Source organism: Mya arenaria, chromosome 5, assembly GCF_026914265.1.
Source record: "Mya arenaria isolate MELC-2E11 chromosome 5, ASM2691426v1".
In the NCBI taxonomy this organism is placed as follows: domain Eukaryota; kingdom Metazoa; phylum Mollusca; class Bivalvia; order Myida; family Myidae; genus Mya; species Mya arenaria.
Genome location: NC_069126.1, coordinates 76,969,061 through 77,087,781, shown reverse-complemented (window position 1 = coordinate 77,087,781; position 118,721 = coordinate 76,969,061). Strand labels below are relative to the sequence as shown.

Here is a 118,721-nt window from a genome sequence, read left to right as displayed (position 1 = left end):
CTAAGACTTGAACCCAACGCTGACACAGGTGCAAGAAGTAAAGCCTCCTTATTCTTCAAATAGTCAAGCCAAAAATGATACTTCAATCATACATGCCATATCCCCCGGCGGGGGGGGGGGGAAAAAACCCCGGAATTTCGATCCATTCCCCGGTCTCCCGGCGGGAGATAAAAATCCCCCGGAATTTAAAAAAAAAAATTAAAATATTATTTTTTTTATATTTTACATCAGGCAATAATGACAAAGTGAAACCACAGTATGTGAGTAAAACTGAATGTAAAGAAACAACTATGCATGGGTAAAACTGTTTAAAAAAAGGTTTGATAAATGCCAAAAGAAAACCTTAACAACAAGTGATCAATTAATTTGAAGTAATGATCAAAGGCAAAGAAATATTATTATTTTGGAAAAGGAAGAAATTAATAATTTTCATTCCATTCTCTTAGTGTCTCAGGAAGTTAAATTTAATTTACAGTATTACAGTATGACATGACAGTGTATCATAAGAATATGATAAATCATGACATAAAATAATTCTGTATAATGAAAAAGTTAGAGGTTTTCATAGCAAAATATATGTTAATAATTTTTTTCATACTTTCGCGTTTAAAAATACTAAGAAATTTCACCAACTTAAACCTGCTAAAAAATCACCCTGAATACTACCAAAATCCGCCTGAATTTTCAGCCTTTCTGAACAAATCCCCCTGAATGGTCTCCTGAAAATATGGCATGTATGCTTCAATGCTTCAAACAGTGAAATAACTTTTCAACAACGTCATGATGTTATGTTCGCATTAAGACTTTGGTAGGTTTTTCGAAAATCTACAATCAAATTGTTGCTTTCAGTGTAAGGTCGCAATATATCTCACCTGATACAACATTTCCTGATCTTATGGAGGATATGTGAAATCCAGACCCTTATTAACATTATGGACCTGTGAAGACACAAACCACAGTAATCAGTAAGGCTTATATAGCAAATCTGACAAAGTTCTGAGATGCGCACTGACCATGACATTGAAGCTAGAGACCCTAGTCATGTGGGCGTTATAATCTTATGGTCATCACAATAAGGAGCTAAATTATTTCCAAACATATTTACATAACTGAAAAAATCTGTGGTACATAGTGACCTTGACCTTGAAAGCTGAAGACCCAGTTCATGGGCATGACACTTTTCGTCATCTTATGCTAATCACTGCTGCAATATTATTTCTGTGTGTAACATTATCTAGATAAAATGTTAACTATAAATGCCACAAAAGACAAAATGTGATACCCGTAATAAGGATGTATTATTAAGTTATATTAAAATAAAAAACTGATAATAATAATAATAGTGCTAAAAAGTTAGGTGTTCTTTGTAAGATAATTATTGTATTTTCTCAAAACCAGAGGCATTTGTACACATGTAACATCATCTTCAAACAGGCAGGTAAAGGGGCCACTTTACAGCTCCTCCTCGGTTTTGTAATATGGTTGAATAAATTATATGAAAAAGTCTTACTTAGTCAGAAAACATATGACAACATCCTGCAGCTTATCAAATAAAGCAGTGGTGACAAAATGTCAATGTTGTATAACTGGGCTTTCATAACTATGAGCCTTTTTCCATATACTGGTATTGTTGGGGAAATTAACCAAGATAACAATTTTCCAATAACTTTCATAGAGGATCACTGAATTGATAAGTTGGTAAAATCTTGTTTAAAATTTGCCATGCAGTTCCTTGTGCAAAAAGTGTGCATGAAGCAAAATCACTTTTATTGGAGAAGTATACCGAAACACACATTTCAACATTGTTTTCCCTGTTCTATTTGGCATGATCAATTTCTGTTTTAAATGAAGTTTGTTTGTGACATGTAGTCAAAGTTATCGAACTAATTTTGGCTCACTTCACGAAAGGAAGAATGTTAAAAACAATTGTACACCTTACAAAATAATGAACACATATATCAGGATACACTTTTACATTGCAAACTCAATATCTTCCCCTCTTTCTATCATGACCATGCTGGTGTCTGTTTCCCCGGTGATAACTTTCCTTCAGTCTGTCAGTCTTTTCCAACACTCGTTGTCTCTTGGCTTGCAGGTCATGACCACTATTGTCATATCCATCCCTGTAACTACTGGGGCTCTGTGACCCTCTATAATCCTCATTCCAGTTCCTGCTGCCTGACCTGTCTCGACCAGAATTATCTCGATCCCTGTCAGTATGCCTATGTCTGCCTCTATCGGTGTGACGTTCTCTACTACTTCCATTGTCCCGATCTCGCGACCCGTCCCTCCCATCCCGGGTACCAGATTGCTCGTTATCAGACAGGGAGTTCATCTCACCACCGTGCCATGTATGTGAGCGCTGAAAGTTTGGCTGGGGTGGGATTGGTGACTGGTTGCCAATGTACGGGTTCTGTGGCCGGCTATTAATGCGCATCATGGGCATGTTTGGGTTCATGTACGGGTTCTGTGGAATTGGAGAGCTCTGCTGGTAGGGGTTTCTCATGTTCATCATCAGTTGCTGCTGTTGTTGCTGTTGTTGCTGATGTATAGAGCCTGAAAAAAACGTAAAGAAGCATACAGCCTTATAATTGTTATATTAAATGAAATTAAAGAATAGAACAAAACATGCTTCTTCCATGAATGAAGTAAAGTAAGGGTTTTGACCAATTTACGGGCGAAGTTTTGCCCCATCCAAATGCTAAAACATATACTTTTCCTCAAACTAGTCTGTAAAAATATAATGCCCAACTTAAATTTTGAAAAAAAAGATCCTTTTTAATTGTATTATGAACAAATTGGACCCTCAAACTGTTCCTGTATTATGGAAGAGTTCATCATAAATGTATTCAGGAACAAACTTGATCACATTCTCATGTCTCATATTTTTTAAAGCATTCCTGTTCATTTCTATGCATTTTGTTCTAGTCATTTTTTTTTAAAAAGAAGTGTTGTTCCTGATCAGAAAGGCTACAGCATCAGTCCCAGAATGGTGCAACAGAAGTAATATTTCTGAGATTTTGTTTAAACAACCGATGAAATTTCAAAGATATTATTACTGTTAATCAAAAAAACTTAAATTTGAAATTTCTGTGTTAGAAGGAATGCCAAACAGCATGATTTTGTAGGTAACTTACAAATTAAAGTGACACACTTATTCAAAATCATTACATACACATGTATAACAAACATTCAATTTGACTGACTAAACTTTAACTACTTACTAAATAATGCATTTATGGAAAGTATTAATTACTGATTACAAGATTGTAACCGTGTATTCGATAGCAGAAATCACAAAAATATTAAATGATTGGTGAATGCTAAAAGATTTACTGTGGTCTATTATAGTCTTATAAGGTAGCAATACCGTGTTTTATGCTCATTTCTTTCAAATTAAACTCGGTATCCTTCATAAGACCCATTGTTTTTGATATTTATTCATCCTTTTTGGAATATTAAAACAATATTATTAATTTCAGTAAATCTTATTTGGGAGTAAGAGTGCATCTTTAAGTCCTCGTCCTTAAAATGCAGATGAACATCTCACATAAACAACTACTTTGAGTGTAGCTTTACCATAAAACATGCAGGAGAATGGAGTTTACCTGGTCTGCACTGCAGTTTAAGTGGCCTGCCATGAAGCTGGGAGCCTTCAAAAAGCTGTATGGTATAGGGCACTGAAGCATTGTGTTGGAAGGTGATGAATGCAAACCCCTTCAATCTCCCATCTCTTTCCTTTGCAATGGAGACTTTCTCAAGCGGTCCAGCCTGAAAACAGAAAAAAGAGCAGAGTGGACTACAAAGAGCTGTTCCCAAAGCCTTAGGTGAGGATGAAAGGCTAGAGTATAGCACCCAGATCTTCATGTATCTCACTCTGTTTCTTCAACTCTGCTGTTCATTGGCAAATGTTTATGACCATGAAAGTGTTTCACATTAATGGAAGAAAGATCAAGATAGATAGTCTAGATCAGAACAAAGAGCAGCTGTACTTGTAACTACCTTGACCAATGTAAATGTCTACTCTGTTATAAGTTCACATTTATACATCATTTACTCAAGATTGTTTTTGGGCTGTTTTTATACGAATGCAACAGTCAATTGCTTCTATATATATACCTCAAATTTAATGTTATTAATTACTCTGTTTTTAAACTATAACAGTTACTGTGTGGTGACATATTGACGTAGTTTTCCTGTGAATGCTTGAAGTTGTATTTATATAACTGCTATCATTTGAAAGTTACATATTTTACATATTTCTTCTTTTGTACCATAACAGCGCCAGCAAAGTTTCTTTCAAAATGAGTAGATGTTGAGCTTCTGGTTTCTTCAGTGAACATGAACTTGGATGACAAGTTGGCAAGTCTTGTTTGCAATTGCAGTTGGCTTGGAAAAAGCTGTTTGCATGTACACATGACATCTAAGTTTTTAGTAACGAAATAGCCAAAAACAGCCATGTATTCATGTTATAACATAAGTAAATGTTATCCACTTTTTCAAATATAGAAGCATTTTACACATTTTATGTAATAATACGTTTGATTCCTCAACATTTTGGTGAGAGTTAGTGGTGTGTAACCTCAAATGTAACCTAGATTCCTACCTGAAGAAAAAGTTCATATAGGAGTTCGTCTGTCACCTTCTCAGATAAATTACCCACCCACAGAGTTCTGTCAACATCAACAGACATGGTGGACTTTTTGCATTACCAGATAGTTTTAAAAGATTTAATGTTTTTGTAACAAAACAAAACCGAAAATATTCGCCAGTTATTTTCTTGGGACAAAAACAAATGATATCCGTATGTTAGTTGGTTCCCAATTTTCGCAGGGAACCATGAGCTTCCTGTCACATGGCAGTGTTTACGTTTTTGGGTGAATCCAAATTAAAGAGGGGAGACAATATTAAGTAAACAAATACACAACATATGTTTTAATAAAATTTGCATAGTCGGGTATGGTTTATGTAGAACTTTATGTTTCCACATCAATGTAGTAGTGAATTATACACATTATTTAAGATTATCTTTAAACAATGATACAAAAACATGCATTATGTACCCCGTGAAAGATGGATTTGTCCATAAATAGAAGAGGAAATCAATTGAATAATGGCTGACCTGATGTGATGAACAAAAGAGAATGACATATTTGGTGTTAGAATAGATCTATTACTGTGTAAGCCATTTCTTTAAGAATGGCTGAACTATTATCAGTTCATTGTCATATACCTTTGAATAATGACAAAATTTTAAGGCAGTCCAAAAGTGCTGGATTTTCGAAACCAAATGATCAAAGTCTAAACATTGGACCTAAAAGCAAATATGACCTTCCTAAGAAAAGACATTTTGATATTGAATTTAGAGATCTGAAATACTCAGTCAAGGATGGACACCATAAAGGTATATTTAAATGTTTTGGAATATTTTTCATCTTCATTTAGTATCCATATATTGCACCTTTATTTTAATACTTAACCCTTTTGCAAATGCAAGCATAATGTACCCTTAGTCCAAATAATTGTACGTTGACGAATTTTTTTACGATTTTTGATTTGGCAAATCCTTCACGTACAAATTGTTTTGTAAGAAAAGTGGGTAGTTATTCCGATATTGCGTCTATTAAATATCATAAAAACAAGAAATGTTACCAGATTAGGTTATTTTTTTATATTAGTTCCGTACACAAAAAAGAAATATTCAACGAATAATTATGTGGTTGACGGGGTTTTCTTCATTTCATTCTGTCAAAACATAACGATGTCAGTGTTTTTTTTAGGCCTGATTTGGGGCCGAAATTCGGCCCCATTCCCCTCTCCAAAAAGTATATATTTTTCCCCTATTTCAGTAAAAAAATTCCCCTCCCGACGATGTCAAAATCGTCCTCTAAAATAACTTTGCCGATCGTAATTACGGCACTTTTCAATACGGTAAACGCAGTTTGGCGCCGCATTTTACACGTAGTGATCATACGTGCTAGTCTCCCTTGATTGATCGGTATCGTTCAAGCGCTCGGAAAATTAATTATATTACGATTATACGAAAAAACAAGCGTCCCATGATCAATTTATTAAAGAGGAAGGCAAAGCTTTAATGATTTTTGCATTTATACATTTTCCCCTTTTTGCCCTTTTACGACGCGATTTTCCCCTCCTGACGGGCCCTGGCCCCATTCCCCTAAAATTGAAAAAAAACACTGGATGTATACATGAAGCTGCAGTTCACAATTTTACAACAATCCGAACATTCCGTCCATGGCTGAGTCGTTACGATTGTATTTACGAGGTCTATCTCGAAGCTTGTCGGAGGTGGCCGAGTTATTACTATTGGATCGAGTTGTTCCGCTTGGCATAATTGTTGTCTGTGTCAGTCAACTTTTGTTTTATTGGAAAGGTAAATAATGTGTTTTAATGCATTAAATGCTTGTTTTTTTGCAAAGTAGCTTTGCACTTCCATGGTAAAATATGAATATAAACCTTTATTATCAATTTCAACCATAAAATACTTCACTTAATACAATTTCAATATTTTTCAAATCCCCCCGTTTTTTGCACAAACCTGTTTAGACGTTAGGGATTGGAAGAATCCCGTATAACACGTCTATTATTTTAGACTAAATGTACCCTGTGTTGGGGCCTTATGGTTTATTGATGAAAAAAGTTGTTTGAGTTCAGGGTTGTGATTTAGGCCATATTTAAAGGTTGCTACCTGTGCATGATATGATCAATCTGTACAAAAGTAGTTCGCAGTAAGAAAATGGACATGTGTAAGTTAAATGAAAATAACTTGTGAAATTGGTTAACTTCGCAGGGCTTTTTCCTAATTGACAAATATGAAGAAAAAACAATTTGCTTCATGAAATTTCCAAAATACGAGCAAATATTTTGTTTCGAGATCGAGTCATAAACAGGAAGAAATTTTAGGTAAGGTTGTCAAATAATCGAAATTTGAAAGATAATATAAGTCAGACTTTTATCTCACAGTCTTTGGGTAACTTAAAACATTTGATACATTTTATAAATTCTTATTAAAAAAACTTGTCAAAACAATTTCAGGTCTTTAAATGAAAGAAACACCAAACAGTATTAAATAAAAAACACATCCCATTCTGACATTGTCAGAACATTTTGAGTGGTAACTGAGGTAACATTATTGATTTTATTATGTTATTGAAATCTTTCTGATCAATAGGATGTTAAAATCCTATGCCAGGTGACGACTCTTTAAAACTGGCTTGGACAACTTTTCCAGAGAGTGATGGGAAAGTTGCTTCTGAGTCAAATTGCAATGTCTACCAATGAAGGGCATTTTTATAGCCCTTTTGGACCCTAGCAGCAAAATATTTGGTTGCCAGAGAAATTGCTCCACACAAAAACATGTAACCTGTGTTGAATGTTACCATTTTATTGGTATAATTATGGTAAACCTGTTTCCCCCAAAAATCATTGTGATACCATTGAATCATGAATGGCACTGTGTTCAATGGCAAAAGGATAGCCAAGGGTCACTTTACGCTTACCTTTTCAAGAATATCATTGGAATTGAGTATGTTTGACTGCGGTATGGATCATTGTTGTCTTTCAAGAGGCATCGGAAATCAAAAAAAGTTAGGTTTATTTTGGCTTCAATACCAAAATTATCTTTTTGCTCATGGAGCTCGATAGACCTAGGCGCACATGCATTCTTAACAAAGGAACACAATGTCAAAGAAGACTTAATGTGATTAAAAAGTGTTTGATATTATGGGATTGGTAGGAGGAATTCAGGGAATGGTATCTTATATGAAACTGATGAGACATGTTGTTATTATCAGACAATAACTGCGAAGGTTCATTGTATTGATGATGAAGATAAAACTGTTGCCTGACATCCTGCGACTATATGATTATCAATACTCTCTGTTCAAATAATCATGTTGTTAAATAACCAGATTTGATTTTAATGAAGCGATAAACACTTGACATCATTGATACAAGATATGCTAGTACAATGTACATATCTTCACTTACAGTAGTTTGATCGGATCAGATGACAAAATATTGCCACATACAACCATATCTTTGAAACTTCTTTCAGATATGATCAGTAATAAATGCAGATTTCAAGATGCCAAGATCACCTGAGTTACGATGTAATCTGAACGACCCTGGTCAATATAGAAATATATGAATCTGCCTATTTTTTATTGCACAATATGCAAATATTAAATTAGGTAATCGTGCCTTTATTTATGTTCCAGCTCTACATACGTGAATTTTTAGAGATTTTTTTCATTCAAAGACATCCTTTATTTGATGTTCAATATCATCACACTGTTGCATATTGTAGGTATCTGAAAAGAGCTAGTTTTAAGCGAAGCATACCGGTACTTTAAATTTATTAAACCTTCATTGGCCATACCTAAGCGAATTGAAATAATCATGTTTTTTTAATGAATGGCCCAAAATACATCAAAATATGCTAAAAATAACCATTCTACATGTATAACAGTGGGCAGCCATATTAATAAAGGAGCAAAAGGGTGAGTATAGATTCTAACTGTTCTGATCACAGTATAAAATCGGCTTCAACATTTGACTTAGTTATTGGATTTACGTCACTGATACCCCCATCACACCAGACAAACACCATGAAGACCATGGCTTATGTCACTGATACCCCCATCACACCAGACGAACACCATGAAGACCATGGTTTACATCACTGATACCCCCATCACACCAGACGAACACCATGAAGACCATGGTTTACGTCACTTATACCCCCATCACACCAGACGAAGACCATGAAGACCATGGTTTATGTCACTGATACCCCCATCACACCAGACGAAGACCATGAAGATCATGGTTTACGTCACTTATACCCCCATCACACCAGACGAAGACCATGAAGACCATGGTTTATGTCACTGATACCCCCATCACACCAGACGAACACCATGAAGACCATGGTTTACGTCACTTATACCCCCATCACACCAGACGAAGACCATGAAGATCATGGTTTACGTCACTGATACCCCCATCACACCATGAAGACCATGGTTTACGTCACTTATACCCCCATCACACCAGACGAACACCATGAAGACCATGGTTTATGTCACTGATACCCCCATCACACCAGACAAACACCATGAAGACCATGGTTTATGTCACTGATACCCCCATCTCACCAGACGAAGACCATGGTTTACGTCACTTATACCCCCATCACACCAGACGAAGACCATGAAGACCATGGTTTACGTCACTGATACCCCCATCACACCAGACGAAGACCATGAAGACCATGGTTTATGTCACTTATACCCCCATCACACCAGACGAAGACCATGAAGACCATGGTTTATGTCACTGATACCCCATCACACCAGACGAAGATCATGGTTTATGTCACTGATACCCCATCACACCAGACGAAGACCATGGTTTATGTCATTGATACCCCCATCACACCAGACGAAGACCATGAAGACCATGGTTGATGTCACTGATACCCCATCACACCAGACAAAGACCATGGTTTATGTCACTGATACCCCCATCACACCAGACGAAGACCACGTGGTTTATGTCACTAAGTAGAGATAAACATGACCCCTGCCCCCCTCCCCCCCTCCCCCTTACATCAACAAAATATTTTTACATTTTTTTATATAATACACCTCAATGTTAAAGCTTTAAGTGAGGCACACTGACAGGGGAACAATGATTATTTTTATAAAAATACTTCTTTATCTATAAGTTATCTTACAGTTATTCCAGATTTTTTAGAGTTTCAAGTCTGTAATTACATGAAGATTACTTGGTTTATTTATCATATGTAATTAAAGGGTATAATTGTGAAAGTCTTCATATGTATGATATATATTATATAGACAAATATAGATATATTTTATTGTATAATGATTGTGAGAGCTCCTACAGAGACTAAGGCGTCTGTATATCTCCCAAATATTTAGCAGTAGTATTTTCAGATTTTTCTAAATCTATAGTTTATTAGTGTTCTGATAATTCTGTTTAGATTGCGTGTAAACTGTGGACAGACATCCCTGGTATGGTGACCTTGTTTTTAGAAAAAATAATTTGTATTACCTAATGAATAATTTATAAGGTTGAAACATCAAAAGTTTAATAAGCGTCATGAAATGTGCACGACTGCTTGCTGAAGACTCATTAACTTTATATAGTTTGAATGTTTTCCTTATTTCTTAATCTTTAGAAAGTTAATGCAAATTTATTTTTGTCATGGTTACCCAAGTGGAAGGATTTGTATGCTGTAGTTATTTGGGTGTACAGTTTGGTCCCATTATTATAACTGAAACTGTACTACCCTGCACAGATGTTATATCATGTACATGTTGTAATGTAGTCGTATATTTAGCACCCCAAATTAAGTGAATCTTCCACATTTGCTTTTATTTGGTTTTTTTCAAGCAGAAAAGACACAAAATGTTTTTTAAAGTCTACATCTATTCAGCAGATAAAACATTACCATTACTGAACCTGTAGTTAATAAATGGGTCTCACACAAACACCTGGATTTAATTGCAGGCAAAATGCCAAATAAAGTCTTACACATTTGGTCCTGTCAGTTATGTCATTATTAGACTATCTGCGCATGCTTTAACAATTGAGAAAAGAGTGTGAAGTATTCATAACAGCACTAGTACTATTTCTACACAGATACTTAAATAAAACATAAAAAACATTTATTTATCAATAAAACTTGAAAAGGCACAATCATTAATTCTCATTCTTAGAACAGACAATTTCCGATAATATAAAAATAGTTTCAACTGACCAATATTCTAAAAATAGTTTCTACATACATTAACTGACCACATGTTTGTCCTCACCACGGGAAAACGACCATCTGATAAGCTCTGCATTTTGAAAGGAATCATTGCTAAAGTTGTTTGTAAAATTAATCATTTTCCTTAAACAATTAAAAAATGTATGTTCATAAAACTTGCCTAATGTATAATATCTAATCAAAGCACCGAAAAACCTTTAGAAGCCATTAAAAGGGGCATGCATTATAACTTAAAATACATGGGGATGGGGGATATGTCGACTGAAGTGATAAGCGGTGCATTTTGAATGGAATTATTGCTGAAGTTGTTTGTAAAAAAATGATTTTCCTTAAACGTGTATGTGCATAAAACGAAATGATATATATATATATATATATATATATATATATATATATATATATATATATATGATGTATTACACTTTCCTATTGTATGATATCCAATCAAAGCTAAAATAACCCCTTAGAAACGATTGAAAGGGGCATGCATTGTATCATTAAATGCATGGGGATGGGGGATTATGATGATTGAAGTGACTTTTACATAAACAAAATGACACAAGACGCCATAAAATAGATATAGATATGTTTGTTTCCTCGCCTAATCTGGGCACAAGCGGTCTTGACCCTCTTGACCTTTCACATTTATCTATGTTATTTTTTGCATTTATAATGAAGCAGTTTCGTAGATTTAGTGTTTAAGCTCATGACTCTGCCAAAGGGCTTGCTAAACAAAATTCTGATTAATTCATTAAGAAAGCCACTCACAAAAACAAACAACTTAAATTTCCATGAAGTCATTAATTAGTTGTTTTAAGCGAGTTATTAAGCAGTTTGTGTATGCATGCTTGCTACATGAAGTTTTATTTGCTGGGCTTGTTCCAAATTATTGAATGGTTAAGTATAGCAAAAATGAACAACAACTATATTAAAAGCTGCACTCTCGCAGATGGACTGTAAGTTTTGACTTTTTATGTTCAGCTCTTGTCTCAGAGTCAGCTGATTTTGGTATCAATGCCTTCAAATCAGTAATTATAAAGATAAATCACGATTATAAGAACGTAGATCTCAGGTGTTTGGAAAACTGCTGAAACTTTCATTTTTCGTAATGCTTAAATAAGCCATAAAACATGGATTTTAAAATGTAAATATGAAAAACTGCAATCTGATCGTTTGTCAGCAGCCTTGTATCACTGGGTTCCAGACATGAATACAAAAAATGGCTCATTCAAAGATAAAAAGTTGTCAAAACTGTCAATCTGTGAGAGTGCTCAGAGCTTATAGTTATAATAATATACTTACATTCTGTATATTTTAGGGTGACAGGTTAAAGTTGGTATAAGTTTTCAGTTTTCCAAAGAACATTGTATTGAAATTTCATATCTACATGAACATTAATATGGAAGAGACTAGTGTCAGACATCAAATGTTTATTACCATTTTAGTACAAGTCATTGTACTTTGGTCAATAGTTGTTCCCTCGTCAAATTGCTGAACATTATTGTCAAGCAATTATACTGGTGTATTGGTGAACAGTTGGCTTTCATAGTATTGTCCACAGAAAGAATACACTAATGTATTAGACACTATCATGTGTGTGGGTGTACCCTTTACATCTGATGATCGATCATTCTTAGTAAGTGTTTATATGGGGTTGGCACAATAAGCACATAGCCGCAAGCCCAGCAGAAATGGTAGATACTTGGTAAGGCTTGGTCAACATTCAGGTTTTATTGTGCTGCCTTTGTTTGAATGTTGAAATCAAATACATGTACACAATACATTTATTTTAAGATTTATGCTTGTTGGTCTCCAATCTGATATTGATAACTTATGTATGAGATATCCTCACTGAATGTACAATCTGATAAAGAAATCAAATTTCACTTTTGCTCAATAGATGAAAATATATACATATACTGTCAGTGTAAAACAGCTTATTAGGTGATCCATTCTGATATTGATGTTTGAGAGAACTGGTACATGTACAGCAATTGATATACTGGTGGAAACCTTCATTTGTCTGACCCTCAATATACTAGTATAACAACATGAAATATGTTACCATTTTGCTGATGCAGACAGCTTGATGTGACATGTTTTTGTATAGCTTTCCTTTAATTATTCCCCTCCGAATGAAAGGTTTTGGGAGGGGGATATTGTTTTGGCGTTGTCCGTCATTCCCTCCGTCCGGACGCACACATGAATGGGTACATATTGGGTACTAATTCCTTCATTCCTTATAGAAAATAAATTTTTGTTAGGTAGCGCTTGTTGGTTAGGGTTAGTAGGGCATTAGTGGGTATATTTTTAACCAGGTTTTCAACGAAAACCGGGTTATTAGAATGAGGTTGTTGTTGGGCGGGCGGGCGGGCGTCAAACATTGGTTTCTGTTCAGTAACTTAAGTTAGCATAGATAGATATTGATGAAACTTGGTGTGTAGGTAGCTTATGTGAAGAGCTAGCTTGGGATTGCTTTTGAGGGGTGTTTGGGCTAAGGTCAAGGTCGCCTGTTACTAAAAATAGAAAAATGGTTTCTGCCCAATAACTTTAGTTAGGATTGATAGATATTGATGAAAGTTGGTTTGTAGGTAGATTATGTGAAGAGCTAGCTTGGGATTGCTATTGAGGGGGGAGGGGCTAAGGTCAAGGTCACTGTTACTTAAAATAGAAAAATGGTTTCTGCCCAATAACTTTAGTTAGCATTGACCGATATTGATGAAACTTGGTGTGTAAGTTGCTTATGTGAAGAGCTAGCTTGGGATTGCTTTTGAGTGGGGAGGGGCTACGGTCAAGGTCACTGTTACTTAAAATAGAAAAATGGTTTCTGCCCAATAACTTTAGTTTGCATTGACCGATATTGATGAAACTTGGTGTGTAGGTAGCTTATGTACAGAGCTAGCTTGGGATTGCTTTTGAGGGGGTGGGGCTAAAGATAAGGTCGCCTGTTACTAAAAATAGAAAAATGGTTTCTGCCCAATAACATAAGTTAGCATTGATAGATATTGATGAAACTTAGTGTGTAGGTAGCTTATGTGAAGAGCTAGCTTGGAATTGCTTTTGAGTTGGGAGGGGCTACGGTCATGGTCACTACTACTAAAAATAGAAAAATGGTTTCCGCCAACAGTAATTTTCAGTTACGTCTCTTTTTGATAAAAGTAAAGATAAACTCATACAACAAATTAATTGGCTATAATTTCTGATTGCCCATAACAAAAACCTGGTTTCGTCGCATTGCGGTGCTTCTAGTTATAATGGGAGTAATGGAAAAACACCTAACAAAGGTTGATATGGGAGAACATCCGTCCATCTGTCTGGAACCATATCTTGGTAGGCATTGATCAGAAAATGTTCATACTTGGTCAGAATGTTCTCCTTGATCAAATCTCAACCACGTGTAAAAGTGGGTCACATGGGGTCAAAACTAGGTCACTAGGTCCAATCTTAGAAAAATCTTTGGAACAAACTAGAGGCATTATACATGGTCAAATATTCATGAAACTTATTCAAAATGTTTTCCTTGATGGAATCTTAGACGTATATAAAACTGGGTCACATATCATCGAAAATTAGGTCACTAGGTCAAATCTTAGAAAAGTCTTTTCAGGAACCATATCATGGTAATAATTGGTCAGATTAGGTTTAAACTTGGTCAGGATGTACAAAATTCAAAAATTTAATTGTAATCTGAAACATTACAGTATAGGGTATTTTTGAATTTTGTCAAATCTCTTTAATGTTTATGGCAATGTATTATATTGATAATATACATTTTCAAGTATGTATAAAATATAATTTTGGCTAGTTGAAATTATTTTTTGTGACTTTAATGAGCCTTTGTCATCAAGCCACTATGGAAGGGGTATATTGTTTTGGTGTTGTCCGTCCGTCTGTCATTCCATCCGTACTTTCGTCGGTCTGTCACATTGTTTTCTGTCTGGTACCATATCCTGGTATGAATTAGTCAAATGATGTTTAAACTCGGTCAGAATGTCCCCACAGGTAACTTAAAATGTCATTTTCCACTATTTACTGTTATCACTTCAGACATATCTGAACTTTCACTTTGAAATCATTTAAATTCATAGAAACTATTACAAATGTTACTCTATATACAAAACATTTATTTCAAATAATTCCAAACAAACTCAAACTTATATCCAACATTCATAACGGTCCATTTCCCTGCAGCCATATTACATGTTAATATAGGAATATTCCACCTACTTTTCATTTCCAATCCATGAACTCTTGACACAACTACTACAGATAAGGATTGGGCTCTTAAAATCAATCAAACCCATGACATTGAACTTACCGTTAGTAGTGCGGCCCCTATATGACTCCAACGAAGGCGCTGGCAATCAACGGTATTTAATGGAAATGGAAAAATACATGATTTCATAAAATCGTAACAGCTGGAATCAAGCTAATTTCGTACATGGTGATGGGAGTCAGCTCCTCAAGGGAGAACACTGCGATGGAGATTTTTCATTTTATTGGTATCAAGCATTCTGACTGATGTATTGATAAAACTTATTCCAATACTCATCTTGTTGTCAGAGGTCAACACCTGCATGATTCTTGTCGCTTTCAAGAAACGTGTGCTTTCGGAGCTCAAAACCTTAAGCACACAAGGACACTTAACTAAAAAAACAAAGTTGCATGGCCTTCGATTGCTTTGGATATTAGTCCTATCTCCACGCAATTTTTAGCTCTACTGGCCAAAGGCCAGAAGAGCTTATGCGATGGTAATGTGTACGTAGTATGTGCATCCGTGCGTCCGTGCGGTCGTGCGTTCGTGCGTCTGTAAACAATTGCTTGTGAACACGATACAGTCTTCAGTTTTGATTGTATCTCGATGAAACTTGTACAGTATTTAGATATCCATTAGAGCTGGGTTCCTTTCGAAAACCAGCCAGATCCGCCCATGCATGCCTAGATTATGGCCCTTGATAGTATAAAAAAAATGCTATTGTGTAAACAATTGGTTGTAAACAATTGGTTGTGAACACGATACAGTCTTCAGTTTTTATTGTATCTCAATGAAACTTGTACAGTATCTAGATATCCATTAGAGCTCGGTTCCTTTCGAAAACCAGCCAGATCCGCCCATGAATGCCTAGATTATGGGCCATGAAAGTTTTAAAGAAATGCTCTCTATTTTTAGCCAGGTCTGCATGAGCTAATTCTATTTTTAGCCAAGTTTACATGTACATGTAAATTCAAGTCTAGAGTTAAGGGAGACAATTTGCAAGTCTAGGATTTTGAGAGACAATTTGCTTTTTGCTTCTGCAGCTGATTTTGTGAATTACTCTGCCTTGTTCTTGTTGAAAGCCCAAAGGCCATTTTTTAGCTTTAAGTTCTGTAGTTTGCGCATTCATCTTAACAAAATTGGTTGTGAATGTTAAAGTTATGCACCTGGTGTCATTACTGGCCACACCCAGGGTTCACAGGTTTGGTAAACATAAATCTGGAAAGGTTTGACAATCTTTTTGTGTGTTCGTGCATCCATCTCAGCACAATTGATTGTGAATGTTTGTTCAAATTGATCAATGTTGTCCTAGGATGCCCTTGACTTTGACCTTTTGACCAACTTTTTTTAACTTTTAAAACTACAGAAATTTTTACTATGAGTACAGTTTTGAAAGCATTTTTTTTTTTGTCAGATGACTTTTACTTGGCACATATTAAAATAGTTCATGGAACTAATCTCCTTACAATACTTTCTGGGCTCAGATGTTGAACGTGCTACGTTTTCAGGTAAGCCAAACACAAAACATAAACCATATGTCTGTTGCCTTTTACCCATACATACATGCTCTTGATATGACCACAAAAGCCATGCCAGTAGAGCATAGGCCCTTTTGGGCCTCTTGTTTTATATACATTATGCTTCTTCTGCTGAAATAAAACAATATGAGGCAATGATACTTTGTGGAGCAAAAAAAAGATTAATTATCAGTTTAGGTCGAACAATTGCTGAGGTCATTTTATTTGAAAATGATACTGTATCTAATTGTTATACATTATCATGCATGATAAAAAAAAAACCTGATGAAGTGTTAGATCTTTTTGTCCCACTGAAACTCATTTTGCAACAGCTATATAGATGTGAAATTGCTTCTTGATATCACTGTTGACATCATAAGGTCATGTAACCCAGTGACCCAAAAATTGAATTTTTCTGATTCTGATTTTTTGCTATCTATTACACAACATTTGACTGTTGAATAATAAATGTTGATGCTTCTTTGATATAGCAATATGACAAGAACATGGAAAATATTACATTCATGGTCGTTCAATATGGAGTTTAGTAGCCCTGCCGACAAAAAATTAACATTTTGATATTTGCTTTTGTAACAGACACATATTTCAATTATATTTATCAAAATTAATTCCTGTTAAAAAAAATTGACAGCCGGGATATATTATATATTGGCAAAAAAAATACATGGCATAAAGGAGATTACCGTAATAATTTGCATATTGAATGACCATGAGTCTGATATTAAATTTATTTTTTATATCACTGCTTATCTCTACATAAATTCTATTGAAATTCAAAGTGTGAGGTATGTAGTGGAAATTAATACTTCAGTTTGAAATGCCAGTTAAGCACTAAGCCATTAAGTTAAAATTTAGGACAATTATTGTTACAATCTTCTCTCATAACATTATGCCATTGTAATAATTGTGTCATGAACTTGGCAAGTCTGTTAGATATGTTAACAACTAGAACTATGATCTTTTATTAATTGTCAAAGCAAATAGTAAAGATATTTTAAGGGCATTTTTTAGAAGTATGTATTTTGCAATACATGCATGCATACAATACAGTTTGGTTCAATTCAATCAAGGTCATGCATTATAGCAATTGGAGTAATTAATTAAAACTGTCTGACTAGGAGCGTATTTGATTGTGAATGGTACATTACTGTCTTTGTGAAAAAGTTGTAGCATTGCCATGTAACAATCATTGTTGTAGTCTTAGTTATAAGATGATTGCTTTGTACTGAAACTTTGTTAACATTGTTAAACCACAAACATTAAAGATGTACACGGATATCCAATATGTCTTTCATGTGTTATTCTGCCTTTGCCAACCGAGAATAAAGAATGAGCATCTTGCCACATATCAATTTCAACTAAGTTTTTTGTCCTGTCCCTGTATAAAGCTCCCATGTATTATTTGTTTGAAATATCTTGAAAAAAAGATGGGAATGCACAAAGACAATAAACTGTGCTGTAACTATGCGTACATACTATACATTTGTGGAGAATAAAAAAGTTCAATAGAAAAGGAGACACATCCCAGATGAAATATGGGATACATGTATATCATAATAGTATATGTACATGAATAAAATACCATTAAATCTGTCCTAAGTTGAAGAGCATCATGTCACAGAAATGCAATCCAAACTAATACAGGGACAAATCATACTTAAACTAATGAACCCACTTGTCATATTTGATGGCCTACTTCATATGTACCTCTTGGCCTAATCATAGCTGTAATTAGTATAGGTATAAACTGGTGCCCATTGTTCATTTGTGTATACATGTACAGTTGAAAATTGTTATGTAACGAAATGGTCGGGATGTAGGAAAAAATTGAGATAACGAACATTTGACACATCCAAAATCCATAAAAGCACCAAATCCAAAACATTTGGGTCCAATTTATGTCTTTATTTACATCTGCAATTGAATCAGTCTTGTATTGTATTTCTGTCGTTAAAACAGCATACCTATTATTAAAGATAATAAATTGAATTATTTGTGTTTTTGATGACAATTTTTGTTTTGAACCCTAATAATCTCTATGGCCAATTTAGATATTTCCCCGGATTTTATACCAGGTTATCCTCTGAATTGGTCAACTAGAGCAGTGGAACTCATATCTGCACGACCTTTTGAAGTTATCCTTTTGTGCCCATTTCAGATTGTCATCAAATCAATAAAATCTCCATGTTTTATACATAAACCCAAAACCATGAGCTTACAAACAACTATTATTCACACTTACCGATTATCATGCAAATATGACAGTTTGTTATTTTGACACATACAGTAATTTCAAGTGACATGCCACAAACCATCATGAATTTTTTCGTGCCTACAAATTCCAACTGCAGTTTGACATAAAGAACACTGAAAGTAAATGAAATATGACCACAGGGACCGAAATACGACTTCGACATAGCGAAAAAATCGATATAGAAAAATTAACATAAGCAGAAATATTTTATATAGAATAAGAAGAAAAAAATTCGGGACTGTAGAAAAAGTTTGACACGACCAGAAAATTTGAGATATAAGAGATCCAATTTATAGTGAGTTTCCACTGTATCTAAGTTAAGCTTGCCATTTCATACCCCATTTATTTTATTATGGGACTTGCATAGATGTTCACTGGGGAATACAACATGCACCAGAATACATTTCAATGAAGTGAATGATTTTATACCGACTGAATAACATGAACATTTAGAATAGCATTACATTCATAATGTTCACTCTTAAATGTCAGTAAAATGAAAAAAACAACAAAAAAACTGAAGTGTAAATCCATGCAGTTTTTATTGGCTGAGTAAACTGACAAATTAACAATGATAAATACTCGATGTGAATGGTGCATATTGCAAGGAAATGCAGATACCAGTTTGTTATCTTTTTTACAAAAAATAGTAAGGTCTAGTTTTACAAGGTCGTATTCCTTAGAGGTAAACCTTGTACTAGATTAAAGATATATTTGCTCTGTTGTATATATGTTAGTTTCATTCTGGTGCTTTGTATCCATCAACCCAGCATCATAAACCCATGTTGCTAAGAATGTGGCATTCTCCTGAAAACATAAGTAATATAGACGAATTTGTGTACAAACAAGATGGGAAATTATTTTGATGGTTTAGAGCAATCTAAGTTGCAGCAGCATTTTATCCTTGTTCACATTAACAATTTGTGGAGCTATATTTTATGGCCAAGCATTTGGAATTTGAATAAATGTAGAGCTAATATATAAGATTAGGCTACCACGTTGAATCTTTCTTTGACTTCTTATCTTTAAGAATATAGCAGTTGAAAATCCTGTCAGGTGAATTAAATTGGCAGACATTTCTTCAAAATTTAAAATCCTTGGTAGAGTAGAAAGAAATGTTCAAAGCTTAAGAAGTCTTTTAACATTACCTGCTGTATAGAGTAAAAAAACTGATTCACTATTCTATTTTTCCAGGTCGGAAGGAGATTCTGAAGGGAATCTGTGGTAACTTCAAATGTGGAGAGTTGACAGCCATTATGGGGCCCTCTGGGGCAGGGAAGAGTTCTCTCATGAACATCCTGGCTGGTTACAGGTGAGTTAAATTTCCTGAATAACATCCTGATTTGAAACAGGTGAGTTGCATTCCCTCATGAACAACCTGGCTTGTTACAGGTGAGTTACATTCCTGCATGAACAACCTGGCTTGTTACAGGTAAGTTACATTCCCTCATGAACATTATGGCTGGTTACAGGTGAGTAACATTTCCTCATGAACATCCTGGCTTGATACTGGTGAGTAACATTTCTTCATGATTATCCTTGCTGGTTACAGGTGAGTAACATTTCCTCATGAACATACTGGCTTGATAGAGGCGAGTTTCATCCTCCCATGAACATACTGGCTTGATAAGAGGCGAGTTACATCCTCCCATGAACATACTGGCTTGATACAGGTGATTTACATCCCCCATGAACATACTGGCTTGATACAGGCGAGTTACATCCTCCCATGAACATACTGGCTTGATACAGGCGAGTTACACCCTCCCATGAACATACTGGCTTGATACAGGCGAGTTACACCCTCCCATGAACATACTGGCTTGATACAGGCGAGTTTCTTCCTCCCATGAACATACTGGCTTGATAGAGGCGAGTTTCATCCTCCCATGAACATACTGGCTTGATAAGAGGCGAGTTACATCCTCCCATGAACATACTGGCTTGATACAGGTGATTTACATCCTCCATGAACATACTGGCTTGATACAGGCGAGTTACATCCTCCCATGAACATACTGGCTTGATACAGGCGAGTTACACCCTCCCATGAACATACTGGCTTGATACAGGCGAGTTACACCCTCCCATGAACATACTGGCTTGATACAGGCGAGTTTCATCCTCCCATGAACATACTGGCTTGATACAGGCGAGTTTCATCCTCCCATGAACATACTGGCTTGATACAGGCGAGTTTCATCCTCCCATGAACATACTGGCCTGATACAGGCGAGTTACATCCTCCCATGAACATACTGGCCTGATACAGGCGAGTTACATCCTCCCATGAACATACTGGCTTGATACAGGCGAGTTACATCCCCTTATGAACACCCTGGCTGGTTAAAGGTGAGTTACATTCCCTTATGAGCATTTTGGCTGGTTAAAGGTGAGTTACATCCCCTCATGAACGTGTGAGTTACATTCCCTCATGAACACTCTGGCTGGTCAAGGTCAAAGGGGTTACATCCCCTAATGAACATGTGAGTTACATCCCCACATGAACACCCTGGCTGGCTAAAGGTGAGTTACATCCCCTCATGAACATGTGAGTTACATCCCCTCATGAACATCCTGGCTTGGCTTGTTACAGGTGAGTTACATCCCCTCATGAGCATACTGGCTGGTTAAAGGTGAGTTGCGTTGACCACTTTGAACAGTTGTGTGACTAAGACAGATGATACTGTCAAGAAATAGGATACATACCAAGATAATTTGATGTTTCCTTCAATGTTAAAACTTCGTTATTCATTTCAGGACAAGCGATATCGAGGGTGAGATTTTGGTTCGTAAGAAGGAACGTGACCTGCGTGCATTCCGTAAGTACTCATGTTACATCATGCAGGACGACCATCTCCTGCCCCACCTGTCTGTGGAAGAAGCCATGATGTGCTCTGCCAACCTCAAACTCGAGGAGAAAATGCCCATGTCTGAGAAGGAGGACAAGGTTTGTTTGCTTGGACTTTCATTAAACTGTTGTCTCCCTTTTGTATGTATGCAGTTATCTGCCATTGTTATGTGTTTTTATTTGTGTCCATTTGTTTCTCTTTATTTCGGTTTTATTGGATCCTTTTTTGTCATAGATCTTGCACTAGTTGGTCAGGGAAATGTGTAGAAAGTAGGAGAATACCAGTTGGGGGGAGGTCGGGTCACACATTCTCAAGATGAATCCTTTTTTACTTTAAATCCTGGATCTATTTTCAGTTCTGACCACAAGCCAATTTTTAAACGTGGAAGCATAAACTACCATAAAGCATAAACCAATTCAACCTTCAGATAATATTGATAATTCTATGTTTCTATTATTATTGGCAAGCACTTTTGCAAAAGAATGTTTTGAAATATTTTCAATCAAGTTGTGTTTGTATGAAACGCAGTATCTAAGCTTGAAATGATAGTAATGTTTTGCTTATGTTTCACAACATTTAATGATAAATGAGCAGTTTTCATCGGCAAATGGTTTAGATAACATTGAGAGAGCTTTCCTTCACTTCATTGATGTTCACATTTTAAGCAATATTTAATCATAAGAAATGCTCATGAAAGACATTTAATTACAAAAAATGCTCTTCAAAGACGATATATATTTATATTTGATATTTATACGATTTATATTTGAATTGTTTGTTTTATTAATGTGAACAAATTCATCTATTTCACTCCTCATCAGTGTTTTAATGCAAATGTTTCATACTTTACTTTATTTTCAAAATGATTACTTAATCATAAGTATGCACATAATCACTTGGCAAGCACACATTTGCATGAACCTAAACTTGCTAAGAGTTGCCCGCACTTAATCAGTTTAATGAGTTCTCTTTCATTACTGCCATAATTCATTAGGGTTTATTGATAATTAATTTTTGGTTCAAATTTCCGATGTGTTGCTAAACAAGCCAGAGTAAATGATAATAACAGTGAAACGAAGACAAGCTACCCCACTGCATTGGCGACATTGGAGGCTCACTGGGTGCTTGATAAATGAAGACTGTATTGCAAGGCACATATGGTGCATATTTCAAGGCTAAATGTTCTTAAATCCATTGTTATTTTTTTAGTATTATGTGGAGTTAAACTGCCTACTTTTTTATTTTATGTATATAAATCTCTTAAAAGGAAATAACAATAGACTAGTTTATCATTAACCACAGCGGACACAAGGTCTATCACATTTGCATTACATATACATGTATGCCCTTATTGTTTGTGTATGGGATGGAGGCCTTTTGTAAACTTTGAACCAAACTGAAAGATTGCACGTGTAAAACACAGATCAAAACAAGGTGGTTCCATTGTTCACCAGGCATATTTGAATGTGTTCAGCCAACTGGTTTATGCACAATATACCAAATTTTCTTGAAAAGATGCATACAGATTTACCCTTAAATAGTTAATACCACCCACTACACTATCATGTTTAATTGTTAAGTTTTTTGTCCGGTAGGTTGATGATATCTTGGATACACTAGGCTTGATGGATCATAAGAAGACACGCACCAGTAACCTCTCAGGGGGCCAGCGTAAACGACTCTCCATCGCCCTGGAGATGGTCAACAACCCACCCATCATGTTTTTTGATGAACCAACCAGGTAGGAGGAGTAGCACTGTATTGACATTGTAGATAAATTTGAATTTAAATAACCTCAAAAACTACAATTTGAAAATGAAAATTATTGTTCATTACATGCACTATTAATAACAAGGTATTTCATGCAATCAGATGAGTTTCTTCTTCTTCGATAATGTTTTTGTCAAGGAAAATATTGTTGACATTTGTTAACTAAAATGCTTAAAACGTAAAACTGAAAAAGTCTTAAAAGTTCAAATGACAACTGCATTACTATGCAATTTTACAGTATTTCCACCCTCTATTCCAGTGGCCTGGACAGCTCCTCATGTTTCCAGTGTATCACACTGTTAAAGAACCTCGCTGCCGGGGGCCGCACCATCATCTGCACCATCCATCAGCCCAGCGCTAAACTCTTCATGATGTTTGACCATGTAAGACTAATGTTATGCTTCAATATTTCACCTGTGACACACAGACACAGGTCTTCTAGTATATATGAGGTACAACATGGCTTGCTGTGATGCCTCCAATAGGATGGCAGCTCCCTGGGTGCAACATGTTTAAAAATTCATACATACAGGTTTTTGTTAAATTGTTTTAGAATTTCTACAATTACCTAAGTATAATACAATAAAAACAAGTGAAAAATTCAAAAATTAATCCTGTGTATTGGCACAAGGCAAGGGCCAAAAAGTCGATGAAGTAGGTACAGAAACATGTATGGTAAACACCCTATACACAACTACTAACAGACCACACACTCGTCAATAAAGCTTTACGATAAATGATGGGATAGCTGCCATGAAACACCAGTTCACTGTAACCCCTGGACTTCTGGAACCTGTTTTCTGATTGTTGCTGTCCATTTGTATTTTTCAACTGCTTTAACAAAGTCATTCATCAACCCAGCACTAAAGTCTTCTTTGTTTTTGACAATGCAAAGACTCTTGTAGACTTTATTATGGAATTTAACATCTTTGAGTTGATTGCTAGGATGATTTCTGTTTCAAGAACTCATGAGTGACAATGATTTTCTTTAATTTCCTTTTTAAACTGATGATGACTCAAATGGCTTTTAATATTTTCCTGTATTTCATGCAGTGTTTCTACCTTCTTGATGTGCTTGACTATCTCTGTATTGCAGCTGTACATGTTGGCAAGTGGAGAGTGTGTATACAAGGGAAGCATCAAACAACTCCTGCCGTACTTCAAGTCCATCGGCCTCGAGTGTCCCCCCTACAACAATCCGGCTGACTATGGTGAGTTTGGGAGCAGAACTTTTAAACTTATTTAGTTGTTACTTTGAAGTCTGTCTGTCTACCAGTCTGACTGTCATGTATATATGACCATCACATTATTTTTGGATTACTTAAAAAATGTCAAAAGTTTCCTTACGTAAATCTGAAGTACATGAAAGAAATATGGGCAGTGCATGTTTGAGCTATGTGTATACAATGTCATGGTCACATCAAGAATCAGAGATCATTTGTCTTCTCTTTCATTTTCAAACGGCTTGAGGAATTTCTAATGTTGAACAATTGTTTTCAATACAAGTATGATTCCTTGGTGGTTTTTTTTCTGATTATGAATCCCTGAACCCCTGTGCTTTGGTAAGTTTTTAAGGGGACCATAAAACCATATAAATTATAATTGTCACATGTATATACTGACCCCTATGTTTTGTAAATTTCAGTGATGGAGGTGGCAGCAGGAGAGACTGGTGAAGACAAGGTGACACTGCTTGTTCAGAATGTCCGCTCTGGGAATATGGACAAATACATGGCTAGTCACACCCCAGCCATGTCTAACAGGTATATGTAATGTCACTATGCATGTGTGCAAGACAAACATACATAGAGATGGTATTGAGAGGTTTCTTAAGTTAAAATGTTTGGTCATGGAATGTGAGCAAATACATGGCCAGTCAGGCCTCTGCTGCATCCAACAGGTATCTACATTATGCAATGGGTAGTTAAATCATGTGCATACCTGTTAAGTAAGTCATAGATTAGGCTGAGTTTTCCAGGGAGACCACAAATTGTGACTTCTCCTAGCAACCAACAATCAACTTGTTCCATTTCAGGACATCTAAGAGCAGTATGTCATCTATCGCGGAGGCTCCGGAGCTGGTATCCGGGGATAACACAGAGAATGACAGTCTCCTAGCAGCCAATGGTGACCCTGGCGACCACTATCTTGCCATTGATGAAAAACACTCGGTATGAGATCCTGTATATTATAGCAAGAGATCATTCCAAAGTAACCTAATTCCTAACTTAATTAATCCCCCCTTCGAAGAAGAGGGGTATATTGCTTTGCACATGTCGGTCGGTCGGTCCGTCCGTCGGTAGACCAAAGCTTGTCCGAGTGATAACTCAACAATTCCTGGACGTATGATCATCAAACTTGACAGGAAGGTTGGGCCTGACCAGAAGAAGACCCCTATTGATTTTAGGGCTCATCGGGTCAAAGGTCATCACAGTGACCTTTAATGGTAAAATAATTTTGAAGCTTGTCCGAGTGATAACTCAACAATGCCTAGACCTATGGTCATCAAACTTGATATGGAAGTTACGTCTGACCAGTAGATAACCCCTATTGATTTTTGGGGGTCATCAGGCCAAAGGTCAAGTTCACAGTGACCTTGAATGGTAAAAGGTTGTCTGAGTGATAACTGGACAATGCCTGCACCCATGGCCCTCATACTTGACTTGGAGGTTGGTCCTGACCAGAAGATGACCCCAACAGTTTTTGGAGGTCATCGGGCTAAAGATCAAATGTCACAGTGACCTTGAATGGTAAAAGGTTGTCCGAGTGATAACTCGACAATGCCTGTACCCATGGCCCTCATACTTCAGTTGGAGGTTGGGCCTGACCAGTAGATCGCCCCTATTGATTTTAGGGGTCATTAATCCAAAGGTCAAGGTCACAGTTACCTTGAATGATAAAAGGTTGTCCAAGTGATAACTCAACAATGCCTGCACCCATGGCCCTCAAACTTGACTTGAAGGTTGGGCCTGACCAGTAGATGACCCCTCTTGACTTTGGGGGTCGCCAGGCCAAGGTCAAATGTCACAGTAACCTTTAACACAATAAAGTTAACAAATCTTCTCGCTGTGATATCTCAACAATGCCTGAACTTATGATCATCAAACTTGACGTGGAAGTTGGGCATGACCAGTAGATGACCCTTATTGATTTTAGGAGTCATAGGGTCATAGGTCAAGTTCACAGTGACCTTGAATGCAATTTTTTTTCCAGTGATAACTCGACAAAGTCTGCACCCATGGCCCTCAAACTTGACTTGGAGTTGCGTCTGACCTGTAGATGACCCCTTATGATTTTAGAGTTATCGGGTCAAAGGTCAAGGTCACAGTGACTTTGAACGAAAAAAGCTTGTCTGTGTGATAACTTGTCAATGCCTGCACCCATGGCCCTCAAACTTAACATTTAGATTTTTGGTGACCAGCTGATGACTCCTATGGATTTTGAGGTCAAAGGTCATAGTCATAACACACTCTATCCTCACACTTTCAATGGTTATAATCTTAAAACTGCCTCAAAGGCATCCAATGTCAGTGACAAATCAGCTGTCATTTCGGTTCATGCATATTTCATTCAATTGTCCATATAATCCTGACAACTGGCGCTCAGGGGGGGGCATAATGTTTGACAAACATCTCTTGTTCCTAATTGATTGTATCAAGCATAAGGTTATAGGTGATATTTAGAAAGAGCAGCATATAGTTTTTTATGTAACAGCAAACATTTTACTAAGACTTTAATAAATATGAATGGCTTGTTTTGAAAAACTTGTTGCATAAACTAAATAATGATCTCAAAGTTCAAACTACTCTAGCTATAAAGTTGATCAGATTTCAGTGGTAGTATTTACATTCAATATACCGTTAATTTACTCAATTGATGCAATATGTTGCACTCCCATTGTGCAGGACATAACGCCAAACTCATCGCGGGCAAGTACACCTTGTTCTGACATGGTTGCCAAGGTTTGTTATATGGTTGATAAGCAACACTTGTGTTAGTTTGGCCTGTTTGCCATTGCATGCATGGCACTGTTATAAGTGAGTCTTGCTTGTGTACAGTCTGCTTTTTAGATTTAAATTTGTTTTTTATGGTTCTTTTTTACGGCTTACTTAAGCAGGCATGACTTTTTGGCTTAATGAGATGATGATATATCCTGTAAAACATATAACTTATGGGGGGAAGGCAATTATTTAAATAGTATATAGGTGGGTGTCTTTTTTCGCTAATTTGGACCCTGAAAGTGTAAATTTGCTTCTGTAGGGGGGTGGTTTATTAGCTCCACTGGCCGAAGGCCATGGAGCTTATGTCGTCACAGATTGTCCGTCGTGAGTGCGTGCGTGCGTGCGTGCGTGCATGCGTGCGTAAACTTTTACTTTAAACGACATCTCCTCTGAAACTGATAAGCGGATTTTGACAAAACTTCACAGGAATGTTCCTTTGGTGGTCCTTTACCAAAATTGCTCAAATGGTTCCGGTCCATTGCACAATATGGCCGCCAGAGCTAAAAATAGCAAAATCTTTAAACGACATCTCCTCTGAAACGGTTCGGCAGATTTTGATGAAACTTGACAGTAATGTTCCTTGGGTGGTCCTTTATTAAAATTGCTCAAATGGTTCTGGTCCATTGCACAATATGGCCGCCACAGCTAAAAATAGCAAAATCTTTAAACGACATCTCCTCTGAAACGGATAGGCAGATTTTGATGAAACTTGACAGAATTGTTCCTTGGGTGGTCCTTAACCAAAATTGCTCAAATGGTTCCGGTCCGCTGCACAACATGGCTGCCAGGGCAAAAAAATAGAAAAACCTTTAAAGAACATCTTCTCAGAAACCGATGATCAGATTTTGATGAAACTTAACAGAAATGTTCCTTGGATGGTCCTTTATCAAATTTGCTTCAATGGTTTCGGTCCACTGCACAAGATGGCCCCCAGAGGTAAAAATAGAAAAACCTTTAAACGACTTCTCCTCAGAAACCGATGATCGTATTGCAATGAAACTTGACAGAAATGTTACTTGGGTAGTCCTTAACCAAAATAGCCCAAACAGTTCTGGTCTGCTGCACAACATGGGCACCAGAGCTAAGAATAGAAAAAAACGTTAAACTACATCTTCTCAGAAACCGATTATCAGATTTTGATGAAACTTTACATAAATGTTCATCGGGATGCCCTTTAACCAAAATTGCCCAAATGGTTCCGGTCCGCTGCACAACATGGCTGCGAGAGTTAAAAATAGAAAAACCTTTAAGGACTTCCCGTCCGCAGTCTTCACGAAAAACATTTTAACCTACTAGCCAGTTGGACTAGCATAATGGCATATTTTACTAGTCCGAATGACAATCTAGTAGTCCGACTATTTTGCCACATTATAAAACTGTATGCTTGAGGTAAATACCTATTTCAATTGAGCAGCTTGCAGTTTGAGTAAACATTTCTTTATTATGATGCTCATGCAGTGATAGGGAGTGACATCCTTCTGTTGGGAATAGTGCTCCTTGTTTTTCAGAACCTATGGGTACTATGTAAAAACAAAAGGCATCTTGCTTGAATAGACTGTAATAATATCAACATGGTTAGAAAAGAAATGCCATGCTTTAATAGCTTTGATTACATTTTACTACTGAATTACCTCCCTTTAATAGAAAAAAAAATAATGTCTTAATTTTTCACCTATAGCATCTTTAAATAATTTTTAAACAATAATAATTTATGAGTAAACATATAAGCATAAAGTTCTCACAAAAAGATCAATTTAAAAACCTTACATTTATACATAGGAAAGTATATATAGACTGAACATTAATTTTCGTTTAAGTGACATTCTGAAAGTTTATGAAACAGCTATTTTTAGTAACTTAAATGGCCGAAAAGTGTAAGTGAAACACCAAGTCGCTTCTATCTCGTCAGTTCTTGTTCAGGTTAGATATTTGCTTCATAATCTATTCAGATTAAATGTTAACCGATGATCAGATTTTGATGAAAATTGACAGAAATGTTCCTTGGGTGGTCATTAACCAAAATTTGTTAAATGGTTCCAGTCCACTGCACACCATGGCTGCCAGAGCTAAAAAATAAAAAAAACTTTATACGACTTGTCGTCGAAACCGATGACCTTTTTTCGATAAAACTTGACAGAAATGTTTGTTTGGTGCTCCTTTACTCAAATTGCCCAAATCATTTCGGTCCACTGCACAACATGGCAGCCAGAGCTATTAAAGTAAAAAATTTTTTTAAATAACTTCTCCTCAAAAATTGATTGTATTTCTATGAAACTTGACGAAAATGTTCACTAGGTGGTCTTTGCTTGAACCTTTTGGCCAGTGGAGCACAGGCACTGATGTGCCTCTTGTTTTAAAAGTGCCTTCCCCCCGGGGGTTATATGTTTAAATGGAATAGCCCTTAGTTGTTTTCATTATTATGTTGTGAAATGGAAGTTATGCCTGCTAACAATAATGATTAGAGTTTCTTTCTTCTATACACTTTTAAAAGCATTCTAATGACATTTATTATGTTGACCAAAACAGTTTATGTATGGTTGTCTGTTTGTTTGCTTGTTTGTCTTTTAAAGAAAAAAGTCTTACAGGGCTTCCGTTAAAGGAAGTTTGGAAGTATATTACTCCCTAGAAATTGGTTAAAACTTCCAAAATTGATTCCTTGGAAGTACAAAAACTTCCATAATTTTGAAGAAAACTTCCAAAGTTGAAAGCTTGGAAGTTCATAAAATCGAAACCATTTGTCAATATTACTTTTATAGTCATAATTTCAATCAGTTTAAGTGTTTTTAAGTCAGATGAATTATAATAATATCAGTTAAAGTGAAAATTATTTGATTTTTTATATATTTGTTGAAAAATAGCTGAAAAAGATATTGTATTATGGAGACTTAAACTTCCATATTCCAGTGTAAAACTTCCAAAAGTGATTCACAGGAAGTTCATACTTCCAGTTTAAAATTCTTAATGGAAGCCCTGGTCTTATCGTATCTATCACTTGAGTTGTACTATCTGACATATGCCCCTTCATTAATTCAGAAAAAATGAAAAGCCTTTTTGGTTGACAGTTTGTCAGTCTTTGTTATGCACTTGGCCTAATTTATGCCTTATATTTTTTGATAGAATGCATTTCATTTGCTTCTTTCTGTCTGAATGTATCTCCTCAATCTGTTTATATGATGCACAAAATGGTGTGTGCATTGGAAAGAATGGACACCCGTCTGTAGATAATGTATTGCATGGCTGGTGAATTTTCTGTGAAGTGTAAAACCACTGTATTCATGATCTCTTTTTGTCCTGGAATGTGTAAGTTTAGTTTCCAGTTATGTATCTTATATACAAATGAATGCTGACAAAGTTGTACTGTCTATTCCATTGTCTGCCAATGATTTATTGTTTAGATTCAAGATATTGACATACGTTATTGTATACTGCATGATATTCTACTGATAGTATGCATTTACAAAAGTATCTATGATTTACCATACTTACGCAATAGTATCTATGATTTACCATATTTACGCATAGAATCTATGATTAACCGTATTTACGCATAGAATCTATGATTTACCGTATTTACACAATAGTATCTATGATTTACCATATTTACGCATAGGATCTATGATTACCATATTTATGAATGTCAAAATTGGTATTTGAATATTCGAAAAAAATGTTGAATAAATAGAATAAAAAAACCTTTGACCTACAACGCTGCTTGTGTGTATTGTTCATTTGTCTTGTTTTTACAATGATTGGCCCCTAATGCCAGAGGTGTGAATGTGATGACAATACACTAAACACGCGTCATAGGTCATTTAAGGACATATCGTCGGGTACTATAAAAAGTCGCCATAATTTTACAACTGGCTATTGGACAAGTGACACCAAAAAATAAATTATTTTTGGTAAATTTAAATGCCTTTGCCAATTAAGGATTAAAGGAATCGGCCTTCACACTAATGTGCTGTCTTGGTTGCAAATTAGGCTGTGCATAATTGCTCAAAGCGCCGTGATACTATGTATGGCATGTGCTACAATAATGTAGTTACATGTATGTGCTGTTAACTGTTTCCCATGTTTCGATGCACTGTTCTTGCTTTGATATGTAACTGTATAGTACGGCGTTTAGGATATATTTCCCCTATTGATGTACAATAGAAGAATCAAATTCATATATGTTTTCGTTTTATTATTTTACTAGTTCCCGAGTTTACTGCTCGTCCTACAGATAGAGCCTCCATTGGCTCATTACGCCATTTGATTAGTAATCCATCTATTTTCACATTGTTTCACAAAATGAAGGCAGCGGAATTATTTGATTTTGATTTTTGATTGTTCATAATGTATTGCCTTTTTTCTATGTAAAAATGGGGAATTTCAGAGGCTCATTTGGGGAAAATCAGGGTTCGCAGCGGGTACTTGCTACGACCAAGTAGGATTGAAATGCCTTGGCTATTACTTAAGCGAATGATAATGATAGTTTACTACAACTTCTAAAAGATGTATTATGGTTATTGAATATTCGATCGAAAGAATTACCGAATATTCGAATATCAATTTTGCCATTCGTTTGCATCCCTAATATTCATGCAAAAGAATCTATTTTTTACCATATTTACACAATGGTTTCTATGATTTCCCATATTTACACAATAGTATCGTTCATAATAAAAGAACTAGGTATTATAGTATATTATAAACAGTGTAAACTATAAACAAGGTGTAGGACTTGAAAACAGAAAGCTGTTTTTGCCATCATTAATTTTGATGAGAATGTTGATCTAGTTATGACTGTCAGAGTGTTGGTATACTGCTTATAGTTTATCTTAAATTGTTTCAGTATCAAATGCTGAGCAATTCACTAAAACTTGATATATTTAAATCTGGCATAATTAACGTTTTGAAAAATGATCATGACATTAAAAATATGTTAAATCTGTGATTCTTTCAAACTAAACACAGTTGGCAAATACAGGCTTGAACAACATTTAAAGTTATTACAATTGTACTCTAGAATAACGAAACTAATCCAAAAGTGTTTTTCTCCTAGCAATCCGCCAGTGACTCGGAAACAGACTCTTCCCTCAGTGAGGTCTGTACTAGCTGTAGTGAGGCCCTGGGATGTGTATCTTTGCATGTAGTGTAGAAACTTTTAGAAATATTAGTTAAACTTACTGTGCGTACTTTCCGAGTTATTGAACTTATACATGAGCACAAGTTTGAGTTGTATAATTTCAGTCACAAGGTTTGTGGGTAAAGTATATTTAATGTACCAATTTGACAAGGACAACATTCAATAACTTAATTAATCGCGGATAAATGAATATTTATTTGCAGGTTACTTAAAGCTCATTAAAGCTCAACCTGCCATTACCATATGGGATTAAATGTATAGGCAAAAACAAAACCACTCTCCGTCATCATGGTACAACACTAGATAGTAATACAGCATGCTGCTTTTTTTTCCAGTAAAACTTTATAACACCTTTCTAACAATTGTATTGTGTTTTTGTATGCATCTCAGTTCTCCATGGGATGGTTTTCAATATTGGTCTTAATTGGATCAAAGGCTGATGAAGCTAATGGAACATTGTGATATAAATAAAGGACCAACATGACTTATAAAGTCAATGTCGAATGACCATAAAATTGACTCGCGTTTCATATTGAATGCCATCCCAGACTAACAATTCACATTATGCTGTGCAATCTAAATTTTTTAGCTCATCTGTTTTGTCTTGATTTAAATGAACCTTTGTACATGTGTTACAAGAGACAATACACACATGTACAGCAAGGCTCAAAACTTTTGCATGAATTCCCCTTGATTGACTGAGAGAAAAAACTACAGACGAGCATTTGTGTTAACTCCCAGCACTCTTGTGATATCTATAAACATTATGGCGATAACCAATGAAAAGATGTTAAATGATGTGGACAAACAAAACACATGGATTTTGAATGAATAGTTTGGATTTATGTGTCTTTTTAATTATTACATAAAACTGCTTGATGTATAGTGAAAACTATGGTCACTATGAAACCGATACATTTCATTCATTTGAGCAATTATTGTCATATATGAGGCTACATGCATTAGATAGTGGTCAGCAACAATGGTACTTAAATCCATTATACTTCATAAATACAGTAGAACAATAGACTGACCTAAACTCGTCTTAATGAATATATGCATGAAGCAGGGGAGGCAACTCCTCTTCCAATGAAACTGCATGTTATAACTTAATATTCTTCAATAACCCTGTAGTGTCAATATCCTCCATGGCCGAGTGGGCTTGACTGCTGGCAAAAATTATTGTACCAAAAAAGCAGACTCACTTCAATTCCGGCTTTCACCAGGAAAGCATTGGGTACCTTGCAGAAACAATGAAATAGCCTCAATAATTATTCATGATTATGTGATTTTCTTAGCCAGTTAGCCAAACAATACACAACGAAGCATAGCGAGTAGCGTAGGGGATATCCGATGGCATTTGTTTACGAAGATGAACATTTGATATTTTTAAAGAAAACAAGATATAGTTGTGTTTGAAACAAAGCCCTGGCAAGGATAAGTAAATAGTAATTCATTTGAAATATCTCCTTGTAATGGTTAAAGTTGTAAAACATCTGTAATCTTCCTTCTTCCGTTCATTGTATTTAAAAGCATGTTGTAACTTGATGATATCTTAAAGGTTCAAGGCATACTGTTATGTCTTCATCAACTAATTACTTAAATACTGCATACAAACCAGGATCCATTGTTTATCTTAAGTACGCACAATAGGATATTCCTTACACTAATTGTTGTGCTTTCGATCTGCTAAATATCAATGACATATTTCCTGTTGCTATCATTTTACATTAATTTCATCAAGTTATTATTTAAGTATGTGCTTAAAGGTGCATAATAGACGTTGTTGCCATTTTTTTTTAAATTTAAATGCATCATGTTTTCCGCGATTTCATTGTTATTGCCTCATGTAGAAAGGATTGTTTGAATATTCTTCTTTTACTACTCATAAAATATTGCAGCGCATTAAAATGATAGCATGTCAAATATTTGTTTGTATGGCTGTAGCCACATACTTCCCATTCCATATTAATAGTCTGTGTGGACATTTGAGTTACTTCCCCTTATAAACATTTTCCCTCCTTTATTTACAGCAGATGTATGGTGACCATGATCATGACAATTTCAACACCTCCGGCTTCACACAGTTCAAGATTCTCTTTATACGGACCTTCATGTCAATAATGAGGGACGCTGTGAGTTCATTTATGTTTTGGATCTTTCATTGCTCGTAACAGGTTTTAATGAGAAATTCATTCAAAAACTCATTGAAAAAAAAACATGCTTGGCTCAAACATATATTTACCATGAGTCATTAAAGCATAAAGGAAATTGTGAACAAAATATGTTGTTATAAAGATCACGCGCATTTCATCAAAATCAGTAAAAGTCATAAAGGTCTCAAAACTATAATTTATGAAGTTAAAGAAATGTAAAGGAGCAATCAGATAAAAAAAAATGATACAAAATTGTTAGCAAGCTTTCTTGTAGTAATTCATTTTTATTATTGTTTCAGACATTGACACGGTTACGCCTGATTGCCCATGTGACAGTGGGTATTCTGATTGGCCTACTATACTTAGGCATTGGTAATGAGGCTACAAAAGTGTTCAACAATGCGGGATGTCTCTTCTTCACGATCCTTTTCCTGATGTTCTCCGCGCTCATGCCAACTGTCCTGACTTGTAAGTTAATCAGATGGAACGAAAAAAGTGGTTTGTTGTCAATAGTGACCAATTATGTCAAGAAATAACTATGTCTTTTTTGAGTGTTTTTATAAAAACCAATACAAATATAATCTTTTTCATGCCAATTAAGTCCTAGGTGCATCTAAATATAGAATATAAGTCAGTCCCTTTGGAAAATTTGAATATCTCTTGTTCTTCTTGAGTCAGTTGTATAAAGCTGAGACTAGTTGTCACATTAAAATAATTTGATTGGTCAATAGTTGTTTTTGGATCAACATTGGTCTATCAAATTAAAATGGCCAGTTAACCAACTCATAAAGTTTTAACAGTGCTGTTCATGACTCTATTATTATTCTTTCTTTTTCAGTTCCCATGGAGATGACGGTGTGTGTACGAGAGCATCTCAACTACTGGTACAGCCTGAAAGCCTACTATCTAGCCAAAACAATGGCGGACATGCCATTTCAGGTACAAGTCATAAGAATTCATAGAAAATAAAAAATAAATGTTTTTGATTCATTGCATTTCTTCCAAAATGGTTATTTAACGACAGTAGTTTGTATTTGAACGAAAAGCGTCTGTATTGTCATAGCCCTGTTGTCAAAATGGTGGTGTTTATTATGCTAAGAACATTCTTTGACTATGAAACAAAACCTTTCAAAATAATTAAACAAATGACATTTAGTGAAAATGTCATTTCAGGCACATATGTGTTTCAAGACCAGTTACTCTAACTCTGACTAGAATAATAGTGGAATTGTTATGTCCCATAGCTTATCAAGAAATATTGACATGTGTTAATATCATTCTGCTTAAAATGAGCTTGTTCTTAGAAATAAAAAGAAAGGATGACTCATTCATGTAAAGTAAACATTCCTTACAGCTAAGTAAGCATCATGTACAGTACTTAGTGATGTCACATCCAAGTATTGGTTTTAAATATTACTGTAATTGTTTTCTACTTTTCAGATAATCTTCCCGCTTATCTATGGAAGTATAGTGTACTTTATGACATCCCAGCCGAGCGACCTGATGCGCTTTGTCATGTTCCTCACACTCGCTATACAGACATCACTCGTCGCTCAGTCTCTTGGGCTTCTAATAGGGGCAGCTACATCACTTCAGGTTAGATACAACTATGTTTTAAGTGAGTTCATGCAAGGCTCAAGTAATATAGAGTTTGGTACTTAATATACAACTTGGCATTCATGTTATGAGCCAAGTGAGCCGTGTTACAACCCTGTGAATCAAGTTATCAGGGTTGAAGTGCTATCTTTTTTTTAAATAATACTTTCACAGTTTTAACTGACTAGACACCAGATGATACAAATGCAAGAAAAACAGAAAATAAAGTTGATATTGTTGGGTACAACACATTGAATCTCACTTACTGATCTATCACATTGCTTACGACAAATGTATTTTTTCGCAGTTTTTGCATATTTTTCTAATTCAAAATTTATTTGTTTGGTCATGTAAATACCAGTAAATTTAAAGATAAAATTGGTCTATGTATCTGTTCTTATGATGTGACTTTCTGAGTTTCACATGCTTAATATTCACACTATAAACTAGGAAGACTTGCACTATTTTTAAATGGGTAAACTCAGCTAGGACAGCGAAATATTCTTAAAAGTGATGTATTATCACCCTCATACTAGTTAGAATGACAATTCTTTGCTTGTTGTAAAGAAATATTGTCTTTGGCGATTTTTTGGGGACCATGGTGTCTAATCCCTTCAAGAGGTATTCTTCTGACACCTTTTACAGTATCACCATGGAAAGTTCAAGTTCCTTACAAACATGCTTTGTGTGTTACAGTCTGTTTGGTGTAAAATAATCAGTAAAACAGCATTTACTGGTGATTTTTTGTTTAAAGTCTGCACTTGTTTTAAGTTTGCATATGTTATTGTATGTGTATTTCAGGTTGCTGTATTTTTGGGACCAATAACCGGAATACCTCTCCTCCTATTCAGCGGATTTTTTGTCAACTTCGACACCATACCTATATACCTGCAGTGGATTTCCTACATGTCCTACATCGGGTTGGTTTCTGACTTAATTAATCATTATAGGTTCATTTCTTTTTTTCAAGAAAAAAAGCTTATGATATTGTTTATAAAGCTTTTATGTCGTTTATGTCACCATTGATGGTTTGCCAAAACAGCTATAACACAAAATACTGAATCTGTTCAACACATTCAAATGAAACTTTGTACACATATTGTCAGAGACAATGCACACATTTATAGCATGGCCCATAACTCTGACTTGAATAATTGTCAATTAATGTCCCTTTTTTACTGAAAAGAATAGACGAGCGTTGGGGTTCACTCCACGGATCTCTAATTTACACATTAACTACTCTAAATGTTTAATGAAAGCTTGCATTGTAACTTACTGTTCTTTCTGAATTGAAAACATTGTATTTGCTTTATTATTTACATACATCATTGACTTAGACCATTGTTTTTGATTGACATACTATCTACTTTGTTCACATGATTATATAAATATATTAACATAATCAACAGATCTATATTCCAATGATTGCAGGTATGCATTTGAGGGTGTGCTGCAAGCTGTGTATGGGTTCGACCGAGCCACGCTAGATTGTTTGAAAGATGAGAGAAGTCCAGAATGTCGCTACCTTGACCCAGAAAATGTTCTCACTGATCTTGACGTGGACAAGGCTGAGTTCTATATTGACTTTATAGCTCTGTGTGTTTTCTTTGTTGTACTGCGTGTAAGCTGCTACTTCGTTCTACGATGGAGAGTCAAGGCACAAAGATGAAAAGGTTGTTGGGACATTGTACATACGAGTGTATTGCAGAACAGATCGATCCCATTGTCAGATTTACTACGATCATAAATCAGGTCTAAAAGAGGCATTGAATGTTCCTGAAACATGGCAAGGGGTCCTAAGATGTACAGATATTGTTATGAATATTGGACGAAACAAGTTGTTATGTGATCAATTATTGAACATGTGATAGTTGCCTGTTGTCTTAAACTAAAATTAGCATGGTCGCCTTAGTCAATATACAGGGGTTCTGAAGGTCAGAATTAGTCTTGAAACCGGGATTGAGAGCTTTCAACTTCAGACTATCGTACAATTGTAAAGATAGTTTGTGCTCAGACATTTGCATCAAAATCAGAAGGAAGGGGGTCTTAGCCCATTTACCCCGCTTTGGGCATACTCAAAAAGACCCCTGGCTATTTTGGGGATTGACAATTACCAGCTGCCGGAACTCCTGTATTTAGGCATTGGTGTCCTTAGTCTATATAGAATTATGGGCATTGGTGTCCTTAGTCTATATAGAATTATGGGCATTGGTGTCCTTAGTCTATATAGAATTAAGGACGTTAGTGTCCTTAGTCTATATAGAATTATAGGCATTGGTGTCCTTAGTCTATAAAGAATTATGGGCGTTAGTGTCCTTAGTCTATATAGAATTATGGGCATTGGTGTCCTTAGTCTATATGGAATTATGGGCGTTTGTGTCCTTAGTCTATATAGAATTATGGGCATTGGTGTCCTTAGTCTATATGGAATTATGGGCGTTTGTGTCCTTAGTCTATATAGAATTATGGGCATTGGTGTCCTTAGTCTATATGGAATTATGGGCGTTTGTGTCCTTAGTCTATATAGAATTATGGGCATTGGTGTCCTTAGTCTATATAGAATTATGGGCGTTGTTTGCCAAGTGTAGAACTGGAATGGTCAATCATGTTTCATGTCTTTCTAGTTTATTATATTTTGACAATTCTTTTTATGACCTTGAGCTTGTGTAACTGTTGAAGTAAAAGGGTTATCAGTAGTTTGTTATTTTACTTCATGTCTGTAATATATTATTGAGAACTAAGTGTTTGTAAAGGCGGAAAGCATATGATAGGATGTTGATTCTATTTAGTATTTAAGAATATCTGCAAAAAATAATTTCTATCAGTATATAATTTTTATTATAATGACTAAATGCTGGATGTACGTAAGCTGATAAATATTGATTGTGTTCTGTGTTTTAATTATTTATGTTCTCTTCATTATTATGATGAATTTTTCTGCATGCATTATACTCAGGAAATATTTTGTTAAATTTGAAAAACGTTAAATAGGGCTTTTGTTTAAGTGTTCTAACCAGTGCTGTTATCCAAATGACCTTGAACTCAGTGGAATCCCTGAAAACTAGAAAAAAAAGATACAGGGGTTATTCACAATATTTTGTGGGTTTGTAACGAAAGGGTACCAAGCACCGTTGAATTATGTAAAGCTTGAGAACCTACAGGTACTAAACCCACAATATATACCCAAGGCTAAATATATTATGAATTCTAGTCAACATATTCAAACACATGAAATTAAGAACAAAAGAAAAATCATTTACATCAGAATATTTGTTACAAACATGCATTTTGTTTTCAAAATAATCGTTGTACATTTAGACATACACGTTGGCGAGTGGAAATTCTCATCAGAGGTGAGATAAAATTGTTTGATTTCAAGTGGTTTCCTGTATCATAACAAATCAAAGAAGAAAGATCATTTGAGTAGCTCTCTAATGATTTGGTGACCACAAAGAAATTTGTATCATGTTATCGTTTTTTATGGAATATTCTACACCTATATGTATATGCAACTGCTTGGTTTTCACCTAGTACTTTCTTTCACATGCGTGTATATATAGAGGTCACTTAATCCTGTAATTTGTCTTTAAATATGTTTATGTCTCTCCATCACTGTAGCGGGGGTGGGGGGGGGGGGGGATGGTTGATTTCTATTTGCAAGGTAATTTTTTTGCATGATTTTGTCTGGGTTTTATACAAGTTTGGATGAGGATTTGTTTGCGCGTGTCCAGAAGGCGCTGAAACCCTTCCGTGTAAATGTGATCAATATATTTTGTTTGTTAAAGTTACTTATGCATAACATGATAGATTTGCAACTATCAAAATGAAAAGAAACCCCTTGTGAAATGTAACCTATAGAATCAGCAAAATTACTGTTTGTGATCAAGTTTGATCAGTATGTGATGTCTTATGTGATGTCTTACATGATGTCTTACGTGATGTCTTACGTGATGTCTTATGTGATGTCTTATGTGATGTCTTACATGATGTCTTACGTGATGTCTTACGTGATATCTTATGTGATGTCTTATGTGATGTCTTACATGATGTCTTACGTGATGTCTTACGTGATGTCTTATTTGATGTCTTATGTGATGTCGTACTTGATGTCGTATATGATGTCATACGAAATGATGTTTGATATTAGTACATTATCTTCCAATATTCCAATCTTTGTTGTTAATGATTTTACTTCATTTTACTGAATTTATAATAACGAAAAATCTTTATTAATTTTTTTTTTGTTTTGAAAACTTTATAAGACCTGTTAATATATTTTTGATATTGTTAACAAATGAACTCTGACATTTGTGAGATTATTCAGTGTTGAGCTATTTGAATATGCTTGTGTATGAAATGTGTTAAGCTATTTGAATATGCTTGTGTATGAAATGTGTTAAGCTATTTGAATATGCTTGTGTATGAAATGTGTTAAGCTATTTGAATATGCTTGTGTATGAAATGTGTTAAGCTATTTGAATATGCTTGTGTATGAAATGTGTTAAGCTATTTGAATATGCTTGTGTATGATGTGTTAAGCTATTTGAATATGCTTGTGTATGAAATGTGTTAAGCTATTTGAATATGCTTGTGTATGAAATGTGTTAAGCTATTTGGATGTGCTTGTATATGAACTATTTTCTCCTGTGTTACTCATATTGTCTGTTTGACATGTAAATAATGTGCTGTTACGTGTTTATTCATTCCTGGCTTCTTTGGAATCCTTTTGCCCAATTTAAAATTCTCAATTTGAATTAAAGTTTGGTATATATATATTTAAATATATAATTTGTTGTCCCTAAGAAGTTATCAGAATGTTGAAAACACCTATATATTAGAAATATTTGAAAAAAATATTAGCTATAACTTTTGTTGACCTTCATATTATATCTTTGACATGTTAAACTGTGATGTTAATTTTGTGCTTATTGTTGGCAATAACTCATTTATTGGATGTTGTCACGTTTTGAAACTTGAGGTATGCTTTGTAATATTATGTAAAGATTATTTCCCTATCATATGAAGTGTTTAATGTGTAGAGGGAGACTATGTAAATATTATACTGATAAAACTATTGCAAACACATTGTTTTGACCTTAACTATTGCAAACACATTGTTTTGACCTTAAAAGATTGAAATAACGGCCATTTCACTTCTGTTTTGTAGTTTAGATGAAGAATTTTGCAAAAGTACAAACTGCCATAACTTAATCTCTTATTTATTTTCCATAATAGTAATCAGTAAGAATTACCATTTCAAATTATTCCAAAATGTTATGGGAATCGGGCGACCAGGCATTACGATATAACATTACGGTCATTGATTGCATGATAAAACAAAAATCTTACCTGAACATAAAATATGTTTAAAAAATATTAATTTAAATAGACCATGATTTTTACAAACTTTGTATATATATTATATTTGAATCTATTTCTCATAGTTTTTTATAGTAATCCTTGTGGCGCACAATCAACTACACCTATAATAGATGTGTTTGTTTCTTCATCACTAAAATGTCTGGTATTATCAATGGTTCATATTTATTTGAATGTACATTATTATATATACATTACATAAAGTAAAGTGCTGATTTCTAAGACACACCAAGCTCTTGGTAAATGCAGATATATGTTGTTAATAATGTCAGTTCATCCAGTTTTTACTATTTTTCCACTGTTTGGTCTTGTGGTGTTTCATTTGCTGACAATTTAAATCACAAGGAATGTTGAATTGGTGGTCGATTTTCTCCCTATTCTGGAAACAAAACCCCACACTAGATACATATTTTGATGACATCTATGTATAGGATGAAGTATAATAGACTAAGTAATTACTTCAAATGAATATTTGCCCAGATTTTGACCAGACTAAAATTTGGTTTGTACAAGAAGCCATGTGCAATCTGTGACGAAGACTGTTGTAGATATATATAGATGTGTATATACATGCATTTCTTGTTTCTTTTCTGTGTTGTTAGCAGAGATATTTTTGTTAGATATTAACCTAGAATATTTGTTCTGTGCTTTTGAATTTCTTTAAGCATGCTTTACACACTTCTTTATAAGATTCTGTACAGACTCTGCTTTTGTTTGCCTTCTATTTTGAGATTGATGTCAAGGATGGAAATGCACATGTAGTAAAGTTGAAAATGAAGAAAAAAATAATAAGCAACATCATGAAAACATAACATGTGTATGGAGTCCTATAACATGTGTATGGAGTCCTATAACATGTGTATGGAGTCCTATAACATGTGTATGGAGTCCTATAACATGTGTATGGAGTCCTATAACATGTGTATGGAGTCCTATAACATGTGTATGGAGTCCTATAACATGTGTATGGAGTCCTATAACATGTGTATGGAGTCATATAACATGTTTATGGAGTCCTATAACATGTGTATGGAGTCCTATAACAATTGTATGGAGTATACATATGCATGTACGTAATGTTTCGAAAACAACAGTATTTTAAGAGATTTATTTTTTTTACTTTATTTTGACTTTTGTTTACAACCATTATTACTAGTAGTTGTTTTTTCCACAGAATAAGGACCTTTTTATCTAAATACAATCTTCTGTTAGCTGGATTGGAAGAAATAATTTGAGGTATTGTCATAGCCTTCGTGCTGTTGTGGTTGTGCAATATGGGTAGACAGGTTCACTATGACCATACAGACATGTTCCATACCTCTGGCTGAACTGTTGATAGGGTTATGCCCCTTATCTGACTGGGACACAGATGAGCGTTGACATCCTCTCACAGTGCTCTTGTTCACTGATACATTAATGCAAAATGGGGTTACTGGTTTGGTGATTGGGTTTGTTTGAAGTGGGAAAAGTTGTAGGCTCAACGTTCTGATAGTCAGGACTTGTCCACTTAACACGGCAAGTTATTGGTTTTATGAATGTATTGTTCCTATAAAGTGATGATACTATTGTGTTTTCATTTTACATTTTGAATATTTTTGCACTGGAGGCTTTTGTTCATAACACCAAATCCGGTATTCCAATTTGTCTCTTCGTTATTAAAAACCTGTATAATATTCATTAATGAATAAAATAGAGAAGAAACCTTGTCTTGACAACTTCTGTCTTTTAAAAAGTATTTGATTACTTGTATTGTATCGGTCTGGTGTAGGCTTTGGTATACATCTTTTAAATGACAAAAACCACTGGCACCTGATTTTCAAACTCAATCATTTTTTTAAAAAATCAAAAAAAAAATCTTATAATTCCTTACTAAAAATTATAATACCGAATATGTAAAAAAATATTGATTTTTTTAAATATGCACTTTGTACTGTATAATAATTATACTATTATACAGTACAAAGTGCATATTTTTAAAAAAATTTATATTATTTCGCATATTCGGTATTATAATTTTTAGTAAGGAATTATAAGATTTTTTTTGATTTTTTTTATTTTTTTATTAAGTTTGAAAATCCGGTGCCAGTGACAAAAACACCTTTTGATGGGGTGATTTGTTAAGCTTATCCTAGATGGTTGTCGCTTCTCATCTAGGCGACCCGGGTTCGATTCCCGGCCTGGGCGCATGTGAGTTTGGTTAGTGGTCACCAAGCCGGACAAGTGGTTTCCCACTGAGTACCCCGGTTTCCCCCACAACACAAGACCACACTCTTGCATAACATCTTGCCAACGAGAGTGATAAGTACACTGTTCTAATAACTTGTTCACAATCGTTGTAAGATATATACGTTTAGATTAAGTTTTTCCCCAAGTCCTAGATGAAACTATGTCCTTTAATCAAGGCTAATTTACAAGAAAAGAATAACGATTTTATAAGAAACTGAGATTTATTTTGATTATCTACTTGTTTTAAACTCATAATATAAACGAAAGATAGGACAGTTTCAGTTCGTTTGGAGAATACTTGTGTTCCATGGCTAACACACGGTCTCACAAACCAGGCGGTTTCTTTGTGTCAACAATGGCACTGGATGGCCAAGTGATGTCTGTATGATATATTTTGGATCATCGGCTCGTTTAATTGTAATATTTTTGTAAACATAGCAATTGTCCATTATTATTAAACGCATAAACATATGCCAACTAATGGAAACATTAAGAAAACCCCGAGATATCGAGTGAGATGTTAGCCTTTCTGATTAGTTTGTTGAATGTTCAGGGTATAAAATTAGCGCGATTTTTAACATGTGTGAAAGTGAATTCATCCAATCGTAACAAAAAGTGAATTACTCAGTAAATTTATACAAAACAATACATTAAACACATTCACACTAGAAAGAGCAGCACTATCACAAGTTTGCTTATAAGTTAGTTCACGTGCGACCGGAATGTGACGTCATTTTGTCAACCGGTTTAAGACGTAATGAATGTGGTCATCAGGCAGTTCCGACACCGGGCAAAGTCAGCTGACGCAGACGTCGGTAAGAGTTGATGTCATTGTTCGGATGTCCCTCATACGTGGGTGGCCGGGAGTAGTGGGCTACCGGGGAGTCTGTCTCGTGCATGGATGCCCGGGGCACCTCTTGCCTTTGGTGTTGCGCCGCCGGATGGGGTTGGTGCGACTGATGGACGAGCTCTACCTGGCGCGGCGTCCGCATGTGGCTGTTTCCATGCTGATCGTCCCAGTTGCCGTAGGCGATAGCCGGCTGCTCTTTTCTTGAGGAGTAAACACGGGGCGAATGGCGGGAGCGCTCCAGACGACTGTTGTCTGTGTAGAAGATTTCCGGCGTTTCCAGTCGCCGTTTCTCCGGGTGCTCGTGCAACTCGTCCAGTTCGCGTGTGTACAGGACGCGCACCTATAAATAGACCGGAAAGCGTGATTTAGTGCATGCATGTCGCTTTGATAAGCATTTATAATCATGTGTTATGGAAATTGGGTATTCGCCGCATTGAGATCGATGTAAACGTTAACATTTTAAACCGTACATAGTAATTTGATGTTGAATGCTAAAGTATGAGGACCAGCAGTGCATCTGAAAGAGACGTTTCCGACGTTACCCGAGTTTACCCGAAGTGATAGCTTAACCTGACTGGGAGGGGAGCTAGCATGTACGCGATCACCATGGCGACCATCCACTCAGTGACCATAGTAACACATAACAAGAAGTGTTACCTTGGCCTGGTTCAGAGGCGAGCAACAGCAGCAGATAGCGGCGGTGATGACGGCGCAGATGATCTCGTTAAAGGCGAAGAACGCGATCACCATGGGGATGAGCCACTCGGCAGAGGTTGTCCAGTCACCTTCCTTCCGCTGAAAGAAAAAAAATTGTCAATTTCACAAGTTAAAAAACATGTACACAACTTCTCTATACTTAAATACAAAGAGCAAGGCTATTGTTAAGATTTCTGCTTTTTCATTTTCCAGAAAAGGTAATAAGCTATAGTATTTTGGCTAAGAGGGCCATGAATAAACCGAGGGTACCGACGCTAAACATACCCTAGCCTTTTGTAATCATTAACCTACTCATAGTACCAGAAAATGATAATTCCATACTTTGTGGTGTTAAGTCAATTTTAGGAAGGCATAATTTCTTTCGAAGCATGGTGCACGTCTATGAACCAAAGAAATAAATGTTTAAACACCATTTTTTAACTTGTTCTATTAAATGACCGTCTCAAGGGCGTTCAATATCGCAATATAAGAGAGAAGTGTATATTGATAGCAGACGGGCTGATCAAGCACTTCAAAATGTGCATTTAATGAACAGTTTTAAAACGCAAATTGAATCAAAAAGTTTGTAATCTAAGCAGTATTATGGTAATAAAATACGAACATTTTGCTAATGTCGAAGCGATTACATGTGTTATCCCCGCCCTAACGCCGTAAAGAAATTAATATATCGCTGGTTATGCAATTTGTTAAAGCTGTTACATTTTAAAAGATGTCGTACAAAGACATTACAGGTAAAATATTAACAGCATCTTACCTGTTCGTACACAAAAGTACATACACTCATAAAAAGGAACCATGTGCACTACTTGTAAATAGAATTATGTCGATTTAGGTTTCCGTTGTGGTCCTTACTCTTACCATTGGTGAATCTGCAGGACTGATATTCAATACTGGTCTTAATTGGATCTAAGAAAGATGTAGCTAATCGGATTACTTGTTATGAATAACTGACCAATAGAGAGAATGAAGTCAATAATGTATGGCCATAAGATTCACTTAAGCTGTGTATTGATTTACATTCATCACTTATTCATACATGTGATTGACTATGCATTCTCAAATAGCAATTCAAATCAATCCTTACCAGATCAAACAAGACAGCAAGCGAGTTTAGTATCTTAATGATGTGCAATGATTATGATTAAAGAATCCCTTAAACTAGCCTCTACTATGCCACTCTTACTAAGGGTCAGCTGTGAGTGACAGTGAGTTCCGTGGTGCAGCTGCGCGTTTCGTTTATTTGTACACACAAGTCCGAAAGAAAATATCAGATAAAATATACAAACTAACGCGTGTACAATACTAAACAAAAAACACAGCTGCACCACGGAAGTGTCCACAGTTCAGAGCTGGCGTTTAGTTGGCGTGTATACGCGTTGACAGGCCTCACGTACCAGAACGACGATATAGACCTCGATACCGAAAAGGGCCGGAGCGAACAACAGCGCACACATGACGCTTAGGATCATGAACGTCATTTTCTGAAATATATAAAATTAATATTCAATTAAAAGTTTCGTATGAAGATAAATCCTTTAAAAAGCATGATATTATACGATAGGAGTGTACAATCGGGACGCTGGTTGAGATCAAAAGAGCATTGAAAGCTGTGATTAGGGGATAACGCATAAGGCCAAATCATAAATCAATTTGTTTATAAATTTATTCTTATTTTTAAACTATTTCAACAAATGGTCGAGTTGTTAACTTACAAAGTATGTCAGTGTTGTTTTGCTCTCCAGAGACATACAACCGCCCATGGACCCACACACAATAAACTGGAAAATAAACAACACATGGAGTAACTTACACGTGTCCATGGAACCACACATACTAAACTGAAAAATAATCAACAATGGAGTATCATTTAACTGCCCATGGATCCACACATGATGCATAGGCAAATAAACAACACGTGGAGTGAATAACAATAGCCCATGGATCCACTCACGATAAACTGGAAAATAAAATAAAGTGTTTGAGTAATATATAACTGCTCCTGGATCCATGAACTATAAACAACATGTAGCATACACATGCCCATGGATCCATGAACTATAAACAACATGTAGCATACACATGCCCATGGATCCGTGAACTATAAACAACATGTAGCATACACATGCCCATGGATCCGTGAACTATAAACAACATGTAGCATACACATGCCCATGGATCCGTGAACTATAAACAACATGTAGCATACACATGCCCATGGATCCGTGAACTATAAACAACATGTAGCATACACATGCCCATGGATCCGTGAACTATAAACAACATGTAGCATACACATGCCCATGGATCCGTGAACTATAAACAACATGTAGCATACACATGCCCATGGATCCACTCACACGGTAAACACTGGAAAATAAACAACATGTAGCATACACATGCCCATGGATCCACTCACACGGTAAACACTGGAAAATAAACAACATGTAGCATACACATGCCCATGGATCCACTCACACGGTAAACACTGGAAAATAAACAACATGTAGCATACACATGCCCATGGATCCACTCACACAGTAAACACTCGAAAATAAACAACATGTAGCATACACATGCCCATGGATCCACTCACACGGTAAACACTGGAAAATAAACAACATGTAGCATACACATGCCCATGGATCCACTCACACGGTAAACACTGGAAAATAAACAACATGTAGCATACACATGCCCATGGATCCACTCACACGGTAAACACTGGAAAATAAACAACATGTGGCATACACATGCCCATGGATCCACTCACACGGTAAACACTGGAAAATAAACAACATGTAGCATACACATGCCCATGGATCCACTCACACGGTAAACACTGGAAAATAAACAACTCTTTGAGTAATATACACCTGACCGTGGATCCAGAAACTATACACTGCAAAATAAACAACGTGTGGAGCATGGGCTTGTAGAAATGTTTAACATTTAACATCAGAAGTTTACTTGGCCATATATACATATTCATCTAGTGATGCTTTGCCCGGGGTAGAGCGAGTGGGTGTGTGAATATGGGGGAGGGGCACTTAGAAGGCATTTTACAGCGGTTGATCGGTCGGTTTCCGACAGGCGGAGTTATTGACAGAGTCGGTGTTACCTGCTTGTTTTTTTAATGTTTAGAACACCCCTGACACCACCGATTTCCACAAACTCCGTTAGATTGTGCGCTTTTAACTTTTTTAACGATATACATAATTTATCTGAGGCGTAGTAGTGTACACATTTCCACCACATATACGCTTCTGTCATGTCTACAAGGCCGCTTACAAATCATCGTTAAAGTCTTATTAAACATATCAGGAATGTAGTCAAACGCAAAAATGAAGGGCATTCGCCATTTCAGACATGTCACAAACTTTAATATAATTAGACTCATACCGATTTGAGCGATTTGAAACATATAGAAGCTAAGGAGATAAGACGAATCTCTCTTTCAATATGTTCATAATGATGAAATTCTTCAATCACGATGGAATGAGAATTTATATTTTGACATCACAGCCATCTTATTGTATTCTTAGTCAAAATGGAATTTGACGGAAACTATTTGGTAAGAACGATTCCTCAATGTCAAAAATATAGACCTATTATGGCAGATGATCAGTATGACCGGATGGATTAAAGCTGCACTCTCACAGATTGACCGTTTTGACAGGGGACTTTTTTTTCTTCATTTTTTTGTCTTGGTCCGATGAGCCAGTTTTTGCGAAAAAGTATGTAAACCAGTTCTATAATATTGCTGACAAAAATCAGATCGCAGATTTTTATATTTATGTTCAAAAAATTATGTTTTATGAATTTCCTAAAACCGTTAGGAACGCTTTTAGCCATAAAACATTAATATTCGGACGAAAATATGACAATATGCGATCTGATCTTTTGTCAGCAGTCTTTTATAACTGGTTTGTAGATATTAACGCAAATATTGGCTAATTCCAAGACAAAGAAATAAAAAAAGTTGTCAAAACGGTGAATTTGTGAGCGTGCAGCCGTAAGCTATATTTGAAAAAAAACAACAGAACTATATTGAGCCTTAGATAATTCATTTATTCTAATCATATTTAGGGTATGCATCTTTTTATGGACCAACGAGAATTAAGCATTACTCAAATGATCGCCTGTTACTTTTTCATATAATGTTGGGTTATTTAGGGGCTTCTCTCGATTTACCCTATACATATCGTATAAACAATACAATATATACAGGAGGCTTTATTTCGTAAAAAACCGCTGTGGTTACTGACTTTGACTGTCAACGTATGTTTAAGGTAAATACAATTGACAAGCGTTTACACGTCTAACCGAGGATTCTATTGGTCGACAATTAATTGTATCGATTAACAATGAGAGTTTATATTTCAACGTACGGTAGCGCCTAATTTTACACAGTTAATACCAAGTGAACCCATGTTTGGTTGTTGAAAGATGCTTGGATATATAATTCAAGTGGCTAAATTTATTTTGTAGATATTTAAACGCATATAAACACGCAAGCAAAAAAAATGTTCCGTATTTTAACCGAGCGTGGACGGCCTATCTTGTTGTCACAAAAAAACTATATGTTGTATATGTTTAATGGATTCTTATTAAACTGTATGCTTTATGATACAAATATTGTATATGGGGTTACCAGGTGTAACTATAACTATTAATAGGTTGAATATCTCAAATATGTTCGCAGCAGACAAGGGATAATATATATATGAAAGTAACTTTAGAGATAATCTTTAACGTGTGCATACACAGACATACAGACAGTCACCTTTGCAGAGTGCTCATGGTGATAAATGGCTGTTTAAGACATTTATTTGCATGCATCAATAGAAACACTCCAAATTCCTGGCCACAGATGATCTCAGATGACATTTCTGTTGCAATGATAGCTTTTAAACTATCGAGGTATTATTGTGTTTTTTTGCAAGCGAAAATTATTATTTGCATTTGTCCGACTACATAAGTATTCCATTTAAAAAAATTCTACTTCGACAAATACTCTTCATAGAAACAAGCCTATACATAAAAGTTAAAATGGATTCTGAAAGTACATTGTTTATACTGGCGCAATAATTTACAAAATATTTCATTTGAGATATCCCAATTTAAATGTAAGATGTACACGATGGTGTCAGTGGTAGTTTCTTGAACTATCGACTTTGACAATCGCCTACACGAGGACAAATGATGCTTTTGACTTGTATACCAAAACTCGTCCCTTCAGTGGTACAATCCTTTATACGCATGACCTTGCAACGAGTGTGTCACTCCTATTAACTGCAACGAGTTTGCCATTCCTACCAAAATATAGCTATATCTTGCAGCGAGTGTGCCGCGCTCACCAAAGTAAGCCTTACACTGAAAGTTGCCCTCGACTTACCCAGAGGCCGCACCAGACGGGGGTGCAGGCGATAGTGAGTGCCGTCAACGTCTCGCTGTCATATTCTGACACGTACAGGAAAACGAACAGGTCCACGAGCCCAAGCAAGAGACAAACAATCCCCACCCCGATCTGCAGGCCGCCTAGGAGCTTGAACGAGGAGAACGGAAACTGACGCATCTTAGAGCTGTCGATGCCTTCAATCTCCGCAACCCGCCTCCGCTCCATTTCTGGTTCTTCTGAATAGTCGCTCACGTGGATCTGAGGGACTGGTGACTGCGGGGCTGCGGTAGAGGTGGTTAGCGGGCGGCGCTCTGGAGGTGTTTCCGGTACGGAGTGTTTGCGGGATCGTGCTGAGAGCAGGCGGGAAGCCGGACGGGACAGATAGCGCCTCAATTGTTCTAAGAACCTGGAAAAAGGGTAAAGTACATTTCGTGATCCGGTATAATATGAACGTGGCAGTTGATATTCAATTAGATTAACATTAACTACATGTACATAAAACCCTATAGCGACTTAAAACCTAAAAAGCACACAAAACCTTATAGAGACACAAAACCTTATAGTGACACAGAGCCTTATAGCGACACAAAACCTTATAGAGCCACAAAACCTTATAGCGACTCAAAACCTTATAGCGACTCAAAACCTTTCAGCGACACAAAACCTTTCAGCGACACACAATCTTATGCGACACAAACCGTATAGCGATACAGAACCTTATAGCCACACAAAACCTTATAGCGACTCAAAACCTTATAGCGACTTAAAACCTTTCAGCGACACAAAACCTTATAGCGCCACAAAACCTTTCAGCGACACAAAACCTTTCAGCGACACACAATCTTATGCGACACATACCGTATAGCGATACAGAACCTTATAGCCACACAAAACCTTATAGCGACTCAAAACCTTATAGCGACTCAAAACCTTTCAGCGACACAAAACCTTATAGCGCCACAAAACCTTTCAGCGACACAAAACCTTTCAGCGACACACAGTCTTATGCGACACAAACCGTATAGCGATACAGAACCTAACAGCGACATAAAAACCTTATAGCGACTTAAAATCTTATGCGACACAAAACCTTATAGCGACACAGAATCAACAGCGACACAAAACCTTATAGCGACTCAAAATATTATGCGACACAAAACCTTATAGCGACACAAAACCTTATAACAAAACCTTATAGCGACACAAAACCTTTCAGCGACACAAAACCTTATAGCGACACAAATCCTAATAGCGAACAAAAACTTATAGCGAAACAAATCCTTATAGCGAATTTTTTTTATAGCGAAACAAAGCCTTATGACTTCATCAAACTTTACACGAAACCTTATAGCTACTCACACCTTACAGCTGCATCAAAACCTTACATAGAGATAAAACCTTAAAGCGACACCAAATCTTATAGCTCCATTAAACATTATAGCGACACGAATGTGCTAGCTCTATTAAACATTATAGCGACACGAATGTGCTAGCTCTATTAAACATTATAGCGACACGAATGTGCTAGCTCTATTAAACATTATAGCGACACGAATGTGCTAGCTCTATTAAACATTATAGCGACACGAATGTGCTAGCTCTATTAAACATTATAGCGACACGAATGTGCTAGCTCCATTAAACATTATAGCGACACGAATGTGCTAGCTCTATTAAACATTATAGAGACACGAATGTGCTAGCTCTATTAAACATTATAGCGACACGAATGTGCTAGCTCTATTAAACATTATAGCGACACGAATGTGCTAGCTCTATTAAACATTATAGCGACACGAATGTGCTAGCTCCATTAAACATTATAGCGACACGAATGTGCTAGCTCTATTAAACATTATAGCGACACGAATGTGCTAGCTCCATTAAACATTATAGCGACACGAATGTGCTAGCTCTATTAAACATTATAGCGACACGAAACCTTATAGCTACCGTAAACCTTATTACTACATCTAACCTTAGATCGACTCAAAACCTTATAAGAACATAAAAACTTAGGCACAGTTCTTTAATCAGACATAAAACAATGTAGCTTAACAAAGCCTTATACTTACTGAAAACTATATTTTTTATATAACAAAACCTTTTAGCATCACGAAATTGATTAGAATGGATTGAAATATATATGTGTAAATTGAATCGTCAAAACTGCTCCAAATGAGCAAGGCAGAAAAGCAGAAAGCAGATAAAAAACATTTTTTTTCATATCTAAACCTGGTTTCCTGTCCTTTCATTATGTCTCCCATTATTAAATTGATATGAGTCTGTATGATTTTTTTAAGCTTATCTGATACATACCGATCGTAGTATTTGGTAGAAAGAGGATCCGATTCCATTTTGCTTGACTTTTTTGTTTTAATTCAACCACTTTTAGATTTGTTATTTATCCGGACTATGGTCAACGAACATTCTGAGAAATAATGGTAACGATTAACTGAACACGGAAATGCATAGAAAAATAGTGTGTTATTAAATCAACATTAAAACCCACGTCAACAAACAAAACCAGGTTAAGCTATATATTACTAAATTTCCTGTAAATATCGCACGTTTCTTTAAACCTATAAATTACGGTATGGTAACACTTTCATTCGAAATGAGTTCGTCACAGCGACAATAGACCCATTACAATGTTATCTTGAATTTAGTGATTTCTACAAATCTTCCATTTTGTAACATTAAAAGCAGCCATTTAGATGAAAATTGAATTCTTATGAAGTTATATTGATGGTAGTAAATTAAACCGGATGCAATGAAAATCTCCTTAAAATCGTATTAGAACGTTGCGTGCACATACAATTAACAAAAAAAGAAACTTTAGGTGTTGAATAAATTCAAAAATAATTATGTATATCCATGGAATTTTATAAGAAATTAAAGCAATATTTTACATGCATTTCCACCTCAGTAAAGTAATGGAACATTTATGATTTATTTCACGCTAGAATATGATGGTAACATTTACTCCTTCTTTCCTAATGAATGTCAATGCCGATAGCACCGAATTCAATTGTATTGTTTTTAAAAAACCTGGTATATATAAACAGGTTTATTAAAAGGTTATTTGTGTGAAGATGTTTATCACATTTTGATAAAGAAGTTGAAAGTGGGGTCCAAAAATAAATTTGTTTTAATTGTCTTAATGTACACTAATGAGGAAACAAGTACCCGAAATGTTTTTCATTCTCATACATACACACATTTACCAACAGCCCATTCATGTTATTACCGTTCCATTTATTGCTTAACAACATTCATCACATCGTGCTGTATAACGCTAGGTTGGGAGTGTTTGTATACTTCGCACGAGACCTTAAACGCGAGGAAATGAAAACAAATTAAACAATTATCAGCTAAATTAGCATACACTGGGCTTTATTCTGAATTTTTTTATTTAATTTCCATCTTGTTCGCTGGCCATGTGCTTTAATCATCTTGATTTGGACCTGAACAAAAATTCATTAACCCTTTTGACATATATATACACAGTATGCCTATCTTTCTAAAAGCAGTTTTCTTGTCACGATTTTTTTTTCAGCCACACAGACTTGATGTTTACTAAACTCTTAGGGAAAATTCACCATGAAGAAGAAATTACCTTTAACGCGGTATTGAAACACAAGATCAAGGTAACAGAACCACAGATTAGGGACAAACACCACATATTAGGTACCAGAACCACATATTAGGTACCAGAGCAACACATTAGGTACCAGAGCAACATATTAGGTACCAGAGCCACATATTAGGTTTCAGAACCACAGATAAGGAACCAGAACCACAGATGATGTACCAGAACCACAGATTAGGTACCAGAGCCACATATTAGGTTTCAAAACCACAGATAAGGAACCAGAACCGCAGATTAGGTACCAGAACCACAGATAAGTTACCAGAACCACAGATTAGGTACCAGAACCACATATTAGGTACAAGAGCCACAGATTAGGTACCAGAACCACAGATAAGGAACCGGAACCACAGATTAAGTACCAGAACCACAGATTAGGTACCAGAACCACAGATTAGGTTTCAAAACCACAGTAAAGGAACCAGAACCACAGATTAGGTTCTAGAAACACATATTAGGTACCAGAACAACATATTAGGTACCAGAACCACATATTAGGTACTAGAACCACAGATTAGGTACCAGAACCACATATTAGGTACCAGAACCACAGATTAGGTACAAGAGCCACAGATTAGGTACCAGAACCACATATTAGGTACCAGAGCAACACATTAGGTACCAAAACCACAGATTAGGTACTAGAACCACGGATTAGGTACTAGAACCACAGATTAGGTACCAGAACCACATATTAGGTACCAGAACCACAGATTAAGTACAAGAGCCACAGATTAGGTTTCAGAACCACTGATAAGGAACAAGAACCACAGATTAGGAACCAGAACCACAGATAAGGAAACAGAACCACAGATTAGGAACCAGAACCACAGATTAGGTACCAGAACCACATATTAGGTACCAGAACCACAGATTAGGTACTACAACCACATATTAGGTACTAGAACCACCGATTAGGTACCAGAACCACATATTAGGTACCAGAACCAGATTAAGTACAAGAGCCACATATTAGGTTTCAGAACCACTGATAAGGAACAAGAACCACAGATTAGGAACCAGAACCACAGATAAGGAAACAGAACCACAGATAAGGAAACAGAACCACAGGTAAGGAACCAGAACCACAGATTAGGTACCAGAACAACAGATCAGGTACTAGAACCACATATAAGAAACCAGTACCACCTATTAGGTACCAGAACCATAGATTAGGTACCAGATTCACAGATAAGGAAACAGAACCACATATTAGGTACCATAACCACAGATAAGGTACTAGAACCTCATTTTAGGAACCAGAACCACAGATTAGGTACCAGAACCACATATTAGGTTCCAGAACCACAGATTAGGTACTACAACCACATATTAGGTACTAGAACCACCGATTAGGTACCAGAACCACATATTAGGTACCAGAACCAGATTAAGTACAAGAGCCACATATTAGGTTTCAGAACCACTGATAAGGAACAAGAACCACAGATTAGGAACCAGAACCACAGATAAGGAAACAGAACCACAGATAAGGAAACAGAACCACAGGTAAGGAACCAGAACCACAGATTAGGTACCAGAACCACAGATCAGGTACTAGAACCACATATAAGAAACCAGTACCACCTATTAGGTACCAGAACCATAGATTAGGTACCAGATTCACAGATAAGGAAACAGAACCACATATTAGGTACCATAACCACAGATAAGGTACTAGAACCTCATTTTAGGAACCAGAACCACAGATTAGGTACCAGAACCACAGATCAGGTACCAGAACCACTGATTAGGTGCTAGAACCACATATTAGGTACAAGAGCCACAGATTAGGTGTAAGAATCACAAATTAGGTGCAAGAACCACAGATAAGGAACCAGAACCACAGATTAGGTACCAGAACCACATATTAGGTTATAGGAGCACAGATAAGGTGACAGAACCACAGATAAGGAATCGGAACCACAGATTAGGTACCATGACCACAGATTAGGTACCAGAACCAAGTAGTAGGTACCAGAAAAACAGATTAGGAACCAGGACCTCATAGAAGGTACCAGGACCACAGATAAGGTACCAGAACCACGAATTAGGTTTCAGATCCACAGATTTGGTACGAGAACCACATAGCAGGTTTCAGAACCACACATAAGAAACCCAAACCACATATAAGGTACCAAAACCACAGATTATGTTTCAGTACCACAGAAAAGGTCCCAGAACTACAGATTAGGAACCAGAACCACATATTAGAAACCAGGACCACAAATTAGGTATCAGAACCACATATTAGGAACCAGGACCATATGTTAGGTACCATGAACACATATTAGGTTTCAGAACCACAGATTACGAACCAGGACCACATATTAGAAACCAGGACCACAAATTAGCTATCAGAACCACATATTAGGAACCAGGACCATATGTTAGGTTCCATGACCACAGATTAGGTTTCAGAACAACAGATTAGTTTTCAGAACCACAAATACCAAAGCAACAGATAAGGTACTAGAACAAAATATTTGGAACAAAAAACACAGATTAGTTAATATAACCACATATCAGGAACCAATACCACAGATTTGGTACTAGAACCACTTATTAGGAACCAATACCACACATTAGGCACGTGGACCAAATACTAGGTTCTATGACCATATATAATTTACTAGAGCCACCTTTTAGGTACCAGAACCACATATTGGATATCAGAACAACATATAAGGTATCAGAACCACAGATTAGGAACCAGGACCACATATTGAATACCAAAACCACAGATTAGGTACTATGACCACAGATTAGGTACCAGAACCAAGTAGTAGGTACCAGAACCACAAATTAGGTATCAGAACCACATATTAGGAACCAGGACTACATGTTAGGTACCATGAACACAGATTAGGTATCAGAACCACATATAAGGTTTTAGAACCACAGATTAGGTTTCAGAACCACATATTAGGTACCATGACCACAGATTAGGTACTTGAACCAAATATTAGGTTCCATGACCACATATAAGTTTCCAGAACCACCTATTAGGTACCAGAACCACAGAGTAGATATCAGAACCACATAGTAGGTATCAGAACCAGAGACTCGGTTTCAGAACAACATATTAGATACCAGAACCACAGATTAGGTTCCAGGACCAAATATTAGTTACCATGACCACATATTAGGTACCATGACAACATATTAGGTACCAGAACCACATATTAAGTACCATGACAATTTATTAGGTACCAGAACCATTGTTTAGGTACCATAACTACATATATGGTACCAGAGCCACATATAAAGAACAAGAACCACAGATAAGGTACCATGGCATCGATTTAGGTACCAGAACCACGTATTAGGTACCAGGACCAGACACTGGGTACCAGAATCACATTTTAGGTACCAGAACTACATATTAGACACCAGGACCACAGATAAAGAACAAGAAACACAGAGTAGTTATCATGACCTAAGATTAGGTATCATGACGACAAATTAGGTACCAGAACCACAGATGAGGTACCAGAACTACTTATAAGGTACCCTATCCACAGATTAGATACCAGCACCACATATGAAGTATAATGACCACAGACTAGCTACTAGAACCATAAATTATGTATCATAACCACAGATTATGTATCAGAACCACTATTTAGGTACCAGAACCACAGATTAGATACCAAAACTAATATGCCGTACCAGGACCACATATTAGGTACCATGTAAACATATTAGGTACCAAAACCACAGATTGGGTACCATGACCACAGCTTAGGTATCAGAACCACAGATTAGGTACCAGAATAACAACTTAGGTATCAGGACCACAAATTAGGTACCAGAACCACACATTCGGAACCAGGACCACATATTAGGTACCAGGACCACAGATTAGGGACCAGAACTACATATTAGATACAAGGACCACATATAAGGTACCAGGACCACATATAAGGTACCAGGACCACATATTAGGTACCAGAACCTCATATTAGATACCTGAACCACATATTGGATACAAGGACCACATATTATGTACTAGAACCACAGATAAGGTTCCATTTACACATATAAGGTACCAGAAACACATATTAGATACAAGAACCACATATAAGGTACCAGAATCACAGATTAGCTACCATGACCACAAATAAGATACTATGAACTTAGATTAGGTACTATGACCACATATGAAGTACCAGAACCGCAGATTAGGAACCAGAACCACATATTAGGTACCATGACCACATATTAGGAACCAGAACCATAGTTTAGGTAATTGGACCACATATAAGTTACCAGAACCACCTATTAGGTACCAGAACCACACATTAGGTACCAGAACCACATATTAGGTTCCAAGACCGCATATAAGTTACCAGGACCACCTATTAGGTACCAGAACCACATATTAGATACCATGACCATAGGTTAGGTACCATGACCACAAGTTAAGTACCAGAATCGCATATGCGGTACCAGGACCACAGATTAGGTATTCTTTTTTAATTTTACATTTGTATCGAATTCCCTATTTTGTATGCGAATTAGGGGGGTTATATAATGTATCATCTGCGGACGTCAAGGTTAAGGTCACTGCAGCCAAGAAGTATGATTCCGAGAAAGGTCAAAGGCGCGTATTGAGCAGCGTTTTTGGCAACACATCTCAATCCATAAATTCAAAACACATTTATAAACTATCGCGTGTATTTGAAAAAGAGGCGTGTAAAGAATTTCTAGAAGGCAACCAAATATTATAAAATTCTAATTTCATTAATCACAGTATTTTGTTCTGTTTTGTTCAGATTTATCGTTTGAGACGATCATTCTTCTAGTATAGTGGCTATAAAACTTGTTCTATTTATAATCTTAAAGCAGTTGGACCGTTTGCAATAATATTCTATTTTAATTCATTTTCGTAAACTAAATAGTCAAATTCTCATTAACTTACTTCAATGTTGTATCCAAATCTTCACGCGGTCAACTTCTAATCTCTCTGTGAATTGAATTTAAGATAACTTGGATTTGCGTCCAAAATAAACGAATTGCTCTCCTAATGATAGACGAAGGAAATCAAATAACAAAACTGAATGTAAATGTCTATTTTATTGATAACCTTCGAAGTTTTTATTCTAAAATAGAGAGTTTAAGTGCTTCCTCTGAAGAGTTTTTATTGAAATGAAGATGATTTCTCCATATAAAGAGTAACTACAAGTAACTACAAGTTAAACGTTTTTAGGCAATCGAAAACGTCCAAGTACCGGAGCCCTATGATCGGAATTTTGTGATAAACATCGGCATTTTCACTACAATACATCATACTTGAGAGCTATTTGCGTACACTCTGGTACCCACATCACGGGGATCGGACCGGTGGATTAAAGTGTCCATGACAAATCAACAAGTCGCTTATACATGTTATATAGATCTTCCTTTCTCCGTTGTTAATCCCAAAACCCACTGGTAAACAGTACTTGGACTTCCTCATAGAGCTTCGAGCATCTTACGTTAATCATTCTACCTGAAACCTACCTAGGTGTGACCAATGAAATTGTTAATATACCGATAACAATTACAAATATCAGTTTTGGAATAATGATAACGTTTATTAAATAAAACGAGATTTGGCGAAATTTTATCATTTTTTTTGTAAGCGAGTTAATACTGAGATCCTGTTTACTAACCACAAATGTCGAATGTGATATCTTGTATGATGTTTTATATCAACTATTGAACACTACCAAGAAGACTTTGCTACACAGATTAGCGATATTTATTCTTAAAGCAAATGAACATAGAGATGCTTATTTAAACGTTCCGGGATAAGAAATTTACTCTCATGAAAATTATGTTAAAATATGTACTCTAACTTTGCTAATATTTGCTCAATTGCTTTTTGTTTACTCCATTTATGTTATCATATGTATTGTATGTGCATGCATTACTAAATATTCCTAATGTTTATGATCATAAGCTGTATACGCTTGTATCTAAATAAATATTCTGTTCTGTTCTGTTCATTAATAATAATAATAATATCATAAAAACTAAGTTGAGTATTTACAGCGTTAAATATATTAAATGTCGCTCTACAGTGCGCACATTTTCAACGGTATTCATTTATGTCACAAGACAACAGGGGCTGGGCAATAAGTATATAATAGCGTTATTTTATGATGGCGACGCCATTATTAGCATAAGAAATTTTATGTTATTGTAAGGACAGAAGGGTTGTTCTTAGGGATCGCTGTTGTCGCTAGAACGGTAAATCGAACGAAACAAACATGCTATTTGTACTGTATCTTACAGTAGTATCTTGGAAAAGTAATTACATTTGTAAGAGTAAATGGAATTCGTCAGTGAGGAGAGCACTGCGCTTTTATGGAGAAAATTAACAATAAAGTAATTTACCAATATAGCATCGATCAGTACCGATTATTGTTAAATATTATGACAAGTATGGTGTTCTTGAAGAACGGGTCTTACCTTTACACCAGGACATTATTCTTATATGATTCCATGGTCCATTATACACACTTAGCCTGATAAAATTAATTTACTTAACACTTGAAGAGGATTATTTTCAAGTTTATTGGATAGTTCCTATTTCCTTCTAACTTAGAAACACTAAAGAACACTGGCGACCATTATTATCAAACTCGACTAAAACGGCGAAATTACAAAATATGTGCAAGAGGAAATCTGTGGACTTCAAGTTGGCATTAATTTAACAAATGGTTTTCGGCCATTAGTAAATAAATATTGGTAACACATTGATAACAGTTGACGACTTCTATTCAAACGTAATTGAATGGAAGATGAAAGTCTTACAATGAGTTTTCGGCGACTTATCTTGGCTTGGCAAACGGGGCTCGTGTCAAGTGTTTATAAGGTAATATTTCATCTGGGGACACAAAATCATATAGAAGCAGGTTATGAGCTTAAAGATGCACTCTTACTCCCAATTAAGATTTACCACAATTAATACTTTTTTATTTACAAAACAGGATGAATAAATGTCGAAAACAATGGTTATTATGAAGGAACCGAGTTTAATTTGAAAGAAATGTGCAGAAAACATGGTATTTCTAGCGAATGGGGCTATAGTAGATCACGGTTAATCATTTAGCACTCACCAATCATTCAATTGTTTTGCGTTTTCCGCTATTAACAATCGGTTAAAAATCTTGTTATCAGTAATTAATACTTTCCATTAATGCATTATTTAGTAAGTAGTTAATCTTGTTATACATGTGTATGTCATGATTTTGAATAAGAGTGTAACATATAAGACAACGGTTTTACATTTTAAAAGTCAATGATAAGATTATTGCATGCATACTATTATGTTCAATTGTTTTTAATTGTTTAATTGAAACATTCAATATCGTGGCTTAGTTTACTTAATATTGCTTCATCAAACAAAAACTAAAACAGCCTACAAAATATATATTTTCCGGAATTAGAACATCATCATTGGCCCAGTATTTCCTGTAACTGAACTACTTTAAGGCCGTTTATATGACGAGATTTACCCTCGGGGGCAAATTAATTCATGAGCAAAATATGTGCATAAACACGGTGAATGTACACGCAAAAACCCTCGGGGCAAAATACCCATAGTCTGAAGGTGGGGATAACTTGCCCCCGTGCGTATTTTATGTCATAAAACGCAAAATAATGATCAACCATCGGGGGTATCTCGGTTTTGGCAGGGTTTTACAATAAATAATTGACAAATAAAACAAAATGAATGAGGAAATTGTTATAAATACAAATTCATTGCTTCTATCAAACTATCTTGGAATTTCTCGGCAATAACAGAGGTCAACAAAGATTGAATTGAAATGTTTGAAATACTGTTTTATTTCTGATTTTTTTTTTGTGTGTGACTATACAATGATTATGTTATCAAAGTGGACTGCTTAACTTTCAAAATGCATTTTAGTAAAAACTGGCACTTCCATTTCAGCTGATACTTGAAGTATTCAACTAACTTGGTTCTTATTTTGGTTTTAGAATGAACTTGTAAAACTTGAAATCATAAAGTTTGAATTATTAGATTTCTTCTTCACATGGATTTCTTTATTATTTTCATGAATTTTACTGCGACATATTGCGTACAAGTATGTATATATTCTATCATTTGTTAGTAATAGCTTCAACATTATATTAAATGTACTTTTCAACACAAACTTTTGGCATAAAATTCATAATATCCATTTTTCTCAATCGCCATATAAACGCGCCGAAAACAATACCACAAGAGGAAATTTGCCAAAGGGTAAACGTTGAACATATAAACGCCATATAAGTATGGTAAATTTTGCCCGCATAGTGTTTCGTATGAGTTAAACCGTTAAGAGCAAAAGCGGATGTCAACGCCAGTCCGTTTTTCTCAGCCAAGGGACATAACATGACGCAGCATTAAGCCAACTGTATGGAATTGAATACAATTTGCATATTGCCAAAGTTATATGAGTATCATTTTTGGTTCTGTCTTCAATATATATGGCCACCATAATCGTCTTTGTTTACGATAATACGACGGCGACATCGACTTTGAACGATCCATCCGTCGACGACACCAAAAGCAGACAGCCAATTAATATCAAAACAAACGAGCATATATTAAAAATAGATTTATAAAGGTGAATATCTACAGATGTATTGAACACAGTTTGCTCTATTTGAGCTTCAATGGCATAATTATGTGGACACATTATGACATAAACAGGAGATTCAAAAAAGCGTAATACTATCATGTACATCAGCTGTCAATATTCAGTGGACAAAAATGCTAACAAGACAAGAAGTAATGCTTCTGGAAGCATAAACATAGTCATAACACTTGGGGGCATACACTAGAGTGACCTGCGGCAGATATTGAAAGAATTGTGTGCTCCATGTTGAAATAGCCCTTAGGCCATTTACCTCAAATAAATCACATGTATTTGTGCATAAACTGGGTTCATTATTTCACGGTCACACTGTATCATCTAACGATGTAAAAACATTTAAATAATTTCATCAACACTAAACCAGTCACAGTCACAGAATATGACGTCACAATCACAGTCACATGATGCACTGTGCGCGCACCCGACACGTGCTGACGTTGTGTAGTGGTTCGTGGAGCAAGTGTCGTCTCATGTATGGGCGTGGCCAACATGAAGCGATCCACCACGTGGATTATGCCGTTTGTGGCGAGAATATTTGGGCGGACGATTTTTGCTTCCACGTCCTCCCATTTCAGGTAAAATCCTGCAGGACAATTAAATGAGTGAAAAAAGCGGTACATTTTAAAATGATCAACATAAAAGCTAGACTTGATATGAACGACTTCGACAAAGTAACGATACTTTTGACAGACGTACAATGGAATTTAATGGTTTTGCCCCAAGTTTCAAACACTCTAGTCACTAAGTTTGTTCGCTTAAAAAGTTCCATGTCATCAAGGCTTATAAACTTCTTCGGTTATCCGGTTAGCGTAGAAGTTCCCAACTAGGCGTCCCGGGTTCGATTCCCGGCCTGGACGCATGTGACATTGGTTTGCGGTCACTCGTCACCAATCCGGACAAGTGTGTTTCCTACGAGTACTCCGGTCTCCTCCACAGCGCAAGGCAACTCTCTCGCGTTACATCTTGCCAACGAGAGTGACTAATTTGATGTTGTAATTATTTGTTCCAAAATAGTTTTAAAATAAATAAGTTTTTTTAATTTGTAATTGCTATCAGTACACCAACAATGGACGTGATAAAAACGATCATAACCATTACGCTTCAAGATCAACAAAACAGCAGGAGCAACAACTATTGGTTTACCATCTGTTCTGGAGATAATGGATATGTTTCTATCTCTTGCATATTTGTTATAGGACCCGTCTATGATACTGTCATAGTCTATCTGTTGGCCCCGCACGATGTGGCGCTGGACAATCTGGAACCAGATAGGTAAAAATGGCCTCAGAATACCATAACTATTCACCGTCACAAGCCACCACCTCTCGTTTTATTAAAAATAACACGTCTACAAGTTTATTATACAAAAATATAAAATGATTACGTGGATTGTCAATGGTTTGTAGCTTTTTCAAGTTTGTGCATATCATTTCATTTCTGGAACATCTCTGTTTCATAAACTAAAAGCACATTCAACTAGTGGTAAAAGAGAGGTCGCGAAACGCTACCTGTTCGCGTAACGGTGGACTATTTTGAGGGCCATTTAAATGTGCATATTTTAATTCTTGGCACATATTTTATGTTTAGTTCACACGTACCGCCGATCGCTCATCATCCGTGAGATTGGTGTTGAGGTACTCGATGTCCTTCCGTGAGAGGTGCGGAGGCGCCAGCGAGCCGTCCGTCGGAGCAAACACCGTAAACATCGTATTCCGGGAGCTGAGGTCCACTGAAGAACTTCCAGGAACCAGCTTCAATAGTTGGTCCACACCCAGGCTGCAGTATAAACATAGCAATAAACAAATGAGTCGTACTTGGGACCAAACCAGATGCCGTGTTACGGGAAGGTAGGTTCACCGTGGAACTTCCGGGAACCAGCGTCAGGAGCTGATTCACATATAGGCTGCTAATTTAACGCTAAAAAAGCCGTCTGTGGCATCGAACATAGATAATACTGTATTACGGGAGGACAGGTCTATCGTGAATCTTCCGACCACTATGTTTAGGCTCTGATCCACATACAGTCTGCGATGTAAGCACAGTCATATGTTTTATCAAATGAGCCGTCCATGTGGGAAAAACAGAGAATTACCTGACCAGCTTCACCCTCAGAATATATGCCTACTTTGTGTGTCTCGTTCAGGGACACACTGGCGCATTATGTAGGATATAAGACAACAACAAAACCATCACAATAAACTATTTTGGCTTTATTAAACAGGTTTTACTCTATTCCATTCTCTGACATGTCATCTTTAAAGAGATAGATATTCATTTTTTTATTAGAATAAAAATGGTTATTTAAGTTATTTACCTATACCACAAATTCAAATGTCTTAAGTTAGAGGCAAGTGATAATCTCTCGAGGTTATTTGCCCACTAGGATATGGGACATAGTCCATATCTTCACCTAAGTTCAAGTCAACACATGCTTATATGCTCACCTGATATCCGGCTGGTTTTTAATCTCATACAGTGTATCGTGGAGGGGAAAGTTGAGGAAGCCGTCAATGACGTAGATGACGCCGTTACTACAGCCGATACCGTCACTGACTAGGTCGAATGTGTGCCGGAGATTCGTAAACCCTATATCCACGGACGTTGTCGCTGGGGAGGAACATAAGGTGTATTTGATTTCAAATGAGCTTACATTTTAAGCCTAATGTAAGTGACTCAGATTTCTATTGCCTCAATTAGAGCAATCAAGAACATGAAAATGCGCGGGGCTGGATACGCCAAGCGTTAACGTAAAGCTATAAACCATTTTTCAAAGGTAACGTAATACGTCAATATTTACTACAGTTTGTCTGAGGCACAGCGAATAATTGCCCAAATGATTTATGTAGCAGCAAACAAACACATGCAGATCAAAGGACTGAGAGTCCTAACACCTGGCATCTTCATCAGGAAGGACTATATGGTAAAATACCAAATGGAAGATTTAGTATTAAATTCGGTTACGAATTGATTCACTCAAGTCGCTGGTCGCCATATTTCGGATGCCCTTGTTTTAGGTAGGCATAAGTAAAACAACACTTGGAGCATTTGTTTGATAGCTTTACATATGCACAGATCAGGACCTCATTTACTTAATCTACATAAAGCTTTTTAATAGGTTATTTCCAACGTAGACAAGGTCAATATCTAACACGAACTGATACCACTTTACCCGTGAACATCAGTACACGATCGAGTATAAAAACAACAACAGAGGCTGTGATGAGCAGTTTAAATGTTATCTACTTCGAAACTAAGTTCACTATTAATGTCATGAAAGTCTCAAAAATATGAAAAAAGCGCAATATAGAAAGAAATTTGATAACCCGCAGCCCGAAAATGTGGTAAAACAACACCTAAAGATATATTTTACCTTTATGATCAGATGAGTGGACGTCTATGAGCGTGAAGGTTATGTTGTATCTGTTCTCGGTGAGGAAGACCCGACTGGTGTGGAACACTTGGTTAAGGTACAGCTGGCTTAACGAGACAGAGGGGATGGCGTGACAGTTGAAGATCTACAATAATACAATGTATACGATATCGGGGATGATCTTTAAGGAATTATTGTATCAATTCTCGGCGAGGAAGACGCGAGTAATGTGGACCACTTGGTTCAGTGTCAGCTTTCTAGAAAGACAACGCGTGACAATGTATGTCAATGTTTTCAGAAAAAAATATTAGAGACGATACTTATTTGCAGTTCGAGAGGTGAATGCCAAAAGTTTCTAAGTGACATGAAATAAAAGGAAGATAGAACCTTATCGCATTCACCTCTCGAGTTGGACCTCATCTATGTCACAGGACGAAAAGCTACATCTAAATGCATTTGATCATAATAATTTTGGTAAATGCTAGAGAATTGGAACTTGATCCAACAACAAACGTTCGACACAAACCTGATTGGTGAGTCCGAGTCTTCTTTCACTGATTATAGACTAGACAAGTAAGACTTCCACCAACCTTGCGATCCATACCCGGCTCTGACTCTATAAAGGTCCGGTGAAAGTCTGACAGGCTGGCCATGAAGGCGGCACTGGGCACAAGCAACGTCAAATTGGTGTTAGGAGCGTCTGACCACGTGTAGAAATCGTCTATACCCGATATCAGGTCGTAAAACGGCCTGAAACCAACCAAACCCAAACACACTTCAATATAAGACTTTAATCTTACATGGGTATATTGTCAAGAACACTAAAAACACGGGTAACATCGAGAGTAACATTAGGCTTGAATTAAATCAAATAATTATATCAAAACCTATTATAACTTCTCAGGGGCGTAGCTAGGGCCTAAACACTTGTAGGCCCGATGATTCTATGTGAGTTTGGGGACTTTTACATGCACATTACACACACTCATTAATACTTGCAATGATTACAATAAAACCAAGCAATACACCGTGCATGTAGTTTGAAAAACAGACCAGACTTGTTTTCGTTAAAATAAAACAAAAACTTTCGAGTTGTTCAAAGTGTTTGCGTAGTTATTAGTTTTTGTTGCATTTTTGGGTTATTCAAATTTATCATTTTCCAAAAAAGTTATAGGCCCGGGCCTACAAGGCCTATATGTAGCTACGCCACTGCTTCTATAATAACAAGAATTAATATCGTCACACTGCTCTTGGGCAAAAAATCATTTTACAAATAAGTTGCTCTACCGGTGCTAACTTAAATATCAAAACATGTTCCATTTTAAAAAAAATAGTTCGTGGGATATTTGTCTAAAAATGCATATAATTTAATGTAATTATCTGAAAACGTGACGATGCAGAGGATCTGAATGTTATCATGTTTTCTTAATTTAATAATACTAGCAGATTCTGTCTTAATACAAGACAAGGAGAGCTAGTGAAGATTTATGGGTCGTCCATGCACCAAGAGGGTATTGCGTTGGCAGAAAGACAGAAGTTCGTGCATGGACGAACATTTATGTTTATTATTCTACATATTCACATTTAAGTATACTATAAACATACAGATATGGATAATGGCTCATATAAGAAGTAATTTTGTAGTATTAGTACGAAAACAGAATATAACTTCATAATCAGGATTGGTTTTCAGAAAACGTCATTTCCGAGTGTATCTGACTGGCCATAGTCTATATTAAGGGCCGGCAGCGATGCAAAAGTGGGTGGGGAAGGTAAAAAACTAAAACGTTTAAAAACACATGTTTTTATTAAGTTTTGAGGAACGATCTGTTTTAGCAGTGAAACATATATTCCTGGCGCCATGTTTTGGGTTAATTGGGAGTTAAACAAATTTTACAAAAGAAGATTTTTTATTAGATTTTGTATCAAAAGCATTCACATAATTACGGAAAAGTCTATCGTAATTAGTACTTCGTTTTAAATGTCAAAATGCCCCAGACAATTGCAGTATTCAACAATGTCTTGAGCGATCTTGATGATATCTTGTCAAATAAGAAAATTATTCAGAAATATAATGAAATTTCGTGGATGAAATTCATTTCCGGGTTACAAAAATGCATATATCTTATTTGAAATAGCTACAATCATCACAAAGCCACAATACATATTGATTGGGCAGTTCCGATACAATTGATTCACAACCATATTCTTTTTGTATTAAGACATTTCCGGGAAAACGTAAATGCTTTTTTGATTGGAAATCTGATAATATAATCTTTCGTAAAAATGCTCAACTCCCAATTACAGCTTTTCATGTTGCAACAGATATATGAATCATGCTTATTAAATATTGAACCGCAAAAATAAATAGAAATTATTTTTTGAAAACATTTAATTTAATTTTGGTTCTTCAATCAACTTTTGCCAAGCTGCCGACCATTAACATAATATCTGATTTTTTTTTTCATTTTCATTGCTTTTATTGAATATACAAAATTTTATGTTAAAAACCTGCATGTGTTTCATATGATATGGCTTCAAAAGTCTTAGAATTCCCTGCTTACTTAAGTTCATGCGTGCGTTCGAACACCTCAGCAACTGTGTAGAAGGGGAATCCGAGAAACGTGTCTACCACGTGGATGAGGCCGTTCGTGCAACGGATGTTTGCACGTGTCACGGTTCCCCGCACATTGTTTACGTTAGCGTACACTGGAAGACAGAAGCAAGCGTGTAATTTTCGTCTGAGATGGTTAAATGTGTAAGTACACATAGCACGCAAATTCTGTATTATCTCAATAAGTACATAGACAGCACGATACATACCTATATACATGTAGTCTAGAGAACATGTATACCTATAGTATAACTTACAATTCAGCCTTTTTTCACGCTTTTGAAGTTATAGTTAAGCACATTTCCAACCCCCCCCCCTCGCACCCAAAAATACTAAATAATAATCGTCACATATTTTACTTTTTTATTTCAGTATAAGAGAAAAAAGTAATTAAATATCTCCAAAATACGCCATTTCGGACTAGATTCATTTCCAAATATTTTTCTATAGGAGTACCCCCAAAGCACCCCTGCCAACATTTTAAACCACATACATTTCAGTTAAGAGGGAGCGGCGCAAGTCAAACGGTTACGCCCCTAAGTTACGCCCCCTCTAAAGTCAAATTCTGGAAATGCCCCTGGAAGCTGCGTGTACAGACGATTGAATAGGAAAAAATATTTAAGATAAAGCCGAGCGGGGAAGGGAAACACTAGTACATGTACATCAGTGGCGTACCTAGCGTTGTAACGGCGCATAACAGCATGCAGCGTTACATAGCGTTACGCAAATACTCGAGCGCGTAGTTTTGAAAACAATAACTGAAAAAAACAACAACAAAAAACGTAGAATTGTACAAAATGTAGTTCCTTTCAAGAACATGTCATTCAACTCAAAATTAAACGATGCTGTGGTCTATAGGGACTTGGTCCAGAAATAAAACAGGAACAGCTGGATAACATGCCAGGTCAACTATTTCCGATTTAAGAAAATAAGTGCAATATCATTTAAAATAGTGCATACGTCAGATTTGTATTTTTACAACTTAACAGATATGACGTCATTATTTGGTTTCCCGACTGATGAAAAAAACAGGTTACAATCTGAGACATTTAGAACATACCATGTAAAACTTCAGTTACAAAGAATAGGTTTCTCGCTTCGCTTGCTTTGCACTTCTTTGTCATATAAAACGGGTTTTCACTAGTATGGACTAATAATAACGCTTTCCACTAACTAAAACACAAAAGTCACATAGTATGAACTCTCATGTAGTGTCATAGTGACGTCACCAAAGTTACCATTATCAAGTCACGTGAGAGTTACGTACCTCTGTCTTGCTCCTTCACGACGAAGAGCGGGGAACCGATGGCGGAAGTGAATCTCGTGTAGTCCCCATACTCCTCAAGGTAGGAGTTTGCTCCCGGAATCAGGGTGTTGTTCAGAAGCTGAAATGGGAAAATACATTAACCAAACATTACAATGATGGCAGTAATAGTTAACAATTAAAAAGTAAGTTAATCATTGGTTCTGATTATAACAGTATTATGGTTGCTTATTTAAATACATTTTACACCCGTATCGAACTGTTAGGAACCCTTCGCTTGACGCATACCAGAATGCGAAACTTCACGTACCTGAGCTAGGTACCAGGGCCTGTCAGAGAGCGCCAGGGCCCGATGGGTGGGCATGTCTGTGAAGGCCTCGTCACCGGGAACAAACATTGTCCACATCCGGTCTGTGTTCTCAAGTGCCGTCATGATGGTCGGGTACGCCTGCAACACCCCGCCCATCACACTGTGGGATAGAAAGAATCGTGAATTAAACTCGTTAATTTTTTACGACAGTGATTGTTATCATATGAAGAATACATCCCTTTACGGCAAATAACACAATATTTTAACATAGTGTAATTCAAGTAAGCCCGAGAGCGGTTTTCTATGAAACATTTTTTTCGAAGAAATTTAATGGTAGATCTCACCTGAGTCCCGGTTGTGCCTGAATCTCGTTCAAGATGTTGCGCGTTGGCACGTGAAGCAGGTTGTCGGTGACGTGGAGAACGCCGTTTGAACACCAGATGTCCTCGATAACCACGTTGGCTCTGATACGGCTTCCAACCGCGTACACACCTGCATATGAGGCAAACAACTTGGATTGAACTACCAACCGCGTACACGCCTGAATTTTAGGCAAAACACTTGTATTGAACTAACAACCGCGTACACGCCTGAATTTAAGGCAAAACACTTGTATTGAACTAACAACCGCGTACACGCCTGAATTTAAGGCAAAACACTTGTATTGAACTACCAACCGCGTACACGCCTGAATATCAGTCAAAACACTTGGATTGAACTACCAACCGCGTACACGCCTGAATATCAGTCAAAACACTTGGATTGAACTAACAACCGCGTACACGCCTGAATATAAGGCAAAACACTTGGATTGAACTAACAACCGCGTACACGCCTGAATATAAGGCAAAACACTTGGATTGAACTAACAACCGCGTACACGCCTGAATATAAGGCAAAATACTTGTATTAAACTAACAACCGCGTACACGCCTGAATATAAGGCAAAACACTTGTATTGAACTAACAACCGCGTACACGCCTGAATATAAGGCAAAACACTTGGATTGAACTACCAACCGCGTACACGCCTGAATATAAGGCAAAACACTTGGATTGAACTACCAACCGCGTACACGCCTGAATATAAGGCAAAACACTTGGATTGAACTAACAACCGCGTACACGCCTGAATATAAGGCAAAACACTTGTATTGAACTAACAACCGCGTACACGCCTGAATATAAGGCAAAACACTTGTATTGAACTAACAACCGCGTACACGCCTGAATATAAGGCAAAACACTTGGATTGAACTACCAACCGCGTACACGCCTGAATATAAGGCAAATTACTTGTATTGAACTACCAACCGCGTACACGCCTGAATATAAGGCAAAACACTTGTATTGAACTAACAACCGCGTACACGCCTGAATATAAGGCAAAACACTTGTATTGAACTAACAACCGCGTACACACCTGAATATAAGGCAAAACACTTGTATTAAACTGACAACCGCGTACACGCCTGAATATAAGGCAAAACACTTGTATTGAACTAACAACCGCGTACACGCCTGAATATAAGGCAAAACACTTGTATTGAACTAACAACCGCGTACACGCCTGAATATAAGGCAAAACACTTGGATTGAACTAACAACCGCGTACACGCCTGAATATAAGGCAAACACTTGTATTGAACTAACAACCGCGTACACGCCTGAATATAAGGCAAAACACTTGTATTGAACTAACAACCGCGTACACGCCTGAATATAAGGCAAAACACTTGTATTGAACTAACAACCGCGTACACGCCTGAATATAAGGCAAAACACTTGGATTGAACTAACAGCCGCGTACACGCCTGAATATAAGGCAAAACACTTGGATTGAACTAACAGCCGCGTACACGCCTGAATATAAGGCAAAACACTTGTATTGAACTAACAGCCGCGTACACGCCTGAATATAAGGCAAAACACTTGTATTGAACTAACAACCGCGTACACGCCTGAATATCAGTCAAAACACTTGTATTGAACTACCAACCGCGTACACGCCTGAATATCAGTCAAAACACTTGGATTGAACTACCAACCGCGTACACGCCTGAATACAAGGCAAAACACTTGTATTGAACTACCAACCGCGTACACACCTACCAACCGCGTACACGCCTGTATACAAGGCAAAACACTTGTATTGAACTACCAACCGCGTACACACCTACCAACCGCGTACACGCCTGAATACAAGGCAAAACACTTGGATTGAACTTGAATAACTGGTCACCTGCGTACATGCCTTATGATAAGGCAAACTACTGGAATTGAATTACTGGCCACCAACCGCGTACACGCCTGCATATAAGGCGAATTTCTGGGATTGAACTACTGGCCACAAACCACATAGACGCCTGCATATATGGTAAACTACTGAAACTATTGGGATTGAGTTAATGGCAACCAACCGCATACACGCGTTAATATAAGGCGAACTACTGGGACTGAACTACTGACCATCAACCGCCTACACGCCTGAGTATAAGTCAAACTACCGGGACTGAACTACTGACCACCAACCGCGTATACGCCTGAATAAAATACAAACTACTGGAATTGAACTACTGACCACCAATCGCCTACACGCCTGAGTATTAGGCAACTACTGGGTTTGAACTAATGGCCAACAGCCGCGTACACGCCTGAATATAAGGCAAACTACTGGGATTGAACTAATGGCCACCAACCGCGTATACGCTTGAATATAAGGCAAACTACTGAGATTGAACTAATGGCCACCAATCACGTACACGCCTGAATATAAGGCAAACTACTGGGATTGAGTTAATGGCAACCAACCGCCTACACGCCTGAATATAAAACAAACATCTGGGATTGAGTTAATGGCAACCAACCGCCTACACGCCTGAATATAAGGCAAACTACTGGGAAAAAAACTTATGGCCACCAACCGCCCACACGCCTGAATATATGGCAAACTACTGGGATTGAGTTAATGGCAACCAACCGCGTACACGCCTGAATATAAAGCAAACTACTGGGATTGAGTTAATGGCAACCAACCGCCTACACGCGTGAATATAAAGCAAACTACTGGGATTGAGTTAATGGCAACCAAGTCCACACGCCTGAATATAAGGCAAACTACTGGGATTGAGCTAATGGCCACCAACCGCCCATGCGCCCGAATATAAAGCAAACCACTGGAATTAACTTATAACCACCAACCGCGTATACGCCTAAGTATAAGGAAACTACTGCAATTCAACTAATGGTCAACAGACAGCATATGATGTTTTTAAAAGAACAGCAAAATGGCTAAGCTGAAGAAATTTTCAAAAGCAAGATATGTATTAGTTTAAACTTATATATTCTACAACAATTGTGAAACAAATTATTACAACATTATATTAATCGCTCTCGTTGGCATGATTTTACGCGAGAGTGTAGTCTAGTGATGTGAGGAAAACCGGAGTACCCGGAGGATACCCACTTGTCCGACTTGGTGACCACAATCCAAACTCACATGACGCACAAAGTAATATTTATTGAAACTGAACTGGTTATTGGTACTTGGCTTAGTTTAAACATTGTGGTCAATTAATCATTGTACAAGGGGTCAATTCATCATCGTAGAAGGGTCAATTCATTGTACAAGGGGTCAATTTATCATCGTAATAGGGATTAATTCATGATTGAAGATGGGGTCAATTCATCATTGTAGATGGGGTCAATTCATCATCGTAAAATGTGTCAATTAATCATTGTAGATGGGTCAATTGATCATTGAAGGTGGAGGCAATTCATCATTGTAAAAGGTGTCAATTAATCATTGTAGATGGGGTCAATTATAGATGGGGTCAATTCATCACTGTAGATGGGGTCAATCATTCATTGTAGATGGTGTCAATTTTTCATTGTAGATGGGGTCAATTAATCATCATAGAAGGGGTCAATTCATCATTGTAGATATGGTCAATTCATCATTGTAGATGGGGTCATTTTATCATTGTCGAAGGGGTCAATTAATCATCGTAGATGGGGTCAATTCATCATTGTAGATTGGGTCAATTCATCATTGTAGATGGGGTCAGTTTATCATTGTAGATGGGGTCAGTTTATCATTGTAGATGGGGTCACTTCGTCATTGTAGAAGGGGTCAATTCATCATTTTGTAGAAGGGGTCAATTCATTATTAAAGAAGGGGTCAATTTCTCATTGTATATAGGGTCAATTAATCATTGTAGATGGGGTCAATTCATCATTGTTCATGGGGCCAATTAATCAATGTAAATGGGGTCAATTAATCATTGTAGATGGGGTCAATTCATCATTGTTCATGGGGCCAATTAATCATTGTAGATGGGGCAATTCATCATCGTAGAAGGGGTCAATTAATCATTGTTCAAGCGGTCAATTCATCATTGTAGAACGCGTAAATTCCTCATTGTGCATGGAGTCAATCTTTCATTGTAGATAGGGTCAATTAATCATTGTAGATGGGGTCTATTAATCATTGAGCAAGGGATCAATTCATCATCCATCGTAAAAGGGGTCAATTCATTATTGTAGATGGGGTTACCTAATCATTGTAGATGGGGTCAATTAATCATTGTACAAGGGGTCAATTCATTATCGTAGATTTGGTCAATTCATCATTGTAGATGACGTCAGTTCATCATTGTAGACGGGGTCAATTAATCATCGTAGATGGGGTCAATTCATCATTGTAGATAGGGTCAATTCATCATTGTAGATGGGGTCAGTTTATCATTGTAGATGGGGTCAATTCATCATCGTAGATGAAGTCAATTCATCATTGTAGATGGGGTCAATTCATCATTGAAGATGGGTCAATTCATCATTGTAGATGGGGGGTCAATTCATCATTGAAGATGGGGTCAATTTATCATTGTAGATGGGGTCAATTCGTCATTGTAGATGGGGGTCAATTCATCATTGAAGATGGGGTCAATTTATCATTGTAGATGGGGTTACCTAATCATTGTAGATGGGGTCAATTAATCATTGTACAAGGGGTCAATTCATTATCGTAGATTTGGTCAATTCATCATTGTAGATGACGTCAGTTCATCATTGTAGACGGGGTCAATTAATCATTGTAGATGGGGTCAATTCATCATTGTAGATAGGGTCAATTCATCATTGTAGATGGGGTCAGTTTATCATTGTAGATGGGGTCAATTCATCATCGTAGATGGGGTCAATTCATCATTGTAGATGGGGGGGTCAATTCATCATTGAAGATGGGGTCAATTTATCATTGTAGATGGGGTCAATTCGTCATTGTAGATGGGGGTCAATTCATCATTGAAGATGGGGTCAATTTATCATTGTAGATGGGGTTACCTAATCATTGTCGATGGGGTCAATTAATCATTGTACAAGGGGTCAATTCATCATCGTAGATTTGGTCAATTCATCATTGTAGATGGGGTTAGTTTATTATTGTAGATGGGGTCAATTAATCATCGTAGATGGGGTCAATTCATCATTGTAGATGGGGTCAATTTATCATTGTAGATGGGGTCAATCAATCATTGTACAATGGGTCAATTCATCAACGTAGAATGGGTCAAATCATCATTGTAGATGGGGTCAAATAATCATTGTAGATGGGGTCAATTGATCATTGTTGATTGGGTCAATTCGTCATTGTAGAAGGGGTCAATTCATCATTTTGTAGAAGGGGTCAATTCATTATTAAAGAAGGGGTCAATTTCTCATTGTATATAGGGTCAATTTATCATTGTAGATGGGTTCAATTCATCATTGTAGATGGGGTCAATTAATCATTGTTCATGGGTTCAATTAATCATTGTAGATGAGGTCAATTCATCATCGTAGAAGGGGTCAATTAATCATTGTACAAGCGGTCAATTCACCATTGTAGAAAGCGTCAATTCCTCATTGTACATGGGGTCAATCTTTCATTGTAGATAGGGTCAATTAATCATTGTAGATGGGGTCAATTAATCATTGAGCAAGGGGTCAATTCATCATCCATCGTAGAAGGGGTCAATTCATTATTGTAGATGGGGTTAACTAATAATTGTAGATGGGGTCAATTAATCATTGTACAAGGGGTCAATTAATCAGTGTAGAAGGGATCATTTGAGCTATTGTTTGATTACATTGAAGCAAGCTTCTAGAGACGGCCGAGTGAGGTTTATGTATTATTCTTGTATTCAGTGTTCAGTGTTACTAGATCAAGCATTACAATGGAGTACCGACCGTGCTCGGTGTTATATAGTGTGATGGTTCTCCCCGACAGAGTTGTCACTTCCTGTTCCTGTGGGATCTGGGTGGAGCTCAGGATCACCCCGTGGGCGATTGATCCGTGTACCGCCTACAGGAAACAACACAAAACAAAACGTTTTAAGGTGCATGTTAAAAAGAAATATCCAATTTAAGCAATATCTGGGATACAATGCCACCCACAAAAACGTTCAGTATACAAGTTATGTACTGCTTTTCCATAAAATGTAAGTCATTTTCTGGCGTCTCTTTACTAGATTTCAGCAGTTTTTTAAGTTCCTTAGTTTTAAAGCGGAACTAACTCAATTTTGTTTGTTTCACATCACAAAGCAAGGGTTTCAACTCTACCTCGAGTAGGATGTTTGCGTTGTGTTGAAGGTAGAGGCGCGTGTCCTGGGGAAGGCGGTGGACTGCGGCGTCGCTCACTAGCAACGCCGTCAGTGGACCACTTCCGGTGTCGCCCAGCGTCCGCATCAGTTCTGCGCTCAGGCTGATGAAGTCTCGCATCTCCCTAAAAAGGAGATTTATTATAAATGTAAATGTACAAGTGTGTTTATTCTTTAGAAATAATTAAAATACTTTAAATATAATGTAAAACACAGTAATGTAATAGCTGGTGTAATGTGTTGCACTCCTCAGGATGAATGTATGCATCAAGGCAGCCATTTCAAATCAACCGTGTCATGGCCACAGACTTCAAACGTATTGGGCACATTAATATATTTTTTTTATCATTTTCTTACACACATTTAATCGTTATATTATATGCAGTCCGTTGTGGGAAATAATGACAACTCATGTTCCAGCAAAAACAGTATAATTTTGGTTTATTTAATCAATATTCATTTATCACTCATTACTTGTCGACCGAAGTACGGTATCAATTTCAAGGCAATAATAATCTGCATAACATTGCCTGCATTCTGTGAATAATTAGGAAACAATTTCGCGGAATTACTGTTGCTACTATCTTCTGAGGGCATTTATTCCATGCAGTTATTGTACTAAAATTGTACCGGGAATTAACAGTTATTCATTCGTAACATTAACTTATAATACCTGCTGCGCACTTATTTCCCACACTGAACATAAAGGTCGTCCTTGGAGTGCGACAAAATAAAACTAGCTATCGAATATCAGTATAATACAATTATAACAAGAACCTACTGGCGAATGCACGAAGGTCACAAAATCTGAAAGATTACGTTTATTTCTCTGGTAAAGCTGTATTTTAATCTATTCTCTCTGTCTGCGTCTGACATTTAAATACGTTGTTGTCCCAACGGACCTGATTTGATGCCGTTGTTCTAACGGCCCTGTTTTTAAAGGACTACAGGGCAATAAGCTACGCCACGGGATGTTTGAATATAGACGAAAGGCGTATGGTTTGGGACCGACACTGACATATTGAACGACATTACTTTAATTTTGCTTTCATATATTTAATTGAAATGTAGGGCAAATTTCCAGAATGTGATTAGTTATTACCCATTCCTTCATTATGCTTCCCTACATGAACCCGCCGGAATCTTCCGCGTAAAAGCAGTTACTTATTCCCAGCAGACCCATCTGCACTCATTTGGATTGCTTTTTTCAATAGCAACATTTTACAAAAAATTATCCGCCTTTAATTTACATTTAACATTATCGCAATGGCCTTGTGACCTAGCCGGGCCTTAGATCTACCACATGACCGTTCACAGAAGTGGACTTATTGTAGCATATCTATACACGTATATGAATACCTGAGCTGACTATTGCCCTGAACGGCGTCCCAGATGGTGAAATCCCGCTGGAATAGAACGCTGTTCACTAGGTGGACGACGCCATTCGTACAGCCAATATCACCGATGGTGATCTTGGCCCGCACACCCCCGCCTTCCACGTAGATATCTGATGGATGAGACATGTAAGGGTAAGCTTTTATATCTGAACGTCGGCGTCCTGTTACAAAAAGTGATTTTAAAAGTTACTTAAAAATCATATTTTTTTGGGGACGTCAAAAACGGCAAAAAGGTGAGTTCATTCACATTCTTTAACTTTGTTTAAAAAACTTTGATGGCGATGTTCAGTTCACCCAAATATATAGCAAACACAAACCGGTATGGCGATAGAACAATCAATTTACGACTTATACTTTCTTGAAACGGCGGGTCCAAAAATGCCCGGTCGTGTGTATCTGAATGCAGACACATCTCTCAGTTGTGAGGCTTGTCATGCTTCAGTTTAGTGATTATTCTAGAAAGCCGTGGGGGATCAAATCCCTTGATTTGGAATTCTGTCGTTCATGTACGACGGGTGAACTCACAGCACTACTTACCTTTGTGTATCCGCCGGATGGTGAGTATCTGTCCGTCGGCGGTGGAGAATGTCTCACCATCCTGGAATGAATCAACGTCCCGCTCGCCGTACATAACCATGTGATCCCGGTACAGCTGTAGGAGAAATTGTACAATCATGCAAAAGCTAAACATTTTAATTTCCTTGAGTCTAGTTCGATCAGACTATTTGGCGTGCATGCGCACCAATAGTATATTCAATTAAAAATATTGAAAATGAACAACACTGAGAGCACTGAATCGAGCCACAGAACTACAGTGTCATAGGTACTTTGATTCGTATTCGCGACATCAACATGCATTCAAATATATTAGTAAAAAACGAACGAAGAATAACACAGACTGTTATATACGTTTGAACCTCAATGGATTTTTGCCAAACGTCGTCATTAATTAAAGAATCTATAAAGACATCTTCAAAAACGAACAAAATTAATATTTTAACATCTATTATGACGGTGAATGTAGTATTCAGCATAGTATTTCTGTAAAAAAACTGACATAAATAAAACAAAACTAATTTCAAAGAACACATTTCCTCACCCTAGAGATATGTGTGCCGTTGCCGTCCATCTGGAGCTGTTTGTCCTGCGGGAGCTTGGCGAAAGCGTCGTCAGTGGGCAGGAATAACGTCATCTTCCGCACCGGGTCGCCCAAACGCTCAGATAACTCCTTCTCTAGGACACCGATGTTGCCCGCCATGAAACTGCAAAACAGGTTAAATAGAACATGTGCACATCATTTACAATGGTGTTTGGTCTGACAAGAATCAAATTAATGTATTAATTATAATAGGGAGCAGGACTTTTCAACCCCAAGACTTTTCAACCCCTTCTCAAAACGAAGACTTTTCAGCCCTTGGACTCTTCAACCCCTATTTTAAAGACTTTCAACTCCTACCTGTTTGGACTGTTCAACCCCTAAATCAAAGAATTTCAAACCCTAGTTGAACTATTTTAATAGCCATATTGAAGACTTTTTAACCCTATATCAAAGACTTTTCAACACCTTTTATTTTTGTCAGCCAGGTGTTGTCTTTTTCATTGTTTTTTGCAAAGAAACTTAACAAATTGTTATTGAAATACAATTAAAGATGTGTTTGTCCTATTTGTTACACTTTCCTTTAAGCACTTGGTGGTTAGTGTTTTTCAATATGCTAAAATATTCAGAACATTAACAATGGTACAGTAAAGTAAGATTTTGATGCCTGGTTACCCCAAATAATTGTTGTATTATTCTAAAAGGATATTATATATTTTAGCGAATTCACATATGTTATGTACAAAGTTCAACAGTCGAAACATTTTTTGTAGTACCATATTGCTATTTCAGTACAGTTTGATTTTAGTTCTTGATAATGTATTATCTAAAACTTACGTTATTTGGGGTATAAATAAATAAAATAAAATATATTTTTTGTTTGGTTTTATATCCGGAAAATCATACACAAAATTATCAAGCTGCTCATAGTTTGGAATGGCCATCAAGGTATTACAACTTTAATTAACTGTCACTTTCAAAGGTGTTATGAAGCCCCTTAATCCCTTAGGAATTTATGACCATGTCACTCATGTTGCCCATTAATGAATGTGCGACCTTCATTCCATTCTTTAATTGCATTTATGAAAAGACAATACAATGCTTATAGCATTTTTTTTACATATATACCACTTTATAATAGAATGTCTTTATTTTTTTAATCAGAGAAATAAAAACATTAATAAAATCTTATGTTACACTTATGTAACATTTTATCAACTCATTTTATCTTCTATTCTTTTTACAACATGAACTGAAGGACGCCAATGTTCCTTGGTGTCACTATGAGCGAAGAAAGGAGGCTTGCTCAGTAATACAAGTTAGCACACAATGCCTTGCTTTACTTTACCTCATAGTGTGAATATATATTGTACATTGTGTATGGAAGCGAGGAGATTTCCCCAAACGAGTCTCGTTATCATTCCTATCATGTATATACAGTCGAGACCCGTTAGCCTCGGAAAATTCGAGCTAAGCGGGAATGCTTTCATTCAGTTTAAGAAATCAGTCTTTCACATCAAGTTCGAGCAAACGAGGAATACAATCCAAGCGAATTCGAGCCAACGAGGCTTGAGTGGTAAAAATTGTAAAACATCGTTCCCTTCTGAACTGAAATTATCATTGGACTTGTTTTACAAAAGTACATGTATATAGTTTCAACATGTTCAGTCAACATATGTGTATGTTTAATACCTATTCTTGCCAGTCACATAATTGGTTCAGCTTAACTCATTCCAGTAAGAAATTATTCAAACTTTTAACCTTCTTTTTGGAACACCTGCCGTAACCGCTTCATCGGAACATAATGGAACATCGAACGTCAATATGGGCCATTAGTAGCAATAACAACGTAACGTCGTTTTTTACACTTCCCTATTCTGCACAATGCTAATACCACTCCTCACTCCAATGGATATTACTCCTGCAAACATTTATACTTACGCCGAAAATGGTACCAAAATAATCATGAATAAATTATCTATCAACTGTAGTACGGGTTTTATCTAATTATGTGAAACAAAATAAAACGAGCAAAAAGTTTCACAAGCATTTTTTGTAATATGTCGTTTTTCTGCCGGTCTTGGGACGTTTTGACTGTCATTTTATACTTTCGATTTCGGATATTTTAAGAATTGTTTTGATTGTCAATGACTTTACAAGGATACATTGACGTCTCCTGCATCGGTGAGTATAACTTTAATGAATTATTATGTATATTTTCTGCTTTTATTTTGACAAAAACTGAAACAGGGGATAAAACATGCTGAATTATAGGTCCAAATCGAAAGAGAACAACAATGCATCATCGAATTTCTGAAAATTCATTCATTTATCTACACAGTGATACTATCCATTTGATTCAGTAATCTGTCGCATTTTTCCGCAAGGGCTATTTATAAACACATCGTTTCTGAGAGTGGCCAAAAACAAGAACAATTTGATGACTCATAAGGCATGCAACCTTAAAAGCCGAGAGTATCCGAATTAACCAGGAAGTGATTTTTGTTTACTTTTTAAATGCCAACCTCTGTAAATAGTAATTTATTTTGAGTAAACATTGAGGTAGGTTTATGCATATCATTGTTTTATTATATTTAGAATGCTATTTATAGGGGTTGCCAATTTTTTGCATGAACATTGGTCAAATGTTTTATAATTTGAATAAATAAGACATTTGCAATATTGTGATTGGTTTTAATGAAATAAACAGACCGGGTTCTTTAAGGATCTGGCACTTTCGGTTTTAAAAATGTAAATAAACTATTGGAGAATTGGCAGTTATTTTTATTAAGCCATTCTATATTATTAATTAAGAATCTGTCAAGCTGAAGTTTGTTATTGTTTATGCGCATGTTTCTGCAACGGGCATTGACCGACAAATTCATATTAAATAACTTAAAAGAGCTCGACAACCAAAACCCAATTAATCAAATTACAACGCCAAGTTTCCATTTAGTGTTTTATTGGTTAATAAGAAAAATGCAGGCTGGCTGGCTTATATAGGCATTTCACAATTGAAACTAAGAAAGTAAGCATTTTTTTAATCTTCTAAACAGTTAATTGGATGCCTACCAATTTTAATTGTTTATAGATCATACATTATCAATAAGTAACTTATACTTAAATAATAATTGGAAAGTTTCAAATTTCAACATATCAATGTTTTAATGTGTAAATTTCAGGAAACATTTTTATGTTCTGTATAGTTACTTGGATTATAAAATCACTCTCTGTAAAAATTATTCAACTTTTCAAACATTATTTGTCTTCAGATTTATTGGAATTCCTGTTATGATAGGATTTCAATTGCTGTCATTAATTTTCAACTCAATGTTTTGATTATTCATTTGAAATTATTTTAAACTTCAATTCCATAAATGGCTGTTCTCCTTTTTGACTAAATATTTTGAGTATTTTTACACATTAGTATGTCTGCCAATTCATGGTGGTCAGTTTTGTCATTTATTAGTCTTTTTTCCCTTTTTTATTTAATCTTTTCTTCCTTTCAGTGAGAAATAAAGCCATAGAATACATTCATACCACTCAAATTCAGCCAGTCAGAATGATGGGAAGGATTGCAGAACTGAGGTAACTTAGAACTATGATGCATATTTACCAGAGAATATCTCATAAACATGCCATTTGCTTAATTTTCTTTGAAATCATACCTGAAGTTATTGAGAACTCTTTATAAACTTTGACATTTTGTATGATGACATATTTTATTATTTGTAAAATAAATGCTTTTGACATTTTTTTGAGCTGTAAAGTTGAATTGATTCTTAAATTGATTCTGGTAAATACCAAACTGTGTAAGACATCAAACCTCATTACATATATATATATATACATAGTTGTCCCTCTCTGAATAATACATAATTATCTATGTTTCTGTTTACTTTCAGTTTCACTCTCACCTGACTGATGCAGATTCAGTAACCTAATTGTATGTACTTTTTTGTCAAATTGTATTTATTTGCTCTATTAAAAATATAATGTTGACTTTTTGAGGAATAATTTTGAAAGGAAAAATAAATTATTATAGAGAAAAGGTAATTTGTTATGTAAAAGTGGACAAAAATGTTGAACAGTATGAAGTTTTAAATTAGAAAATCCTTATTTCTCTCTGTATGTATGTCAACTTTATTAAGACAATATTAAGACAATATCTGGTAATATAATGTATTCTTAATTAAATGTGATAAAACCTTTTTACACTGTATGTATACATCTGTATATGTATGTTGCCATATAAACTGAATGCATGTAGTTTCTTTTGTGAACATGTGTATTAATTGAAATCAACACATTCCTTTGTTATATTTTCAGGCCCATGATGGTTTCTGAGAAAAAAACAGCTTGGTGTAATTTGACAGTATTTTTCAGTATTTGACAGTGGTTCTATCATGCAACAGTCATACCATGAAGTGTCTCACAGATTCTCTCTCAATTCCTGCAATATCCAAGATTACAGTGTAGTGCAAAGAGGATTAATTTTCTTGCAATAAGAAGTATCTGCACTTCCCCTGTACAGCATGAACAGTTCCTTCATTTTTTGAGTGATTATAGAGTGAAAATGTTTCCATATAAAATGTTTTCTTTTTATGTGTAAAACTTGTCATGAATGGTTACAAATACATGCATGGACATTATGATTCCAAATCTATGCACATTTTGATTCCAATAATTAAAGTATTTTAAATTTGGTTTGAAACAGAAATATTGTCCTTATGTTTGTTTCTAAACATTATCTGGTATTATTCGTGTTTATAGTTTCCATGTCAATTTAAAAAAAGTCGGTTCTTTTAAAGATGCACTCTTACTCCCACATAAGATTTACCACAATTAATACTTTTGTTTTATTATTCCAAAAAGGATGAATAAATGTTGAAAACAATGGTTCTAATGAAGGATGCCTACTTCTACTTGAAGGAAATGTGCATAAAAGACAGTATTTCTACCATTTGAGATCATAGTAGATCACAGTAAATCTTTATGCATTCACCAATCATTTAATATCTTTGCTTTTTCAGCTTAAATACACGGTTACTTTATTTTTATCAATACTTAATATTTTCCAAAATGAATTATTAAGTAAGTTGTTAAAGGGTTAACAGTCAAAGTATATGTTTGTTATACATATGTATGCATTGATACTGAATAAGAGTGTCACTTTAAACAGTTGCCATGGTAACTATAGAGTCTAGTTTTCTTAAGAAACTGTAATTGTTGTCTAAAAAACTTTGTATTTTCAATGTGATACTTTTTAGCATGTCCGCTTCAGTCAATGAAATATTTCTGTTATTTGTTAATCATTTGGTCATACTTTGTATACAATTATATTTATAATTTAACCTTGAAAATTGCTGACAATCTCATACTTATATTGAAATATTCAGAATTGCTAGATGGGTTGAAGTTCACCTTTATTACAACTGTCAGGCAAATCATGGCAAGATGTACATAATTCTCCTTTTTAACAAAAAGCGATGTTTAAAGCATTTTTGTATTTTTATTGAATGGTTACCATGGCAACTAATTTTTTGTTTGCCTTTAATCTTCCTATTTATAATACTATTAATTGTAAAAATGCAACAGTCAAGCAGTGAATGGAAGAATGTAAATGTTCTTTGTCTTTTACCTTTTTCAAGCTCATTCTTCAAAATATAAAGGAATTTTGAAATTTCTTAAAAATGGACGTTTTTTCATCATTGTTTTAAAGTAGAATAATTTGCTTAAAACTTTGTTTAGGTTCTGATATTTAGGAATGTGTATTAAATTTATAGAAAATAAACAAAATGTGTTGTTTGACATTATTTATTTCATTTAAATTCCGAAGTTTTGAATTTGACCTATTTTGGCAGAAAAATTGATAAAAATGTAAAATTAAAAGGGCCATAATTCTGTCAAAAATTGATGGATTTTGAAAAATGTGCATATTTGAGTTTGTAATGACGTAACCTTTAAAATGATATATCACTTTAATATACCGCATTAAATTAATTTTTTACGTTGTTATTGCTACCATTACCCACTTATTATTTGCCCTTACAACATTCTGCACTGGCAGACAAAAGCCAAGCATTAATTATCTTCAAACCAGAGGGGTGACCGACGATAAAGACACACTTATGACCAAAAACTGTACATAAAGAACATTGTAAGGAGAAAGCTACATCACTTTAGTTACATTCATTGAACGAGTATGGCAATTTCCTGTAATAGTCTTGTCTGCAGGCAAACATGTAATTTGTCAATAGATATTCGGCAACTTCCAAATAAAATGCACATACCCTGTCAAAAGTAGTTTCAAAAATGTAAGATAGGCCATATAATTTGTCTTGACAGATTGTCGAATACGGTTGATATTGTAGACATTTAGCATACGTGTGTGCATAAATTTGTTCAAGCAAAGTCCGTACGATATTATTTAGATCTGGAACTATTTTCGACAAAATTGCATTCATATATGTGTTGAAAGCAGACCAATATCTGTACCCATATTGAAAAGTCTACTGTAGAAAGTAATAATTGATAATAACATCGGGACCATAAGTTGTCCTTATAATGAATAATCAAACATCTTCTTAGCACATTAACCCGGACAATAGCTGCGTTTGGGTATCACAAGACTTGAGCATGCGACTTCCAGCACACATTGAGGCACTGTGTGGCTATTCTTATGTACATTATACCATTATACATCAAGTGTTGGCTTCACCGTGGATGGTGTGTGTGTGTGTGTGTGTGTGTGTGTGTGTGTGTGTGTGTGTGTGGTGGGGGGGGGGTGCTATCCCAAAGACAAGCTGCACATTGTATTGTCTGATTTCAAACATTGTCAAAACAAACCTTCCGGTGTATTTTAGAGATTATCCTGGCTGAGGTTAAAATAGATCACGCCAAGGTTATTTCACGGGTATTGGTCTCACCAAGCTTTACATACGATTGTAAGTGCTTTATTTGTGTACGATTCCTCTAAAAGCAATATAATGTGTTTTTGCTTTCTTTAAAACACATGCAATAGAAGGTAAGGTAGAACATGGATGATGAGTTGAGACATTCTGTATGATACCTTCCCGATTACAACTCACTGTGATGTCAAAAAGTCATCTTTGATGACTCGTGAGATGTAATGTTTAGAAACTGCATTGTCATAATACTTACACGATATTGTCAAGCGTCTGCAGCGTCTGTAGCATGTTCCTGTAGACGAAGAAGAGCAGGTTGTCTATGACGTGGATGACGCCGTTACTCACGGGCAGGTTGGCGCGGATCACACGTGCTCGCACTCGATTGTTGGTCACGTAAACTAGGCAAGAAACAAACTTTGCATTGATACTCGACTGACACAAAACTTAAAGATGCACTCTTACTTCTAAATAAGATTTACACACTTGATACACTTGTTTAAATATGCTAAAAAGGATGAATAAATGCTGAAACAATGGTTCTTATGAAGGATACCGAGTTTAATTGAAAGAACGGTACAGTAAACACAGTGTTTCTACCTTAAGAGACGATTGTAGATCACTGTAAATCTTTTAGCACGCACCAATCACTTAATACTTTTGCGTTTTCAGCTATTAAATACACGGTTACAATCTTGTTATCAGTAATTAATATTTTCCATAAATGCATTATTTTGTGAGTAGTTTAAAGTTTATCACTCAAAATTTATGTTTGTAATATATGTGTAAGTATTGACTTTGAATAAGAGTGTCACTTTAAAAATAGTCAATAAAAGATATACATACAATTGAATATGAAATGAGATTGGGGTGGCTCGTTTATAATAATGTATCCACATTGTACAATAACCGTACATTTATATGATTTTACCCTCGACATGCCGTTTATTTTGTAGCTTCTCTATATGGGAACAAGCCAGGAAATTTATTTATATATTCACCTCAAAGCTATCTTCGCATTCAAAGTAAAATAATTCGTATAAAATACGGATAAAACTACCTACCGTCCGCGCCGTCTCTATGAAATTTGATAACGCCGGCCTTAGCAGGGCGCGCCGGAAGTTCTCCGAGTCGCGACAGGAACACTGTCTCTCCCTCCAAGATGTGCGCCCAGAAAACCTGCATAAGTATTCGGAACGGAATTCAGGTGAACGATTATTTCTATTTAAGGGTTGGTATCTTAGTCAAGAACGCATGTCAGTATCTACTATTTCAACAAGGGCTCATGTCATAGTCAAATCCAGAAAACATACCATTATCTACAATCTAGTTAAGAGTTGATGCCACAGTCAAATCCAGAAAACATGCCATTATCTGCCATCTAGTTAAGAGTTGATGCAACAGTCAAATCCAGAAAACATGCCATTATCTCCTATCTCAACAAGGGCTAACGTCATAGTCATATCCAGAAAACATGCCATTATCTACTATCTCAACAAGGGCTAATGTCATGGTCACGTCCAGAAAACATGCCAATATCTTCTATGTCAACAAGGGCTAACGTCATAGTCACGTCCAGAAAACATGCCATTATCTTCTATCTCAACAAGGGCTAACGTCATAGTCACATCCAGAAAACATGCCATTATCTCCTATCTCAACAAGGGCTTACGTCATAGTCACATCCAGAAAACATGCCAATATCTTCTATGTCAACAAGGGCTAACGTCATAGTCAAGTCCAGAAAACATGCCATTATCTCCTATCTCAACAAGGGCTAACGTCATAGTCACATCCAGAAAACATGCCATTATCTCCTATCTCAACAAGGGCTTACGTCATAGTCACATCCAGAAAACATGCCATTATCTCCTATCTCAACAAGGGCTAACGTCATAGTCACGTCCAGAAAACCTGCCATTATCTCCTATCTCAACAAGGGCTTACGTCATAGTCACGTCCAGAAAACATGCCAATATCTACTATCTTAACAAGGGCTAACGTCATAGTCACGTCCAGAAAACATGCCATTATCTCCTATCTCAACAAGGGCTTACGTCATAGTCACATCCAGAAAACATGTCATTATCTACTATCTCAACAAGGGCTAACGTCATAGTCACGTCCAGAAAACATGCCATTATCTCCTATCTCAACAAGGGCTAACGTCATAGTCACATCCAGAAAACATGCCAATATCTTCTATCTCAACAAGGGCTTACGTCATAGTCACGTCCAGAAAACATGCCAATATCTTCTATCTCAACAAGGGCTTACGTCATAGTCACATCCAGAAATCATGCCAATATCTTCTACCTCAACAAGGGCTAACGTCATAGTCACATCCAGAAAACATGCCAATAACTTCTATCTCAACAAGGGCTAACGTCATAGTCACATCCAGAAAACATGCCATTATCTCCTATCTCAACAAGGGCTAACGTCATAGTCACATCCAGAAAACATGCCATTATCTCCTATCTCAACAAGGGCTAACGTCATAGTCACATCCAGAAAACATGCCAATATCTACTATCTCAACAAGGGCTAACGTCATAGTCACATCCAGAAAACATGCCATAATCTCCTATCTCAACAAGAGCTAATGTCAAAGTCACATCCAGAAAACATGCCATTATCTCCTATCTCAACAAGGGCTAACGTAATAGTCACATCCAGAAAACATGCCATTATCTACTATCTCAACAAGGGCTTACGTCATAGTCACGTCCAGAAAACATGCCAATATCTTCTATCTCAACAAGGGCTAACGCCATAGTCACATCCAGAAAACATGCCATAATCTCCTATCTCAACAAGAGCTAATGTCAAAGTCACATCCAGAAAACATGTCATTATCTACTATCTCAACAAGGGCTTACGTCATAGTCACGTCCAGAAAACATGCCAATATCTCCTATCTCAACAAGGGCTTACGTCATAGTCACATCCAGAAAACATGCCATTATCTCCTATCTCAACAAGGGCTTACGTCATAGTCACATCCAGAAAACATGCCATTCTCTCCTATCTCAACAAGGGCTTACGTCATAGTCACATCCAGAAAACATGCCATTATCTACTATCTCAACAAGGGCTAACGTGATAGTCACATCCAGAAAACATGCCATTATCTCCTATCTCAACAAGAGCTAACGTCACAGTCACATCCAGAAAACATGCCATTATCTACTATCTCAACAAGGGCTAACGTCATAGTCACATCCAGAAAACATGTCATTATCTCCTATCTCAACAAGAGCTAATGTCAAAGTCACATCCAGAAAACATGCCATTATCTCCTATCTCAACAAGGGCTTACATCATAGTCACATCTAGAAAACATGCCATTATCTCCTATCTCAACAAGAGCTAATGTCAAAGTCACATCCAGAAAACATGCCAATATCTCCTATCTCAACAAGGGCTAACGTGATAGTCACATCCAGAAAACATGCCAATATCTTCTATCTCAACAAGGGCTAACATCATAGTCACATCCAGAAAACATGCCAATATCTTCTATCTCAACAAGGGCTTACATCATAATCACATCCAGAAAACATGCCATTATCTCCTATCTCAACAAGGGCTAACGTCATAGTCACATCCAGAAAACATGTCATTATCTCCTATCTCAACAAGGGCTAACGTCATAGTCACATCCAGAAAACATGCCATTATCTCCTATCTCAACAAGGGCTAACGTCATAGTCACATCCAGAAAACATGCCATTATCTCCTATCTCAACAAGGGCTAACGTCATAGTCACATCCAGAAAACATGCCATTATCTCCTATCTCAACAAGGGCTAACGTCATTGTCACATCCAGAAAACATGCCATTATCTCGTATCTCAACAAGGGCTAACGTCATTGTCACATCCAGAAAACATGCCAATATCTTCTATCTCAACAAGGGCTAACGTCATAGTCACGTCCAGAAAACATGCCAATATCTTCTATCTCAACAAGGGCTAACGTCATAGTCACATCCAGAAAACATGCCATTATCTCCTATCTCAACAAGGGCTAATGTCATAGTCACGTCCAGAAAACATGCCAATATCTTCTATCTCAACAAGGGCTTACGTCATAGTCACGTCCAGAAAACATGCCATTATCTCCTATCTCAACAAGGGCTAACGTCATTGTCACATCCAGAAAACATGCCATTATCTCCTATCTCAACAAGGGCTAACGTCATAGTCACATCCAGAAAACATGCCATTATCTCCTATCTCAACAAGGGCTAACGTCATTGTCACATCCAGAAAACATGCCATTATCTCCTATCTCAACAAGGGCTAACGTCATTGTCACATCCAGAAAACATGCCAATATCTTCTATCTCAACAAGGGCTTACGTCATAGTCACATCCAGAAAACATGCCAATATCTTCTATGTCAACAAGGGCTTACGTCATAGTCACGTCCAGAAAACATGCCATTATCTCCTATCTCAACAAGGGCTAACGTCATAGTCACATCCAGAAAACATGCCATTATCTCCTATCTCAACAAGGGCTAACGTCATTGTCACATCCAGAAAACATGCCAATATCTTCTATCTCAACAAGGGCTTACGTCATAGTCACGTCCAGAAAACATGCCATTCTCTCCTATCTCAACAAGGGCTAACGTCATAGTCACATCCAGAAAACATGCCATTATCTCCTATCTCAACAAGGGCTTACGTCATAGTCACATCCAGAAAACATGCCATTATCTACTATCTCAACAAGGGCTAATGTCATGGTCACGTCCAGAAAACATGCCAATATCTTCTATCTCAACAAGGGCTTACGTCATAGTCACATCCAGAAAACATGCCAATATCTTCTATCTCAACAAGGGCTAACGTCATAGTCACATCCAGAAAACATGCCATTATCTCCTATCTCAACAAGGGCTAACGTCATAGTCACATCCAGAAAACATGCCAATATCTTCTATCTCAACAAGGGCTAACGTCATAGTCACATCCAGAAAACATGCCAATATCTACTATCTCAACAAGGGCTAACGTCATAGTCACGTCCAGAAAACATGCCAATATCTTCTATCTCAACAAGGGCTAACGTCATAGTCACGTCCAGAAAACATGCCAATATCTTCTATCTCAACAAGGGCTTACGTCATAGTCACGTCCAGAAAACATGCCATTATCTTCTATCTCAACAAGGGCTAACGTCATAGTCACGTCCAGAAAACATGCCAATATCTTCTATCTCAACAAGGGCTTACGTCATAGTCACATCCAGAAAACATGCCAATATCTTCTATCTCAACAAGGGCTAACGTCATAGTCACATCCAGAAAACATGCCAATATCTCCTATCTCAACAAGGGCTAACGTCATAGTCACATCCAGAAAACATGCCATTATCTCCTATCTCAACAAGGGCTAACGTCATAGTCACGTCCAGAAAACATGCCATTATCTCCTATCTCAACAAGGGCTAACGTCATAGTCACATCCAGAAAACATGCCATTATCTCCTATCTCAACAAGGGCTTACGTCATAGTCACGTCCAGAAAACATGCCATTCTCTCCTATGTCAACAAGGGCTAACGTCATAGTCACATCCAGAAAACATGCCATTATCTCCTATCTCAACAAGGGCTAACGTCATAGTCACATCCAGAAAACATGCCAATATCTTCTATCTCAACAAGGGCTAACGTCATAGTCACATCCAGAAAACATGCCAATATCTACTATCTCAACAAGGGCTAACGTCATAGTCACGTCCAGAAAACATGCCAATATCTTCTATCTCAACAAGGGCTAACGTCATAGTCACGTCCAGAAAACATGCCAATATCTTCTATCTCAACAAGGGCTTACGTCATAGTCACATCCAGAAAACATGCCAATATCTTCTATCTCAACAAGGGCTAACGTCATAGTCACGTCCAGAAAACATGCCAATATCTTCTATCTCAACAAGGGCTTACGTCATAGTCACATCCAGAAAACATGCCAATATCTTCTATCTCAACAAGGGCTAACGTCATAGTCACATCCAGAAAACATGCCAATATCTTCTATCTCAACAAGGGCTTAGGTCATAGTCTCATTGAGAAAACATGCCAATATATTCTATATAGCCAAGGGTGGTTGTCGAACACGACAGATCCCTGCTTACGAACAACAAAACACATTCATTGAAAATCACGACCTGTCAAACGTTCACCGCAAATATAGCACTGAATACGTAATTTAACAAAGGGAGCGTCTGTTAGTGGTAGCGTGCAATATTTGTGAAACAATTAAGTATTCATCTTGTCGCCGTGTTGTATCAGTATTCGTCTGGATATTTCAGCTTCACTTTCGTGATTGCATGCCTCCAAAACCCATTATTTAATGCGATGGAATTGTTCCATACGGTTGCCGTGATTTATAGAGGACGACTCTAAACCTGCGTGCGTCGAACAGTGACGACTCGCGAAGACATAATCAAAGATGGATAATTTTGACGACGTCTGCATCCGATGGGCCGTACATAAATGTAAATGGCGTCATTGACGTACATACTTGTTAAAGCGTTGTCTTTAAAGAAGATGACATAAAATTGCTAGAAGTCAATCAGGTTTGTGACAACATAAGATGCCAAGTGGTGCTAAAATACTATTTTGTGGTAAACAGCCACATTTGCGAGTTACGTACGAACTCGTTTAAGAAAACGCCTAGGTCGTACTTTGTCTGAGGTTAATACGTTCGTGAAATAATGTCTGTTTGGCAGCTAAATCGGTAAAATTACGCGTGGTGTAATTACTTACGGATTTCAGAAGCGCGGTGTCGTTAAAGAGGACGTCTTGGCCGTAGTCTGGCATGACGTTGATAAAAGAATCGTTGGGAGCGAACACAGTGAACCGCTGGTCGGTGGAGTTGGTGGCCAGGCGCAGGCCCGTGTCAATGATGGACGCCTTTTCAATTGACCTGCAATGTACCATATGTAATAGAAACATGATATACATTCGCTCGTTATAACAAGAATCTGCAGTTGAACACATTTACATGAACATGTTGTTTCGACGTAACGTATACATATATGTAATGCGACAAATGTCACTTTTGGGTAAAGGTTAAACTATTCACATGAAATGCTAGTGTTTAACCTTATAAGTTATATTTTCAACTTTTCAGTCAACAGGGGTCCATTCCTATCTCTGCTATCCTATCCTATCTGTTATTGGATAACAGCAATTACAGCTTCCAACTACCAACCTGATAACAGGAAAAGAACATGTTAGTCTACAACCCTCAATGACGTGTTAGTCTCCAACACTCAATAACATGTTAGTGTCCAACTCTAAATAACATGTTAGTCTTCAACTCTCAATAACATGCTAGTCTCCAACCCTCAATAACATGCTAGGCTCCAACTGTCAATAACATGTCAATCTTCAACTCTCAATAACATGCTATTCTCAAACTCTCAGTAACATGTTAGTAGCCAATTCTCAATAACATGCAAGTCTTCAACCCTCAATAACATGCTAGTCCCTAACTCTCAATATGACATCAGTCTCCGACTCTCAATAACATGTCAGTCTCCAACCCTCAATAACATGCTAGTCTCCAACTCTCAATAACATGTCAGTCTCCAACTCTCAATTATACGTCAGTCTCCGACTCTCAATAACATGTCAGTCTCCACATCTCAATAACATGTCAGTTTTCAACTCTCAATAACATGTCAGTCTCCAACCCTCAATAACATGCTAGTCTCCAACTCTCAATTACACGTCAGTCTCTAACCCTCAATAGCATGCTAGTCTCCAACTCTCAATAACACGCCAGTCTTCAACCCTCAATAACATATCAGTCTCCACCTCTCAATAACATGTCAGTCTCCAACTATCAATAACATGCTAGTCTCCTACTCCCAATAACACGCCAGTCTCTAACCCTCAATAACATGTCAGTCTCCAACTCACAATTACATGTCAGTCTCAAACTCTCAATTACATGCTAATCTCCAACTCTCAATAACACGCCAGTCTCTAACCCTCAATAACATGTCAGTCTCCAACTCTCAATAACATGTCAGTCTCAAACTCTCAATTACATGCTAATCTCCAACTCTCAATAACACGCCAGTCTCTAACCCTCAATAACATGTCAGTCTCCAACTCTCAATAACATGTCAGTCTCCAACTCTCAATTACATGCTTGTCTCCAACTCTCAATAACATGCTAGTCTTCAACTCTCAATAACATGCTAGTCTTCAACTCTCTCAACAATATGCTAGTCTCCAACTCTCAATTACATGCTTGTCTCCAACTCTCAATAACATGCTAGTCTTCAACTCTCTCAACAATATGTCAGTCTCCAACTCTCAATTACATGCTTGTCTCCAACTCTCAATAACATGCTAGTCTTCAACTCTCTCAACAATATGTCAGTCTCCAACTCTCAATTACATGCTTGTCTCCAACTCTCAATTACATGCTTGTCTCCAACTCTCAATAACATGCTAGTCTTCAACTCTCTCAACAATATGTCAGTCTCCAACTCTCAATTACATGCTTGTCTCCAACTCTCAATAACATGCTAGTCTTCAACTCTCTCAACAATATGTCAGTCTCCAACCCTCAATAACATGTCAGTCTCCAACTCTCAATTACATGCTTGTCTCCAACTCTCAATAACATGTCAGTCTCCAACTCTCAATAACATGTCAGTCTCCAACTCTCAATAATATGCTAGTATCATACTCTCAATAACACGTCAGTATCTAAACCCTCAATAACATGTCAGTCTCCCGCTCTCAATTACATGCTTGTCTCCAACTCTCAATAACATGCTAGTCTTCAACTCTCTCAATAATATGCTAGTCTCCAACTCTCAATAACACGTAAGTATCTAAACCCTCAATAACATATCAGTCTCCAACTCTCAATAACATGCCAGTCTCTAACTCTCAATAACATGCCAGTCTCCAACCCTCAATAACACGTCAGTCTCCAACCCTCAATAGCATGTCAGTCTCTAACTCTCAATAACATGTCAGTCTCCAACTTTCGATAACATGTCAGTCTCCAACTCTCAATAACATGTTAGTATCCAACTCTTAATCTCCAACTCTCAATAACATGCTAGTCTCCCACACTCAATAACATGTTAGTCTCCAACCCTCAATAACATGTCAGTCTCTAACTGTCATTAACATTTTGGGATCCAATCCTCAATAACATGTTAGTGTCAAACTCTCATAGACATGTTAGTCTCCAACTGTAAATAATATGTTAGTCACCAACTCTAAATTACATGTAAGTCTCAAATTCTCAATAACATGCTAGTCTCCAATTCTCAATAACATGTTAGTCTCCAACACTCAATAACATGCTATTATTTCTTAATCCAAGATGCAGTGACCGTTAGCAAGGAGTTCGTCGTTTGTCGCATAAATGCCATCAATATCGAGAAGTCATGAGTTCATGAATACCTCTTGAATGTCATTACATGGTTCCTACAGGACACCTTACATTTAAAAAGTGATATGTAATGATACGTATAACATTTGATGTCAGCATTCGCTGGTCATGTTATTGTCCTAATAGTGTCTGATGGAATGTATATTTGCTTTACAGTGGAAACTCGCTGGCTCCAACTCGCAGGAACCGGCAAAATTACCTCGAGCCTCGAAAATTTCTAGGCAAGCGGGTAGGCTTACCTTAAGTTAAAAGAAATCGGTCCTTTACATTCAGTTCGAGCCAGCGAGGAAGTTCAGCAAACCGCTTTCAAGCCAACGGGGTTCGAGGGTATTTATTGTATACACATGTTTTGCGTAGCTTTAACTTATCCATGTCAGTCAGATGTGATTCAGTTTAATTTTTATTTTGTGTGGCCATTTGTGTTTGTATTATGATGTTTATGTTTTGCCAAAGTCATGTTTCTGCTGATATTGCCAATAAACTGAAACTGAAAACTATATGAGTATGATATTACGTTTGATAAATTAATTTGACAACACAGCAAAGTGGTTTCAACGAGTCTAAATATATTTGTATGTTGTTTGTATACAATAGGCGTTCATTTACGAGTATCTCTAACATGATAATGTACCCTTTAATTCTCGTCGAAAGAAAGATGCTAGTTTATGTACTAAATTCAAATAATTATTTTCTTGTTTATTTGAGTTTATCAAGGTCTCCATTGCCTCCATTATAGCTTGAAACCTCATTGTCGCAAATACACAAGAGACATAGATAAAAGTGACTGTAATTCCCAGAAAAATATAAATTCAAAGAATTTCAACGCCTGCTCTTTTCAGAGGTGAAACAAGGACTTGACGTGAAACGAGCGTAAATATTGGACTTGCGCCCCTCCCTCAGATCCGAAATTTATCTGGTTTAAAATTTTAACAATTTCGACTTAGTAAACAATAAACTTAGACGATTAATGCGATGGGGGGAGGGGAGCGGGTACCGGGTGCTTTTTGTGGGATCAGTTTGCTACCTTGTACTTCTGCACCTCATACAATAGATGCACATTAAAATGAAAACGAACAGCAGGCAGTGCCAATATATTTCATATACAACAGATGTTTGGGTTTTGCTTTTTACCAGAAGATATGGATTATCAATTGTTTATTAAACATAAGGAAGCCCCCCTGCTTATATGCATACGCTGTTTGGGAGATGTTTCAGGAGCAAGGCAACTTTTATTCGATTAGAATAGAACGCAAACGCGACAAAATCTATTGAAGCCAGCCAAAGACAATAACTTTTCCTTACATTATTACTGTTTTATTTACTTATTTCGGAGTAAGTGTAATGGAACACATTATTTCCTGGAGTATATTAGAAAATAAATCCGGAATCACATATTGTCTAGTCAACAGTAAACACTTTTATTGGTTCATATTAATTCCTCGCCTAATGACGTACCATACAATTTTTCAAAAGACAGTTCACCGCATGAACAACGTTATTTTTGGTCCTAGTCCCTTAAACAAATTATAAAATCGCATTTATTTGTTAAAGAAAGTGCCGGGACAATTACCAATAATAGATTTCCCCAAAATGTATATTTTCTCGTCCTGCTCTATTAAATTTAATTATGAACCCCAGAAGCAGAAGACAAACAACGGTAGCAGACGACAGTTTTATAGAATTTGTTTCGCAAACAGAGAGACAAGCAATTTCTCGAGGAGAATTTATTTCCGGCGATGATCTATCAGCGATTTCAATCTAAACAGGACAGTTTACGGTTGTAAGACGACGTGATTTAAATCTCAAACCCAAATCGTTTAATTGAATCTAATATCAGTCAATGTGCGTGCGTGTTTAAAGACAGGGACAGAAGCAAGCTGTACACACTATATCTAGGCTTGAATAAAATCAACAAAGGTTTGCTTTTATCCGCTGCATGTTTTAAGAAATTTTGAAATGTTGTTTGAGTTTGTTTTATACATATGGACATAGGCACGATAGAGAAACAAATTTGTTCCGTTAATGATACTGTACCACCTAAAATATCCTTGGAATGGCAAGCTACAACACCAGTTTCATTAAAGACATACACGTGAGTCGTACAATTAAATTTCCTCAGTTCCCAATACCATGTTTTGTTTCCTTAATCGTTTAATCTAATCTACTTCGTTCTGTATTTTAATTCTAAATAAAGTTGTAGAAATTGTAACAATTAATTAATTGGTATCTGTGACGTTTCTACATACAAGTTCAGAAAATGATCCGGTCAGTACAATGACACGGGAATGAAGAATAAGGTTATTGTACATAAACATATTGCCCATATATTTTTTTACTCACGCGAATGAATATCCAGGGATATCTGGAGCCTTGAGGTACTGGGCGATGGTCAGATTGGACTGGAGGGGAAGCAGGAAGCGGTCAATCAGGTGGACGACGCCGTTACTTGCCCGTATATCCGCTGTCATGATCCAAGCCCCGTTCACAGTCTGCGCCTGTGAAAGAAGGCAAATATATAAGTAATAAGTAAAGCCATCAGCTTATATTATTAAATTTCTAAACCTGACTATGGCACAATTTTCATCGATTCAAAGACAGTACGATCAAATACATAGTGGGAACTTAACAATAGGCAAATACATACTGGGACAAGCAGAGGGAAAGAAACCCACATGCAAATAAAGACTAAAGACACAAGAGCAATGAATCATCGGCAAATACATACTAGGAAAAGCAGAGGAATACAACCGAAGACAAATACATACTGCATGGGACCAGCAGAAAAAAAAACATTGGGAAGTCATTAAACATTTGGCAAATACACAGTGGGGCCAGAAGAGGAACGAAACCATTGGCAAATACATACTGGGACCAGAAGAGGAGCAAAACCATTGGCCAATACAAGCTGGAACCAGAAGAGAAGCAAAACCATTGGCGAATACAAATTCGGACCAGAAGAGGAGCACAACCATAGGTAAATACATACTGGGACAAGTAGAGGAACGGAACCATAGGCAAATACATACTGGGACCAGAAGAGGAGCAGATACGCACTGCAAAAAAGAGGGATTAATTCATTGGCAAATACACACTGAGAACAAAAGGGGGATTCATCCAATGGCAAATTTACACTGAGAACAGAAGAGGGATTAATCCATTGGCAAATACACACTGAGAACAAAAGAGGTATTAATCCATTGGCAAATGCCTACTAGGAACAAAAGAGGGATTAATCCAGTGGCAAATGCCTACTAGGAACAAAAGAGGGATTAATATATTGGCAAATACCCACTGAGAACAGAAAAGGGATCAATCCATAGGCAAATACACACTAAGCTAAAAACAGAACAGGGATTAATCCGTTGGCAAATACGCACTGCGAAAAAAGAAGGAAATATCCATTGGCAAATACGCACTGAGAACAGAAGAGGGGTTAATCCATTTGCAAATACACACTGAGAACAAAAAAGGGATTAATCGATTGGGAAATACACACTGATAGCAGAAGAGGGATTAATCCATTGGCAAATACACACTGAAATCAAAAAAGGGATTAATCGATTGGCAAATACACACTGATAACATAAGAGGGATTACTTCATTGGCAAATACGTACTGCGAAAAAAAGGGATTACTTCATTGGCAAATACACACTGAGAACAGAAGAGGGATTAATCCATTGGCAAATATACACTGAAAACAAAAAAAGGGATTCATCCATTGGCAAATACACACTGAGAACAGAAGAGGGATTAATCCATTGGCAAATACACACTGAGAACAGAAGAGGGATTATTCCATTGGCAAATACACAATGAAAACAAAAGAGGGATTAATCCATTGGCAAATGTACATGGAGAACAGAAGAGGGATTAATCCATTGACAAATGCCTACTGGGAACAAAAGAGGGATTTATCAATAGGCAAATGCCTACTTGGAACAAAAGAGGGATCAATCCATTGACAAATTCACACCGAGAACAAAAGAGGGATAACTTTATTGGCAAATACACACTGAGAACATAAGAGGGATTAATCCATTGGCAAATACACACCGAGAACAAAAGAGATATAACTTTATTGGCAAATACACACTGAGAACAGAAGAGGGATTAATCAATTGGCAAATACACACTGAGAACATAAGAGGGGTAACTTCATTGGTAAATACTAGGGATGGCAACGAGTACCCGAGTACTCGAGTACTCGATCGAACGTCCGAGTACTCGAGTACCAAATCACTACTCGAGTACTCGGAAAAAAAATCAAAAAATCTATAAAAATCACCAAATACACGATTTACAGACAAAATATCAGATCTGGTTAGTTGCCAAGAGGACAATTAACGGTCCCTCTAATCCCCGCTGTGTACACAATTGACCTCAATCAATTAGTTGAGAGTTGTTGTGATAGTTGCAAACTGTCAACAAAGGACCCCTATTTCAAATTAGCACTGATGTCAATTAGCGAAGTTTTGATAGCGGTACTTTCACCTTCACAATTCTATTGTATACCAATTAGAGACTTTTCATCAAACAAAGGACGCTAACGAGCAAGTATCGACCGTTACGAAAATTTATTGATTTCTTAAAGGGCGTATTTTAACTATTTTTGCAATGATTATCACAATTGATTGGTTGATATTTTAAATCAAGAATTATGAATATTAATGAGGTCAACAACAATTACACAGTACGAAAAACTATCATTTAAAAATTAAATTATAGAGTGAACAACTGAACTTCGTATTGAATTTCGTTCACTATTTTTATGTATGCTTTTAATTTTCGTTTATTGCATTATGATTGTTGTTTATTTCTACAGTGCATACTTGTATAAAATGAAACGAACAAGACAAATTAAAAGCCTGAAACAACATTTGTTTTCTTTTTATATCATTTTTTGTTAAAATACGTAATGAAAGTTTACTTTAAAGGTGAAAATGACCAATAATACGACCTACGCACAATATACGTCATTAACGATACATGATATATACACAATCTTGTCTTTGCGAACACATATTCAATTTTTCCGAGTAATCGAGTACCCGAGTACTCGATCAAACGATCGTCAGAGTACTCGAGTATTAATTAAACTACTCGTTGCCATCCCTAGTAAATACACATTGAGAACAGAAGAGGGATTAATCCATTTGCAAATGCATACTGAGAACAAAAGAGAGATTAATTCATATGCAAATGCCTACTAAGAACAAAAGAGGTATTATTCCATTGGCAAATACACACTGGGAACAAACGAGGAATTAATCCATTGGCAAATACACACTGGGAACAAACGAGGAATTAATCCATTGGCAAATACACACTGGGAACAAACGAGGAATTAATCCATTGGCAAATACACACTGGGAACAAACGAGGAATTAATCCATTGGCAAATACACACTGGGAACAAACGAGGAATTAATCCATTGGCAAATACACACTGGGAACAAACGAGGAATTAATCCATTGGCAAATACACACTGGGAACAAACGAGGAATTAATCCATTGGCAAATACACACTGGGAACAAACGAGGAATTAATCCATTGGCAAATACACACTGGAAACAAAAGAGGAATTAATTCATTGGCAAATACACACTGGGAACAAACGAGGAATTAATCCATTGGCAAATACGTACTTGAACCAGAAGCGGAACAACACCATAGACAAATACATATTGGGACCAAACAGCGGAATAAAACCATAGGCAAGTATAAACTAGGATAGTAGAATAATATATCCATTGGCTAATTGTTCCGAGGACCAACGAATACATAGGCAAATAGAATAAATGTCTGCTGTAAAACCTCGGTTGATGAATAAAACAAACTTTAATACTAGATACAGTAAAAAAAAAAATATAGGATGAACAACTACTTATTTGATTTCTTTCTCTTCCAGACGTCCAGTCCTAGTGGTTAGTCGTAAAAAATAATCAATTCAAGAGAAATAAAAAAATATATTTATCGCATATTTTCAACGCATGTCATTGGTGATATAGCATTGACTAATATGATGACAAGGAGTTGGTATAAAAAAAACTAAGGGTATGAAGCAGTGGCTGTACACAGAACATACAACAATTGATCATAACGGGAGACTATCGACTCTGTAAAACCATAGTGCCCAAAATGACAGACCGATTATGATGTTTGAGAAGGCTAATGGCAGTAAGTGCGCTGGTCAGACGCTGGTACACTTTTTCGATGAGTAATGGCGTTATGGAAATGCCTTTATTTCCATAAGAAAGACCATTATTATCAGCTATTACGGCCCTATCCATCATGTTTTAAGACTGGGGTCACTCCTCGCTATCATAGAATGTGCTAATGCCACATACACCCACGTTGTATAACACTGTTGTAACAAATGGACAAAATCATGACTCTTAGTGCAAGAATACAACAACGCATTTGCACTTTTTTCATTAATTAATCCTCTGAAATAGTTTCAAATCATAATAGTGGAAAAACATATCCCTAATTAACAAAGCCGCAATCGCGAGTACCACGAGACGTTTCCACAAACATGCCAATATTGTTACGATAAAGGCGTTACTTTTAAAACTCCAAAATCTGACAATAGCGAGGCATATACTCATACAGAAAGATTTAAATGATGATACTCAGAACTTATCTTTAAAACTCACCACAGTGTCCCGTATGGTAGGTTGTCGAAGAATAGACGCTTGTCTCCCTGAAGTGACGTCATTGCAGACTTCCGGGTCGCCATGTCAGCGACGCTCGTGATTCCATCGGCTGGAACAAAAACAATTAGGATATAAGCAAACGATACCATTTCAGCATTACTAGAGATATTATGTCAACCATACCGCTTTCCTCAATGAACGTCAGCTTGCCTCTTATTTTACCCTATCAGACGATGGGCAATGTAAAAAGGCACATTTTTACTTATGTTGTTAGTTCATTTACGTAGTTCTTTGAAATTGCGTCTCAGACCAGCTATTAGATGGAACTCTCAATAAGTTACGCGGACTAGTTTAAAAAAAAGAAATTGATTACAAAATTTCCTTGAAACAATACATCCCATGGTTTCATATACAAGTAGCAGAAATCGACTAAAATGTTAAGACGAGAAATTGAATAAACATGTTCTCTGTGGTATAATTCAACAAATTATATTTCATTATTGGATAGTCATAATATAACTAATATCAGAGATCAATTTTGAACAGAGAAACATTCCTTTTAAAGCCTCCCCCTCTGTGCCCCTCTATTCGGCGTATTTTGTCTATATTCACGAATTAAAAAAAACAAACTTTTATAACGCCTATTTTTTGCATCATTGTTCTGGCTAGGAATGTAAAGTGCCGATAACTTTGTTCTAAAGCATGTTTACTTAACCTTTTTTAATGTACACATTAAGCTTTTAAAGATGACAACTTTCGCTGCGAAGTTGACATATGTTGATATAATAATATATTTTTTATAATGTTTCGTATTACTTCCTTACATGGCAAAGCATCAGTGATGCAAAAGCATTTAACAAATCTTTTATATTTGATTTCTTTAAAACAGAAGCTTAATGGTCTTTGAATATTTAAGACGAGCAGCGTCCTCCCTTCTGCTAATTTGTTTTTAAATGTCACCTCTTAGAATTAGTGACAACTTTACAAGTATGTGATCGCTTCAAGCATCGGAATTTGACACTCTAGTTAACACTGAATCGTAGACAAAACCGCTAACTAATGGGAAAATAATTGGTGACTGTGAATGTGATAGTTCTAAGAGGGATAACAGTGTATGAAATAATCGTTCCCAGTCATATTTACCATTCATTATTTCAAAAAACCGGCCCAATTTTCTGGCTATGGAGCTGCAGGGTGTCGTGTTAGCATTTTCAGTATTTCAATGAGGCGGAAATGAAATATTCTGGTATATAATTGTTACATTTAAAGCTAATTCGGTCCGATAATTGACGGAAGTAATTCGCCTGTTAAAACTGAATTAATTTTAAAGCCATGGAATTGATTGTATTAGTGTCAATGATCTAGAAATTCTCACGTTCCCTAAAATGGAATTGTTTAGAATTCTGAGCAGAAACGCACCTACTGCACCCACGCTGCGAAAACTTATAAAATATTTATTATACAGTATTAAATGTCTATATAAAATAAGTAATCAGGTGTTAGAGGATGAGACTGTGTGTATCTTGTTACATCAACATTCGCCTATGTGAGAAATATATTGAAACACTGTCACATAAATAATATATAAATGAAATCGCGGCTGTTTGAGTTTCAAATACATGTAGTTTCTTCATCCAATCAAAATGACGCTTAAATGACTCACAGTGTGATTTTAAATATGATACATTAAAAGCTTTTCTATGGATTCAGTCAATGTATTTCAGTCAATGGATTCATTAGGGAATTTTGAAAACAAGAACATTTGTCTTAGGTGGGTGGACCGATTTGCTTTATTTAAGTTTAAAACATAACCTACATTTACAGCTTATGCGATCGCTTTATCAAAATTAATAATTCGATGAAGTGATAACAACTGTATATATTTAAAACGTTAGGGCTATATTTGTTACCTTAGGCACGATTTATTTGATTTAGCAAGAATACTATCTTTCAGCTTGATTTGGGAAATTCCCTTAATATTGAGCTGAAATTCTTGATCGTACAAGGGAAGGATCTAGGATTGGGCGTGAGAGGGAGCGTAACTTAGGGTGTAACTTGTTTACTCGTGCCCCTCCCTCTGAACCGAAATTAATTTGATTTAAAATGTTGATAGGGGGGTTGGGGGTTCTCCCCGTACCGCCCCGAAATATTTCATAGTGTATTGTGCATTTTGGTTGTATTTTTTTCTATATAGAAATTAAAAGCAAATTTGCATGATTTTAGGAGGGGGCGAACGCCGGGTGCACCCCTTTCCTCCCGGATGCGTACAATATGTGTTCGCAGATGGCTGATGAAATGGACCGAATAGATGTATATTCATATTAAACAGTATAGCTGTGGTTATATTGTCAGCGCACCGACACTGTGTAGCCACTGTTAACAGAATACATGGAATACATCAAAGAATTAAAGTTCAAACTATTGCTGTTATCAATCTGCATTTTAAGAGTCAGTTACACAATGCAATTATACGCCGATTGTGTGTAAATTCCCACCGGATAAAATCACTGCTCATAACTTAATTACTCGATGTTTGCAACAACATAATTATAGCACATTCTCAACGTCAACGTCTCCGTGAATTCTCTCATGAATAACATCATTGAAAATAATATCTTGCGACAAAGGACTTCGTTAAGATCCAACATGTAGCGCAAAGAAAGATATGGGTCTTACAACCACACTTCCTGCCATAAAGGCACAATGTCAGACTGGCCTGTTATAGAACATGGAATTGTCCTTACACATACGTGAACATGTTTTTACTTTTAAGCAAATGTATGGATGACTATAATGATCGAAAATATCTTTTTAGTTTATACTAATTTCTTGACGTAAACTATTAGCCTATAGGATCTATGCACCCTCGAGTCAGTTCCTGGCCTTGAGAAGGTACCCCTGGTAGGGATCGAGCCCAAACCTCTTTGGTGAGAGGTGGACAACTATACCACTAGACCCCTCTCTATATTCTTGTGTTCTTATCTGATCTTATCATATGTTATCTTTACTTGACTCACTGATATGGTATAGCAGGATGTTTTCGACAGTCTGGCGGTCGGTGAGGTTATACCCGAGGGCGGCCGCCTCCAGCAAGAAGGTCTCATAGGATGAGGAGACCGGAACAAACACGCTGATGGACGACCGCTCAAAGTGGGCACCAAGGTCAAAATCCCGGATCAGAGCCGCAAACTAGAAAGATAAATTGATGCAATAATGCCATGTTGGGGATCTGCATTATCGTTATCAGAAAATAAATAGAACGTGGGGTTTAATTGGGAATAGATTTGAGCAGTTAAATGTTGAATTCATTATATAACGATCAAACAAAAATCACTGTTAAATAAATTGCTCTTTATAAAATGTAACAAGAATAATATTGTGTTTGATATTATAAGATTCAATTAAGTTGTGTAATTATTATCGCCAGTGTAGGTTGCACCAATATTCTCAGTATTTTGTATGTATTATTTGGTTGTGTGTAACAATTGAAAATCGCTTTTTATGTTTTTTGAAACGTTATTACAACTGTGTGTTCTTTGGGTTTTTGAATTGCTATTTTTGAGACGTCATTATAACTGTGCGTTCTTTGGGTTTTTGAATTGCTATTTTTGAAACGTTATGACAACTGTGTGTTCTTTTGCTTTGTGAATTGCTATTTTTGAGACGTTATCATAACTGTGTGTTCTTTGGGTTTTTGAATTGCTATTTTTGAGACGTCATCATGACTGTGTGTTCTTTGGGTTTTTGAATTGCTATTTTTGAGACGTCATCATAACTATGTATTCTTTGGCTTTTTGAATTGCTATTTTTGTGACGTTATCATAACTGTGTATTCTTTGGCTTTTTGAATTGCTATTTTTGTGACGTTATCACAACTGTGTATTCTTTGGCTTTTTTAATTGCTTTTTTTGAGACGTTGTCATAACTGTGTGTTCTTTGGCTTTTTGAATTGCTATTTTTGTGACGTTATCACAACTGTATGTTCTTTGGGTTTTTGAATTGCTATTTTTGAGACGTCATAATAACTGTGTGTTCTTTGGCTTTGTGAATTGCTATTTTTGAGACGTCATCATAACTGTGTGTTCTTTGGGTTTTTGAATTGCTATTTTTGAGACGTCATCATAACTGTGTATTCTTTGGCTTTTTGAATTGCTATTTTTGTGACGTTATCACAACTGTGTATTCTTTGGCTTTTTGAATTGCTATTTTTGAGACGTTATCATAACTATGTATTCTTTGGCTTTTTGAATTGCTATTTTTGTGACGTTATCATAACTGTGTATTCTTTGGCTTTTTGAATTGCTATTTTTGTGACGTTATCACAACTGTGTATTCTTTGGCTTTTTGAATTGCTATTTTTGAGACGTTATCACAACTGTGTATTCTTTGGCTTTTTGAATTGCTATTTTTGTGACGTTATCATAACTGTGTATTCTTTGGCTTTTTGAATTGCTATTTTGTGACGTTATCATAACTGTGTATTCTTTGGCTTTTGAATTGCTATTTTTGAGACGTTGTCATAACTGTGTGTTCTTTGGCTTTTTGAATTGCTATTTTTGTGACGTTATCACAACTGTTTGTTCTTTGGGTTTTTGAATTGCTATTTTTGAGACATTATCATAACTGTGTGTTCTTTGGCTTTGTGAATTGCTATTTTTGAAAAGTTATCATAACTGTGTATTCTTTGGGTTTTTGAATTGCTATTTTTGAGACGTTATCATAACTGTGTATTCTTTGGCTTTGTGAATTGCTATTTTTGAGACGTTATCATAACTGTGTGTTCTTTGGGTTTTTGAATCGATATTTTTGAGACGTTATCATAACTGTACGCTGATCGCTATTCATTTTTGAAACGTTAATCATAACTGTGTGTTTCTTTTGCTTTGTGAATTGCTATTTTTGAGACATTATCATAACTGTGTGTTCTTTGGCTTTGTGAATTGCTATTTTTGAAACGTTATCATAACTGTGTGTTCTTTGCTTTGTGAATTGCTATTTTGAGACGTTATCATAACTGTGTGTTCTTTGGCTTTGTGAATTGCTATTTTTGAGACGTTATCATAACTGTGTGTTCTTTGCTTTGTGAATCGCTATTTTTGAGACGTTATCATAACTGTGTGTTCTTTGCTTTGTGAATTGCTATTTTTGAGACGTTATCATAACTGTGTGTTCTTTTGCTTTTGAATCGCTATTTTTGAGACGTTATCATAACTGTGTGTTCTTTGCTTTGTGAATTGCTATTTTTGAGACATTATCAACTGTGTGTTCTTTGGCTTTGTGAATTGCTATTTTTGAGACGTTATCATAACTGTGTGTTCTTTGCTTTGTGAATTGCTATTTTTGAGACATTATCATAACTGTGTTTCTTTGGTTTTGAATTGCTATTTTTGAGACGTTATCATAACTGTGTGTTCTTTGGCTTTTGAATTGCTATTTTTGAGACATTATCATAACTGTGTTTCTTTGGGTTTTTGAATTGCTATTTTTGAGACGTTATCATAACTGTGTTTCTTTGGGTTTTGAATTGCTATTTTTGAGACATTATCACAACTGTGTGTTCTTTGGCTTTTGAATTGCTATTTTTGAGACATTATCATAACTGTGTTCTTTGGGTTTTTGAATTGCTATTTTGAGACGTCATCATAACTGTGTGTTCTTTGGCTTTTGAATTGCTATTTTTGAGACATTATCACAACTGTGTGTTCTTTGGGTTTTTGAATTGCTATTTTTGAGACGTTATCATAACTGTGTGTTCTTTGGTTTGTGAATTGCTATTTTTGAGACGTTATCATAACTGTGTGTTCTTTGGGTTTTTGAATTGCTATTTTTGAGACGTTATCATAACTGTGTTTCTTTGGCTTTGTGAATCGCTATTTTTGAGACGTTATCATAACTGTGTGTTCTTTGGGTTTTTGAATTGCTATTTTTGAGACGTTATCATAACTGTGTGTTCTTTGGTTTTGAATTGCTATTTTTGAGACGTTATCATAACTGTGTGTTCTTTGGGTTTGTGAATTGCTATTTTTGAGACGTTATCATAACTGTGTGTTCTTTGGCTTTTTGAATTGCTATTTTTGAGACGTTATCATAACTGTGTGTTCTTGGCTTTGTGAATTGCTATTTTTGAGACGTTATCATAACTGTGTGTTCTTTGGCTTTTTGAATCGCTATTTTTGAGACGTCATCATAACTGTGTGTTCTTTTGCTTTGTGAATTGCTATTTTTGAGACATTATCACAACTGTGTGTTCTTTGGGTTTTTGAATTGCTATTTTTGAGACGTTATCATAACTGTGTTTCTTTGGCTTTGTGAATTGCTATTTTTGAGACGTTATCACAACTGTGTGTTCTTTGGCTTTTGAATTGCTATTTTTGAGACGTCATCAACTGTGTGTTCTTTGGCTTTTGAATTGCTATTTTTGAGACGTTATCATAACTGTGTGTTCTTTGGCTTTTTGAATTGCTATTTTTGAGACGTTATCATAACTGTGTGTTCTTTGGCTTTTGAATTGCTATTTTTGAGTTATCACAACTGTGTGTTTCGGCTTTTGAATTGCTATTTTTGAGTTATTATAACTGTGTATTCTTTGGCTATGAGTAGCAATTATAAACTGTTAAATTTGTTTCGTTAACATAATTGTGTTTTCTTTGGCTATGTGAAACAAACTATATCTTAATTCTGCATTATCATTGTGACGTTATAAACATTGGGTCGATTGTTTAGAACTTTGGTCAAGTTAGCAACGTTATTTACATCATCGTTGTTAACTTTCAAATCAATATTACTCTGTAAGTTTCACAGATACACTGATGATTTGCAGTATTCTTAACAAGACGTGAGACAACTGTTTCAGCTGTATTTGTTTTATTTAAATATATGAGCATATCATCAAATAGTTCACCTTTAAAAGTTAACAACGATGTCGTTAATCAGGTTGTTAACTTTAGCAAAGTTCTGAACTATCGGGCCATTGTGTTATGTACCAAGTGTACATTGCTATTTTTTATGAAATATCCCATTATGAATATAAGAGACAGGTTTTTTCTTGCATATTTCCTAATAAAACTTTATATAGCTCGTGAATTCACCGGTCAAACCGTTTCATTCCTTTGCTTCCAATATACTGCAAACATGCTGGAAATATTTCTCTCGCTGGCGTGAGGCACTATCGTCCCTAGGGAGTCTAAGGCCGGTGTTGGAGGAGATGAAATCAGTTCAAAACTCGACACCAATCTCGCCAATACCTCTCACGGTTTGAAAGACGACAATATTGGTTATCTGGTCAACTTAACAATTACACTTGAAAATAATCGCAGTAATCGCCTCTGTAGCATCTGTATACGACACTTTCTTTGCATTTTTGCCACACTTAAAAAGATTTTTTTTGTTAACGTTGAATGGATTCTTATCTTCTTTATTGAATGTCATGAGATATTGACTTAATTATCATATTTGTTTTTAAGCTATGAAGTTTAGTTTCTCAATATAGTTTTCAAAGGACATCTGTATCGTTCATGCTTTTCTTTGAGTATTTAGGAATAATGAGTATGCATGGTGTTAGCCTTACTCATTCATATGATGTTTGATAATGATAAATTTAACGCATAGCATCATCACTCTGGTGAACGAGAATGGGTTTTAGCTTTTAAAAGTCCTTCTTTATACGATTTAAATCCATTTATACATTTGAATAATAAATATTTCTATTTGATACTATTAAAGCTGCACCCTCATAGATTTACCGTTTTGACAAGGTTTTTTAAGTTTTTGTTTGTCTTGGAATGAGCCAGTTTTCCATGTTTACGTTGAAAGTATTGATTTATGGTTAAAAGCGTTACTTACGCTTTCAGAAAAATGCATAAAGCTTCAATTTTTTATCATAAATATGAAAGCCTGCGATTTGATTTTTTGTCAGCTGTCTTAAATTACTGGTTTCTATGAATTTTCGCAAACATTGTCTAGTTCCATAAGAAAAAATAAATAAAACAATGTTGTCTAAACGTTCAATCTTTGAGAGTGCAGCTTTAAGTTTGAAACTCAACGAACCTGTCAACTTATGAAAACAAATATCTAGCATTATGTATCTATTTTACACAATGAAGAAATATGCTCTTTTAAGCCTGTGTGCTTTTGAAACAATACCAAATACAAACCTTTCTCAGCCTATTCCAGTACTGTATGTGTTGTAGAACGTTCCGTTGACGTCTCGGAGGCGGTCTGACCCCGCCCAGCTCCGTTATCATGGCTACAAATACTAGCGCCACACCCATACACGACAAAGCGCATCGCATCGTCATGTCACCCCCGTTAAACAATTGTCGAGCGGTCTGTTAATCCAATTTACAAGCACCGCATTTCTGTCCATTTCCAAAGTAGTTTCATGTAGCGGAGACTTTCTATATCACATTTTCCATCATGGTATACGAACATTTCCTTTCGCCATAATTGTTTCCGGTAGACTTATGTCCTGCTATTTGATTTTTGTCCACTTTTAGCAAGGGCCACATGGTAGAGGCCTCCCAAAACACCCAATCCTATTATTCACTTGTCCACAGCTACAGTTTATTTTCTTAAACCTTCAAATAAACGAAATATCCCCACGCATAAGATAACATTCAAATTACAAATAAAGGAAAATTGCGTTCTCCTAACCTGTCCTTTTGATGTATCCAATGCTTGAGTTGAAGTCTAAATTGGCAACCGAAATTGAAATTCAATTAAATGAAATTTGCATCCTGTAATAGCGGCAAAGTGGATTAAATGTTTGTCCCACTCTTTGTCTTTCCTCATACAAAGAGAGGAGAAACACTGGTGACAAAACAGTGAGATGTTCGATGCATACACATTAATGGAAGAACCAGCCAGATACAACCTGGAAATTGATGCGTACTCTCCAAAATCTCAAACTCGTAAAGAATATTGTCCAGACTAACTTGTGGGCCCATATCAGAATAACGCAGCCATGAACCTCCAATAACATTTTTATTTCTCATTTCAATAAAACATTAGATAAATACGGTACAATTGATTGTTGCAAATAGTACGAAAATTATTCATAAGTTCTTTTGTACGTAGACACGAGTTCTGATATAAAGCACAGCAATTTCCAAGCAACACTAAATTAAAGGTTGAATATAATCGTATTCCACTCTGTTTATAATCTCAGAGAAAATAATTTAGGTTGAATAGCACCTTTCATCCTCACAGACTAAACATATAATATCCCCTCAGTTACATGCAATTACATTGAATAAGATATACACACAAGCTGAAGCCAAGACATAGCAGAAGCGCTCGTCCGAAATAAATACTGTCACAAAAACACCATCCGAAACCACGTGTGAAACAAGTACGGAGGTTACTGAGTATGACATCAACGTCATCAATGAAGAAGCGAGGAATAAACGCCAGTGCATCCTATAAGCTCAAAACCTCGTCTTCTGACTTAAATGACCATTTCAGTGAGATCTCAAGAATAACTCTAAGACAAAAACAGATAAAAAAGAAAGATGCATATATCCCAACAAACAATTATCGCCGCTAGAAGGCTTCCGTGAGACGTAAACCATTAATTTATAGAACAATAATCACGAGTTAATTGTCGGCTGCGATCAGAGAAATTGCCCGATTTCACCAATATTTGCTCCGTCGACAAATGTGTTTCTCCCGCTTCCCGTCTCTGATAACGTTGCAGACGGTCATTCGAGAAAGGGTACGTGCACTGAATGGCGACAATACGACACGATATATTCATTATTTTGAAAAATACTCAAATTTAAAGTGCTTTAATAGGAAATTTGCCCACATTTTAAGCGAATCTTAAGTACATTGTTAAACAAAACTTTACCTAAATCATTGACTAAAAGTCTCTTCAATAAAATCAGTAGGAGCTAAGAAATGAAAATACAAAACAATACCGAAACAATGACAGAACATGGACATCATTTTCATTCTTCTGATCATAGCCTTGAAGAACTTTTCAGATCAAATGTACTTCTGCTAAAACCTTATTTCGGTTCTCGATAATAATTTTAGCACCAATGATGACAAGAAAGATTTCATAATACAGGAAATCACTCAGATAGTGTAGATTCGCATTAACCGTTGCCTCCTGTAAAATCTCACAAGAAAAAAGTTCGTTTTGATCAGTATTTTCTGACTGTGTTACCGTCTTCAATGTCTTGGGTAGGAATACACTCTCGCACAACCTGGGTACATACTTTTTTAAAGAAACACAACGACTACGTCATATTAAGCGTTAATTTTTATCTTCTAAACGAATAATCCGGCACGCCGGGCGCAGCCCTGCGACGATTTATCGTTTAGAAAAAAAAGAGTAGTGTTCGTAGTGTTCAGTGCGAAATGTCGCGTGCATGTTTTATATTAGTTAGCGCGTATGCCTGAGCTTATAAATAACACACTTAATAAAACCAATATGACTTAATGGAAATTTGCCGATTGTTTGTATTACTTAATCAAAATCGGTTGGTTTTGTAATCTGCTCGATGGATTTTTAGTTGTCAGAGCTCTTTCAAACATGGATCTGTACGGCGATTCCATTGGTAGAGCCATGAGCCTGAACACATATCACACCAACAGATCCGCTATGAGGATAGTGTTATAGTTAAAGTATTTCCCCAACGCGCACACCATTACAATGTTAGATTTATTTCATGATTTATGGAGAAATTTAAGACTTTAACACCCGTTTCACAGTCAGTAGTTCTGCAAAACAATCCCGCCTGGGACAAATCTCTATATGTCATTCAAATATGAAAGGTTTAACTTATGGCAGTGTGAACTGGCAGAGGAAACTGTCTTGTTTTCAGGGTTAGGGTATTTCGTATTCTTTGGGGACGACGATAACTTTCATAAGAATCATTGTTAGGACGAAGAGGAGAAATCGTTGAAGGTTAGCTTGATACATAAAACATTACAAAATAGTTTCACGCAACATAGCACTCCAGAGTCGGGTCTTGCATGACGAACTGAGATTGTAAACTTGATTTCAGGTAAATTTCTTCATAAGATTCAATGTTATAGATCTACATTAAGAACAAATAATTATTTTAATTGTAAGCATGTTGAAAACAAAGATATTGATTTCGAGAAAAAGTCGCCAATATAAAAGTATAAGGTAAAGGCACGAACCCACCATAACAGACAGACAGGCCCTTAGGACACTACAATCATGCACACTAACACTCAGTGTCATTACCTTTCATTCAATTCCGGCTGGAGCAACCAATTGTTAAATAAGACAACCCAAAGTCACACATCTGACGCAACCAGTCTAAATAAGATTTAAAATAACGCCTTCGTAAGTCCCACACCATTACAACATCGCATACACAGAAAGTTACACTCAAATACTAAATATAATAAGCACATGATATTGTTAAATCTTTCTGTCAATCTCACCAGATATTTCAAGCCCCTATCGTATTTTCCCTGATTTAATCCAGAATCTCTAGCCGTTCCCTTCAACACTTCGTTGTTGAGAACAAATATTGACCAAGATATAAACCTTTTATTGTATTTACAAACTAAACAATATCTCTTTTATTCGGAAGTGCGATAAATATCATTCTAACTTATTTCATTTCAACCCACATTTCGCATTTATTGCATATCGCTAACGCGTTTTGGTATTTGAAGTGACCATACATGAAATTGCTGAAGCCATCCATTGAGAACTGAACTGGTGGTAACAAAAAGTTGACACCAATACACACAGTACCATGCATTTTGTTCTGGCGAAATACATACTCCACTAGTATAGTGTTCACACACACACGCACGTACGCACGCACGCACGTACGCACGCACAAATACACGCACAAACACACGCACGCACACGTACGACACACGCAATCACACACGCGCACACGCACGCACAAACACCTGCACACACACGCACGCAGGCACGCATGCACGCACACACGCACACACACACACACACAGTTTTATCGAACAATTTGCACACAACTAACTTATATGAACATGTCGTCTGTCTACAAGATCCGCTCCAAAGCCTGATAATGTGTTATCTACAGATTTTTGTAGCAGGGTGATATTGGTCTAGGATCGGCTCAGCCTTCTGTGTCAGTGCCTTTCTTGACTGACAGCCAACACGGGGTTCGTTTTGATAAAGCCGAAGTCGATTTTAGTCGTAAATTAAAAATATATTGCCCTCTTTTGGCTTCTATCCTTGATAATTTGAAGTAGAAAAAATGGTCGTTACTTATAACGTCATTAGATATACTCCCTGTCATATACTCTCAGTGTTTATAATACATTTACAACATTATGTGAATCTTCCTTTTATCGACTTTTCTTTTGTTTATATATTTGGATAAATATCAATAGTAAGCACAGCTAGCAACTAAATGCTTAGAAATAATCTCACTGGCCATCTTAGGTTATTATACACTAAACTTATAGTCGACTATCTGTCCATAGTTTTCTACGCTCTCAATCCACAAATGAATTTGTTAATTTGTAGTAAATTAAATACCTCCCTGTATTGTAGAATTTAGAATGTTGTGATAAAGAGATTGTTTAGAACAGTGTTCAAGTCAACGTTGTTTGCCGGCTAACTGAACAATCGGTCCAGTGTATATTCTAATTCTATCGTTTAATCTAGTTAATTGTTTATTACCATAATTATTTTGAGTGTATTTTCACCTTAATAAACATCGATCAATCTAAAAAGCTTTCCTTCATTGGAAGTGGAAAACAGTTGTGAATATAACGAGAACATATCAACTTTGTTGAAGTTTATGGTCTCTAATTTACTTATCAGTTCATAAACCCATTGGTGGCAATGTTAAATGATGATCCCACGCAACAATCATGTTATCTTTTGAAACAGAATTGCCTTCTGATAAGTAATAGGTAAAACAAACGACCGAAAACTCATCAGATAAAATGGCAGTTTGTATTTTTGTTATTCAATTCAACTCGCAAATGAAATTACCAATCTTTCAAGTTGCCATACATTGTTGTAGGTATTATAACAACTCGCATGTTTTTATATACCAGCTAGGCCCTTTCAAATGGTACCAAAATAGTACGGGGTCACGAGGCATTTGAATTTCCCATTACTGAACATAGGATACCCTTTTTTCAATCAAAATATCCAAATATTAACTGGGTTTTAACTCGAGAACATTCCCCCAATGCCTTCAGTAACAATCTGTAGGAATATCTGCACGGGATGTTCCTCTCATATATCAATGTTGTGATTTTCAAGTTAAGACGGTTTTTCATCCCGGGGCTTGTCTTATTATGTTTCTGTTATTGAACAAATCAGTTGTGACGTTAGAGCAAGGAAACAAAACAAAATAAAACGACAAAATAGTTATTCAAAAGTAAAATAGTGAATCTAAGTTTGATGCTAAGAAGTCATTAATAGCACGTCATATTAAACGATTTCACTTATATGCTGACTGGTCCAGGAAGTGATAGTTACGAGAATTTTAGCGAATCTAGACTCCCGTCAAAAGAAAGGCCGTAAAATGTCAATCATGGTGATTGGATAAATTTGAACCCCATCAAGCAATCAATAGAGCAACTGACGTACAAATACAACTTTTATATAAATATTTGACGTCGTACAACATATGTCAGTTGACAGTGAGGTGGCCTAAATAGACTAAATACAATATGAAACACATAGCAAACAGCCACGGACTTTCCAGAATCATTGTCATGACTAGCTGAAGTCAATGGCCTATAATAACTGCAGTCACTGACCGCTCATAATGCCAATATCATAATGCCACACAATCTGACATGCCCTTCTACTTGAATAACTAATTATAGCGAACAATTTCCTTTTTATGAAACTATAATGCCAGTAATCAAGTGATTGGAATCCTAATTAACAAATTATAAAAAGAGAATGTTTTGGAATTAACGCCATCAACAAGAATGACTATAATGAGCACCTTAACACAGACCCTGAAACACAACAATTAAGTACTTCGACTGGTGTCCTGTTTGTTGTACAAGAAGCATCAACTTGATACGTGCTTGGTGACAAGTCGTACGAAGCGGTCCTGATTAATGATAACCCCGGTATAAAAGGACTAATGTCCGTAATCTGTACATCCTACGAGCTGCTTAACGTTGTCATACATTAATCATGTTTGATCGACATTGTAGGGCATTTAATGCAGACTTAAAAACGTGAGATGTTCGAGGCACACCGGATCTTTACAGACGATGTTATATAGTGTAGGGGTAATTCTGATTTGTTCGTTATTTTTCTGCCTATCACAGAACGCTACTCAACCAATTTAACGACTTGCAGGTAAGCATATGCTCAAGAATAGGCTAAGAGCTGAAGACACACGTACCTTTCCTTCCAAATAAACAATATCCGGATTTTAAGAAATACTTGCACTTCAAGTCACAAAACTAATATAATTTCTTAGCTACCTCACGTTCAGAGAGACAACCAAACATAACGTGCGTATTCAAGAACTCAGTCGAAATTAGTTTGAATTAACCAAAACTTAATTAATTTAAATACTTAATATACTAGCTAGGCATGTTTGATTCACTGTCAAAACGAGTGTAACCGTGTACCTTATGAACAAATAACTCTTGAAGCAAATCACTGAATTACTAAATCCATACATCTGGTTAACTACATGCACTAGACAAACTACGCCTAGATGCACATCTGTATCAAATCACACACTCAACAAACAATGTTTCCTATACATCCACCTCAACTCCTCTAGCGTGTATCTATCTTGCCTCGGTCATCCTGATAAATGGACTGTCCACTATGCGGTAATCGCATGACAGTATTGGCCTATGCACCACTGGGCCTTCCTAAGTTTCACCCTTTAATTGTCCAGATACGGCTCATGATATTTCATCATCTCTAATCAAGCTAAACATAGTTCAGCCAACTGATAACTATACATCATTGAGCGGGACACCACTGAGCCTTCCTAAAGTTACATCCTTTAATTGGCCAGATAAGGTTCATGATATTTCATCATCTGTAATCTTGTTAAACATATTTCAGCAGTATTATCCTATCCAGTTCCTGAGTGACTCCAGTGACTATGTACAACTTGTCTGATTCACAAACTATCGCAATATTTCTCGTGTGAGAGCAAACGAAGCTATTAATGTTTTAACATAAATGGGTCATCTTGAAAAACAACAACAGTTTAAAGTTGCTGACAGAAATGAATGATTATGTTTCATGTGGACTGTTCGCAAGAATCAGTTATCACTTGAACACATACCTTCTATTCGGGGGCAATATTAGCTTCAATTTGTCTGAGTCAATATTTGACCAGACCATCGGACAATGATCTATATCTGCATATCTATGCAAAGTTTGAACATATTACCACATAACTGCCTATGCATCTCCATCCCAAAGGGAAGTGTTATGTTGCATTGGTTAATAATAATTTCAATAGGAATTACTTGTTTTCCTATTCGTTTAAATAGTATACCACTACAGGCTGCACTTGCGACTCCTCATAAGGGAATCCAAAATCGGTTACGTTCTTTAAAATACAAGTTATGACAACCTCAGTATCGCCAGCTTTGTTGTTGCTATTAATTTCATATCATTTCTGGGAAGCAGATTCACCTACTTATTCAGTTGAGAATTGATTTTAAATTCCCATTTTACCGCGCTGAATGTCAGTAATTTAATATGGAAGAATGCACGATTGCCCTTCAAAATTTCAGGTATACATGTGGAGCTTTATCTAACTAAAATCTTA

At 36.4% G+C, this 118,721-nt stretch overlaps 4 protein-coding genes and 1 long non-coding RNA gene across 9 annotated transcripts; 2 read left to right on the top strand and 3 right to left on the bottom strand.

Moving 5' to 3' along the window:
- Positions 1 to 1,749: 1,749 nt before the first annotated feature.
- On the bottom strand, positions 1,750 to 4,825 carry LOC128233805 (RNA-binding protein 7-like). Its single transcript, XM_052947659.1, has 3 exons — positions 4,607 to 4,825; positions 3,609 to 3,771; positions 1,750 to 2,556 (listed from the first exon to the last, which is right to left on the bottom strand). Exons 1-3 carry the CDS (start codon positions 4,691 to 4,693, stop codon positions 1,985 to 1,987), a joined length of 822 nt encoding a protein of 273 aa, XP_052803619.1. The 5' UTR covers positions 4,694 to 4,825; the 3' UTR covers positions 1,750 to 1,984.
- Positions 4,826 to 4,970: 145 nt separating this feature from the next.
- Positions 4,971 to 43,453, top strand: LOC128233907 (ATP-binding cassette sub-family G member 1-like). 4 transcript variants are annotated; one of them, XM_052947783.1, is made up of 16 exons: positions 4,973 to 5,404; positions 20,064 to 20,181; positions 21,630 to 21,819; positions 23,317 to 23,462; positions 23,751 to 23,874; positions 24,588 to 24,702; positions 25,137 to 25,254; positions 25,527 to 25,662; positions 27,397 to 27,453; positions 32,540 to 32,581; positions 34,657 to 34,758; positions 35,079 to 35,247; positions 35,618 to 35,718; positions 36,220 to 36,375; positions 37,177 to 37,295; positions 37,807 to 43,453. In XM_052947783.1, the coding sequence occupies exons 1-16, from the start codon at positions 5,200 to 5,202 to the stop codon at positions 38,042 to 38,044; spliced, it is 2,136 nt and encodes a 711-aa protein (XP_052803743.1). In that variant the 5' UTR covers positions 4,973 to 5,199; the 3' UTR covers positions 38,045 to 43,453. The 4 variants fall into 4 exon arrangements, with proteins under 4 accessions (XP_052803744.1, XP_052803745.1, XP_052803743.1 ...); XM_052947784.1 differs by lacking the exon at positions 32,540 to 32,581 and having other exon boundaries at positions 4,971 to 5,404; XM_052947785.1 differs by lacking the exon at positions 27,397 to 27,453 and having other exon boundaries at positions 4,972 to 5,404.
- An 808-nt stretch (positions 43,454 to 44,261) lies between these two features.
- Positions 44,262 to 61,206, bottom strand: LOC128236313 (uncharacterized). 2 transcript variants are annotated; one of them, XM_052951217.1, is made up of 6 exons: positions 61,057 to 61,206; positions 50,943 to 51,351; positions 47,260 to 47,325; positions 46,942 to 47,028; positions 45,488 to 45,625; positions 44,262 to 45,170 (listed from the first exon to the last, which is right to left on the bottom strand). In XM_052951217.1, exons 2-6 carry the CDS (start codon positions 51,168 to 51,170, stop codon positions 44,751 to 44,753), a joined length of 939 nt encoding a protein of 312 aa, XP_052807177.1. In that variant the 5' UTR covers positions 51,171 to 51,351; positions 61,057 to 61,206; the 3' UTR covers positions 44,262 to 44,750. The 2 variants fall into 2 exon arrangements, with proteins under 2 accessions (XP_052807177.1, XP_052807176.1); XM_052951216.1 differs by lacking the exon at positions 61,057 to 61,206 and adding an exon at positions 53,265 to 53,444.
- A 1,993-nt stretch (positions 61,207 to 63,199) lies between these two features.
- Positions 63,200 to 103,036, bottom strand: LOC128234785 (periostin-like). Its single transcript, XM_052949302.1, has 20 exons — positions 102,958 to 103,036; positions 98,638 to 98,792; positions 93,636 to 93,795; positions 87,913 to 88,027; positions 87,105 to 87,249; positions 79,944 to 80,106; positions 79,382 to 79,496; positions 78,807 to 78,954; positions 77,410 to 77,572; positions 77,038 to 77,152; positions 71,154 to 71,301; positions 70,810 to 70,969; positions 70,503 to 70,620; positions 69,186 to 69,330; positions 67,212 to 67,371; positions 66,622 to 66,766; positions 65,696 to 65,858; positions 64,850 to 65,027; positions 64,395 to 64,509; positions 63,200 to 63,834 (listed from the first exon to the last, which is right to left on the bottom strand). The coding sequence occupies exons 2-20, from the start codon at positions 98,763 to 98,765 to the stop codon at positions 63,566 to 63,568; spliced, it is 2,853 nt and encodes a 950-aa protein (XP_052805262.1). The 5' UTR covers positions 98,766 to 98,792; positions 102,958 to 103,036; the 3' UTR covers positions 63,200 to 63,565.
- LOC128234786 (uncharacterized) lies at positions 81,886 to 85,751 on the top strand. Its single transcript, XR_008261036.1, has 4 exons — positions 81,886 to 82,124; positions 83,450 to 83,528; positions 83,846 to 83,886; positions 84,270 to 85,751. It is a non-coding gene; the product is annotated as an uncharacterized LOC128234786 (long non-coding RNA).
- Positions 103,037 to 118,721: the final 15,685 nt, after the last annotated feature.

Excerpts from the sequence above, each read along its gene's own strand:
- LOC128234785 (XM_052949302.1), bottom strand. The coding sequence starts at position 98,765 with ATGACAGCGGATATACGGGCAAGTAACGGCGTCGTCCACCTGATTGAC. Across the intron at positions 78,955-79,381 it reads CATCCGGCGGATACACAAAG|ATATCTACGTGGAAGGCGGG; the intron begins GTAAGTAGTGCT and ends CTCATCCATCAG. Across the intron at positions 66,767-67,211 it reads AGCCGGGTATGGATCGCAAG|ATCTTCAACTGTCACGCCAT; the intron begins GTTGGTGGAAGT and ends GTATTATTGTAG.
- LOC128233805 (XM_052947659.1), bottom strand. The coding sequence starts at position 4,693 with ATGTCTGTTGATGTTGACAGAACTCTGTGGGTGGGTAATTTATCTGAG. Across the intron at positions 3,772-4,606 it reads TATATGAACTTTTTCTTCAG|GCTGGACCGCTTGAGAAAGT; the intron begins GTAGGAATCTAG and ends TTCTGTTTTCAG. Across the intron at positions 2,557-3,608 it reads TAAACTGCAGTGCAGACCAG|GCTCTATACATCAGCAACAA; the intron begins GTAAACTCCATT and ends CGTTTTTTTCAG.
- LOC128233907 (XM_052947783.1), top strand. The coding sequence starts at position 5,200 with ATGGCTGAACTATTATCAGTTCATTGTCATATACCTTTGAATAATGAC. Across the intron at positions 25,663-27,396 it reads CCATTGATGAAAAACACTCG|GACATAACGCCAAACTCATC; the intron begins GTATGAGATCCT and ends CCCATTGTGCAG. Across the intron at positions 34,759-35,078 it reads TGTCAATAATGAGGGACGCT|ACATTGACACGGTTACGCCT; the intron begins GTGAGTTCATTT and ends TTATTGTTTCAG.
- LOC128236313 (XM_052951216.1), bottom strand. The coding sequence starts at position 53,302 with ATGGAATCGGATCCTCTTTCTACCAAATACTACGATCG. Across the intron at positions 47,326-50,942 it reads CCGTCTGGTGCGGCCTCTGG|TTTATTGTGTGTGGGTCCAT; the intron begins GTAAGTCGAGGG and ends TTTATTTTCCAG. Across the intron at positions 45,626-46,941 it reads AGGTCTATATCGTCGTTCTG|CGGAAGGAAGGTGACTGGAC; the intron begins GTACGTGAGGCC and ends TTTTTCTTTCAG.